This window comes from Pecten maximus, chromosome 14 (assembly GCF_902652985.1).
Source record: "Pecten maximus chromosome 14, xPecMax1.1, whole genome shotgun sequence".
NCBI classification, from domain to species: Eukaryota; Metazoa; Mollusca; class Bivalvia; order Pectinida; family Pectinidae; genus Pecten; species Pecten maximus.
This window is the reverse complement of record NC_047028.1, coordinates 893707-1015602: the sequence shown is the minus strand read 5'-3', so window position 1 is coordinate 1015602 and position 121896 is coordinate 893707. Positions and strand designations below refer to the sequence as shown.

Genomic DNA, 121896 nt, shown 5'->3' with positions numbered 1-121896 from the left:
GTCAGGTTTGATGTTTTATACGACAAAGCATTCTCTATATAAGGTTTGCTTTCGATCATTAAGACATTTAATCTCGCCTGAAATGAACAGTGCAAACAAAACTACCCGTCGAATATACTACTGAGGTGTGTTTACCAACATGACTTTCTAACAATAGTGGAAAGTGATAAACTTTCTGTAGCGAGTACCGTATCAAAACGCACCCGTAATGACGATATAGTATCGCTAATAAACATTACATGCTTGATACCGGCGACCGGGGAACATAGGGCCATTACGAACTAGATTTGTTTATATATAATTTGATGCAGTAAATATCCTTACGAATGATCTTACAAATTTAGCACAATACACAATGCAGTAAAGACCAGAATAAAACTTATAATACGTCAATGTCGTTAGTGACAGTTCTGAATATTATCTTGGTACATTTGTATATATGTGAAAGGTATCTGATAGCTAAGTAACTTTACAGTTTATAGATTAGTAATGCATTCCTAAGTAGTTTTGTCGACCTCTAACCTACCGTCTCCCGACTAGCCGGTATGAATCTGGACATTGGCGTTCCGTCATGGTACAAACCTGCTGTTTACGTTTAAAGCTGATAGCCGGATATGTTATTTAATTTACCTGATGATCTGTTACAAACCGTGCAGACATTTCTGGTGCAGTACAAAGGAATGCGGACACGAAGGAGAATACTTGCTCTGTGATTTTATTTCTGTGACAACGCATACGCAGGATTTAGGTATTACGGAGGTACCATTTTTGGTTAATGGCGTGTTTTTGTGTACAAGTTAGATGAAATATTTCGGTGTAACATTGGGCGTGTCGGTGTATTACTTCCAGTGTACAGAGTGGACTAAGTGTAACATTTCAAGTGTACAAACAGTGTAACACTCCCATTGTATAACACGTCCGTTGAACATTCGTGATCCGTTTCCGGTCTCGACTTCCGCTGATCACGGTCCGTGATGGGAAACGCGTGTGTCGGTGAGAAGCAGGAGCCAAGTGCGGACTCGTACGGCGACAAGCTGTTGAAATACGTCACCATTCCCGTCGTTACTCTGCTGGGAGGTGTATCACTAATAGTGCTCTACTTGGGTAAGGCATCCGACAGAGAAATGATAGAAACTCTACGGAACTTCAATGATGAAAAGATAATCATGCTATTGTTTAGTAGAATTTGACAGGATTTTAGTTTCCAAAGGCATTGCTGCCACTATGTCCACATCAATATACATAGATACACAATGTAGTTTTAAATACAAAGTGGTGAGAAGTAGATTAAAACACCTTTTGTACTCTGCGCCTAACATCACAAGACATTGTTCATACAATTTCCACATACATTGGAATTACCAAATGATATACCGGTACTTTATTTATCAATCTTAATCAGTTCGTATTGTATTTCCTGTATTTAATATTGACGGAAATAGTCATAAGAAAAAAAACAGTGCGTTTTCTTTAGTGCCTTTTTCTAGCGACAATTTTGGCATTCCTGACTACAACAAAACTCCCTATATATTAAATTAATGACAATGTACAATGATATTCTGAAATATGCTCTGGACTATTTCGACTATCCTGAATGTTTGACACCTAACAGATTTTCTTTTACTTTTTTTTTTCAGTTGACAAGGTGTCTTGTTATGGAACTGCAAGAACCGGAAATAATTTTGTCGGATCAACAGCGGAAGTCCGCTGCTTCAACAAGTTTCGGTTGGCGACAATGCATGGCTCACAATGGAGTGAAGAACGACAGCTGATGCACAAGTTCTTCCCTATCTTACTGCTGTGTCAGTCGCTATCGTTTGTGATGCTCCTCATTCTCTGGTTCTGGTGTCTCTCCAGGGATCTGACCAATCAAATCCGTTCTGTGATTCACTACTGTGACAATCTCACCGATTATTATCGTAAATATGACAAAGGCCTGCGTAAAACCGTAACGGAGGCAACGCTACACCGAGAAATCGATAACTGTATGGAATTTCTAGAATGTCTCCTGATGAAAAAGGCCAAGAAAATATACATTTGTACAATGATTAAGTGGTTAAGTTTAATTGTGGCCTGCTGTGCTTGGTTTATCGGATATTTTGTCGTTATCCTTCCAGATCTTGTCGTATTTGAGGATGACTTCTTCTGTCTATATGAAAATACACCAAGTCAAAAGGTCGCCGAGTGCACCATTCCAACCTCAAACTTCCTTCGCGCAGTGTGGTATATCAACCAGGTTCTGTTAGGAATCCTCTCATTGGTCGCTTTGTGTCACGTGATTGAGCTATATCAACGGAAGAACTTCTCTTCCTCGTTTTTTTATAGGAACATACCAGGACTTCAAGATGGCCGACTCGCGGAGTGTGTGGATCTGTATTACAATCCTCGGTACATTTACCTTCTGTCACGGTTGTGTGACTCCAATGTCCATCTGTGTAATGATGCCGGACTGTCCAAATCTTTATCCCGGAAGTACGGAGCCCCAGACGGTTGGACGCCGGGAAAACAGACCACAGTAGACAAACATTATCCGGTCATTCAGCCGGAACAACTTCAGAAATTCAGGAAAACATCAGAAGATTATTTCCGGAAAAAGAATTTCAAGAGTAAAACGAAAGTAGTTAAAACCGTGAAGGTGCATCCAGCCACGAGACAACCAATAAATATATCTGGTAAGAAACGCCAAACATTTAGATCATCAAATGCATCCGGTCATAGAAATGAAACTTCCGGTTTAGCACTCGACCAGTCAGTATATATGACGTCACATCTCCTTGGTAGGAAGTTGGAGAAAGATCTGAGATCACTTCGTTCATCTAAAGGACAGGTGTCAATGGATTCTACTCCGCGAACTCCCCACAGTAATGTCCGACTGGAAGATCTGTCTATCAATATGACAACACCAAGAGCGCCTATTGACTACAGACCACGTGACAAGGGTCAGTACCCAGCATTCGCCACCAGGAATAGGGAATTTAATCCCGATGCATATCACCTTGATTTGGCAATTCGTAGAAACTACGCTGCAAACTTGAATTCATGGAAACCGTGAACAAATGACGGTAAATACCTAGGTTTGATACTTTGGCAAGGTCTCATTTGTACGTTAGAAAGAGAGACTCTGATGCAGAAAACAGTATCTTTATAATCCAGAGTTAATTCACTCTTTTGTTTGACTTTAACAAATATGAAAATCAAATCAGTGCCATAGCACAGATCTTTAACAACTACATTTTACGAGACAGATTTGATAGGTTACTTCAGGGAACACGATGTTTAATACGGTCGTTCTGTAGCCGATAGTCGATTTTGTACATGTACATATAATTGTCCTTTACTATTTAAGATTTGTGATTTTTGAATCAATTCATTACAAAGAGTACATTTTATATATATCTCAATGACATAATTGTATATTCTAATGTTATGAGTGTATATTTCATTGTTACGATGTATATTCTAATGGTATGAGTGTATATTTTAATGTTATGAGTGTATATTTTAATGTTATGAGTGTATATTCTAATGTTACGAGTGTATATTCTTATGTTATGGGTGTATATTTCCTTGTTACGAGTGTATATTTTTAATGTTATGAGTGTATATATTAATGTTATGAGTGTATATATTAATGTTATGAGTGTATATTTTAATGTTATGAGTGTATATTTTAATGTTATGGGTGTATATTTCATTGTTACGAGTGTATATATTAATGTTATGAGTGTAACTTTTAATGTTATGGGTGTATATTTCATTGTTACGAGTGTATATTCTAATGTTATGGGTGTATATTTCATTGTTACGAGTGTATATTCTAATGTTATGGGTGTATATTTCATTGTTACGAGTGTATATTTTAATGTTATGAGTGTATATTTCAATGTTATGAGTGTATATTTCATTGTTACGAGTGTATATATTAATGTTATGAGTGTAACTTTTAATGTTATGGGTGTATATTTCATTGTTACGAGTGTATATTCTAATGTTATGGGTGTATATTTCATTGTTACGAGTGTATATTTTAATGTTATGGGTGTATATTTCATTGTTACGAGTGTATATTTCATTGTTATGAGTGTATATTTCAATGTTATGGGTGTATATTTTAATGTTATGAGTGTAACTTTTAATGTTATGGGTGTATATTTTAATGTTATGAGTGTATATTTTAATGTTATGGGTGTATATTTTAATGTTATGAGTGTATATTTTAATGTTATGAGTGTACATTTTAATGTTATGAGTATATATTTTAATGTTATGAGTGTATCATTAATTTTCCATTGTTATCAAACATAAATAAGACACCTTCACCAATATTTGATCCTTCAGTTTTAAATGTTTTCCTTGAACTAACGCCGAATTTTACAGGAATTGTGTGGATGGAATATATCAGTTATATACGTAGCTCACTGGTGTATAGAAGCTCGAGTCGGTGTTCTATGATATCATAAAATATACACCCGACTACTGAAGTTGACTCATCCGTATACGGAGGATGATGTTGTTATATATTTCGATGTAGATGAGGTAAACTTTTTTTCCTCTTTATAATTAGCGTTGGAGGACAATTTGGACCACGAGTTATCTACCTTTATTCATTCTCCAAATTATGATCCACACTAGGTATACTTCCCTCTATTCGGCTTACAATTGAAATCATGCACATTTCATGCACTGTTAAATGCCGGAATACCGGTTGTTTGGTCATTTTCAAGCATTAACTGTGACCCAAGTCTTTAACAATAGGTGCCTTCCCATACGATATGTATGTTGTCTATATAGATACACTGAACACAAAGTAACGCAGATAGATACAGGAGGCTTGTTACTGTTATACAAACTATCGAAATAAAGATATATTGAAATATAGGCCCAGCCGGTTATTTTCTGCAAAGACATATTTGGTTTTAATACTGGCCTGCTGGTATATCACGACTATCACGAGACAGATTGGGTGCATATATATATTTTTTTATTGCATTTTTGCCAGTGAAATATAGAAATTTATCAAACTAATAAAACTTATATTTTCACTGCAGCGATAAGCAGTGAAAATATAAGATTTTGCAGTGAAAATAAAGGATTTTGTTGTGAAAATATAGGATTTTGTTGTGAAAATATAGGATTTTGCAGTGAAAATATAGGATTTTGCAGTGAAAATATAAGTTTTCCGTTTTTGACCAATTAGAGCGGACCTTTGTATTCACCTCGTTGAAACTTTCCGATTTTTCCAATCGAAGCGGAGATACAAAAATGTAGATAAATTGGTTATTTTGCTGTATTTCTGAAATTTTCAGACTAGTTTTTGACAAAATACTGACTTGACGTTAGCTATTCATGCACAGATTCTCCGATAACAGCAGAAAACGCTTAAATTGCGTTGATCAGTCCTTTCAAAATGGCGCCGTCAAGTTGACGTGGAGTAACGTCACAAAGAGATGACGTCATTACTGATTCCCGCACTTTTTGACACTATTGATTTTTCGATGTTTTTAATTTTGTTTTTAAGTTTATGAAATGCAATAAAAAGAAAATTGAATGGTTTTCCGTTAAATATAATATATATTTCACTCGTATGACAGAATATTTCGATATACAAAAAATGTATTTCACTCGTGCTTCGCACTCGTGAAAATATCGAAATTCTGTCATACTCGTGAAATATATGTTATATTAAACGGGAAACCATTCAATATCCTCTATATAATTGTCAAGCAGTAATAACGACAGTACAGACAAGTAAATTGTCGGATTTTCGAGGCAATCTGCCCCTTTATCAAGACACAAGTAAATTACAAACGATCACATATAGACATAGAACATGGACAGTTACATAAATATAGTGGGTAAAAACAACTATATACACGTGTATATATAGTGGGTATAAACAACAATATATATATAGTGGGTATAAACAACAATATATATATAGTGGGTATAAACAACAATATATATATAGTGGGTATAAACAACAATATATATATAGTGGGTATAAACAACTATATATATATAGTGGGTATAAACAACAATATATATATAGTGGGTATAAACAACTATATATATATAGTGGGTATAAACAACTATATATATATAGTGGGTATAAACAACAATATATATATAGTGGGTATAAACAACAATATCTATATAGTGGGTATAAACAACAATATATATATAGTGGGTATAAACAACTATATATATATAGTGGTATAAATATAAACAACAATATATATATAGTGGGTATAAACAACAACATATATATATATAGTGGATATAAACAACAATATATATATAGTGGATATAAACAACAATATATATACCAAACTATGCACTTCAGTCACACTATCCGACCGCCGTAAATCAGACATTTGACATTTTCTGTTCAGGAAGTAATTACCAAGGACATCCGCATCTAATGGACACTCTACAACATATTATAAACACGGACCTGTCATTGTATACAAATGTACATGTATATCAGGGGACAGACTTGTATCCGAAATGTTTTTGAACAAATCACACTTCAAACTGTATTTAATTCAAATTAAGCTTTTGTGGGTGTTTTTTTTTATAACATCAATGTTCATTCTAATTCATGTTAACCTGATAGATATTAGATTGTATGGACAGGCGTGTTCGGTATGTATAAGTCGCGGTGTTAAAGTGATACTCTGACTGTCTAAGTGACATGTGGACATCTCTCTTGTCTGTGTCATATTACCTGTAAATCACTTGGAGCGATTCCTCAGGTGAGAGAGGGCGGGAACATCCACAGCTCAGAACAATACATACTGTAACCCGGCCGGAGGATATTCGGACTAATTAAATCTAAAGCAGTGATACTGACCAGTGGTCAGCGGGAGATCTTTATCCGGACGATGTGGTCACGCTGGGCCGTTCAGGTACGTATATTATTTACTCTATAAACACTAGATATAATGATAGTTCGTGAACACCTTTATGACAAAATCTGACGAACGTGAGGCTAGTCTGACATTAAATGTCTAAGATTGATACAGGTAACGTGTGTATTTGACAGGTGTGTTTATCGATAAAAAAAACGCATCTTAGTAAAACGTTTACCTGTACAGCGCTGTATCGTTAAAGCTCTATCTGGCTATCAAAGCATCACCCAGGCGTGGTGATCGCTCATGTGTGTCCAGAAGGCTAATCACTGTGACACAAGTGTGATAGAGAGGTGGGGTACTGTTGTAAAAACTGGCTGGGCAGGGAAGTACGCTGCTGTGTTACGATTGGATACACCTAGCTAGTATTGGTGGAATCGCTAAACTGCACTACCAGGTGAGGGGCACACATTTGTTTTACCTGTATACACTGTAACGTATTGCTGATCAACATTATGCTCTATCGGGTAAAATATAATACACCCCACACAATTCTGTATGCGTTCGAAAGGGATTCAGATGAATTTAAACATTACTTTCTTCACCTATAATATCTATAATAATCACGATATTTATATTTATATACGTATACTATTTTACGTGTTGTCAGTCGACATGCTTTAGGTAAATGACAGTGTTGTAGAGCGAGTATCTATTTAAGTTTCCTACCAGGTGACAGCGTAACTTGACGTCTTTTCTTAATTAACATTTTATTTTCTTCGATGTGCAACATTATAGATTTAATAATGATCGATATTTAACATGACGATTGACATCGATAAGAACAGACACACTAATATATGGGTTAATACATACCGTATACCTTACACGATTTTAATTTTAATTATAATTTCGGTTCAGTTCGGTTTACATGTGCCTTTATTTAAATTTAATAACCTGTGTAAAGCTATATATGTAGTTGAATGGATAATATACTTACTGTAGTCTGATTCTGCACGACTACACATACCACGGTAATTCCTAGGAATTCCACGTAGTAAACGTTTGTTTAGGAGTGTCATCGCTCAAAGGAACGCATTCTATTTATTTTCTATTTGGTCATGTGGAAGACTTTTTTTCTCGCAAAGTTTAACGCAATTAAAACAATTTTCGACCAGCATGGAAACAACTGTAGTGTTAGACTTTTAAAACTGTCTGTCTATGTCGGGAAGATTTTGTGAGAATTTGTTTAACTATGGCCAATTTGAGGGAAATATTCCGTGGATGTTTTAAATTTGATCTTTATCAAAACTAACCATACTTTCTGTACCATTGAACGTATCTAGCAGGATTCGATCAAGTGCGTTATATACTGTACCTGTATATATTGACAACTCGTTTCGATACTATTACACCAACAATTTTGGCGAAAACGGTGTTTTATATTAAAGTTATGATGGTCTCGTCATCAGATATTCTGATCATCCTAATTTATCTCTGAAGAAGATTAAACTGATACGTTAATTAATCAATCTTGTCTCCTGGTCAAACATCCCGCCTTTAGCCTGTCAGGACACACTGGTCATTTGTAAACATGTCTTATTCCCGAACGGTCACTGTGGTCCAACTGACAGGTACATATTGTCAGACTAACACGGTATCGTCCGTCACACCTGACCAGGAGGACTAACACGGTATCACCCGTCACACCTGACCAGGAGGACTAACACGATATCATCCGTCACACCTGACCAGGAGGACTAACACGGTATCATCCGTCACACCTAGTCAGGAGGACTAACACGGTATCATCCGTCACACCTGACCAGGAGGACTAGCACGGTACCATCCGTCACACCTAGTCGGGAGGACTAACACGGTATCATCCGTCACACCTGGTCAGGAGGACTAACACGGTATCATCCGTCACACCTGACCAGGAGGACTAACACGGTATCATCCGTCCCACCTGACTAGGAGGACTAACACGGTACCATCCGTCACACCTGGTCAGGAGGACTAACACGGTATCATCCGTCACACCTGACCAGGAGGACTAACACGGTATCGTCCGTCACACCTGACCAGGAGGACTAACACGGTATCATCCGTCACACCTGACTAGGAGGACTAACACGGTATCGTCCGTCACACCTGACCAGGAGGACTAACACGGTATCGTCCGTCACACCTGGTCAGGAGGACTAACACGGTATCATCTGTCACACCTGGTCAGGAGGACTAAAACGGTATCACCCGTCACACCTGACCAGGAGGACTAACACGGTATCGTCCGTCACACCTGACCAGGAGGACTAACACGGTATCATCCGTCACACCTGACCAGGAGGACTAACACGGTATCACCCGTCACACCTGACTAGGAGGACTAACACGGTATCGTCCGTCACACCTGACCAGGAGGACTAACACGGTATCATCCGTCACACCTGACCAGGAGGACTAACACGGTATCACCCGTCACACCTGACTAGGAGGACTAACACGGTATCGTCCGTCACACCTGACTAGGAGGACTAACACGGTATCGTCCGTCACACCTGACCAGGAGGACTAACACGGTATCATCCGTCACACCTGACCAGGAGGACTAACACGGTATCATCCGTCACACCTGGTCAGGAGGACTAACACGGTATCATCCGTCACACCTGACCAGGAGGACTAACACGGTATCATCCGTCACACCTGACCAGGAGGACTAACACGGTATCGTCCGTCACACCTGACCAGGAGGACTAACACGGTATCACCCGTCACACCTGACCAGGAGGACTAACACGGTATCGTCCGTCACACCTGACCAGGAGGACTAACACGGTATCGTCCGTCACACCTGACCAGGAGGACTAACACGGTATCATCCGTCACACCTGGTCAGGAGGACTAACACGGTATCGTCAGTCACACCTGGTCAGGAGGACTAACACGGTATCATCCGCCACACCTGGTCAGGAGGACTAACACGGTATCATCCGTCACACCTGGTCAGGGGGACTAACACGGTATCGTCCGTCACACCTGGTCAGGAGGACTAACACGGTATCATCCGTCACACCTGACCAGGAGGACTAACACGGTATAATCCGTCACACCTGGTCAGGAGGACTAACACGGTATCATCCGTCACACCTGACCAGGAGGACTAACACGGTATCGTCAGTCACACCTGGTCAGGAGGACTAACACGGTATCATCCGTCACACCTGACCAGGAGGACTAACACGGTATCATCCGTCACACCTGACCAGGAGAACTAACACGGTATCGTCCGTCACACCTGGTCAGGAGGACTAACACGGTATCATCCGTCACACCTGACCAGGAGGACTAACACGGTATCATCAGTCACACCTGACCAGGAGGACTAACACGGTATCATCCGTCACACCTGACCAGGAGGACTAACACGGTATCATCCGTCACACCTGACCAGGAGGACTAACACGGTATCATCCGTCACCCCTGGTCAGGAGGACTAACACGGTATCATCCGTCACCCCTGGTCAGGAGGACTAACACGGTATCATCCGTCACCCCTGGTCAGGAGGACTAACACGGTATCATCCGTCCCACCTGACCAGGAGGACTAACACGGTATCATCCGTCACCCCTGGTCAGGAGGACCAACACGGTATCATCCGTCACACCTGACCAGGAGGACTAACACGGTATCATCCGTCACACCTGACCAGGAGGACTAACACGGTATCATCCGTCACCCCTGGTCAGGAGGACCAACACGGTATCATCCGTCACACCTGACCAGGAGGACCAACACGGTATCATCCGTCACACCTGACCAGGAGGACTAACACGGTATCATCCGTCACCCCTGGTCAGGAGGACTAACACGGTATCGTCAGTCACACCTGACCAGAGATGTACACGCCCACTTTTAGTGCAATAATGATGTACTTATATATTGTACAACCTAAATCGCCCCATTAACATTCCTTATTAATATAACACACAACATTCCTATGTAAATTGTATATACCCTAAGCTTATATCATTTCTAGCAACATATAACTTGCATTACCAAGTTATGAAAGTTTTTGTCACTTATCGATAAACATATGATTTATTGTTATTTGATGGATTCATTCCAGTTATTTCTGATCAGCGGTTTTCCTGGGTGACCCCTCTGATCCATCGGTGTGGTATAGATATTGTACCAGTGTTCCAAGTCTATATTTATCTAGAGATCAGTATCTCAATCAAACGAAACTTCGATAATCTATAGAAAATTTTCATATGCAACAATATATATAGGTTATGGCTTACGGATAGCCTTTGGGGTGGGGGTGGGGGTGGGGGGGGGGGGGGGGGGGGGGGGTATTGTGTTGTTAGCTCGATGTGTAAATACTACATATACAAAAAATGTATGCAAATAACTGTAAGATATCGGTATACACGCTCCCTCTCCAGGGATAGTGACATTTTAATCTCTTTTATTGAACCATTTTTACCTTCGCCAAGTTCTTGGTAACATACCTGCACACACACATGAAACACCAAGGGTATACCTATCTTTGGGCGTTTCCAATTTATACTTGTAATCGTATATTTCGACAGCAATGTACACAAATATGTACTCCGAAATATTGCTGGTGTAATTCTTTTCTTCACCATAAATCACAACCTCAACAATTTACACCCCTTAGCGGTGATATATCTACCCGAACTGCCCACCTCTCTCAGGCAACTAATCAATGGTAACCGTGTCCGACAGTAGACCCTGTCACACAGGTGGAAGGGTTCCCCTGACCGTACTACATAATGTACATGTACTTACCGTATCTATCCCACGGTCGTAAAGCGCCCATTAGTGAGAGTTATTACCGTAAATTCTTAGAAAGTCCTCGATAAATCACAGCTAAATAACACTATACAAAATAAATAGCCCATCAACATTTAAACGTTCTTCTACATTAAGTATAGTATATTAATAATTGTATAGTACATGTAGAAGAAAAAATGGGTGGGTGGAGGGGTGGATGGGTAGGGGGAAAAGGGGGGGGGGGGGGGTCGTACCCATTACACATGTGTATGAGGCAACTAATGTGTACAGTTGCATTTAGGGAATTTATCCTAACCACCATTTTCATTCTGCATCTTCCCACTCTCTTCAATATATGTAAAGTGGCATTCTCTACATCCATATGGAACACACGAAAACTCACTTCCTCATGATGTAGGTACAATACTTATATGTGTATATATAAACAGTAGCATTTGTAAGTTGTAATTATAATATATAAGTTATCAAAGTGAATTGAACTTAATTGGTAAACCAAATCATTACATGTATAGACAATGATCTGAGAGTTTAGAGCAAATCCTACATTTTTTTTGTATATGTGGTTACAGTACAGAGAGCGTTGGTATCACACTGTGTCGCTCTGGTCGGAGAAACTCTCACAGATACAGGCCGATAACCTGACACACACATGCTCAGGGCATAATGGTTATTGTTTTCTTTGAAAATAAATTAGGAGTAAAACTTCACGGGACTACAATACATACCACTTATGTAGCGATCACAAGCGATAAACACATTTTTGCTGACATACCAGAAGTGCTGTATTAACAAACTGGGTCATGTATTTTCTCATTGACAGTGTTCAGTTAACTGTGATCAATCAAGCTAGACAACGGTTTCGTTGTTACCTAATATATTCATGTACTTGAATCAGATTACGACCTTTACCTTGCCAGTTTGTTATACGATTTAAATAGAACTGAAAGGATAACATTGAATTGAATGGACCATGATGACCACTCTACATATTATCAGTTTATAAATCACGGGGACCTCTCTCAGCATGTGCTTGTCTAGGATCTGTGTTTGTCTAGCCTCTAGGATCTGTGATCGTCTAGGATCTGTATTTGTCTAGGATCTGTATTTGTCTAGGATCTGTATTTGACTAGGATCTGTATTTGTCTAGGATCTGTACTTGTCTAGGATCTGTGTTTGTCTAGGATCTGTGTTTGTTTAGGATCTGTGTTTTTCTAGGATCTGTATCTGTGTAGGATCTGTATTTGTCTAGGATCTGTGTTTGCCTAGGATCTGTACTTGTCTGGGATCTGTATTTGTCTAGGGTCTGTGTTTGTCTATGATCTGTATTTGTCTAGGATCTGTGTTTGTCTAGGATCTGTATCTGTGTAGGATCTGTGTTTGTCTAGGATCTGTACTTGTCTAGGATCTGTATTTGTCTAGGATCTGTATTTGTCTAGGATCTGTGTTTGTCTAGGATCTGTGTTTGTCTATGATCTGTGTTTGTCTAGGATCTGTATTTGTCTAGGATCTGTACTTGTCTAGGATCTGTATTTGTCTAGGATCTCTACTTGTCTAGGATCTGTGTTTGTCTAGGATCTGTATTTGTCTAGGATCTGTACTTGTCTAGGATCTGTACTTTTCTAGGATCTGTATCTGTCTAGGATCTGTACTTGTCTAGGATCTGTGTTTGTCTAGGATCTGTATTTGTCTAGGATCTGTGTTTGCCTAGGATCTGTATTTGTCTAGGATCTGTATTTGTCTATGATCTGTATTTGTCTAGGATCTGTGTTTGTCTAGGATCTGTACTTGTCTAGGATCTGTATTTGTGTAGGATCTGTGTTTGTCTAGGATCTGTACTTGTCTAGGATCTGTATTTGTCTAGGATCTGTATTTGTCTAGGATCTGTACTTGTCTAGGATCTGTATTTGTCTAGGATCTGTATTTGTCTAGGATCTGTATTTGTCTAGGATCTGTACTTGTCTAGGATCTGTACTTTTCTAGGATCTGTATTTGTCTAGGATCTGTGTTTGTCTAGGATCTGTATTTGTCTAGGATCTGTGTTTGTCTAGGATCTGTATTTGTCTAGGATCTGTATTTGTCTAGGATCTGTACTTGTCTAGGATCTGTTTTTGTCTAGGATCTGTATTTGACTAGGATCTGTATTTGTCTAGGATCTGTATTTGTCTAGGATCTGTACTTGTCTAGGATCTGTGTTTGTCTAGGATCTGTACTTGTCTAGGATCTGTGTTTGTCTAGGATCTGTGTTTGTTTAGGATCTGTGTTTTTCTAGGATCTGTATCTGTGTAGGATCTGTATTTGTCTAGGATCTGTGTTTGCCTAGGATCTGTACTTGTCTGGGATCTGTATTTGTCTAGGGTCTGTGTTTGTCTATGATCTGTATTTGTCTAGGATCTGTGTTTGTCTAGGATCTGTATCTGTGTAGGATCTGTGTTTGTCTAGGATCTGTACTTGTCTAGGATCTGTATTTGTCTAGGATCTGTATTTGTCTAGGATCTGTGTTTGTCTAGGATCTGTGTTTGTCTATGATCTGTGTTTGTCTAGGATCTGTATTTGTCTAGGATCTGTACTTGTCTAGGATCTGTATTTGTCTAGGATCTGTACTTGTCTAGGATCTGTGTTTGTCTAGGATCTGTATTTGTCTAGGATCTGTACTTGTCTAGGATCTGTACTTTTCTAGGATCTGTATCTGTCTAGGATCTGTACTTGTCTAGGATCTGTGTTTGTCTAGGATCTGTATTTGTCTAGGATCTGTGTTTGCCTAGGATCTGTATTTGTCTAGGATCTGTATTTGTCTATGATCTGTATTTGTCTAGGATCTGTGTTTGTCTAGGATCTGTACTTGTCTAGGATCTGTATTTGTGTAGGATCTGTGTTTGTCTAGGATCTGTACTTGTCTAGGATCTGTATTTGTCTAGGATCTGTATTTGTCTAGGATCTGTACTTGTCTAGGATCTGTATTTGTCTAGGATCTGTATTTGTCTAGGATCTGTATTTGTCTAGGATCTGTACTTGTCTAGGATCTGTACTTTTCTAGGATCTGTATTTGTCTAGGATCTGTGTTTGTCTAGGATCTGTATTTGTCTAGGATCTGTGTTTGTCTAGGATCTGTATTTGTCTAGGATCTGTATTTGTCTAGGATCTGTACTTGTCTAGGATCTGTTTTTGTCTAGGATCTGTATTTGACTAGGATCTGTATTTGTCTAGGATCTGTATTTGTCTAGGATCTGTACTTGTCTAGGATCTGTGTTTGTCTAGGATCTGTATTTGTCTAGGATCTGTATTTGTCTAGGATCTGTACTTGTCCTGGATCTGTACTTGTCTAGGATCTGTACTTGTCTAGGATCTGTATTTGTCTAGGATCTGTATTTGTCTAGGATCTGTATTTGTCTAGGATCTGTACTTGTCTAGGATCTGTATTTGTCTAGGATCTGTATTTGTCTAGGATCTGTACTTGTCTAGGATCTGTTCTTGTCTAGGATCTGTGTTTGTCTAGGATCTGTATTTGTCTAGGATCTGTATTTGTCTAGGATCTGTACTTGTCTAGGATCTGTATTTGTCTATGATCTGTATTTGTCTATGATCTGTATTTGTCTAGGATCTGTATTTGTCTAGGATCTGTACTTGTCTAGGATCTGTATTTGTCTAGGATCTGTACTTGTCTAGGATCTATACTTGTCTAGGATCTGTATTTGTCTATGATCTGTATTTGTCTGGGATCTGTATTTGTCTAGGATCTGTGTTTGTCTATGATCTGTGTTTGTCTAGGATCTGTACTTGTCTATGATCTGTATTTGTCTAGGATCTGTACTTGTCTAGGATCTGTACTTGTCTAGGATCTGTATTTGTCTAGGATCTGTATTTGTCTAGGATATGTACTTGTCTATGATCTGTATTTGTCTATGATCTGTATTTGTCTAGGATCTGTATTTGTCTAGGATCGGTGTTTGTCTGGGATCTGTACTTGTCTAGGATCTGTACTTGTCTGGGATCTGTGTTTGTCTAGGATCTGTGTTTGTCTAGGATCTGTATTTGTCTAGGATCTGTATTTGTCTAGGATCTGTATTTGTCTAGCCTCTAGGATCTCTACTTGTCTAGGATCTGTGTTTGTCTAGGATCTGTATTTGTCTAGGATCTGTGTTTGTCTAAGATCTGTATTTGTCTAGGATCTGTACTTGTCTAGGATCTGTGTTTGTCTAGGATCTGTACTTGTCTAGGATCTGTGTTTGTCTAGGATCTGTATCTGTGTAGGATCTGTATTTGTCTAGGATCTGTACTTGTCTAGGATCTGTACTTGTCTAGGATCTGTACTTGTCTATGATCTGTATTTGTCTATGATCTGTATTTGTCTATGATCTGTATTTGTCTATGATCTGTATTTGTCTATGATCTGTATTTGTCTAGGATCTGTGTTTGTCTAGGATCTGTATTTGTCTAGGATCTGTGTTTGTCTGGGATCTGTACTTGTCTAGGATCTGTGTTTGTCTCCCGAAACTGTAAATTGTTCTAGGATCTGTTTTTTTCTTCCCGTTTTTTCAAGGGTCCCGTATTTTTCTAGGATTTTGTATTTTAATGGGGGGCCCCTTTTAATTTTTCAAGATCTTTTTCTTGGGCTAGGATCTTTATTTTTGGCCTTTGAGTCTGTGTTTTTCTCGGATCTGTAACCCTTGGGCCAAGGGTCTGTTTTTGGTCTATTGGTGTCCTTGGGTTTTTTTGGTTGCCTCATAAAAAAAATGATTTTTCCGGACTTGGTTTCCCAATTTTTATCCTGTGGGGGGGTCTACGGCTTTTTCCGGGGGGAAATTTGTCTTTTTAGGATCTGTTTTGGGGGGTAAACTTCCTTCCCAGGACTTAAAATTTTCTAGGGTCTTTTTGTTTTTTTTCCCAGGATTTATTTGGGCTAAAATCGGTTGGTTTGGTCTAAGGGGGCTTTTATTTGTTTTAGGATCTGTATTGGCCCCGGATCTGTTTTTTCTGGGGGGCTGTACTTGTCTAGGATCTGTTTGTCTAAGGATCTGTATTTGTCTAGGATCTGTACTTGTCTAAGGATCTGTATTTGTCTAGGATCTGTAGTTTGTCTAAGGATCTGTATTTGTCTAGGATCTGTATTTGTCTAGGATCTGTACTTGTCTAGGATCTGTACTTTGTCTAGGATCTGTACTTTGTCTAGGATCTGTATTTGTCTAGGATCTGTACTTGTCTAGGATCTGTATTTGTCTAGGATCTGTATTTGTCTAGGATCTGTAGTTTGTCTAGGATCTGTACTTTGTCTAGGATCTGTACTTGTCTAGGATCTGTACTTAGCTCTAGGATCTGTGTTTGTCTAGGATCTGTGTTTGTCTAGGATCTGTATTTGTCTAGGTATCTGTATTTGTCTAGGATCTGTATTTGTCTAGGATCGGTGTTTGTCTGGGATCTGTACTTGTCTAGGATCTGTACTTGTCTAGGATCTGTACTTGTCTAGCCTCTAGGATCTGTATTTGTCTAGGATCTGTACTTGTCTAGGATCGGTGTTTGTCTGGTATCTGTACTTGTCTAGGATCTGTGTTTGTCTAGGATCTGTGTTTGTCAAGGATCTGTACTTGTCTATGATCTGTGTTTGTCTAGGATCTGTACTTGTCTAGGATCTGTATTTGTCTAGGATCTGTACTTGTCTAGGATCTGTACTTGTCTAGGATCTGTACTTGTCTAGGATGTGTATTTGTCTAGGATGTGTATTTGTCTAGGATCTGTACTTGTCTAGGATCTGTATTTGTCTAGGATGTGTATTTGTCTAGGATGTGTATTTGTCTAGGATCTGTACTTGTCTAGGATCTGTATTTGTCTAGGATCTGTATTTGTCTATGATCTGTGTTTGTCTAGGATCTGTGATCGTCTAGGATCTGTACTTGTCTAGGATCTGTACTTGTCTAGGATCTGTATTTGTCTAGGATCTGTACTTGTCTAGGATCTGTACTTGTCTAGGATCTGTACTTGTCTAGGATCTGTACTTGTCTAGGATGTGTATTTGTCTATGATCTGTATTTGTCTGGGATCTGTATTTGTCTAGGATCTGTGTTTGTCTATGATCTGTGTTTGTCTAGGATCTGTACTTGTCTATGATCTGTATTTGTCTAGGATCTGTACTTGTCTAGGATCTGTACTTGTCTAGGATCTGTATTTGTCTAGGATCTGTATTTGTCTAGGATATGTACTTGTCTATGATCTGTATTTGTCTATGATCTGTATTTGTCTAGGATCTGTATTTGTCTAGGATCGGTGTTTGTCTGGGATCTGTACTTGTCTAGGATCTGTACTTGTCTGGGATCTGTGTTTGTCTAGGATCTGTGTTTGTCTAGGATCTGTATTTGTCTAGGATCTGTATTTGTCTAGGATCTGTATTTGTCTAGCCTCTAGGATCTCTACTTGTCTAGGATCTGTGTTTGTCTAGGATCTGTATTTGTCTAGGATCTGTGTTTGTCTAAGATCTGTAGTTGTCTAGGATCTGTACTTGTCTAGGATCTGTGTTTGTCTAGGATCTGTACTTGTCTAGGGATCTGTGTTTGTCTAGGATCTGTATCTGTTAGGTATCTGTATTTGTCTAGTGATCGTACTTGTCTAGGATCTGTACTTGTCTAGGATCTGTACTTGTCTATGATCTGTATTTGTCTATGATCTGTATTTGTCTATGATCTGTATTTGTCTATGATCTGTATTTGTCTATGATCTGTATTTGTCTAGGATCTGTGTTTGTCTAGGATCTGTATTTGTCTAGGATCTGTGTTTGTCTGGGATCTGTACTTGTCTAGGATCTGTGTTTGTCTAGGATCTGTATTTGTCTATGATCTGTACTTGTCTAGGATCTGTACTTGTCTAGGATCTGTATTTGTCTAGGATCTGTGTTTGTCTAGGATCTGTACTTGTCTAGGATCTGTATTTGTCTAGGATCTGTGTTTGTCTAGGATCTGTATTTGTCTAGGATCTGTGTTTGTCTGGGATCTGTACTTGTCTAGGATCTGTGTTTGTCTAGGATCTGTATTTGTCTAGGATCTGTACTTGTCTAAGATCTGTATTTGTCAAGGATCTGTACTTGTCTAGGATCTGTATTTGTCTAGGATCTGTGTTTGTCTAGGATCTGTACTTGTCTAGGATCTGTATTTGTCTAGGATCTGTGTTTGTCTAGGATCTGTACTTGTCTAAGATCTGTGTTTGTCTAGGATCTGTATTTGTCTAGGATCTGTATTTGTCTAGCCTCTAGGATCTCTACTTGTCTAGGATCTGTGTTTGTCTAGGATCTGTATTTGTCTAGGATCTGTGTTGGTCTAAGATCTGTATTTGTCTAGGATCTGTACTTGTCTAGGATCTGTGTTTGTCTGGGATCTGTACTTGTCTAGGATCTGTGTTTGTCTAGGATCTGTATTTGTCTAGGATCTGTACTTGTCTAAGATCTGTATTTGTCTAGGATCTGTGTTTGTCTAAGATCTGTATTTGTCTAGGATCTGTATTTGTCTAGGATCTGTATTTGTCTAGGATCTGTATTTGTCTAGGATCTGTACTTGTCTAAGATCTGTATTTGTCTAGGATCTGTACTTGTCTAGGATCTGTATTTGTCTAGGATCTGTATTTGTCTAGGATCTGTATTTGTCTAGGATCTGTATTTGTCTAGGATCTGTACTTGTCTAGGATCTGTACTTGTCTAGGATCTGTGTTTGTCTAGGATCTGTGTTTGTCTAGGATCTGTATTTGTCTAGGATCTGTATTTGTCTAGGATCTGTATTTGTCTAGGATCGGTGTTTGTCTGGGATCTGTACTTGTCTAGGATCTGTACTTGTCTAGGATCTGTACTTGTCTAGCCTCTAGGATCTGTATTTGTCTAGGATCTGTACTTGTCTAGGATCGGTGTTTGTCTGGTATCTGTACTTGTCTAGGATCTGTGTTTGTCTAGGATCTGTGTTTGTCAAGGATCTGTACTTGTCTAGGATCTGTACTTTGTCTAGGATCTGTACTTTGTCTAGGATCTGTATTTGTCTAGGATCTGTACTTGTCTAGGATCTGTACTTGTCTAGGATCTGTACTTGTCTAGGATCTGTACTTGTCTAGGATCTGTATTTGGTCTAGGATCTGTATTTGTCTAGGATCTGTACTTGTCTAGGATCTGTATTTGTCTAGGATCTGTGTATTGTCTAGGATCTGTATTGTCTAGGATCGTACTTGTCTAGGATCTGTATCTGTCTAGGATCTGTATTTGTCTAGGATCTGTATTTGTCTAGGATCTGTGATTGTCTAGGATCTGTACTTGTCTAGGATCTGTACTTGTCTAGGATCTGTATTTGTCTAGGATCTGTACTTGTCTAGGATCTGTACTTGTCTAGGATCTGTATTTGTCTAGGATCTGTATTTGTCTAGGATCTGTATTTGTCTAGGATCTGTATTTGTCTAGGATCTGTACTTGTCTAGGATCTGTATTTGTCTAAGATCTGTATTTGTCTAGGATCTGTATTTGTCTAGGATCTATACTTTGTCTAGGATCTGTACTTGTCTATGATCTGTATTGTCTAGGATCTGTACTTGTCTAGGATCTGTGTTTGTCTATGATCTGTGTTTGTCTAGGATCTGTATTTGACTAGGATCTGTATTTGTGTAGGATCTGTGTTTGTCTAGGATCTGTATTTGTCTAGGATCTGTACTTGTCTAGGATCTGTATTTGTCTAGGATCTGTATTTGTCTAGGATCTGTATTTGTCTAGGATCTGTACTTGTCTAGGGATCTGTATTTGTCTAGGATCTGTACTTGTCTAGGATCTGTATTTGTCTAAGGATCTGTATTTGTCTAGGATCTGTATTTGTCTATGATCTGTATTTGTCTAGGATCTGTACTTGTCTAGGATCTGTATTTGTCTAGGATCTGTATTTGTCTAGGATCTGTGTTTGTCTAGGATCTGTATTTGTCTAGGATCTGTATTTGTCTAGGATCTGTATTTGTGTAGGATCTGTGTTTGTCTAGGATCTGTATTTGTCTAGGATCTGTACTTGTCTAGGATCTGTATTTGTCTAGGATCTGTATTTGTCTAGGATCTGTACTTGTCTAGGATCTGTACTTGTCTGGGATCTGTATTTGTCTAGGATCTGTACTTGTCTAGGATCTGTATTTGTCTAGGATCTGTATTTGTCTAGGATCTGTATTTGTCTATGATCTGTATTTGTCTAGGATCTGTGTTTGTCTAGGATCTGTATTTGTCTATGATCTGTATTTGTCTAGGATCTGTGTTTGTCTAGGATCTGTATTTGTCTAGGATCTGTATTTGTCTAGGATCTGTACTTGTCTATGATCTGTACTTGTCTAAGATCTGTGTTTGTCTAGGATCTGTATTTGTCTAGGATCTGTATTTGTCTAGGATCTGTACTTGTCTAGGATCTGTATTTGTCTATGATCTGTACTTGTCTAGGATCTGTATTTGTCTAGGATCTGTACTTGTCTAGGATCTGTATTTGTCTAGGATCTGTATTTGTCTGGGATCTGTGTTTGTCTAGGATCTGTGTTTGTCTGGGATCTGTATTTGTCTGGGATCTGTATTTGTCTAGGATCTGTACTTGTCTAGGATCTGTGATTGTCAACACCTTTTTTTTTAATTCTTAAAAAAAAGATTTTGTTTAAAGTATATTTTCTTCGAAACTTTAAAAGTTTCTTTCACTACCTATTTCACCTTCGGGCAAGCTTTTGTGTGTGTTTGTTTGTTTCTTGTTTTTTTTGTTTTTTTTGTTTTTCTTTTTGCTGTTTTTTATTGTTGTTGATGTTGAATGCAAAATTAAAACAATATTTTGCACTTAATGGTAGAATAGGAACAGAGTTGACAATGTGATAAAAGGGTAGTATTGACAATGTTGTAGACTTAGTGGTGTGGTGATAGTGGTGACAATGTTGTAGACTTAGTGGTCTGGTGATAGTGGTGACAATGTTGTAGACTTAGTGGTCTGGTGATAGTGGTGACAATGTTGTAGACTTAGTGGACTGGTGATAGTGGTGACAATGTTGTAGACTTAGTGGTCTGGTGATAGTGGTGACAGTGTTGTAGACTTAGTGGTCTGGTGATAGTGGTGACAATGTTGTAGATTTAGTGGACTGGTGATAGTGGTGACAATGTTGTAGACTTAGTGGTCTGGTGATAGTGGTGACAATGTTGTAGACTTAGTGGTCTGGTGATAGTGGTGACAATGTTGTAGATTTAGTGGTCTGGTGATAGTGGTGACAATGTTGTAGATTTAGTGGTCTGGTGATAGTGGTGACAATGTTGTAGATTTAGTGGTCTGGTGATAGTGGTGACAATGTTGTAGACTTAGTGGTCTGGTGATAGTGGTGACAATGTTGTAGACTTAGTGGTCTGGTGATAGTGGTGACAATGTTGTAGACTTAGTGGTCTGGTGATAGTGGTGACAATGTTGTAGACTTAGTGGTCTGGTGATAGTGGTGACAATGTTGTAGACTTAGTGGTCTGGTGATAGTGGTGACAATGTTGTAGACTTAGTGGTCTGGTGATAGTGGTGACAATGTTGTAGACTTAGTGGACTGGTGATAGTGGTGACAATGTTGTAGACTTAGTGGTCTGGTGATAGTGGTGACAATGTTGTAGACTTAGTGGACTGGTGATAGTGGTGACAATGTTGTAGACTTAGTGGTCTGGTGATAGTGGTGACAATGTTGTAGACTTAGTGGTCTGGTGATAGTGGTGACAATGTTGTAGACTTAGTGGTGATAGTGGTGACAATGTTGTAGACTTAGTGGTGATAGTGGTGACAATGTTGTAGACTTAGTGGTCTGGTGATAATGGTGACAATGTTGTAGACTTAGTGGACTGGTGATAGTGGTGACAATGTTGTAGACTTAGTGGTCTGGTGATAGTGGTGACAATGTTGTAGACTTAGTGGTGATAGTGGTGACAATGTTGTAGACTTAGTGGTGTGGTGATAGTGGTGACAATGTTGTAGACTAAGTGGTGTGGTGATAGTGGTGACAATGTTGTAGACTTAGTGGTCTGGTGATAGTGGTGACAATGTTGTAGACTTAGTGGTCTGGTGATAGTGGTGACAATGTTGTAGACTTAGTGGTCTGGTGATAGTGGTGACAATGTTGTAGACTTAGTGGTGTGGTGATAGTGGTGACAATGTTGTAGACTTAGTGGTCTGGTGATAGTGGTGACAATGTTGTAGACTTAGTGGTCTGGTGATAGTGGTGACAATGTTGTAGACTTAGTGGTCTGGTGATAGTGGTGACAATGTTGTAGACTTAGTGGTCTGGTGATAGTGGTGACAATGTTGTAGACTTAGTGGTCTGGTGATAGTGGTGACAATGTTGTAGACTTAGTGGTTTAGTGATAGTGGTGACAATGTTGTAGACTTAGTGGTCTGGTGATATTGGTGACAATGTTGTAGACTTAGTGGTGTGGTGATAGTGGTGACAATGTTGTAGACTTAGTGGTCTGGTGATAGTGGTGACAATGTTGTAGACTTAGTGGTCTGGTGATAGTGGTGACAATGTTGTAGACTTAGTGGTCTGGTGATAGTGGTGACAATGTTGTAGACTTAGTGGTGTGGTGATAGTGGTGACAATGTTGTAGACTTAGTGGTCTGGTGATAGTGGTGACAATGTTGTAGACTTAGTGGTCTGGTGATAGTGGTGACAATGTTGTAGACTTAGTGGTCTGGTGATAGTGGTGACAATGTTGTAGACTTAGTGGTCTGGTGATAGTGGTGACAATGTTGTAGACTTAGTGGTCTGGTGATAGTGGTGACAATGTTGTAGACTTAGTGGTCTGGTGATAGTGGTGACAATGTTGTAGACTTAGTGGTCTGGTGATAGTGGTGACAATGTTGTAGACTTAGTGGTCTGGTGATAGTGGTGACAATGTTGTAGACTTAGTGGTCTGGTGATAGTGGTGACAATGTTGTAGACTTAGTGGTATAAGGATAGTGGTGACAATGTTGTAGACTTAGTGGTCTGGTGATAGTGGTGACAATGTTGTAGACTTAGTGGTCTGGTGATAGTGGTGACAATGTTGTAGACTTAGTGGTCTGGTGATAGTGGTGACAATGTTGTAGACTTAGTGGTGTGGTGATAGTGGTGACAATGTTGTAGACTTAGTGGTCTGGTGATAGTGGTGACAATGTTGTAGACTTAGTGGTCTGGTGATAGTGGTGACAATGTTGTAGACTTAGTGGTCTGGTGATAGTGGTGACAATGTTGTAGACTTAGTGGTCTGGTGATAGTGGTGACAATGTTGTAGACTTAGTGGTCTGGTGATAGTGGTGACAATGTTGTAGACTTAGTGGTCTGGTGATAGTGGTGACAATGTTGTAGACTTAGTGGTCTGGTGATAGTGGTGACAATGTTGTAGACTTAGTGGTCTGGTGATAGTGGTGACAATGTTGTAGACTTAGTGGTCTGGTGATAGTGGTGACAATGTTGTAGACTTAGTGGTCTGGTGATAGTGGTGACAATGTTGTAGACTTAGTGGTCTGGTGATATTGGTGACAATGTTGTAGACTTAGTGGTCTGGTGATAGTGGTGACAATGTTGTAGACTTAGTGGTCTGGTGATAGTGGTGACAATGTTGTAGACTTAGTGGTCTGGTGATAGTGGTGACAATGTTGTAGACTTAGTGGTCTGGTGATAGTGGTGACAATGTTGTAGACTTAGTGGTCTGGTGATAGTGGTGACAATGTTGTAGACTTAGTGGTCTGGTGATAGTGGTGACATGTTGTAGACTTAGTGGTCTGGTGATAGTGGTGACAATGTTGTAGACTTAGTGGTCTGGTGATAGTGGTGACAATGTTGTAGACTTAGTGGTCTGGTGATAGTGGTGACAATGTTGTAGACTTAGTGGTCTGGTGATAGTGGTGACAATGTTGTAGACTTAGTGGTCTGGTGATAGTGGTGACAATGTTGTAGACTTAGTGGTCTGGTGATAGTGGTGACAATGTTGTAGACTTAGTGGTCTGGTGATAGTGGTGACAATGTTGTAGACTTAGTGGTCTGGTGATAGTGGTGACAATGTTGTAGACTTAGTGGTCTGGTGATAGTGGTGACAATGTTGTAGACTTAGTGGTCTGGTGATAGTGGTGACAATGTTGTAGACTTAGTGGTCTGGTGATAGTGGTGACAATGTTGTAGACTTAGTGGTCTGGTGATAGTGGTGACAATGTTGTAGACTTAGTGGTCTGGTGATAGTGGTGACAATGTTGTAGACTTAGTGGTCTGGTGATAGTGGTGACAATGTTGTAGACTTAGTGGTCTGGTGATAGTGGTGACAATGTTGTAGACTTAGTGGTCTGGTGATAGTGGTGACAATGTTGTAGACTTAGTGGTCTGGTGATAGTGGTGACAATGTTGTAGACTTAGTGGTCTGGTGATAGTGGTGACAATGTTGTAGATTTAGTGGTCTGGTGATAGTGGTGACAATGTTGTAGACTTAGTGGTCTGGTGATAGTGGTGACAATGTTGTAGACTTAGTGGTCTGGTGATAGTGGTGACAATGTTGTAGACTTAGTGGTCTGGTGATAGTGGTGACAATGTTGTAGACTTAGTGGTCTGGTGATAGTGGTGACAATGTTGTAGACTTAGTGGTCTGGTGATAGTGGTGACAATGTTGTAGACTTAGTGGTCTGGTGATAGTGGTGACAATGTTGTAGACTTAGTGGTCTGGTGATAGTGGTGACAATGTTGTAGACTTAGTGGTCTGGTGATAGTGGTGACAATGTTGTAGACTTAGTGGTCTGGTGATAGTGGTGACAATGTTGTAGACTTAGTGGTCTGGTGATAGTGGTGACAATGTTGTAGACTTAGTGGTCTGGTGATAGTGGTGACAATGTTGTAGACTTAGTGGTCTGGTGATAGTGGTGACAATGTTGTAGACTTAGTGGTCTGGTGATAGTGGTGACAATGTTGTAGACTTAGTGGTCTGGGTGATAGTGGTGACAATGTTGTAGACTTAGTGGTCTGGTGATAGTGGTGACAATGTTGTAGACTTAGTGGTCTGGTGATAGTGGTGACAATGTTGTAGACTTAGTGGTCTGGTGATAGTGGTGACAATGTTGTAGACTTAGTGGTCTGGTGATAGTGGTGACAATGTTGTAGACTTAGTGGTCTGGTGATAGTGGTGACAATGTTGTAGACTTAGTGGTCTGGTGATAGTGGTGACAATGTTGTAGACTTAGTGGTCTGGTGATAGTGGTGACAATGTTGTAGACTTAGTGGTCTGGTGATAGTGGTGACAATGTTGTAGACTTAGTGGTCTGGTGATAGTGGTGACAATGTTGTAGACTGGTGATAGTGGTGACAATGTTGTGGTCTGGTGATAGTGGTGACAATGTTGTAGACTTAGTGGTGTGGTGATAGTGGTGACAATGTTGTAGACTTAGTGGTCTGGTGATAGTGGTGACAATGTTGTAGACTTAGTGGTCTGGTGATAGTGGTGACAATGTTGTAGACTTAGTGGTCTGGTGATAGTGGTGACAATGTTGTAGACTTAGTGGTCTGGTGATAGTGGTGACAATGTTGTAGACTTAGTGGTCTGGTGATAGTGGTGACAATGTTGTAGACTTAGTGGTCTGGTGATAGTGGTGACAATGTTGTAGACTTAGTGGTGTGGTGATAGTGGTGACAATGTTGTAGACTTAGTGGTCTGGTGATAGTGGTGACAATGTTGTAGACTTAGTGGTCTGGTGATAGTGGTGACAATGTTGTAGACTTAGTGGTCTGGTGATAGTGGTGACAATGTTGTAGACTTAGTGGTCTGGTGATAGTGGTGACAATGTTGTAGACTTAGTGGTCTGGTGATAGTGGTGACAATGTTGTAGACTTAGTGGTCTGGTGATAGTGGTGACAATGTTGTAGACTTAGTGGTGATAGTGGTGACAATGTTGTAGACTTAGTGGTCTGGTGATAGTGGTGACAATGTTGTAGACTTAGTGGTGTGGTGATAGTGGTGACAATGTTGTAGACTTAGTGGTATGGTGATAGTGGTGACAATGTTGTAGACTTAGTGGTCTGGTGATAGTGGTGACAATGTTGTAGACTTAGTGGTCTGGTGATAGTGGTGACAATGTTGTAGACTTAGTGGTGTGGTGATAGTGGTGACAATGTTGTAGACTTAGTGGTATGGTGATAGTGGTGACAATGTTGTAGACTTAGTGGTCTGGTGATAGTGGTGACAATGTTGTAGACTTAGTGGTCTGGTGATAGTGGTGACAATGTTGTAGACTTAGTGGTCTGGTGATAGTGGTGACAATGTTGTAGACTTAGTGGTCTGGTGATAGTGGTGACAATGTTGTAGACTTAGTGGTCTGGTGATAGTGGTGACAATGTTGTAGACTTAGTGGTGATAGTGGTGACAATGTTGTAGACTTAGTGGTGATAGTGGTGACAATGTTGTAGACTTAGTGGTCTGGTGATAGTGGTGACAATGTTGTAGACTTAGTGGTCTGGTGATAGTGGTGACAATGTTGTAGACTTAGTGGTCTGGTGATAGTGGTGACAATGTTGTAGACTTAGTGGTCTGGTGATAGTGGTGACAATGTTGTAGACTTAGTGGTCTGGTGATAGTGGTGACAATGTTGTAGACTTAGTGGTCTGGTGATAGTGGTGACAATGTTGTAGACTTAGTGGTCTGGTGATAGTGGTGACAATGTTGTAGACTTAGTGGTCTGGTGATAGTGGTGACAATGTTGTAGACTTAGTGGTCTGGTGATAGTGGTGACAATGTTGTAGACTTAGTGGTCTGGTGATAGTGGTGACAATGTTGTAGACTTAGTGGTGATAGTGGTGACAATGTTGTAGACTTAGTGGTCTGGTGATAGTGGTGACAATGTTGTAGACTTAGTGGTCTGGTGATAGTGGTGACAATGTTGTAGACTTAGTGGTCTGGTGATAGTGGTGACAATGTTGTAGACTTATTGGTGTGGGGATAGTAGTGACAATGTTGTAGACTTAGCGATCTGGTGATAATGGTGACAGTGTTGTAGACTTAGTGGTCTGGTGATAGTGGTGACAATGTTGTAGACTTAGTGGTCTGGTGATAGTGGTGACAATGTTGTAGACTTAGTGGTGTGGTGATAGTGGTGACAATGTTGTAGACTTAGTGATCTGGTGATAATGGTGACAGTGTTGTAGACTTAGTGGTCTGGTGATAGTGGTGACAATGTTGTAGACTTAGTGGTGTGGTGATAGTGGTGACAATGTTGTAGACTTAGTGGTGTGGTGATAGTGGTGACAATGTTGTAGACTTAGTGGTGTGGTGATAGTGGTGACAATGTTGTAGATTTGACGTGTCGTGCTTTCCATACACAGGACACTACTGATCAGCTGATCTGAAATATACGGGCATTATTAGCAGGTCTTTATAACTATAAATGAGACCATGCAGAATAAGCTGTTAAATCCGACATTAAAAGGTCAATATTCCACACAAAGTATTGTCATCTTACTGTAACAGATTCGTCTATATACTCCGGTTAATATGGGTTTAATGTACAATCAATTCCTTAAACTAAAATCAAATGTAAAATTAATTAAACGCTTCTCTTATATATCAGATAAACAAAGGAAACGTTGTTGTGCCGTGAGATTGGAGTTGTTAACGGTTTACGTCTAGTCTCTAACACAACATTGACACAGTCGGTACTTAGTTTACTATTAGAGTTGTGTATCCTTAAAAGTCAGCAGTGATTCCTCTGTAGTAGTCGATGCCAAAGGCGAAAACATCTCTCAAATATACGCCTATGGATCAGCATCCACTGTACTTAGTAAGGAATCCAGTACCTATACAGTTCATTACCCACTGCACTAGATTGAGTTAAAGTTAGGACGTTAACCGTACTAGTTAGAGTTATAGTTAAGACGATTACCGCACTAGTTACAGTTATAGTTAGGACGTTTACCGCACTAGTTAGAGTTATAGTTAGGACGTTTACCGCACTAGTTAGAGTTATAGTTAGGACGTTTGTCCCACTAGTTAGAGTTATAGTTAGGACGTTTGTCCCACTAGTTAGAGTTATAGTTAGGACGTGTACCGCACTAGTTAGAGTTATAGTTAGGACGTGTACCGCACTAGTTAGAGTTATAGTTAGGACGTGTACCGCACTAGTTAGAGTTATAGTTAGGACGTTTGTCCCACTAGTTAGAGTTATAGTTAGGACGTTTGTCCCACTAGTTAGAGTTATAGTTAGGACGTTTGTCCCACTAGTTAGAGTTATAGTTAGGACGTTTGTCCCACTAGTTAGAGTTATAGTTAGGGCGTTTACCGCACTAGTTAACGTTATAGTTAGGACGTTTACCGTACTAGTTAGAGTTATAGTTAGGACGTTTGCCGCACTAGTTAGAGTTAAAGTTAGGACGTTTACCGCAATAGTTAGAGTTATAGTTAGGACGCTTACCGCACTAGTTAGAGTTATAGTTAGGACGCTTACCGCACTAGTTAGAGTTAAAGTTAGGACGCTTACCGCATTAGTTAGAGTTATAGTTAGGACGCTTACCGCACTAGTTAGAGTTAAAGTTAGGACGATTACCACACTAGATAGAGTTATAGTTAGGACGTTTACCGCACTAGTTAGAGTTATAGTTAGGACGTTTACCGTACTAGTTAGAGTTATAGTTAGGACGTTTACCGCACTGGTTAGAGTTATAGTTAGGACGTGTACCGCACTAGTTAGAGTTATAACTAGGACGTTTACCGCAATAGTAAGAGTTATAGTTAGGACGTTTACCGCACTAGTTAGAATTATAGTTAGGACGTTTACCGTACTAGTTAGATTATAGTTAGGACGTTTGTTCCACTAGTTAGAGTTACAGTTAGGACGTTTACCGCACTGGTTAGAGTTATAGTTAGGACGTTTACCGCACTAGTTAGAGTTATAGTTAGGACGTTTACCGCACTAGTTAGAGTTATAGTTAGGACGTTTACCGTACTACTTAGAGTTATAGTTAGGACGTTTACCGTACTAGTTAGAGTTATAGTTAGGACGTTTACCGCACTAGTTAGAGTTATAGTTAGGACGTTTACCGTACTAGTTAGAGTTATAGTTAGGACGTTTACCGCAATAGTTAGAGTTATAGTTAGGACGTTTGTTCCACTAGTTAGAGTTACAGTTAGGACGTTTACCGCACTGGTTAGAGTTATAGTTAGGACGTTTACCGCACTAGTTAGAGTTATAGTTAAGACGTTTACCGCACTAGTTAGAGTTATAGTTAGGACGTTTACCGCACTAGTTAGAGTTATAGTTAGGACGATTACCGCAATAGTTAGAGTTATAGTTAGGACGTTTACCGCACTAGTTAGAGTTATAGTTAGGACGATTACCGCAATAGTTAGAGTTATAGTTAGGACGTTTACCGCACTAGTTAGAGTTATAGTTAGGACGTTTGTCCCACTAGTTAGAGTTATAGTTAAGACGTTTACCGCACTGGTTAGAGTTATAGTTAGGACGTTTACCGCACTAGTTAGAGTTATAGTTAGGACGTTTAGCGCAATAGTTAGAGTTATAACTAGGACGTTTACCGCACTAGTTAGAGTTATAGTTAGGACGTTTACCGCACTAGTTAGAGTTATAGTTAGGACGTTTGTCCCACTAGTTAGAGTTATAGTTAGGACGTGTACCGCACTAGTTAGAGTTATAGTTAGGACGTTTACCGTACTAGTTAGAGTTATAGTTAGGACGTTTACCGCACTAGTTAGAGTTATAGTTAGGACGTTTACCGTACTAGTTAGAGTTATGAATGGAAGTTTACCGCACTAGTTAGAGTTATAGTTAGAAAGTTTACCGCACTAGTTAGAGTTATAGTTAGGATGTTTACCGTACTAGTTAGAGTTATAGTTAGGACGTTTACCGTACTAGTTAGAGTGATGAATGGAAGTTTACCGCACTAGTTGGAGTTATAGTTAGGACATGCACCGCACTATTAGATTTATAGTTAGGACGCTTACCGCACTAGTTAGAGTTATAGTTAGGACGTTTACCGCACTAGTTAGAGTTAAAGTTAGGACGATTACCACACTAGATAGAGTTATAGTTAGGACGCTTACCGTACTAGATAGAGTTATAGTCAGGACGTTTGCCGCACTAGTTAGAGTTATAGGTAGGACGTTTACCGTACTAGTTAGAGTTATAGTTAGGACGTGTATCGCACTAGTTAGAGTTATAGTTAGGACGTTTGCCGCACTAGTTAGAGTTATAGTTATGACGTTTACCGCACTAGTTAGAGTTATAGTTAGGACGTTTGCCGCACTAGTTAGAGTTATAGTTAGTACGTTTACCGTACTAGTTAGAGTTATAGTTAGTACGTTTACCGCACTAGTTAGAGTTATAGTTAGTACGTTTACCGTACTAGTTAGAGTTATAGTTAGGACGTTTACCGCACTAGTTAGAGTTATAGTTAGGACGTTTACCGCACTAGTTAGAGTTATAGTTAGGACGTTTGTCCCACTAGTTAGAGTTATAGTTAGGACGTTTACCGCACTAGTTAGAGTTATAGTTAGGACGTTTGTCCCACTAGTTAGAGTTATAGTTAGGACGTTTGTCCCACTAGTTAGAGTTATAGTTAGGACGATTACCGTACTAGTTAGAGTTATAGTTAGGACGTTTACCGTACTAGTTAGAGTTATAGTTAGGATGTTTACCGCACTAGTTAGAGTTATAGTTAGGACGTTTGTCCCACTAGTTAGAGTTATAGTTAGGATGTTTACCGCACTAGTTAGAGTTATAGTTAGGACGTTTGTCCCACTAGTTAGAGTTATAGTTAGGACGTGTACCGCACTAGTTAGAGTTATAGTTAGGACGTTTGTCCCACTAGTTAGAGTTATAGTTAGGACGTTTACCGTACTAGTTAGAGTTATAGTTAGGACGTTTGTCCCACTAGTTAGAGTTATAGTTAGTACGTTTACCGTACTAGTTAGAGTTATAGTTAGTACGTTTACCGCACTAGTTAGAGTTATAGTTAGTACGTTTACCGTACTAGTTAGAGTTATAGTTAGGACGTTTGTCCCACTAGTTAGAGTTATAGTTAGTACGTTTACCGCACTAGTTAGAGTTATAGTTAGGACGTGTACCGCACTAGTTAGAGTTATAGTTAGGACGTGTACCGCACTAGTTAGAGTTATAGTTAGGACGTTTACCGTACTAGTTAGAGTTATAGTTAGGACGTTTGTCCCACTAGTTAGAGTTAGAGTTAGGACGTTTGTCCCACTAGTTAGAGTTATAGTTAGGACGATTACCGTACTAGTTAGAGTTATAGTTAGGACGTGTACCGCACTATTATAGTTATAGTTAGGACGCTTACCGCACTTCAGGTAAGGTTGCAGTGAGCGGTTCATTATTTTCATTACATCTAGTAGCTCGGTTATATTTTGGACATTAGCATAAGAATAGTATTAGAATGACAGTTACATATATAGAGGAAATCGTAATAGATAATCTGTATATATATACACACACTATTATAAGCGCGGGACAAAACGCTCAATAGTTAAAGGCCACAAGGGCATTAATGTACTGTGAATAGATCGGGAGTCTGGATATCGGTGGATGTGGTAAATGTCCTTCTAGTGACGTATGCAAATAAATAATAATTGAATGATCTGATTTGATCGGACGACAATTCATTGACTTGATAGATACTGTGAATGTAAAAATAATTCTAAAACATTTCTAAATATGATAAGTACCACACATATGTCTAAATATGACAAGTACCAAACATATTCCTAAATATGACGAGTACCACAAATATGTCTAAGTATGATGAGTACGACACATATGTCTAAATATGATGAGTACGACACATATATCTAAATATGATGAGTACGACACATATGTCTAAATATGATGAGTACGACATATATGTCTAAATATGATAGTACCACACATATGTCTAAATAAGTTGGTACCACACGTATGTCTTACATGTAATATGATGAGTACACCACATATGTCTAAATATGGTACCACACATGTCTAAATATGATAGTTCCACACATGGATTAATTGATGTGTCTTTATGATAGTAACACACATTGATTAATTGATGTGTCTTTATGATAGTTCCACACACGGATTAATTGATGTGTCTATATGATAGTTCCACACGTGGATTAATTGGTGTGTCTTTATGATAGTTCCACACGTGGATTAATTGGTGTGTTTTTTTAATTTATGATAGTTCCACACACGGATTAATTGGTGTGTCTTTATGATAGTTCCACGCGTGGATTAATTGGTGTGTCTTTATGATAGTTCCACGCGTGGATTAATTGGTGTGTCTTTATGATAGTTCCACACACGGATTAATTGATGTGTCTTTATGATAGTAACACACACGGATTAATTGATGTGTCTTTATGATAGTTCCACACATGGATTAATTGATGTGTCTTTATGATAGTAACACACACGGATTAATTGATGTGTCTTTATGATAGTAACACACATGGATTAATTGATGTGTCTTTATGATAGTAACACAAATGGATTAATTGATGTGTCTTTATGATAGTTCCACACACGGATTAATTGGTGTGTCTTTATGATAGTTCCACACACGGATTAATTGATGTGTCTTTACGATAGTTCCACACACGGATTAATTGATGTGTCTTTATGATAGTTCCACACACGGATTAATTGATGTGTCTTGTTGTTTGACATACTACTGCGGAATGAGAGAGAGGTACAGAGACATGTATCTATTTTCAAAGTACACAACTGGAACTCAAAGTATAAACTCACTATTTGTTTTATTTAATTGCATCGTAATTGAAGAAGATTTACCGCATGTTAGGAAATAAATCACGTCATTAACTTCCAAAAACAGTTGATCCCTAAAGTAGTGTACGTCACACCTGCCTTTAAGCTGGTAAATACACGTGTATACAGGTAGTTGTGTTATTCGGCGAATACCTGTGTTTAACATAGAAAAAGTACATAATCGAGTAAAAGGAAGGCCACCCGGTGATAAGGATTGTGTGTCACGTGTGATCTAACTGTACAGAGGAATATCTAGTATTACAGTCGGTTAGGTTTGGCTTACCTTCTGTAAATCTGGACATCATTGTTTCATTGGTGGACGGGACGTACTCTGTATAAGGTATGGTGTTTATTGTAAATACACGTGTATAAACTTTGTAAGCATTGACTAGTGTACGCTGGGCCTGTCTGATGTTAGCAGTATCGCTAATCAGCAGTATTTACAATAAGTGTACAACGACATGTACGATTTGTCATAGAATTACAGGAGTCAACCACCCAGTAGAGGCGACACACGTGTTGTAGGAAACGCTTATCGGGTCACGTGCAGTGATCACCTGGTTAACATGATGCATATTTTGTTGAGGCTCGTGTTTTTTTCTGTAGATATACAATCGTTACTGTATTCTCGTGCGTTTCCAATTTGATTTTTGTTTAATTTTGTTTTGGGAAATGAAAGACCTGGCTTTTGTCCGAACTATAAATCAGATATTGTTCCGAAATATCGCACCCTCTCGTGAGGAGAATGACCCAATAACTAGGTATATATTACACTACCGGTGTAGATTTGCATTGAACCTTTACACTATATCACACTTTCAGTTTGCATATTAAATATATAGTCGCTTTAGATTCAGTTAATTGTTATTGCGTCCATAGAATGGTGAGAATAGTAAATTTATTGTTGTAATAAGCACATATATACTGTTTTTGGTGAAGCGGTTTTTTAATTACCGTGCTTTCTTTAAATGCAAAGTTTGACATTTTTGATACACTATTGAAGTATTGAAGTGTAGAGTTTTCAGGGTCTATCTTCAGTACAAGTGTTGGCACTGAGAGAACTAACTAAGGTTGATAATGTTTGTGGGGACTATAATTATGTATATCTTCAGTACAAGTGTTGGCACTGAGAGAACTAACTAAGGTTGATAATGTTTGTGGGGACTATAATTATGTATATAATGTACTAACTTTGGCTGTAAGTCCCACAAACCTTTTATTACCCTTTGTAACACAATACCTGTTTTGTGTCCTTACCGTATAGCTGGTATGTTACTGTAATGATACAGGTAAACCCTTTGATGTCCCGACACGTTTTGTGTATCCTCGACGGTTTCTCGATCAAGTTTTACGATGTATTATACAGTCCTTAATTGACAAAATGGCTCCTAGAATTTTCACTTGTTAATTAATATAAATACACTGTATAGAGAGAATATAACTGTTTTATCTTCATAAATGCTAATAAACCAGTAAATGGAGATGGTGTTGTTGTTCCACGTATGCATATGTATTTCAATGAAATGGATATACTAGGAACAAACACCGAGAATCCTGGACATTTTAACGTCTATAACTCAGTATATTGTATGTTGTCGACTCTGACATTTATATGTACAACTATATAAATTGGTGCGATGGCATTTTATTAATACATATATAGAGATACATCATACGATTGGGGTTTGACGGGGCCAGATGGAAACACTGCACGCCTGGCAACTGTTTAGAGCTAATTTAGAACAAATGGACCATGTATTTATAATTACATAAGGTTTATTTACAAGTCTATTGTCAAGTCGTCGGTGTGATTCCGTATATTTGATAGATTCGTCCATTTTAACAACAATATAGATCGATATAGATCCGATATACATGTGAAACAAAGACTCCCCCGAGCTCTGTATACGGACATAACCGTCCCCGAGCTCTGTATACTGACATAACCGTCCACGAGCTCTGTATACTGACGTAACCGTCCCCGAGCTCTGTATACTGACATAACCGTCCCCGAGCTCTGTATACTGACGTAACCGTCCCCGAGCTCTGTATACTGACATAACCGTCCCCGAGCTCTGTATACTGACGTAACTGTCCCCGAGCTCTGTATACTGACATAACCATCCCCGAGCTCTGTATACTGACGTTACCGTCCCCGAGCTCTGTATACTGATGTCACCGTCCCCGAGCTCTGTATACTGACGTAACCGTCCCCGAGATATGTATACTGACATAACCGTCCCCGAGCTCTGTATACTGACGTAACCGTCTCCGAGCTCTGTATACTGACGTAACTGTCCCCGAGCTCTGAATACTGACATAACCGTCCCCGAGCTCTGTATACTGATGTCACCGTCCCCGAGCTCTATATACTGACGTTACCGTCCCCGAGCTCTGTATACTGACGTAACTGTCCCCGAGCTCTGTATACTGACGTTACCGTCCCCGAGCTCTGTATACTGACGTAACTGTCCCCGAGCTCTGTATACTGATGTCACCGTCCCCGAGCTCTGTATACTGACATAACCGTCCCCGAGCTCTGTATACTGATGTCACCGTCCCCGAGCTCTGTATACTGACGTAACTGTCCCCGAGCTCTGTATACTGACATAACCGTCCCCGAGCTCTTTATACTGACGTAACTGTCCCCGAGCTCTGTATACGGACGTAATCGTCCCCGAGCTCTGTATACTGACGTAACAGTCCCCGAGCTCTGTATACGGACGTACAATGTAACCGTCCCCGAGCTCTATACGGACGTAACCGTCCCCGAGCTCTGTATACTGACATAACCGTCCCCGAGCTCTGTATACTGACGTTACCGTCCCCGAGCTCTGTATACGGACGTAACCGTCCCCGAGCTCTGTATACGGACGTAACCGTGGCTGTTTGACCCCGACATGTTACAATTGTACATGTGCAAACGTTTTAGCTCTAACTTACACAATGTAACTATGCCAACACTGCTCGTCACGTGTATTCAGGTTGTTTTACAACATGTCAGAGAAGGAAAGAGATAAGTTATATATATTGCATGTAAACTAAAACTGGCGGTATATCTGATATCAGGGAAAGTTAGGGAGGCAACTATCATTCTACACTCAAATTACCAGCTACATATGTACGTGTTCCTGCAGGTCATCATGTCGATTGGATGGTCATAACTACACTGTGTTTAAAATGTAACCATACTCCAAGATAAAACTAGGTATGATTATACAGATAGAATATAGTAACCGACCGAAAGTGCTCCAGATTACGCGTTATATAGTTTACTCATATATAAACTAAACCAACACGACATATACCGACATATAACCAGAGACTACACGCCAAATACGACGCTGTCAGTAAACATTGACGTGACGGTTCAGAATGCTAGTGACCGTCGTCACACGTGACTCGCAGTATTCTGTAACGTACACGTAGTCGTCACACGTGACTCGCGGTATTCTATAACATAGACGTATTCCAAGTCTGTCACTCTGTAGACGGTACAATAAACACTCTGTACACCAACACTATGTTACATACCATGTCATTTGTTAACACACGAGTTAAGCTTCAAACTATTTACAACAAATTCAAAACATTTACGGTGTATTACACAAACTTAACCTTACTGGTCAAATCGACCGCAAACATCCTGACTCGATTCCAAACAAATATGTCGCTCAGGTTTCATGGGACAAGGCATTTTTGTATGGGATATTGCAACAGAATGATGACTGTATTTGAAACCGTTCGGTGTTGAGAGGCTGTTTTTACAGGTTTTCTGTTGTACCAGACATCTTACTGTTTACAGTGTTTTTTCTGTTATACCGGACAAATATAGATATAGACGTTGTAAACATTGACATAGACATTGTAAATATATATATAGACATTGTAAATATAGATAAAAACATTGTAAATATAGATATAAACATGGTAAATATATATATAAACATTGTATATAGAGATATAAACATTGTAAATATAGATATAGACATTGTAAATATAGATATAGACATTGTAAATATAGATATAGACATTGTAAATATAGATATAGACATTGTAAATATAGATATATATAGACATTGTAAATATAGATATATATAGACATTGTAAATATAGATATAGACATTGTAAATATAGATATAGACATTGTAAATATATATATAGACATTGTAAATATAGATATAGACATTGTAAATATATATATAGACATTGTAAATATATATATAAACATTGTAAATATAGATATAGACATTGTAAATATATATATAGACATTGTAAATATATATATAAACATTGTAAATATAGATATAGACATTGTAAATGTAGATATAAACATCGGCATTTATTATTAATATCAGATATGATGGTATGTAACTCGGTTCTTACATATCTTATAAGACGAGATAACATATGTAGCACAGCGTATGGGATGTGATTGAGAGTACCTCTTGTTGAAGTATAACGTTTAATTAGTAAGAAATTTCAACATTTACATTGTTATGAGCATTAACCTGAGTTAAAACATCAGAAAATTGATATGGAGATTAAAATCTGTCAATTTAGTTAGACATTTAAAGATTAAAAATAGACATGTTAAATATAAATAGACATTTAAAACAATATAACAGAACACTAGATTTTAAACATTGTTAAATAAATCTAGACCATTGTGAAAATAAGACAGTTGTAAATTGATATAAAACATTTGTAAATATAGTATAGCATTGTAATGTAATATAAACATCGGCATTTATTATTAATATCAGATATGATGGTATGTAACTCGGTTCTTACATATCTTATAAGACGAGATAACATATGTAGCACAGCGTATGGGATGTGATTGAGAGTACATGTAGCGGTGCACACACGAACAATCTAATCCTATATAAGTTTAATGGCTTTGATTTCTTGAAGTCATATTAAAGACTTTTCCAATTCAATGATTTATGGACACAAATTTATTTTTTGTGGACACGATCCGACACGAAACTCACAGCACTGTTAGAACACTTATTATCTCATTACAACCACTGCTTACAGACTCCTACACAACGCCTTCTTGTTGAAGTTAAACCGGTTTTATTACGTAAGAAATTCCACTCATTTACATTTTCTATTGGAGCATTTTGATACCGACGTTAGCAAACAAGTCAGAAATATGATCGTCGTTTGACTGAGGTCGTTTGTTCATAAAATCCGTCCAAGGTTTTAGGTTTTACCGACATTTTAAGCAGGTTTTCTCCAAGAAAAGATACGTCACGGGCAGTGGGTTTGAATATTACAAACACATTTAAAAGACAACATTAACAGAACCACTAAGCGGATTTTGACAAAATTGTTTGGAATAAATCTTTTGACTCCTGGAGTGCCGAAGAATGAGATGCAAGTACTTAAATCTGATAAATCTTTGCTTCTTTCTGTTACATTATATAGCTACACTCTGCTATTTACTACCCGCTACATTATATAGCTACACTCTGCTATTTACTACCCGCTACATTATATAGCTACACTCTGCTATTTACTGCCCGCTACATTATATAGCCACACTCTACTATTTACTGCCCGCTACATTATATAGCTACACTCTGCTATTTACTGCCCGCTACATCATATAGCCACACTCTACTATTTACTGCCCGCTACATTATATAGCTACACTCTGCTATTTACTGCCCGCTACATTATATAGCTACACTCTGCTATTTACTGCCCGCTATATTATATAGCTACACTCTGCTATTTACTGCCCGCTACATTATATAGCTACACTCTACTATTTACTACCCGTTACATTATATAGCTACACTCTACTATTTACTGCCCCCTATATTATATAGCTACACTCTGCTATTTACTGTCCGCTACATTATATAGCTACACTCTGCTATTTACTGCCCGCTATATTATATAGCTACACTCTGCTATTTACTGCCCGCTAGACTATATAGCTACACTCTGCTATTTACTGCCCGCTATATTATATAGCTACACTCTACTATTTACTGCCCGTTACATTATATAGCCACACTCTACTATTTACTGCCCGCTACATTATATACATGTACCTGATATATAGGATGCAGATATTTCCTGACCATTGCCACTATATTATATACATGTACAGTATATATTTACCAGTGTGTTTTCAACGTGTTATATGGACATCGATTATACGTAATTTGATATTCGGATACAATATTTTTTTAAGTTTTTATGGGAATTTAATTACACAACGACAAAACCTTTCACAAGTTACCGTCCTATTATACTGAGCCACGCACTGATCTCCTCTCGTCGGCTAGCGCGGAGTCCCAGTCAACATAAAGGCATATGTGCACTACATTTACGTATAAATCTAGCTACCACTGCCGTCCAGCTATTTGTCGTTTAAATATATTGTATACAGGGACATCAAGACGGCTTTACTAGTTTTAGATGCGAGATTGAATTTAATATATTCAAAATAAAATGCACCTTAAAACCGCAAAAAGCAATATTAGTATTTCCCTATTCTATACACATCGACCTTTTTTTAAAGGAATTCTTGCATAAAAAAGTAAAGTTGTAACCCCGATTAGATATTTCCTCTCTAATTATAAAATACACAACTTTACGTCGTTTACACAGGTTTTCAGGACTGCATGTTAATTATGCAAAGGGAAAGTGGTGTAATTGGAAGTGAAATGATTTTATCTTGTAACTCATAAAACTCGACTACCAATACGTCGCTGCTTGTTTGTTTTATTTTTTTGGGTGTTTTTTTTAAGGAAATTGATTGTTGAATGGTCTGAAACTGGTTAAATTTATGGCTGACTAAGCATAAAACCGGTTTACTGAAGCCCAGCACCCTGTGAATTCTGATTACATTCGTTTACATGCCCAATGATAAAACCTCTCTCATTGATACGGATCACCTGAGTATGAAAATATACTTGTTTCGGCATGTGATCGTTTTTATGACAGGTGGCTTGTTTATATCGAACTACCTGTACGATGAGGGGGGATACCTTCGTACAGGAACTAGTGTGGCCAGAATTCCCAACATACGCCCACATACTAATGCGGATTGACTTTCGTCACTAAACGTTAAACAGATTAAAATTGTATTTAAAAAAAATATCAACATGTCTGTCGCTCGGTTTGTTGAATGTATACTACTGACCTAACGTGTGTTTCTGTCGAGTTGGCGGTGTACGATGGCTGGATTACAATAGTTATTGGTATATCGGCGCTGATTGAACTCTAAATATAAACCTTCATGTGTATGACGGGTGTTAATATTCGGCTGGTTTGAAGCCCCTGGGACTAATTTAACAAGTACGTACCTATCAAACAACACGATGATTTACCTGACAAATTTTACCTGTGCAAATACATGTGCAGAGTGTTGAAGGAGGCACCTTGGCATTGGCGTAAACATGTCAATATACATAATGTGTATGATGTAGGACATCCCGGATGTGTGATAAGACGTTACCCAAACCTCGTGTTTACCTGTCAATGCTTGTCTATGGAAATACTACAAATTAGAACTTTTCATGATTTAGTGAAATATTGAGATCTGACAGTTTGGAGGATTAATCTGCTTCGTAACAATGTTTGATTTCTACGAGTTTTCGGTCCTGGGGAAGGTTTGGCTGATGATAAAATCGCAGAGTAACCTTCCCCTAAAGGCGATCGCTGTCTTCATTTTATGGTTTATATTTCATGACACGGCGTATTCTCTCATTCAGTTGGGCTTCCGAAAGCACAACAACAAAGAGGGAGTACGTGTACGTAAGCAGAAGGTGAGTATGACGTAAGATAACAAAACCGGAAGTTAACAAATCAAACACATTACTTTTCGAAATATTGGCCTCTTAAGAGCTTTAGTCTTGTCATGTTTCAAAATTCATCCATCACCAAATATAATTCATTATACGGAATTCGAAAACCAGCCAAATGTATGTGTCTACTGATTGGGTTCGCGTTTGATTAAATTCTGTTTACAATGAGTTAAGAGATATCATAATTGATCCCCGACCAGACCCTTACTGTCCCTAGTTTTCATTGTTGTTTCATTTAGGGAGGTCATGTCACGGAAACTTTTGTCATTGACTCTATATTCCTGTAATTATCGATTGTCATTTTAATGTTTTATTTATTTACGTTTTCATTGTCGTATATCATCACAACCGAGCATGTCTTGACCTCGAGACAGTGATGAGCGCGGACTACTTTTTCGTGTAAATAATTGTACATGTACCACGTGGAGAGAGTGTTGTGACGATGTCTATTCTACACGTTATTGCACATGCACAAAACGTCACTTATACACGATTGACTATACTACAACATTACACATACATGTATACTACCTTAACTAGAGCATATATATCACAGATTTCCGGCAAATCATCGCATACATGTAGCTACGTAATCACACGTAGCGGACAACAAGAGTTGACAGGTGCAGGCGTGAGATGACACCTACACACTCATTACTACTACATCTAAAGGAAACGCCCCCTTATACATATTGTATATTTATTAACTGCATTCCTAGAACGAAGCATATAAGATGTTTACAAAACACCTTATCACAATTCACCAACTATGTATGGAGTTTGTATTACTTATTTCATGTTAGCTGGAGTGAACACATATACAATGTACATGTATATATATTCCTAATTCCCTTTTTGAAAATAGAAAAAGATAATTTTGACGTTATACCAATGTATCCATCTGTTAGGTAGTGTTATATATTTCTGTGTTATTAACCATGTAACCCAGAGTGATGACGACTGGGAGTCGTGTACATGTACTCGAGGAATGCCAAGGAAGTTATGTAAAAAAAAACTTGAGTAGATTCAATTGAGAATTACAAATAAGTATTTAATTATGTATAGTTAAATTGTGTTTTGGAGTTATTTCAGGTACATGTAACAGTCTTTTAGATTATTTAAGGAATACCAGTAAAGCTGTATTCAGTTATAATTTAAACAGTGTCAGTACCCTGTAGAACTGGTAATACAACTGTTGGTAAGCCATGCGACCTCCCGTAGGTTCACAGGGAACCATATACTGTATATCAATTATATCATTATATTGTGTAATGTACTTTTATACATGTCAAGTTACATGTATATATACTTGAACAGTCATCCTGATAGGTGTATATATTACACTATATTGTATATGTACCTAAAGTTTTAAAGTTTCAAACCGAACTGAACCGATATTTCAAAAACGGGTGTCAGTTACCGAGTTTTTGAAGTCTTCCGATCAAGTGGAGACATTAACATTATCAACGATGTCACACACTGACGTTTGTCACACACTGACGTTTGTCACACACTGACGTTTGTCACACACTGACGCTTGTCACACACTGACGTTTGTCACACACTGACGCTTGTCACACACTGACGTTTGTCACACACTGACGTTTGTCACACACTGACGCTTGTCACACACTGACGTTTGTCACACACTGACGTTTGTCACACACTGACGTTTGTCACACACTGACGCTTGTCACACACTGACGTTTGTCACACACTGACGTTTGTCACACACTGACGTTTGTCACACACTGACGCTTGTCACACACTGACGTTTGTCACACACTGACGCTTGTCACACACTGACGTTTGTCACACACTGACGTTTGTCACACACTGACGCTTGTCACACACTGACGCTTGTCACACACTGACGTTTGTCACACACTGACGCTTGTCACACACTGACGCTTGTCACACACTGACGTTTGTCACACACTGACGTTTGTCACACACTGACGCTTGTCACACACTGACGCTTGTCACACACTGACGTTTGTCACACACTGACGTTTGTCACACACTGACGCTTGTCACACACTGACGTTTGTCAAGGACGTATCGTCAACTTCTATTGATATAAATGTGGTAATGTCATTGGGGATGTAAGGGTTGTATACGGCTGTATTGGTGTAGAATCATCTCTTTCTGGCACAATTGTCTTTGTTTTATAAACCTGCTCAAACAGCATTATATAATGTCATTATATTGTGAATTAGAGAGGCTATGATACAATTGTGATAGTTTAAAACCCCAACAATCGTCTTATTGGTTACTTCAAAACCTGTTTTACTATTGCATGTATGGGAACAGTCATGGTTTGGTTTGATGTGGTTTTACGGTCCGTTAACATATTAAGGTCATTTAACATTGTCTAATATTTCAAACGTCAACGATTACAACGATTACAACAAAAGTTTTGATTTATAGAATTTTGCAGATATTTTTGTCAAAGAATGCAAACCTGTTTTATTGAAAAAATATAATAACCATAAGTTAAAAACTACAGATTTGAACTACGTCTTGTACTTATGTATCCTGTGAAGTACGAGATCAAGTGTCAATCCATTCCTATCTAAATGTGGTTTAACTAGTGTTCCTTGTATACCTACCTTACCTGTAAATCGGTTGTGGTTTAACTAGTGTACCTTGTATACCTACCTTACCTGTAAATCGGTTGTGGTTTAACTAGTGTACCTTGTATACCTACCTTACCTGTAAACCGATTGTGGTTTAACTTGTGTACCTTGTATATCTACCTTACCTGTAAATCGGTAGGTCTGTTATATCATCATGTAAAATGTCTTTGCTAGGATTATTTAAATGTTTCCAACAGTTACACACATTGACTAGGTTCTGTGTATTAATTTTTTTTTACTTTTTACTCTGTTTGATCCAGATATTTTCTGGTATTTATAGTTTCACTAACATATCTTTAAAACATAATCAGAAGTTCCACGTAATAAATTCGGTAATCACCAGAACAGTCTCAAACATAATTGCTTCCTAAATTGACTCTAACAATGGCGACATTTTTTCTATGTACCAAGCAGTTCTTACTGTAAAATCTATTGAATTTCAAACATACGCAACGAACTTGTTTATCTACAGCAGAGTATCTTTCCATTGTGTGCCATCTGTCCTTGGAGTTGTATATTTCCATTGTGAGTCATCTGTCCTTGGAGTTGTATATTTCCATTGTGAGCCATCTGTCCTTGGAGTTGTATATTTCCACTGTGTGCCATCTGTCCTTGGAGTTGTATATTTCCACTTTGTGTCATCTGTCCTTGGAGTTGTATATTTCCATTGTGCGCCATCTGTCCTTGGAGTTGTATCTTTCCACTGTGTGTCATCTGTCCTTGGAGTTGTATCTTTCCACTGTGTGTCATTTGTCCTTGGAGTTGTATATTTCCACTGTGTGACGTCTGTCCTTGGAGTTGTATCTTTCCACTGTGTGTCATCTGTCCTTGGAGTTGTATATTTCCACTGTGTGACGTCTGTCCTTGGAGTTGTATATTTCCACTGTGTGTCATTTGTCCTTGGAGTTGTATATTTCCACTGTGTGTCATTTGTCCTTGGAGTTGTATCTTTCCACTGTGTGTCATCTGTCCTTGGAGTTGTATATTTCCACTGTGTGTCATTTGTCCTTGGAGTTGTATATTTCCACTGTGTGTCATTTGTCCTTAGAGTTGTATCTTTCCACTGTGTGTCATCTGTCCTTGGAGTTGTATATTTCCACTGTGCGCCATCTGTCCTTGGAGTTGTATATTTCCACTGTGAGCCATCTGTCCTTGGAGTTGTATATTTCCACTGTGAGCCATCTGTCATTAGAGTTGTATATTTTCATTGTGTGACGTCTGTCCTTGGAGTTGTATCTTTCCACTGTGTGTCATCTGTCCTTGGAGTTGTATATTTCCACTGTGTGACGTCTGTCCTTGGAGTTGTATATTTCCACTGTGTGTCATTTGTCCTTGGAGTTGTATATTTCCACTGTGTGTCATTTGTCCTTGGAGTTGTATCTTTCCACTGTGTGTCATCTGTCCTTGGAGTTGTATATTTCCACTGTGTGTCATTTGTCCTTGGAGTTGTATATTTCCACTGTGTGTCATTTGTCCTTAGAGTTGTATCTTTCCACTGTGTGTCATCTGTCCTTGGAGTTGTATATTTCCACTGTGCGCCATCTGTCCTTGGAGTTGTATATTTCCACTGTGAGCCATCTGTCCTTGGAGTTGTATATTTCCACTGTGAGCCATCTGTCATTAGAGTTGTATATTTTCATTGTGCGCCATCTGTCCTTGGAGTTGTATATTTCCATTTTGTGCCATCTGTCATTGGAGTTGTATATTTCCACTGTGTGCCATCTGTCATTAGAGTTGTATATTTTCATTGTGCGCCATCTGTCCTTGGAGTTGTATATTTCCATTTTGTGCCATCTGTCATTGGAGTTGTATATTTCCACTGTGTGCCATCTGTCCTTGGAGTTGTATATTTCCATTTTGTGCCATCTGTCATTGGAGTTGTATATTTCCACTGTGTGCCATCTGTCCTTGGAGTTGTATATTTCCATTTTGTGTCGTCTGTCCTTGGAGTTGTATATTTCCATTTTGTGCTATCTGTGATGCTGCTATACATATTGGTCATGGCATGTTGAAGATATGATATATTCAATCCTTGTTTCTTGACGATGTGATATATTTTGTCCTCGAATGTTGACTAGGTGATATATTTTGTCCTCGAATGTTGACTATGTGATGTATTATTCCGTTTTTGTGGACCATATGTTGGTGTCTCTTTGACGTTGTGATATTCATATATATATTAGCATGAGATCATGGTGTATACTTTGGATGGGGGTTATTTTAGACGTTTCAGTTCATGTCACACTACCCCTTTACTGACTGTCATGGTAACTTGCCACGACGCACGAGAGGATGTTATCGTCTGATATCTCTGTCTTGGTGAATAAATTTACCTCCTAATCACGTGTAATGGACACGGGTACTGATACCAAATACAATCGTCACGCACGACCAGGTTCAGTCTCACACGAGAGATCCTAGACCTCATGATATGGTACTCCTGGACTAAGTTACAATATCAAGATGATGATCGAGAGGTACCTTTTATTTATCGTTATTGTCTATACTGATACACTATACTGATATATATTGTCTATACTGATACATATTGTCTATACTGATACATATTGTCTATACTGATACATATTGTCTATACTGATATACATTGTCTATACTGATACATATTGTCTATACTGATACCTATTGTCTATACTGATACATATTGTCTATACTGATACATATTGTCTATACTGATACACTATACTGATACATATTGTCTATACTGATACATATTGGCTATACTGATACACTATACTGATACATATTGTCTATACTGATACATATTGTCTATACTGATACATATTGTCTATACTGATACATATTGTCTATACTGATACATATTATAACATTTTCCAATCGAGAAGTCCATCTACTACACTGTGTGTATTCTACCATTAAGTTGTTGGTTTGGAGTGAGAGTAGGCGAGAAACCGCCAGACTTCACCAGCGTTAAGGGTCATCTATATAGCAGAATAGTGTTGAATTTCAAACACGAATAAATACCTTAAGATTTGCACAAAAGACGTCATGTAATATACCAAAATGTTTGTTTGGACATGTAGCTTCTTACAATCACCACTAATATGCTATAGATGCTACCAGTTTCTTCTGTAGAGTAACTTTGTAGTAAGATTTGGCATGGAATAATTTTAAGTCACGCAAATGATCAAACCTGAAAAATAGCCATGCTGTTATGTTCACAAGTGTCTATAGCACAGGATAGGAGCATTTGTTTGACCAGATTTTACTTTATGTACGTATAAACACTTATTTTGTTTTGACCTTGAAATGCAAATGGCAGCTGAGAATAATATTACTCAAATATGGCTTAAAGGAGGCATTTCAGTTAATAACAAAACTCCTATATCGTACTTTTAAGACATCTCATCATAGTAACATGAACATTTGAATGTCAATTTGTTAAAATGGTGAGTTTGCAGCCTTTTTCAGAAATAGGCATATTTTACCCCAAACTCAACGGTTGAAAATTTTTTCATAAAAGCAGTCTTCTTGCCACTTCAAGAATACTTTATATTGTCTAATAAGAGCATTTTTGATGTTTTAAATACCTCCTTATATGCCATATTTGTGTGATATCATTCTCGACCGCCATTTGCAATTCAAGGTCAAAATAAAAAACAGCGTTTATACATATAATAACGTCAAAGCTGGTCAAACCAATGCTCCTATTTTGTGCTTTAGGCACATGTGAGCAAAACGACATGGCAAGTTTGTGTAATATATGGGATACAAATGAGTTAATTATGTCCCCTGAAACATGCATTTTTCTTACGCTTTGTTGAAATTTACAAACAGCTTAACAAATTACATGTCAACAGCAAGACCCAGGGTTTGCCATGAAACATACTAAAAGTTCATCATGTTACTTCTGTGACATTGCACCATAATAGGGATCTATATGCCTGTAAAACATTAATGTTTTGACTGGATTTGCTGTTTAGATGCCCCTTAAAAAGCAGTTAATCAAGACAGATATGGTTACGTAATATACCAATATTCTTTGGAACTGGTTCTCTAACCGATCTTATTTTTCTACATATTTACAACTAACAGAGCCTCCAGCGTTTGTTTTCAAATGCACTAACCCGTTGGTGACCAACTGACGTCTATATAACATGCTGAATCACACCTGCCCCTACATTTTAACATCATTCTGTCACTACAGCTCCTCCCTGTCTCCTGGGCCTTTCACAGACTCCCCTTTAAATATTTAGCCATTTAATCCATATTCACTTATCAACAATAAAACTCCACAGCAATTTTCTATCATTGACCTTAACACCAGTCACCCGTTCATCCACAACGTCTACTATACAAACCAGTTTCATATAAACCCTGTAAAATCTTCCTGGCTGACCTTATTTACCTCACGCGAAACCTTACCCGAATTAGAATGATAAAAAGGGGGATGGGTTTCATAAGAATTTCATAAACAACACTTGAAAGTAAAATATAAAATAGCAAGTCTAGTTGGAATGACACCTGATAAACACGGCGACAGGTAAACCTGTTCTTTATAGCCGGAGTCCCAGTCCGCTGGTAGGGTGTCTGTAGCCTGTAAAACCGGTCGGGCGAATGTCAGTCAGATACAGCTGAAGCGCCTGGGTAATTGACCCGTAACTTGTATTTAAGGAACTTTTAGACTTTAACTCGGTGGTATTTCGGTGTAGTGGACAGTGTTTGTGGCTATACTGAGGAATACAAACATCTGTAAGTATGCACTTTATGTTGTATTTGTATTACATGTATTGAGTACATGTTGATTTTCTCTAGGAATACGAGGACACGCTCTCTCGTATGAATATATGTTGATGATATTTTGCTATATTGTTACTTGAACCGACAATAAAAATAAATTGTGATCGATTTGTAAGATTACTGAATCTTATTTGATTGAAATATTAGTGATTGATATGAAAATAAATTTTAAAACATTAAGATGGATTAGTGACGTGATATCTAATAACCGGTTTGTTTTGGTCTGCGTTAATTAATTACCATAACATGAGTATTGGAATTTTCCTGGAATACGTAAACCTCATTGTAGCTTGTGTAGAATTGGGATCCATTGTTGGGACATTTATTAAGTATGTGATGCATCTGATGTTAATTTTGAGTTGTTCGATTGCCATTATTAGTTTTAATTGAAGATAACAGTTGATTACCTACTCAAATATTATGTTGACTGTTTACGTCAAAGTTGAAAGTCTAGTCGATAGGATGTCAAAAACTGTCAAACCAAACTCCATAAGGAATCAAATAACGCCAACCCAACTCTATAGGGAGTCAAACAATGTCAGACTAAACTCTATAGGGAGTCAAGCAATGTCAGACCAAACTCTATAGGGAGTCAAAAAATGTCAGACCAAACTGTATAGTGAGTCAAACAATGTCAGACCAAACTCTATAGTGAGTCAAACAATGTCAGACCGAACTCTATAGGGAGTCAAACAATGTCAGACCAAACTCTATAGGGAGTCAAACAATGTCAGACCAAACTCTATAGGGAGTCAAACAATGTCAGACCAAACTCTATAGGGAGTCAAACAATGTCAGACCAAACACTATAGGGAGGGTGTCAAACAATGTCAGACCAAACTTTACAGGGAGTCAAACGATGTCAGACCAAACTTTACAGGGAGTCAAACGATGTCAGACCAAACTCTATAGGGAGTCAAACAATGTCAGACCAAACTCTATAGGGAGTCAAACAATGTCAGACCAAACTATATAGGGAGTCAAACAGTCAAACAATGTCAGACCAAACTCTATAGGGAGTCAAACAATGTCAGACCAAACTCTATAGGGAGTCAAACAATGTCAGACCAAACTCTATAGGGAGTCAAACAATGTCAGACCAAACTCTATAGGGAGTCAAACAATGTCAGACCAAACACTATAGGGAGGGTGTCAAACAATGTCAGACCAAACTCTATAGGGAGTAAAACAATGTCAGACCAAACTATATAGGGAGGGAGTCAAACAATGTCAGACCAAACTCTATAGGGAGTCAAACAATGTCAGACCAAACTATATAGGGAGGGAGTCAAACAATGTCAGACCAAACTCTATAGGGAGTCAAACAATGTCAGACCAAACTATATAGGGAGTCAAACAATGTCAGACCAAACTCTATAGGGAGTCAAACAATGTCAGACCAAACTATATAGGGAGTCAAACAATGTCAGACCAAACTATATAGGGAGTCAAACAATGTCAGACCAAACTCTATAGGGAGTCAAACAATGTCAGACCAAACTCTATAGGGAGTCAAACAATGTCAGACCAAACTCTATAGGGAGTCAAACAATGTCAGACCAAACTATATAGGGAGTCAAACAATGTCAGACCAAACTCTATGGGGAGTCAAACAATGTCAGACCAAACTATATAGGGAGTCAAACAATGTCAGACCAAACTCTGTAGGGAGTCAAACAATGTCAGACCAAACTATATAGGGAGTCAAACAATGTCAGACCAAACTCTATAGGGAGTCAAACAATGTCAGACCAAACTCTATAGGGAGTCAAACAGTGTCAGACCAAACTCTATAGGGAGTCAAACAATGTCAAACCAAACTATATAGGGAGTCAAACAATGTCAGACCAAACTCTATAGGGAGTCAAACAATGTCAGACCAAACTATATAGAGAGTCAAACAATGTCAGACCAAACTATATAGAGAGTCAAACAATGTCAGACCAAACTATATAGGGAGTCAAACAATGTCAGACCAAACTCTATAGGGAGTCAAACAATGTCAGACCAAACTAAATAGGGAGTCAAACAATGTCAGACCAAACTCTATAGGGTGTCAAACAATGTCAGACCAAACTCTATAGGGTGTCAAACAATGTCAGACCAAACTCTATAGGGAGTCAAACAATGTCAGACTAAACTCTATAGGGAGTCAAACAATGTCAGACCAAACTATATAGGGAGTCAAACAATGTCAGACCAAACTATATAGGGAGTCAAGCAATGTCAGACCAAACTCTATAGGGAGTCAAACAATGTCAGACCAAACTCTATAGGGAGTCAAACAATGTCAGACCAAACTTTACAAGGAGTCAAACAATGTCAGACCAAACTCTATAGGGAGTCAAACAATGTCAGACCAAACTCTATAGTGAGTCAAACAATGTCAGACTAAACTATATAGGGAGTCAAACAATGTCAGACCAAACTATATAGGGAGTCAAACAATGTCAGACCCAACTCTATAGGGAGTCAAACAATGTCAGACCAAACTCTATAGGGAGTCAAACAATGTCAGACTAAACTATATAGGGAGTCAAACAATGTCAGACCAAACTATATAGGGAGTCAAACAATGTCAGACCAAACTACATAGGGAGTCAAACAATGTCAGACCAAACTATTTAGGGAGACAAACAATGTCAGACCAAACTCTATAGGGAGTCAAACAATGTCAGACTAAATTCTGTAGGGAGTCAAACAATGTCAGACCAAACTCTATAGGGAGTCAAACAATGTCAGACCAAACTCTACAGGGAGTCAAACAATGTCAGACCAAACTCTACAGGGAGTCAAACAATGTCAGACCAAACTCTATAGGGAGTCAAACAATGTCAGACCAAACTCTATAGGGAGTCAAACAATGTCAGACCAAACTATATAGGGAGTCAAACAATGTCAGACCAAACTATATAGGGAGTCAAACAATGTCAGACCAAACTATATAGGGAGTCAAACAATGTCAGACCAAACTCTATAGGGAGTCAAACAATGTCAGACCAAACTATATAGGGAGTCAAACAATGTCAGACCAAACTATATAGGGAGTCAAACAATGTCAGACCGAACTATATAGAGAGTCAAACAATGTCAGACCGAACTATATAGGGAGTCAAACAATGTCAGACCAAACTATATAGGGAGTCAAACAATGTCAGACCAAACTATATAGGGAGTCAAACAATGTCAGACCAAACTCTATAGGGAGTCAAACAATGTCAGACCAAACTCTATAGGGAGTCAAACAATGTCAGACCAAACTCTATAGGGAGTCAAACAATGTCAGACCAAACTCTATAGGGAGTCAAACAATGTCAGACCAAACTCTATAGGGAGTCAAACAATGTCAGACCAAACTCTATAGGGAGTCAAACAATGTCAGACCAAACTCTATAGGGAGTCAAACAATGTCAGACCAAACTCTATAGGGAGTCAAACAATGTCAGACCAAACTCTATAGGGAGTCAAACAATGTCAGACCAAACTCTATAGGGAGTCAAACAATGTCAGACCAAACTCTATAGGGAGTCAAACAATGTCAGACCAAACTCTATAGGGAGTCAAACAATGTCAGACCAAACTCTATAGGGAGTCAAACAATGTCAGACCAAACTCTATAGGGAGTCAAACAATGTCAGACCAAACTCTATAGGGAGTCAAACAATGTCAGACCAAACTCTATAGGGAGTCAAACAATGTCAGACCAAACTCTATAGGGAGTCAAACAATGTCAGACCAAACTCTATAGGGAGTCAAACAATGTCAGACCAAACTCTATAGGGAGTCAAACAATGTCAGACCAAACTCTATAGGGAGTCAAACAATGTCAGACCAAACTCTATAGGGAGTCAAACAATGTCAGACCAAACTCTATAGGGAGTCAAACAATGTCAGACCAAACTCTATAGGTTTGTCAAACAATGTCAGACCAAACTCTATAGGGAGTCAATGTCAGACCAAACTCTATAGGGAGTCAAACAATGTCAGACCAAACTATATAGGGAGGGAGTCAAACAATGTCAGACCAAACTCTATAGGGAGTCAAACAATGTCAGACCAAACTCTATAGGGAGTCAAACAATGTCAGACCAAACTCTATAGGGGAGTCAAACAATGTCAGACCAAACTCTATAGGGAGTCAAACAATGTCAGACCAAACTCTATAGGGAGTCAAACAATGTCAGACCAAACTCTATAGGGGAGTCAAACAATGTCAGACCAAACTCTATAGGGAGTCAAACAATGTCAGACCAAACTCTATAGGGAGTCAAACAATGTCAGACCAAACTCTATAGGGTGTCAAACAATGTCAGACCAAAATCTACAGGGAGTCAAACAATGTCAGACCAAACTCTATAGGGAGTCAAACAATGTCAGACCAAACTCTATAGGGAGTCAAACAATGTCAGACCAAACTATATAGGGAGTCAAACAATGTCAGACCAAACTATATAGGGAGTCAAACAACGTCAGACCAAACTATTTAGGGAGACAAACAATGTCAGATCAAACTCTATAGGGAGTCAAACAATGTCAGACCAAACTCTATAGGGAGTCAAACAATGTCAGACCAAACTCTATAGGGAGTCAAACAATGTCAGACCAAACTCTATAGGGAGTCAAACAATGTCAGACCAAACTCTATAGGGAGTCAAACAATGTCAGACCAAACTCTATAAGGAGTCAAACAATGTCAGACCAAACTCTATAGGGGGTCAAACAATGTCAGACCAAACTCTATAGGGAGTCCAACAATGTCAGACCAAACTCTATAGGGAGTCAAACAATGTCAGACCAAACTATATAGGGAGTCAAACAATGTCAGACCAAACTATATAGTGAGTCAAACAATGTCAGACCAAACTCTATAGGGAGTCAAACAATGTCAGACCAACTATAGGGAGTCAAACATGTCAGACCAAACTATATAGGGAGTCAAACAATGTCAGACCAAACTATATAGGGAGTCAAACAATGTCAGATCAAACTCTATAGGGAGTCAAACAATGTCAGACCAAACTCTATAGTGAGTCAAACAATGTCAGACCAAACTCTATAGGGAGTCAAACAATGTCAGACCAAACTCTTTTATAAATTGTTACAGATTCTGATTATCGGGAATGAAAATGTATACTGATAGGTTTTAATACGTTTGACAGAAAATCCTAACACGAATGCCCTTATTTGTAAAGCTGTAGGTGCAGTGTATTAAAATGTTTTATAGCTACTTAAATGACGCCTACATAACGTGGTTAATTCAGTATATTATATAATGTTCGGTCATAGAAGGAATAGGATGGGTAGGTGTGGGTAAATTAATGTAACTTGATGTATATTTAAACGCAATTCCAGGAAGTTGTTATAATAACCGTCACAGTGGGTCGAATTATCAACATAAATCTCAATCAGTCGAAGCCTACCTCTAATTTGTATCCTATACATATGACCAAATTATTCCTACATTGTACCTGGAAATGTCGTCTGCTTTAAAATGTCTTCTGATATATGAGATATTTGTGGTTGTCATATTTCGTGATTCCTATATGTAATTTCACTAGTTTTTCGTCGGAATGTGATAGGGATCGAGCTATGTACACTGTGTTGTATGTATACAATAGACACCAGCACTCTGTATAGATAAAGGATAATATTACAGCGGACACCGACCCATTCTATGTATGTAGTCATGGTTTCCTGTAAAGATGTCTTAGGTAGGGCTTACGAATTATACCTGCTGTCGGCATTGTATGATCGTAAAAGGAGACTGATTTTGGGATCTCCTCTTTCTAAACAAAGTCTGTCTTCTCCTAAAGTCTTTCTTGACATTGCCTCACTCGTGGCCTTTAGTTGAGTGTTCGTCCCTGTGAGGAAGGCGTTGGGCTCTGTCCACTGGCCGAGACACACCAGAGTCTTTAAAATGGTAGTTACTGCTCCGGCTGAACGCTCAGCATTTTGTTAGTGTTTGGAATGCGATAACAATATTACAGGTATAAGGAAAACGGAAATATGCGTGTAGGTACTAAACTGCCTTCAGAAAATTATTGTATAATTCTCACAGGATTCCAGACAAATTAACGCGCGTTATGACTAATTTGCCTGCCATCATTTGGTTATTATAGGGCACTAAATTCCAAAAGTACTTTAATGCTTCATTAACAAAACTAAACATCATATTAACGTGTACGTCCCTTGTCAACTTCGCGATTTATGATTTGACTAGTATAATCTTTTTGCGTTTTGTACTTCCGGTTATGACTCAAAATATCAAATCAATTATCGGTAAATCATCTCCTTGATATGGAGAAAGTCGTCCGCGTTGAAGTTTTCCTTATCTGTCAGAGAAATGTATCACATCTATATAACGCATTCTTACCTCTTGAAGTCTAACAATCGCAGGCAGTCAACTATTTATTGTTTAACATATCTTGGATTTGTATTGATCTACAAACAACGATTTTCACAGCAGAATGCAGTGTATATCATAATCTTATATTCCAAACTGTAAGCTTATACAAAATATTTACCTATCTGGAAATCGGTCTGTACCAGGAGAAAATGTGCACGAGTTACCATGGCCACATTATTAGGTCACATCAGACGAAGTCTCAGTTGACCTATTGCGATCGCCTTTTGTCCGGCGTCGTCCGTCGTCCGTCGTAAACAATTCCCATTTTCAACTTCTTCTCAATCACCAACAGGCCAAGAGACCGGATATTAGGTCTGTATCATGCTGGGATAAGGGCTACCAACCAAGTTTGCTCACGTTGATGATCTTGACCTTCATTCAAGGTCACAGGGGTCAAGTATGCTTAAATCTTTAAACAACTTCTTCTTGATAAGGCCCAGAGACCCAATAGTAGGCCTGTAGCATGCTGGGATGAAGTGCTACCAAGTTTGTATATATATGGATGACATAGACCTTCATTCAAGGTCACAGGGGCCAAATATGCTTAAAGATATCAAAACTAATGTGACCGTTTAGGCCCATGGGCCTCTTGTAATGCTTACATGTATACGCGAGTGTATCCGCACACTTTTTTATACATTGCCTTTGTTTGATGTTTCGTGTTCTTACCCACCATTTCTTGGCGCTGATTCTCAGTAATGATAATACTACATATGTATCTACTGAAGTAGCAATGATAATCCAGAGGTAGTTAACCGACAGGCCACATCCCGAGGATAGACATCCCTGTTGATATTACAAGCGTGACCGGCACCCAATTCACCAGGTTGCTCTATCTGCAGTTACAGTAAAGGATGTTTATAATTGAACATGTTATCACGACCCAGCTGATTTTGATAGCTATTCAATTAGGTGCAGATTCATGGTAATTTATTCAAATAATGATTGATGGTAATCTATTTTAAAAGCTATTTGTGTTGTATTATAAAGGAAATTGCATTTTAAATCTGCCTTTTCATTATCATAAAGAGGAAAATAAACTCTTACAACGACATGAATATTTAAACGTTCCATAAACTAAATGTATTATATACTTCCTGGCTGGTTTGTCAGCCAAAAAAGACTTGTTGTGTGGTCGGGTGACACAGAGGCAACCCACACTTGCATTTCCCTTGTGTAGCCGGGATTCGATTTCCCGATCGGACTTGAAAAGGTATGGGGTCACCTGCCCGACCATGTGGGGGACCCGAGGTCTCCTCCCACAGTAAGACCACTTGTGTGATTCCATCCGGGCCAACACGTGTGATATAAATTGATGTAAACTATTTTGTAAATATTTACATTTTACTGCAGACAATATCTTCCTGAAGTTTTTGTTCGTTTCGTTTTCTGCCTTAAAACTAAAACATCTATAACGGCTAATCAAATGATAGCTAGATATACAGGCGACATCCCAAACATTTAATAGTGAGATGACATTGGTCAAGTTAGCTTCAACGGAACGTTCAATAAACAGAAAGAATGTCCTGTGTTCGTCACAGTTCCCCAACACCGCAAAATAAAAACAATCCTGTAGTTAGCGCACCTCACCTCGACAGAGAGATCCATAAACCCTGTAGATCATAGGTTTGACTAATGTCAATGGACTTAGTTTGGGGTATTATTTGTTTAGTAACAAACTGTTATTATAATTCTGACTGGACCAGGAAATATTCGGCCACAGAATCAGAAGTGGTACGAGTATAAATAGACTTCCTGTGTAACACTTTGATACGTAAGTCATAGCTGTAACAAGAAATTGACATACTTCACAGTCTAGTCAGCTTTTTTGTTAATTGTTCAAACCTTGTTTTCCTTATTAAATCCTCTCATGACTAGAGACCTGGCTTGTGAAGGACATACGTTTAGTTCGTTTAGAGAAATAGATTGGCTGGGAATCAGATAGAAGATCGAGAAGTCATTCTGCTTGTCCTGCTTGTACGAAAAGTTTTTGTTTTGTTCTTTCAGAAGAAAATGGCCGAAGAAGACGTTCAAAAGTGCATGGAATGGTTGTTCAAGACACAGGTACGTCTGACTAAATTGTTTATCTTATAGTCACATTCGCCTGACCAACTGTCATTCATCAGGTGTGAATCAGGATTCTGGACATATCTACAGTATTAAGTATTTAGTTGGCCAGATTGCCAATTTCTCTTGATTCGCATTCGTTACGAAAAATAGATTCGAAACAAAAATTTATATCGAGAGCAACGAAACTGAGATTAAATCGGTTTTGGTGGAAATGTAAAACTTGCGTCCTTGAGGCTTGGATCCGTCCGAATCCGAGTCCCACGTTCCGTTCGTTTTGAGTATTTCTCATCCTTTATTGGTCTCGTGTCTAACGACGTTTAATCATTATCAAAAAGAAATATCTTCAGTTCTAAAATCACATAATCACTATACTATCCTTTTTTTTAAATTTGCTATTTGCGTAAAATAAAATAAGTCAAACTTTTTCTTTTCGAAATGGGGCATTAATTTAAATGTCATTGATGATACCGGTATAGCTCTGTTACTGTCAGTAACAAGTAGAAATGATTATATATTATTACCGTTAATTCGTTTGACAAGTAGTAAATCACTCATACCGCATCTACTGTAGTCTTAAATTATTTACTATTATATCTATACCGGAAATAGAGAGCTGACTTATGAATGATATGATTGATGACTACCTAATATTGTGTCAGGCTATATATATAAAATGGCATGGAACTGACGATGGAGTACATCTATGTAACCCTGTTAAATACTAGCCGATACCACTCGGCTAAAGAGATCTTCTCTTTAGCTCCATCGGTTGAGCGTAAGACTAGTAAGCAAGAAGTTCCGGGTTCGATCCCTAGCGGAGGCAGTGATTTAAATTTAATTAATTATTCGCGCTGTTACAGCTACATGTTTTACGATCAATTACAGCTACGTCGATTATTGTATAATGATCACACTGTTTATACATCTATTTACTTCCTTAGACACTGTATATGTAGAGAGAAGCTTTATTTAGCCGCGTTAGGTTTTTCTATTAACTCGTTTATATTAAATTACAATTAAAAAGTCAATAAGTCTTGACCTCTGTAACGTGTCAGTATAATGTGACCGGGTGAGGTGTGCTGCTGGGTGTCTTCGGCAGTATGCTTCAGTGAGGTAGCACTATAAATCGGCAAAAGTTCCGGCCTATCACAAGGAGACTTAACACGAACATACCGCAGCCTCCCAAAACACACATACCCACTCACCACACGCATGCATGTCGCACGCACGGGAGGCTGTCCTTAAATGACCTTAGCTGTTAATAGGATGTTAAACAAAATAAACCAAACCAAACCAAATCGTTGATAATACAATATAATTAAAAAGTCAATACGTCTTGACCTCTGTAACTCGTTGATAATACAATATAATTAAAAAGTCAATACGTCTTGACGTCTGTAACTTATTGCTGATAAAATACAATTGAAAATGTCAATAGGTCTCAACTTCTGTACCTCGTTGATAATATACAACATAAACTCAGTAAGCCTTGACGTGTTAGACGTATATCAGATATTGTGATGATCCGAATACATTAAAACGTATTGGATGGTTGTACATAAAACTTATAATATACAAAATCAGATTTAAAGTGCGAACTGAAGAAGACCGTTTTTGTATTTTTGAGTGACTGTGTGAGGAATTTGTGTGTTACATTTTGTAGGAGGATTTGCAGACGAGTCCGTTTGGATCCTGTCAAGCCGAAGTGATGTCCGCCATGGCAGCACAGAAGAACCGGAACAAAGAAGTACAGAGTTACGGGACAGGCCTCAACAGACTGTTTAGTAAACATGTGAGTTCTTACCGGACTTACTCTCCAACGTTATATCACCCAACAATAATGGTGACATGATACCTTTAATTATCAACACCGCAGTAAACATGTGAGTTCTTACCGGACTAAGTCTCCAACGTTATATCACCCAACAATAATGGTGACATGATACCTTTAATTATCAACACCGCAGTAAACATGTGAGTTCTTACCGGACTAAGTCTCCAACGTTATATCACCCAACAATAATGGTGACATGATACCTTTAATTATCAACGCCGCAGTAAACATGTGAGTTCTTACCGGACTTACTCTCCAACGTTATAACGCCCAACAATAATGGTGACATGATACCTTTAATTATCAACGCCGCAGTAAACATGTGAGTTCTTACCGGACTAAGTCTCCAACGTTATATCACCCAACAATAATGGTGACATGATACCTTTAATTATCAACGCCGCAGTAAACATGTGAGTTCTTACCGGACTAAGTCTCCAACGTTATATCACCCAACAATAATGGTGACATGATACCTTTAATTATCAACGCCGCAGTAAACATGTGAGTTCTTACCGGACTTACTGTCCAACGTTATATCACCCAACAATAATGGTGACATGATACCTTTAATTATCAACACCGCAGTAAACATGTGAGTTCTTACCGGACTTACTCTCCAACGTTATCCAATAATGGTGAAATGAAGCTTTTGATATGATAAGAGTTCACGTAATGACAATATGTAGGAGTAAATAGAGGTGCCGAGATTGTTAACGGTAAACAGATAATATAAACAACTTTCTCGACAAATTCACTTTGGACCATTTCGGAATACCTCCTACGAACATGGTTACTATAGATTGGAATGTATTGATCAGAACAAAAACTATTAATGAATTCGAAAAGCATGGCTGATTGATCACGCGTCACATGTTCCAGATGTTTCGCCACTCGAACAGTTCATCATTCACGAGCTGTCTAGTACATATATATCTAAATATGTTAACGTGGGAAGTTGATAGGTTAGATCACAGGTCTAACATTATCCATATTGATGTTTTTGATTTCAGCAACTAGGTCAGAAGGAAACAGTGGATATCTCGGCGGCGTACGAATCTGTCAAGGTAAGTAGTGTGTGTCAGGCGGGTTAGAGTTATGTCCCCTTACTTAGGCCTTGTATTCAATGAACACATTGACATACAAAAATGTCCCTACGCCTACTTTGCAAATTATTATCCCACGAAAAAGTTATTTATAACACAGTCTAGTTCTCTAACGATAAGGTTATTTATAACACAGTCTAGTTCTCTAACGATGAGGTTACTTATAACACAGTCTAGTTCTCTAACGACGAGGTTATTTATAACACAGTCTAGTTCTCTAACGACGAGGTTATTTATAACACAGTCTAGTTCTCTAACGATGAGGTTATCTATAACACAATCTAGTTCTCTAACCATAAGGTTATTTATACCACAGTCTAGTTCTCTAACGATAAAGTTATTTATACCAAAGTCTAGTTCTCTAACGATAAGGTTATTTATAACACAGTCTAGTTCTCTAACGATAAGGTTATTTATACCACAGTCTAGTTCTCTAACGATAAAGTTATTTATAACACAGTCTAGTTCTCTAACGATGAGGTTACTTATAACACAGTCTAGTTCTCTAACGACGAGGTTATTTATAACACAATCTAGCTCTCTAACGACGAGGTTATTTATACCACAGTCTAGTTCTCTAACCATAAGGTTATTTATAACACAGTCTAGTTCTCTAACGACGAGATTATTTATAACACAGTCTAGTTCTTTAACCATAAGGTTATTTATAACACAGTCTAGTTCTCTAACGATAAAGTTATTTATAACACAGTCTAGTTCTCTAACGACGAGGTTATTTATACCACAGTCTAGTTCTCTAACGATAAAGTTATTTATAACACAGTCTAGTTCTCTAACGATGAGGTTATCTATAACACAGTCTAGTTCTCTAACGATGAGGTTATTTATAACACAGTCTAGTTCTCTAACGATAAAGTTATTTATAACACAGTCTAGTTCTCTAACGATAAGGTTATTTATAACACAGTCTAGTTCTCTAACCATAAGGTTATTTATAACACAGTCTAGTTCTCTAACGATGAGGTTATTTATAACACAGTCTAGTTCTCTAACGATAAAGTTATTTATAACACAGTCTAGTTCTCTAACGATAAAGTTATTTATAACACAGTCTAGTTCTCTAACGATAAAGTTATTTATAACACAGTCTAGTTCTCTAACGACGAGGTTATTTATAACACAATCTAGTTCTCTAACGACGAGGTTATTTATACCAAAGTCTAGTTCTCTAACGATAAAGTTATTTATAACACAGTCTAGTTCTCTAACCATAAGGTTATTTATAACACAGTCTAGTTCTCTAACGATAAGGTTATTTATAACACAGTCTAGTTCTCTAACGACGAGGTTATTTATAACACAGTCTAGTTCTCTAACGACGAGGTTATTTATAACACAGTCTAGTTCTCTAACGACGAGGTTATTTATAACACAGTCTAGTTCTCTAACGACGAGGTTATTTATAACACAGTCTAGTTCTCTAACCATAAGGTTATTTATAACACAGTCTAGTTCTCTAACGATGAGGTTATTTATAACACAGTCTAGTTCTCTAACGATAAAGTTATTTATAACACAGTCTAGTTCTCTAACGATAAAGTTATTTATAACACAGTCTAGTTCTCTAACGATAAAGTTATTTATAACACAGTCTAGTTCTCTAACGACGAGGTTATTTATAACACAATCTAGTTCTCTAACGACGAGGTTATTTATACCAAAGTCTAGTTCTCTAACGATAAAGTTATTTATAACACAGTCTAGTTCTCTAACCATAAGGTTATTTATAACACAGTCTAGTTATCTAACGACGAGGTTATTTATAACACAGTCTAGTTCTCTAACGATAAGGTTATTTATAACACAGTCTAGTTCTCTAACGACGAGGTTATTTATAACACAGTCTAGTTCTCTAACGATAAGGTTATTTATAACACAGTCTAGTTCTCTAACGACGAGGTTATTTATAACACAGTCTAGTTCTCTAACGACGAGGTTATTTATAAAACAGTCTAGTTCTCTAACGATAAGGTTATTTATAACACAGTCTAGTTCTCTAACGATAAGGTTATTTATAACACAGTCTAGTTCTCTAACCATAAGGTTATTTATAACACAGTCTAGTTCTCTAACCATAAGGTTATTTATACCACAGTCTAGTTCTCTAACGATAAAGTTATTTATAACACAGTCTAGTTCTCTAACGACGAGGTTATTTATAACACAGTCTAGTTCTCTAACGATGAGGTTATTTATAACACAGTCTAGTTCTCTAACGATAAAGTTATTTATAACACAGTCTAGTTCTCTAACGATAAAGTTATTTATAACACAGTCTAGTTCTGTAACGATAAAGTTATTTATAACACAGTCTAGTTCTCTAACGACGAGGTTATTTATAACACAGTCTAGTTCTCTAACGACGAGGTTATTTATAACACAGTCTAGTTCTCTAACGATAAAGTTATTTATAACACAGTCTAGTTCTCTAACGACGAGGTTATTTATAACACAGTCTAGTTCTCTAACGACGAGGTTATTTATCCCAAATTCTAGTTCTCTAACGATAAAGTTATTTATAACACAGTCTAGTTCTCTAACGATGAGGTTGTCTATAACACAGTCTAGTTCTCTAACGATGAGGTTATTTATAACACAGTCTAGTTCTCTAACGATGAGGTTATTTATAACACAGTCTAGTTCTCTAACCATAAGGTTATTTATAACACAGTCTAGTTATCTAACGATAAGGTTATTTATAACACAGTCTAGTTCTCTAACGATGAGGTTATTTATAACACAGTCTAGTTCTCTAACGATAAGGTTTTAAATTTCAAATGCACGTCACATATGTACGTCGCTTAAAAAGTAGCATGCATGTTTTTTTTACAAAAATAATTTTCCGATGTTTAAAGTTTTTATTTATTCTTTTAACGAGTTTACGTCCAGTATCACGGCCTTGCGACACCTGACTTGGCATTTGTTACCAAGTAATTCGTATTTCAATGGTCACGTGTTTATAATGATGTCATCACTCTTATTTCAGGCGGTGTCAAATAAGAAACTGTCCTGTATGGAGGTGTTGAGCGGTATTGCCTCCCTTGAGGATTCTATCCAGGTATTACGTCACACCGATAGCGGACACACAGCTGTAGATGTTGAAAATAATATCAACGTAATTTAAAAGAAATCGCATCAAAATATTCGAAATGTATTTACGAAACGAGTGATCCACGTCTGGTCCCTATCATCACTGACGAGTCCCGGATGTACAAAACAGTTGTTTGGTATAGTTATTATAATCACTGACGAGTCCCGGATGTATAAAACAGCTGTTTGGTATAGTTATTATAATCACTGACGAGTCCCGGATGTATAAAACAGCTGTTTGATATAGTTATTATAATCACTGACGAGTCCCGGATATATAAAACAGCTGTTTGGTATAGTTATTCCGTATTCAATGTAAAAAACTATATTCATATCAGGTGTCATTGTCTTGTGTTCAACCACATGGTCGTGGTTCTGTATGACCCAGGTCATTACCACAGTAGATCATGGTGTGTCCTTGTCTATCCTGTAGTATCAAACTTCATGTTGTTATTCGTAAACGATAGGGGATATTTATACCTTTTCAAGGTAAAACTCGTAAAAGAAAGGGGATATTTATACATAAAAGTAAAATATATTGTTTTGGTATATTTGTATTCCCGTATCATTTTAATCAGTTTGATGACGGAATGTCCATTGTTCTGATTTAGAGCCTGTCGTCCGAGTTCGATGCTAGGTCTGTCCACCTAGTCAATATGATGGAGAACAACAAACAGATGGACCGTAACAACCAGAGTAACGAGACTCTCGCCCGGACTGCGCAGGTCAGACATATGTTATTGTTTTATAATCTCAGCCAAAACACAAATGTTTAATTCAGTTCCGAAGAATGTATATTTCTTCGTGAATTTATTTTACCCCATTGTTCATGTTTGTTCAATCATCATGTCTAATATCTGTCCCCAAAGTGACGGCTCTACGCAGAACTGTTTAATTGTTAATTTACATTTGTTATAGCACTGATCATCAAATCTTAAAAATAATCATAAGATGTAGAGATTACACTGAGAGTCTATCATTATAAGGAGAGATTATACTGAGAGTCTATCATTTAAAGTAGAGATTATACTGAGAGAGTCTATCATTAGAAATAGAGATTATACTGAGAGTCTATCATTATAAGGAGAGATTATACTGAGAGAGTCTATCATTAGAAGTAGATATTATACTGAGAGTCTATCATTAGAAGTAGAGATTATACTGAGTCTATCATTAGAAATAGAGATTATACTGAGAGTCTATCATTAGAAATAGAGATTATACTGAGAGTCTATCATTAGAAATAGAGATTATACTGAGAGTGTATCATTAGAAGTAGAGATTATACTGAGAGTGTATCATTAGAAGTAGAGATTATACTGAGAGTGTATCATTAGAAGTAGAGATTATACTGAGTCTATCATTAGAAATAGAGATTATACTGAGAGTGTATCATTAGAAATAGAGATTATACTGAGAGTCTATCATTAGAAGTAGAGATTATACTGAGAGTGTATCATTAGAAATAGAGATTATACTGAGAGTCTATCATTAGAAGTAGAGATTATACTGAGTCTATCATTAGAAATAGAGATTATACTGAGAGTGTATCATTAGAAATAGAGATTATACTGAGAGTCTATCATTAGAAGTAGAGATTATACTGAGAGTGTATCATTAGAAATAGAGATTATACTGAGAGTCTATCATTAGAAGTAGAGATTATACTGAGAATCTATCATTAGACGTAGAGATTATACCGATAGTCTATCATTAGAAGTAGAGGTTATACTGAGAGTCTATCATTAGAAGTAGAGATTATACTGAGAGTCTATCATTAGAAGTAGACATTATACTGAGAGTGTATCATTAGAAGTAGAGATTATACTGAGAGTGTATCATTAGAAGTAGAGATTATACTGAGAGTGTATCATTAGAAGTAGAGATTATACTGAGAGTATATCATTAGAAGTAGAGATTATACTGAGAGTATATCATTAGAAGTAGAGATTATACTGAGAGTGTATCATTAGAAGTAGAGATTATACTGAGAGTCTATCACTAGAAGTAAAGATTATACTGAGAGTCTATCATTAGAAGTAGAGATTAAACTGAGAGTATATCATTAGAAGTAGAGATTATACTGAGAGTCTATCATTAGAAGTAGAGATTATACTGAGAGTCTATCATTAGAAGTAGAGATTATACCGATAGTCTATCATTAGAAGTAGAGATTATACTGAGAGTCTATCATTAGAAGTAGAGATTATACTGAGAGTTTATCATTAGAAGTAGATATTATACCGATAGTCTATCATTAGAAGTAGATATTATACCGATAGTCTATCATTAGAAGTAGAGATTATACTGAGAGTCTATCATTAGAAGTAGATATTATACTGAGAGTCTATCATTAGAAGTAGAGATTATACTGAGAGTGTATCATTAGAAGTAGAGATTATACTGAGAGTATATCATTAGAAGTAGAGATTATACTGAGAGTATATCATTAGAAGTAGAGATTATACTGAGAGTGTATCATTAGAAGTAGAGATTATACTGAGAGTCTATCACTAGAAGTAAAGATTATACTGAGAGTCTATCATTAGAAGTAGAGATTAAACTGAGAGTATATCATTAGAAGTAGAGATTATACTGAGAGTATATCATTAGAAGTAGAGATTATACCGATAGTCTATCATTAGAAGTAGAGATTATACTGAGAGTCTATCATTAGAAGTAGAGATTATACCGATAGTCTATCATTAGAAGTAGAGATTATACTGAGAGTCTATCATTAGAAGTAGATATTATACTGAGAGTCTATCATTAGAAGTAGAGATTATACTGAGAGTCTATCATTAGAAGTAGAGATTAAACTGAGAGTCTATCATTAGAAGTAGAGATTAAACTGAGAGTATATCATTAGAAGTAGAGATTATACTGAGAGTATATCATTAGAAGTAAAGATTATACTGAGAGTCTATCATTAGAAGTAGAGATTAAACTGAGAGTATATCATTAGAAGTAGAGATTATACTGAGAGTATATCATTAGAAGTAGAGATTATACCGATAGTCTATCATTAGAAGTAGAGATTATACTGAGAGTCTATCATTAGAAGTAGATATTATACTGAGAGTCTATCATTAGAAGTAGAGATTATACTGAGAGTCTATCATTAGAAGTAGAGATTATACTGAGAGTCTATCATTAGAAGTAGAGATTATACTGAGAGTCTATCATTAGAAGTAGAGATTATACCGAGAGTCTATCATTAGAAGTAGAGATTATACTGAGAGTCTATCATTAGAAGTAGATATTATACTGAGAGTCTATCATTAGAAGTAGAGATTATACTGAGAGTCTATCATTAGAAGTAGATATTATACTGAGAGTCTATCATTAGAAGTAGAGATTATACTGAGAGTCTGTCATTAGAAGTAAAGATTATACTGAGAGTCTATCATTAGAAGTAGAGATTAAACTGAGAGTTTATCATTAGAAGTAGAGATTATACTGAGAGTTTATCATTAGAAGTAGAGATTATACTGAGAGTCTATCATTAGAGGTAGAGATTATACTGAGAGTATATCATTAGAAGTAGAGATTATACTGAGAGTCTATCATTAGAAGTAGATATTATACTGAGAGTCTATCATTAGAAGTAGAGATTATACTGAGAGTTTATCATTAGAAGTAGAGATTATACTGAGAGTCAATCATTAGAAGTAGAGATTATACTGAGAGTCTATCATTAGAAGTAGAGATCATATTGAGAGTCTATCATTAGAAGTAGAGATTATACTGAGTCTATCATTAGAAGTAGAGATTATACTGAGAGCGTATCATTAGAAGTAGATATTATACTGAGAGTCTATCATTAGAAGTAGATATTATAGTGAGTCTTTCATTAGAAGTAGAGATTATACTGAGAGTCTATCATTAGAAGTAGATATTATACTGAGAGTCTATCATTAGAAGTAGATATTATACTGAGAGTTTATCATTAGAAGTAGATATTATACTGAGAGTCTATCATTAGAAGTAGAGATTATACTGAGAGTCTATCATTAGAAGTAGAGATTATACTGAGAGTCGATCATTAAGAGTAGAGATTATACTGAGAGTCAATCATTAGAAGTAGATATTATACTAAGATTATATCTGTCCAGGGTTGTGTTGTCGCCGTCCGGAACAACTGGCGCTGGATTAACACAGTACTCCAGTGTTCACAGGTCCACCTCCATAACGCAGCGTCCTACCAAGAGGTAAATATATTACGTCATACTGTATTACGTCATCATATCACTGTATCATGGTTAATCTGTAACCACTTATATCACATTGCGTTGGTTTATGAACTCGCTTTACTATGAAGAGTATTATCACCTATGTATTTAGACAGATAACCAATGCTACTTCGTTACGTATGATAATGTTTTGAACTGTGCTGCCCTGAAATCGATTATCTACCCATTTTATTGTATTTTATCATTTTATCATTGTATTCTCTTATTTATTCTATTGTGTACATATATTTTATGTAGTTTTTCCACGAAGTGGAGGAAGTTGAATACTGGATGAACACGACGTTGTCAAGGATACATCTGACCTTTGACCGCTCAAAGCTGAATGGTGACAAGGCAGATGCCAAGTATATCGAATCTGAGATGAAGGTAGAGTTAAACACGTATGATAATATTACCTCTAGTACTGGACGTGTTAAACACGTGTATGATAATATTACCTCCATTACTGGACGAGTTAAACACGTATATGATAATATTACCTCCAGTACTGGACGAGTTAAACACGTGTATGATAATATTACCTCCAGTACTGGACGAGTTAAACACGTATATGATAATATTACCTCCAGTACTGGACGAGTTAAACACGTATATGATAATATTACCTCTAGTACTGGACGTGTTAAACACGTGTATGATAATATTACCTCCAGTACTGGACAGTTAAACACGTGTATGATAATATTACCTCCAGTACTGGACGAGTTAAACACGTGTATGATAATATTACCTCTAGTACTGGACGAGTTAAACACGTGTATGATAATATTACCTCTAGTACTGGACGAGTTAAACACGTGTATGATAATATTACCTCCATTACTGGACGAGTTAAACACGTATATGATAATATTACCTCCAGTACTGGACGAGTTAAACACGTGTATGATAATATTACCTCCAGTACTGGACGAGTTAAACACGTATATGATAATATTACCTCTAGTACTGGACGAGTTAAACACGTGTATGATAATATTACCTCCAGTACTGGACGAGTTAAACACGTGTATGATAATATTACCTCCAGTACTGGACGAGTTAAACACGTGTATGATAATATTACCTCTAGTACTGGACGAGTTAAACACGTGTATGATAATATTACCTCTAGTACTGGACGAGTTAAACACGTGTATGATAATATTACCTCCATTACTGGACGAGTTAAACACGTATATGATAATATTACCTCCAGTACTGGACGAGTTAAACACGTGTATGATAATATTACCTCCAGTACTGGACGAGTTAAACACGTATATGATAATATTACCTCTAGTACTGGACGAGTTAAACACGTGTATGATAATATTACCTCCAGTACTGGACGAGTTAAACACGTGTATGATAATATTACCTCCAGTACTGGACGAGTTAAACACGTGTATGATAATATTACCTCTACTACTGGACGAGTTAAACACGTGTATGATAATATTACCTCCAGTACTGGACGAGTTAAACACGTGTATGATAATATTACCTCTAGTACTGGACGAGTTAAACACGTGTATGATAATATTACCTCCAGTACTAGACGAGTTAAACACGTGTATGATAATATTACCTCTAGTACTGGACGAGTTAAACACGTGTATGATAATATTACCTCCAGTACTGGACGAGTTAAACACGTGTATGATAATATTACCTCTAGTACTGGACGAGTTAAACACGTGTATGATAATATTACCTCCATTACTGGACGAGTTAAACACGTGTATGATAATATTACCTCCAGTACTGGACGAGTTAAACACGTGTATGATAATATTACCTCCAGTACTGGACGAGTTAAACACGTGTATGATAATATTACCTCCAGTACTGGACGAGTTAAACACGTGTATGATAATATTACCTCTAGTACTGGACGAGTTAAACACGTGTATGATAATATTACCTCTAGTACTGGACGAGTTAAACACGTGTATGATAATATTACCTCCATTACTGGACGAGTTAAACACGTATATGATAATATTACCTCCAGTACTGGACGAGTTAAACACGTGTAGGATAATAATACCTCCAGTACTGGACGAGTTAAACACGTGTATGATAATATTACCTCCATTACTGGACGAGTTAAACACGTGTATGATAATATTACCTCCAGTACTGGACGAGTTAAACACGTGTATGATAATATTACCTCCAGTACTGGACGAGTTAAACACGTGTATGATAATATTACCTCCAGGACTGGACGAGTTAAACACTGTATGATAATATTACCTCTAGTACTGGACGAGTTAAACACGTGTATGATAATATTAACTCTACTACTGGACGAGTTAAACACGTGTATGATAATATTACCTCCATAACTGGACGAGTTAAACACGTGTATGATAATATTACCTCCATTACTGGACGAGTTAAACACGTGTATGATAATATTACCTCCAGTACTGGACGAGTTAAACACGTGTATGATAATATTACCTCCAGTACTGGACGAGTTAAACACGTGTATGATAATATTACCTCCAGTACTGGACGAGTTAAACACGTGTATGATAATATTACCTCCAGTACTGGACGAGTTAAACACGTGTATGATAATATTACCTTCAGTACTGGACGAGTTAAACACGTATATGATAATATTACCTCCAGTATTGATATATTTATGTTACTTGTGACTCTGCAGACATTACCTTGAATTAGGATGATATTGTTCAGTTTTCATCTCGACACAATGTATTTAAAATAAACAGACACATCAAACAATAGCGGTGGTAAATTGACGAGCGTATCCGATTTGCATGACACCCATATCATTTGAAAAATTCTGGACACGTACACTGCAGCATACACCTCACTACAACTCCATGTATTTCACAAAGGGAGATAACTTGTACATCTAACGATAATAACACAGTGACCTCGGTAACAGTCTATAACTGTATAGTTTGTTTCTAGTATTACACGTGCCAGTAGCACTTGTTAATACTTACATATTTGCCGACAACAACACTACAGCTGAGTATAACATATCACATACGGTCACAGTAGGTTAATTAGCACACTTTAGTCCATTGTGTGTCAGCCTTCTTATCGTACACAATAGAGATCCTGAAATATAGACACAAGGACACACTTATGGTTTGTAACGACAAGTTAAACGTTTTATCTTACATCATTGGTTTTAACCTAACATTAATGACACAAGCCACAACATACTAAAAAACCGATATTCATTTTTACATTATTTAGAAACTTATATTGGTATTTCGAGATGAAAGGATGCATGTAATACGAGTGATGCTGCAACTTTTACATCTATATGGCATCAGCATTTAGATCTATGTGGCATAAACATTAATACCTACAGTATGTGGCATCAGTATTTACACCTACAGTACGTGGCATCAATATTTACACCTATGTGGCATTAATATCTACACCTATGTGGCCACAATATTTAAACATGTGCGGCATCAGCTTTCATACATGTACATATATAGCATCAACTTAAGCTAACATGCGGTGCATTTCTTTACACATGTGTGACATTTATGTTGCATCTGCATGATATGAAGTACGAACGAAAAAGTGTTTCATCACGTGTAGCATAACCGTGCGGCGAGTGGCATCGTCACATCAACATATTCTACATCAGATCCTACACAATATGACGTCAACGCGTACGTATGACGTATGACATTAACGTGTACGTGTGACGTATGCGATCAGCGTGTATGTATGACGTATGGCATCAACGCGTACGTATGACATCAACGCGTACATATGACGTATGTAATCAACGAGTACGTATGACGTATGACATCAACGCGTACGTATGCCACTACCACAGAGACACTCGTTGCTACCATTTTAACATGTGTACAGTACTATAGTACTATAGAATCGTCGATGTTCCCGAGGTATCCCACCTTTACACGTGCCGAATGTTTGTGTTTGTACATGAACTGGGAAACAGTTCATGTACATTTATAAACACAGAGTCAGAAGTTAAAGAGAAAATCTCGACGCTATATAGGGTACAACGTAGATCCACCAGCTCATTTTGATTAAGTAGTAGTAAGAGAACAGTGGCTGGAGGCTTGGATCCGTTCGACCCCGCGACAGCTTTGGCCACTTACGACTTAAGTGTTACTATGTTAGAAAGCGGATGGGACTCCTAATTAGTTCAACAATACGTTATATAGGGGGCGACACCAATATCCAGCGCTAAGCACTATCAACTTGGTGACAAATTTGATAGAAATAAAATTATGTTTTTATTTGGAAATGTTTACCAAGACGTCGGTATCTGTGAACTGTTGTAGATGTTATCTTACCGCGGTTAATACAACAATTTACATGTACATGTTTACGTAATACAGTCGATCATAAAAACATTCAGACACCTACCCTATGAACACAGTAAGTTGAGATATTAAGTATCATTGGGTAACAACTGTTGTACTGATGAACGACGTCGTAATCTTACTATCTAGCTCCAATAAAAGCGATGGTAGCAATAGGAGAAATTCGAGTTTGATACGTCTATTCTCAACAGTCAGGCCACAAAGGTCGTATTACTACAGGAGAATGTTCTACATACGGTGAACAACTGGGACGGGCGTTTCGGAGTTTCATTTTAGACAGTCTTATATCGTTTGTCGTAGAATTACTTGTCTTTAGGCACAGCATAATACTTCATGTATCGAGTTTCTTGTCCATCAATTGAGAGGGGGGGGGGGGGGGGGGGGGGTCCCGTTTATACTATCAATTTGAGGTAATTTGTCCACTTTAGGTAAGATTGACCAGCTATCAATTTTGTCCCCTTAATAAAATATTGACCAGCTATTAATTTTAGGTAATTTATCCACTTTAGGTAATATTGACCAGCTATCAATTCGAAGTAACTTTTTCCCCTTAAATGTTTTTTGATCTGCATTGTTTCCGGTTCCATTTAGTTGGTACTATATTGTGATGATGTAGTTACAGACATTGGAACACATTTTAACAAACAGTTCTACATACATACACGAATAATTGAACAAGGTGACACTGACTATGATTGCCTTTGTATAGAGAGGCAACATTGTTCGCCATTCTCCGTGATTATCAACCCCACAGCTAATGTGTTAGATTGAATATGGTTTACAAATGGATACGTTTGATCCGAGTGCCGTGTCCAGATTTGTACACTTACGACATCTTAATAATCCTAGCAACGGTATAAAAACTGATAACTTCCGCATGTCAGCATTGAAGTATATAGTCTTATATCTTAATAATAATATTTAACAAATGAAGTATTGGAATCTGTTAAGCGATTACCGTTGATGCCTATTCTAATGACTGTTTAGGATGTCCTGTTGGCCTACCTACAATGGCAGGGTAAGGTGGAGAGTCTATTTGACCGCGCCAAACGTATCGTTCCTGTCCCCCGCCGGATCAGGAAGTTAGAGGAGCCACGCCCCGTCATCGCCATTGCGGGGTACAAATCGTCGGAGGTAAATATATATAAATATATTTACTCACCATCATTTAATGCTATATATCTATATAATGTATGAAATAACATTGTAATATCTCTATAGGAGAGCCAACCCGTTATATACTGTTATACACATCAAGATTGTAATTGCAGTAGAAATAACAAGCTTACAAAACCAGTACAATATCTACGATGTACCATCGGAACCACATATTTAGGAATGTGTTTAGATACTTCCGTCTTTGATTTTAGATAGAGTTCCAGGAGGGAGAATCTTTGACGCTACTAGACAACAGCGACAGAACAAAGTGGCTGGTAAGGCTGTACTTGTTTTATAAGTTTTTAATTCAAATACAAAATTACAAATACCATTTTATATTTTAAAATATGTAAATTCCAACAAATGTAAATATCACACTTGCTGACTGTGTGTTGACATCAAACTCCTACCTTCATTCCCGTATAACCGTGTATTTGGTCGGACAGGTAAAGAACGCCCGGGATCAGACGTCCAAGGTACCCGCCGTACTATTGGTCATCCCTGGACCTTCCGGTCCCGCTGTGGACGCAGTAATGAGGTAATCCAGGCTTGTGTTACACTCTGTAACACAGTCTAAGCTGTTCAGTATTAACATGCACTGTTGAAAACATCCGTTTCATCAAGTGTTGTCTACGCAATGAACGTCAATGAGCAGTTTACGCTTCATCAACATAGTTTAAAATATTCAACAATTTACTTCAACTTGAAAAAAATATGTTTCGCAAAATTATCCTGTGACGTCGTGTTGATTGATCATGGACATATTATGTTCAATTCCAAACCTTTGTTCTCATATTCAAAGTTTAAAGTGTACATTTAACAAGAAATTAAAAATAATGTTTGACCTTTGACCTCAGATTGACAATACATTATTACGATTTCAGTCTTTGACTTCAGATTGAGATCACATTAACAATGTTTAACCTTTGACCTCAGATTGAGAACACATTAACGATGTTTAACCTTTGACCTCAGATTGAGAGCACATTAACAATGTTGAAGCTTTGATCTCATACTGAGAACATAATATTGCAATATTTCACCTATGACCTCATAATCAGAACATGATGTAACAATGTTTAACATTTGACCTTATACTCAGAACCTACTGTTACAATATTTAACCTTTGACCTCAGGTTGAGAACACAACTGCTGGCTTTATGGACAATGAGTATCAAGCGCCTCGGCTACCAGATGGTTGCATTCATGCTGATGGTATTCCGGGACTGGACAGAGGAAGAGGTCAGTAGGTCGAGGTCAAAGTTTAAATTGATGTTACTAATGTTACTTATGATTATGCATGCTATATGCGAATTGTAGGGTTATAAACACCCTACCACTAATACTGTTGTAACTGAGAGGTTATCGATACCATCTGGTATAATCTGTGTCTCTAAATTATTCTAATTTTCTTCGGTTTTCTTGGTTATGATCTGTTGCATTTATGGCCCAGATAATTATCTACATGTAAAACAAAAATTATTTTCATTATAATTAAATTCTGTATCAATATAAACAATAACCACAAGCTTTAAACATCCATGAGAACTCCCTGTGTTCAATAGATCGCCAGCCTACAGGCGATGAGTCTAAAGGACCGTAACGACCTGATCCGAGTCATGAACAACATCGAGAACACTTTGTACGATACGTGGAAAGGCTACGGGGACTTTAAGGAGCTTCAGGAACGTATCGCCAGACTGCGCATGATCCTTGAGGAGGGAGACAGGAATGGTAAGAAGGCCTTAGGTATAGATTATTGATGTTGATAGAGTCAGTCTGGGGGACAAGAACGGTAAGGACCAAAGGGCCTTGGGTATAAATTATTGATGTTGACAGAGTCAGTCTGGTAAACAAGAACGGTAAGGACCTAAGGGCCTTGGGTATAAATTATTGATGTTGACAGAGTCAGTCTGGTAAACAAGAACGGTAAGGACCAAAGGGCCTTGGGTATAAATTATTGATGTTGACAGAGTCAGTCTGGGGGACAAGAACGGTATGGACCAAAGGGCCTTGGGTATAAATTATTGATGTTGACAGAGTCAGTCAGGTGTTGAGGTCACGTGATGACATGATGTTTTTCGGTGATAGATGTAGAACAATTGATCCAGGGCAAATTAAGGTCAATTCTTCATTTTAAGACAGTTTTAAAACATCTTAAATACAAGTAGCATACTGTTTTAGACATTTTAACATAGGCGCCAACAAACCTTCAATGGCAACAATAGCTAACGTCAAACATATGCGTTATGCATTATTGTTTAATTATTCAACAAGAAGATAAGCAATCAGTTTTTTTTTGTAAATGTGCAAGAGGTTTTTCGAGATATATCACGATATGGGTGCTGTTGATTGAATCGTATAACGTATATAAGTTGTTATACCTACAGGTACTGGTGTTATACCTACAGGTACTGGTGTTATACCTACAGGTACTGGTGCTATACCTACAGGTAGTGGTGTTATACCTACAGGTACTGGTGTTATACCTACAGGTAGTGGTGTTATACCTACAGGTACTGGTGTTATACCTACAGGTACTGGTGTTATACCTACAGGTACTGGTGTTATACCTACAGGTACTGGTGTTATACCTACAGGTACTGGTGTTATACCTACAGGTACTGGTGTTATACCTACAGGTAGTGGTGTTATACCTACAGGTACTGGTGTTATACCTACAGGTACTGGTGTTATACCTACAGGTACTGGTGTTATACCTACAGGTACTGGTGTTATACCTACAGGTAGTGGTGTTATACCTACAGGTACTGGTGTTATACCTACAGGTACTGGTGTTATACCTACAGGTAGTGGTGTTATACCTACAGGTACTGGTGCCCCATTGACAGCTGTTGTTTGAAGTGTATAACGTATATAAGTTGTTATACCTACAGGTACTAGTGTTATACCTACAGGTACTGGTGTTATACCTACAGGGACTGGTGTTATACCTACAGGGACTGGTGTTATACCTACAGGTACTGGTGTTTTACCTACAGGTAGTGGTGTTATACCTACAGGTACTGGTGTTATACCTACAGGTACTGGTGTTATACCTACAGGTACTGGTGTTATACCTACAGGTAGCGGTGTTATACCTACAGGTACTGGTGTTATACCTACAGGTACTGGTGTTATACCTACAGGTAGTGGTGTTATACCTACAGGTAGTGGTGTTATACCTACAGGTACTGGTGTTATACCTACAGGTACTGGTGTTATACCTACAGGTACTGGTGTTATACCTACAGGTACTGGTGTTATACCTACAGGTAGTGGTGTTATACCTACAGGTACTGGTGTTATACCTACAGGTAGTGGTGTTATACCTACAGGTACTGGTGTTATACCTACAGGTAGTGGTGTTATACCTACAGGTAGTGGTGTTATACCTACAGGTACTGGTGTTATACCTACAGGTAGTGGTGTTATACCTACAGGTACTGGTGTTATACCTACAGGTAGTGGTGTTATACCTACAGGTAGTGGTGTTATACCTACAGGTACTGGTGTTATACCTACATGTACTGGTGTTATACCTACAGGTACTGGTGTTATACCTACAGGTACTGGTGCCCCATTGACAGCTGTTGTTTGAAGTATATAACGTATATAAGTTGTTATACCTACAGGTACTGGTGTTATACCTACAGGTACTGGGTACTGGTGTTATACCTACAGGTACTGGTGTTATACCTACAGGTAGTGGTGTTATACCTACAGGTACTGGTGTTATACCTACAGGTACTGGTGTTATACCTACAGGTACTGGTGCCCCATTGACCGCTGTTGTTTGAAGTGTATAACGTATATAAGTTGTTATACCTACAGGTAGTGGTGTTATACCTACAGGTAGTGGTGTTATACCTACAGGTACTGGTGTTATACCTACAGGTACTGGTGTTATACCTACAGGTAGTGGTGTTATACCTACAGGTAGTGGTGTTATACCTACAGGTACTGGTGTTATACTTACAGGTACTGGTGTTATACCTACAGGTACTGGTGTTATACCTACAGGTACTGGTGCCCCATTGACAGCTGTTGTTTGAAGTGTATAACGTATATAAGTTGTTATACCTACAGGTACTGGTGTTATACCTACAGGTAGTGGTGTTATACCTACAGGTACTGGTGTTATACCTACAGGTACTGGTGTTATACCTACAGGTAGTGGTGTTATACCTACAGGTAGTGGTGTTATACCTACAGGTAGTGGTGTTATACCTACAGGTACTGGTGTTATACCTACAGGTAGTGGTGTTATACCTACAGGTAGTGGTGTTATACCTACAGGTACTGGTGTTATACCTACAGGTAGTGGTGTTATACCTACAGGTAGTGGTGTTATACCTACAGGTAGTGGTGTTATACCTACAGGTACTGGTGTTATACCTACAGGTAGTGGTGTTATACCTACAGGTAGTGGTGTTATACCTACAGGTACTGGTGTTATACCTACAGGTAGTGGTGCCCCATTGACAGCTGTTGTTTGAAGTGTATAACGTATATAAGTTGTTATACCTACAGGTACTGGTGTTATACCTACAGGTACTGGTGTTATACCTACAGGTAGTGGTGTTATACCTACAGGTAGTGGTGTTATACCTACAGGTACTGGTGTTATACCTACAGGTACTGGTGTTATACCTACAGGTACTGGTGCCCCATTGACAGCTGTTGTTTGAAGTGTATAACGTATATAAGTTGTTATACCTACAGGTACTGGTGTTATACCTACAGGTACTGATGTTATACCTACAGGTACTGGTGTTATACCTACAGGTACTGGTGTTATACCTACAGGTAGTGGTGCCCCATTGACAGCTATTGTTTGAAGTGTATAACGTATATAAGTTGTTATACCTACAGGTACTGGTGTTATACCTACAGGTACTGGTGTTATACCTACAGGTACTGGTGTTATACCTACAGGTACTGGTGTTATACCTACAGGTAGTGGTGTTATACCTACAGGTACTGGTGTTATACCTACAGGTACTGGTGTTATACCTACAGGTACTGGTGTTATACCTACAGGTACTGGTGCCCCATTGACAGCTATTGTTTGAAGTGTATAACGTATATAAGTTGTTATACCTACAGGTACTGGTGTTATACCTACAGGTACTGGTGTTATACCTACAGGTACTGGTGTTATACCTACAGGTACTGGTGTTATACCTACAGGTAGTGGTGTTATACCTGCAGGTACTGGTGTTATACCTACAGGTAGTGGTGTTATACCTACAGGTACTGGTGTTATACCTAAAGGTAGTGGTGCCCCATTGACAGCTGTTGTTTGAAGTGTATAACGTATATAAGTTGTAATACCTACAGGTACTGGTGCCCCATTGACAGCTGTTGTTCAGATCAAATCCCTGGAAAATCTTCTGAACAAGTACAAGGTATGTAGAGACATGGACAGTCGGTATAATGGTTTTTTATTATACATGATTAGAAATCAACGTTAGAAATAATGATTCGTGAGCCTCAGGTAATGACGTCACATCAGTTGGAGGTGAGAAAAAGTTTATTCCAAATATTACCATTATCTTGTCAATGAATAAATCTCAGACATAGAAACTTGCTGTGACAGGTCTATAAGTACGCTCTACCGTCTGATGGTGTTTAGATTTATGTACATGACGTTGTGGTGTGTTTTGGATGTATTAATCAATATGACTTATTAACATGACGTTGTGGTGTATTTTGGATGCATTTATCAATATGATGACTTATTTACATGACGTTGTGGTATATTTTGAATGTATTAATCAATATGATGACTTATTTACATGCTGTTCTTTATCAGGACTTCTGGGCCTATTGGGAGACATTCAAAGTTATCGTGGAGCTTGTTCAGGAGCCCAAACATCTGTTGGTCTGTGACAAGTGGGATCAGCTCAGATTCGTGTCCACAGCACACTTTGTTAAGTAAGACTCAGTTTAGTTTATCCATTTGGATTAAAGTTCGAAATATCTTTAACATGTTTATACAGTATTATATATTGAATTCTAATATGAAACATAAAAAAGAACTGCAGAAAATCGCGCAATAATTCAACAGGCCAATGATTTATTAACCATTTAACTGAATTATTTAATGGTGTATTAACAGGTTTTGGGACACCGCCGTAGATCTGAATCTCTCCGACCTCTCCAGAATGGATACGGCTGTTACTTTGCACGAGACTCCCAAAGTGCCCTTCCCTCCCCGTCCCCAGCAACCAAGAAAGGAGGAGGAAATGATTTCGGAGGAAGTACAGGAGCAATTCACACAAAACATCGTCACAATGGACGAGGCCGGGCCGCCAGCCTATCAGGAACAGGAAGATGAGGAGTTTTATGAAGAGTATTGTGAGGAGACCGTCACCGAGAGCGTTATGTCGACGGTGGCGGAGGAGAGGCAGACATTTACGATCGATTCCGTTAAGGATCCGCGCACCAAAGATGACTACATCAGTCCTCAAGAAGCAATTATACTCGGCATCCTCGACCAGGTCAACAATCAGTACGTCAACATAGTCACAAAGGAAACCTTGTCAATGGGGTCCGCCATCAATAGGGGGATTGTGCAAATATCGTTCCAGTCTCGCGAGAAAATTCGCGAGGAGGATCAGTCATACGGACTGATTACTATAAAGACGACCAAGGATACACGACCGTTCACAATAAAGGCAGTAATAGACCCCCGTACTGAGGAGGAGTTAACTGTAGCTCAAGCAAAGGTCAAGGACATCATGGATGATGTAAAAGGAACGTACACAACAGAAGATGGGGATGTGATCTCTATCAGGGATGCTATACATAGCGGACTTGTGATCGCCAGCTTTGAGGAAGGTGAGAATGGGGATGAACAAGAGGAGGCACAAGTAAAGACGTACGCTGTACACGGGGTAGTCGACCAGAAGCTCAAATCTAAAGTGTCGTTCATGACGGCCGTCAATGAAGGGCTACTGGACCGAGATGATGGTCAGTATGTGAACAATGTGACAGGGGACAAAGTTCCCGTACAAGAGGCCATCATGAGGGGCTTCATCAAAGCCAGACTCGTCACCGATCCCTCTAAACTCGACATCGATCCATCAAATAATATCGTCATAGACCGACTCGAAAAAGCTAGATCGAAGATTCTCTCTGCTGTCAGATCTGCGCATGCGTTCAAAGGGTTAACTAATGGCAAAAAGTAATCAAGATTCCATTGACGTATAGACATCATTGCCTGTTTTTGTGACGCGTTAGAGAAAATCGTATAAATCATAGTATGTAGTGTTAGTATGAGATATCTGTGCTTTACAAATCAGCAATCTATTTGATCGGGGCGTATTCTGAAGGAACTTAACTTAACCAGTTTTAATACATGTGCTTAGTCGAGGAAGTTAATAGGAGCACGAAATGAGAATTGTTTCATACAGTCTCTTTTAAAATGATAATGGTTGTCCTAATTATGATTTATATAAAGATTTATTATTTCGTGTTAAGGTTTCAGTTACATAACCACACAGTCATAGAGTAAATCAAAGCAAAGGGTATTCTTCGAGAACTTTGTAACATGCTAGTAAATTACATTGTAGAATTGTATTTACAACAAGGGTACGAGCGATACCGCATCCATATGTCGTTTTACTTACACTTTGTATGAACATGTAATCAGTGTTTACTTTTGTAATGCTTTGTTAAAAACTGAGCCTGTGACAAATAGTATTTCTGTTTATTTTTACTGGACTGCATTTTCCCTCTTTTTGCTTTTATACAACCTTGACGCTTCATGTAGAAATCTTTCATCAGAAAATAAACAGTATATCTTAGTGTGGCTGTTACTGGAAAACAAAATATGAGGTTGTGGACTGATACATATACATATATTTGGGTTTAAGACTGTTAGGTGCGTAACTTTACTCAACTCAATAATATGCTCATAATTATCTCCCCTTCAATATGTGTGACAAACACAAAATTTCGAGTTTTGGCAGTTTTATTATTAAATAATGTAAAATATGGATTATATTTACAAAAATTGCCCTGTCACCCCTGAACAATTTGATATCTCTGAAAGTCAATTAAATTTAATAATTAAGGCACTTAGGAGGGTATGAAAGGGCTACAAACAAAAGTACATAATTTATAAACAAGCACAATAATATCGAAGACAATAATTGAATTAAATTCACTTCCAATGAAAACACACATGTAGATTATTACAAACAAACAATAATGTCTGTCCCATTGACATGAAAATGTTCTAACATGAGTGAAATGAATAATCATTATATTAAATGACGTAAATTAAGCCACCAAGCTCCGGCCACCAAAAAAGAAGACCTGACAAAGAGTGGAGTTACTTTGGTAAATAATCTACAGATGTTCAGATGAAAGTATAGAAGTGTGGTTTAGGGCTAAGGATTAACGATGATCTAACCAATTGTGCCACTTGCAGTTTTTGCTTTTAAAGAGTGGTCTATGTACACCTTATATGCCTCACTGGCCCAGTCTCCATGCATCTGTATCAGTTCCCCCGGGACCCGAGATTGATGAAAAGCCCACGTGGCTCCTCCACGACGAAAACTATGAGATGCAAATAAGGTCGGATCTCGACCTGTGAGTGAAATAAGTTAGCGCAAGAATTTGTGAAAAAGGGGATAGGAAATGGGTTTCAGTCTGGAACCGGGGAGCGAGAAGCCGGGAGGAGATGCAGGAGCCTGGACCAGATCGTACATATTAAGATATGCCAACACCGGGCATACGGTAGAAGAAGGTATTCTTACGAGCGGAATTTTGTGCTTTCTTTTCCCGAATTGGTTTGTCTTGGACCATTTGAAACAAACCAAAAGCATTTCATCTATTACTGTAATATCCTCTCTTAACAAAATTGTATTTGAATTAAAAGGTATGTTGGTACTAATGAGGTTTGACATACGGGCATTTAAATGAAAGGCAAAAAAAAAAAAAAAAAAACACCATCAAGTGTCTTCTGTAGGGTCAGAAAAATCTATAAACTTAGATATTTCCAATAATAAAGAAGGGTAATGGGTGACGATCTGGTGGGACAGTGGGGGTGAAGACGGACTACACCTCTCAAGGCTAAATTGATTTCAAACTGACGGACTGAAAATTTGGTGTCTGTAAGAATGTGCAAAGTTTTAAACCCCACTAACATAATAACGAATAGTATTCTACACTTTTCATACTACGACATAGAAACTGTATAAATAAACATTAAGTCGACGCTGGTAATACAATGTACGTCTAGCTTAAAGGGACATGACGGTAAACCAATTTTTATTTTGTATTTTTTCATATTATTGGGTATATCTTTAAAAAAATATCCTTATGAACAATAACCATTCGAATTTGATGATATATGTATATAAAAAACATCAATTATTAATCATAAAAAGGTTATCACAATTCGTTGATCAATAGTCTGAATATGCAAATTTTGTGACATATACGATAACACGCATGCGCACAACACACTAAAAACACATGAAAACAAAAATGGCTTCCAATGTGAATCGACTGCGGTTGAAAACGATAACAGCTTCCGCAATGAAGAGAATAATTGGAAAATGGGTCAAACACAATCCTAGAATTAAACTGGGGAAGCAGTACAATACAGTTCAAACATGAAAACAGCAGTAGTACGGACGCTGCTCGTATTCTGCTTGATTGCTGGATAGTAGGTCATGACAATCTCGGTAATATTTACACAAACTCGGTAATATTTATACAGTCTGTACCAGTACATCGCTACTATCACTATACTATATGTACGGTGTTTACACTTATTTACACATAAATATATGCGCCGTAATATACACAGAACGTGTTATTTAACATTTAAACCACTGTATAATACCTTTTTTTAGTATCGTTGTCCAACTAATCAAATTCGCCTTGTAAACTATCGTGTGTTTGTGTTGCCTCGATTTCAAAACAGTTACGTGATGATTTAAAAATAATTTCCGCGCTAAATTTAGAGGGGGATTCCCAACTAAATCAAGTGGTCAAGCTGGACATGAGGATCGACTGTGAACATTGGGACAGCACAGAAATACATGTATAACTGGAAAGGAACAAAACACGTACATTCATTGAAAATTACAACGTTTTTACCGTGATGTCCCTTTAATGGCCTCACAGAACAGAAAAAAAATGATTGCCATTGTATTTCAAGATTTCTGGAGGTTCCTTCGACTAAGGCTGCTTTCATGGAAAGCTTTAAGTCATCCCCCAACTTCTGATAAGCAACTGAAAGGATCCTGTCTGTTCAGGGACAAATACCAAACTAAGCTGATCCAGGTGTATATTGAATAACTGCTAAGGAGCGATTACAGGAGAATTTTTTTTTTTTTTTTTTTTTATTAGTTCCAGACAAACATATACATCAATACTCTCTTAATTATGTACATGTAATCAATTTTTATGAATACTCCTACATTTTTGGTGTATTTTAAATCTATTATAATCTACTATTACATTCTTAATTATTGGGCAGTATAGTGTATGTAGAATTGAAAACAATCAACCAATGAATATATTGCCTGGAGCTAATTGAAAAATGGGATTGGGGGATAATTTGGATAAAAAGTAGAAGCTGATTTTGAAAAGGAAATACAAAGATAAGAGAGAAAGGAAACGTAAAAGGAAGAAGAGAAGAGGGAACGAGATTTCCCACGAAAGCAAAGGCAATTTCTGAAAGGGTGACAAAAAAATAACTGACTATTGCTAATAAAAACATTTAATGAAAAAGAAACGAGTCCAACAAAAACACAAGCAAATTGAAAAAATATAAAAATTAATTACGTTGGTAAATTGAAATCTATTTCATAATGAAAGACACTACCTTAATGTAATGGTTATATTTATTTTCTAAAAGCTGAATGGTAAGCACTGAAATCCTCAATAAAAGTAGCTTCCTTGTCACATTTTTTGCTAAGTATCTCTCGATGTTATATGAAGTTTTAAGGTTACTAATTAGAGTGGGTAAGTACAGAGCTTTACCTAAACACTTTTGACAATAAATATAGTGCTTCATATTTAGTATTATAATATTTTCTGCTCTGTTATTTTGGTGTGGGTTTTGTGCTATTTTACCAAAAATGAAATCTTTTTTACATACATTAAATGTCTCATTACAAGTAGCTTGCAACCAAATTTGGAAAGCCATAATTAAATTTTGGACTTTATTACATTCCCAAAGTACATGCTGTATTGTTTCTTTTTCTATGAAGCAGAAATTTCACAAATCAGACTGAACAAAATGAATCTTTTTCAAATAAGTGTTTGTAGCTAAGACATGATGATTAATTCTAAATTGCATCCATTGTAGTTTGATTACAGGAGAAATTGACCAATGAAATTAACATGTAAATTAGATGACTGTTCACCAGAAATCCAACAGGGATAAGGTTTGACAGGTGAACACATTTACCTGGTCAGTTACAACAGAGACGTATATACCAGAGATTCGAAGGATAGGTAATTCTCGCAATATCACGCATGTCCCTTTTGTTATCTGGAGCGGAAGCTTTATGTTGCGAGATTTGGCTGTGCGCCTGCGCCTAACACTGAACCTAGTGTTAGATCAAGGCTCAGATCGTCCACTGACACAGTGACGGACCGTAAATGATATCAATTACTACTGTTTTGTTCAGATAAATTTTACCTTAAATCGCCGGGTGTAACAAAACAAAAAATCAAAGTTTTGACTGTCATAGTTTGAGACATTAAAATAGTTTCCGGACAGATAATATTTTTACTATGACAAAGTTTAGAGGATTTTTTAGTATGTCTTATCACAGACATGTACATAAATTAACCGACCGTAGGATCTTTCTCCTAATATTTTTTTCTATGCATATTATTCCTGGTTTTGATTTTCCTGGAAAGTTTGACATTTTATGTTCCTTAATGATCACTTGAAAAAGGGACATATAAGATATGTATGTCCCTGCTTGATAATACCGCTGATAAAAATAGCGTTTGATACCTCCTGAAATTGGCTACAGACAATTATACAACTATCAAATTATTAGGAACATGTGTGAATTTGCTTGTGTACTCATCACCGTTTGTCAACATGTCACCCGATCACAGCCAGGTAATTAGTTGTGAATTTTATTACAGGTAAGTTGCAAGGGGGTTGGGGTTTGGGATGTTATAATATGGTGACATCTAGCTGGAGGTGGTCAATTAACGTACATACCGGGTGGCACAGGACGCAACAAGCAGACGCATTTTTCACGTTCACAATGAATCAATCTTATGGTAAAATAATAAGTATTGTGTTAAAAGTGTCAATTTTTTAATATATAAAATGGTGTATTTGTAATAATCAGTTTGAATAAGAGCATCCTTGTATGAAATCTCAAGGAAAATATATCATTTAACAGATACAACTTCGAATTTACTTCCCTAGAAAAAACCGTATTTAGGACCGTTTTTGGTCATTTTGATGCATCCCCATATTAACACCCCAAACCCAACCCCCTCCGGGCATGGACGGTTTTACCTACAGCTTGTACATGTATCTTCAATGCCGGTACACGTAGGACTGTGATCTAAAGTTCTCTGGCTGCAGTTCAAAGGAACCTTGCAACTTACCTGTAATAATAGTAGCGTGTTAATTTGTGTCTTCCTCATCACGTGAAAGTGCTCGATTTCTATTATAAAATAAAGTATTTTGTAAAAGTCTGACCGATTTGAAATTAAGTACAACAATGTATTCAACAGATTAAATTTCACTTCACTAGAAAAAAGGAATATCCTGGACCGTTTGGGAAATTTCGACCCAAAGCTTGAATAATTTAATTTAGTATGAAACACGCATTTTCATTGGCTGAAATAATTTTGTTATACCTCCATAACAAAATTTTTGACGTTGCGAAATGTAACGTCATTTTTGATTGGCTGATGACGTTGCGTAATAATTTACCACAGAAAAGAGTTCGCCAAAGAAAATGAAATATCTTGGTGTGTATAAGACGAATTAAATTATAAGAATTAACATTAATTATTTTTTCTGTTATACAGTCATAACAGAAAAAACTGGAGTGTACTCTCTTCATAAACCGCTTCTAATTAGTGTCTTCCTCGTCACGTGAAAGTGCTCGATTTCTGATATAAAATATAGTATTTTGTAAACGTCTGACCAATTTGAAATTAAGAACAACAATGTATGAATTGTCAACTAATATATAGCATTCAACAGATTAAATTTCACTTCACGAGAAAAAAAAGGAGTATCCCAGACCGTTTTGGTAATTTTGACCCCCTGCACGATACGAGGTTTTGTATCTTTGTATATCGACCTTAATTTGAAGACAAATTTACCTCTCATAACATCAATGAAATAACGCAAACTTTACACCAATTTGTTAAATTACATTTTGTATACCAAACCAGAAATCAAACGTGTGACTTGCGTTTAATGACCGTCTATTGCGCCACAAAATATGTTTTAAATTCCAGTGTGTTTCGAAACGCTACGAGGCGATGCAGCCAATATGGCGGCGAATTCGGTGTCACCTGGGTTTCAGAACGAGGCACTCAGATACTTCCGGCATGGGTGATATTTGGTAAGATATATAGACTGTTACCAGTCTCCCTGATATACAAGTCTGGTTACAACTACTGGTCACGACAGGGACATGAATATATGTATATACATTTGTATTGTACAGGGTATAATTAACCACCATGGAATATAATGTAAAACTGATATTTATCACAACACCATTCACGTAAAGTCCGAGTGAAGCCAGACGAAAACCGACAAACAGGGCCTACATAGTTCACATTCAAAATGTGGAAGAGACAGATACCATTCTTTAACAATAGGATGCTTTCAACACAAATAAAGCAATTAGCAAGATCTGTCTAGCAGAACTACCGAATTTGAACCATTTGGCAGTGCCCTGTTGGGATTTTCAGTATATAAACGTTGCTCAGGGGAGACATGGATACATGTATTTGAAGACAATGGTGATTGATGAATTACATCGATATTCAATACTTAATGTTATTAAAATCAACCTTACTGACGACGGGATTACATTTCAGGAAATCGAGTTACGTGTATACTAGAATAAAACCTCATTGATTCGCGGTCGACAACCACTGTAAAATAACCGTATCATTAATATGATGTATTTAAGACGATCCTTAATCAGACTTAAGCCGTATTTATTGTCACACTCGACCAGAACCGGATGTTGTCCTTATCTTTACATATGAGGCGACGTTTCCGGCTCTCCGTGTTCGTTTCGTACTTTAGACTTAGCACTGAGATACTCAAACTTGAAGCAACTCCCCTTCGCGTCAGTGTTTTTACCGGTATAGGTGAACGTGTCCCTCCCACTGAAAGGAATCGGGTACGAGAGCGAAAACGACCATGTGGAGGAATTTAATTATCGTGTTAGTGCTTTTACTAGGAATAATATTGGCTTCACATGCAGGTACGTATGTTGATAACTAACATCATTTGTTACTCACTATTTTCACGCGTATTTTGTCCCTAATTTATAAAAAAAGTCGCTGAAACAGAAACTTAATTGCCATGCCATATGTAAATGATTTTCAAAAGCTACATTGACAATAATAAAAAAAATATATAGAATATATAAATGGCGGGAAATCGTGGTTTTTGCTACCGACCACTAAATGAATGGCAACGCCGTGTTCGATTCGATACGACCATCAACTTTCCTTCACTTAAGAAAATTCCTTAAATTGTTTTTTTTCATAGAAAAGCATTAGGAACCTAGTGGATTTAAGGGAAATCTTAGCTAGGAATCGTCCTTAAAATCTGTTATCTTTCTTATGGAACATTTTAAGGTAAGGAGTTAAGGAGTTTATATTAAACTGACCCCGGAACGAAGCTTTGCGTGGTCTTAAAACATATTATGTATGTACGTTGTACATATAAAGGGCGTGGAACAATGTAAATAAACTGAGTTACTGGACTACGTGAATCTATTCCAATGTTGTTATAGTACTTGGGTATGATACTTAATTACTACATACCATGTCAAGTGTCCCTCTTCTGACAGGTCAGAGGTCAGATATCGTGCTACATTTGGTAATACAATTAGAAATGTATTGAACAGATTGGATATCGTACATCAAATAAACAAAGAAAAACTAGACGATTTATCAGACAACAAATAAATATATCGAGATATATACCGTGATTCTGTTCATAACAATTTATCTAAATACATGATTAACTCATTGATGAAACAAAGGTACAAAGGTACACGTCACTAACTCATGACGACACAAAGGTACACGTCACTAACTCATGACGACACAAAGGTACACGTTACTAACTCATGACGACACAAACGTACTAGTCACTAACTCATGACGACACAAACGTACTAGTCACTAACTCATGACGACACAAACATACACGTCACTAACCCATGACGACACTACGGTACACGTCACTAGCTCATGACGACACAAAGGTACACGTCACTAACTCATGACGACACAAAGGTACACGTCACTAACTCATGACGACACAAAGGTACACGTTACTAACTCATGACGACACAAACGTGCACGTCACTAACTCATGACGACACAAACGTACTAGTCACTAACTCATGACGACACAAACATACACGTCACTAACCCATGACGACACTAAGGTACACGTCACTAACTCATGACGACACAAAGGTACACGTCACTAACTCATGACGACACAAACGTACACGTCACTAACTCATGACGACACAAATGTACACGTCACTAACTCATGACGACGCAAAGGTACACGTTACTAACTCATGACGACACAGAGGTACACGTCACTAAAACTAAAAAATGTCAAAGAATAAATAGATCATTCAAATTGAAATGAGCGTGTCAGGTGAATTCGCATTGTCCTGTATATCAAGAAGAATTGTTAGTAAATGTATTAAAAACTGCATCATTATTTTGATATCAGGATAATGGGAATTTTTCGGGATGTTGCTTTTCATGTTCTCTTAGTGATCATGATTTAGTGGGGACCATGACGTCACGGTTTGTCTGTTTGTAGTATAACTGTCCATAATCAGATAAAGATGCATGCGTTGTTTATAATTTTATAACTATTTCAGTTGAAACCCGTAAGCACAAGGTGCATGAATTTAACATGTAAATTGAATCACTTTTTAAAACTCATATCACGAGTTCTTTAATCTGTTTTTATTTCCCTCTTACGATGACGTAATTGAAGAAAGTAATGTTTTAACAATGTCACGGACAGATTGACATGGGATTAGATCCCTAATCTCCTCTATGTTGTTATAACGTCCGGAGTAATTAAGAGACTGTCCTTATCGATCATCTCTTTTGTTGTCTTTGTTTGATACATCGTTATCTTAATTCCCCACGAGATGTTGGTGTGGTCTCCTTTCTCGCCCTTTTTAAGAATAACATAGAGGCAGGTATGTTGTGACAGTCATTATAGTCCGCTTAATACAGATTTATTTTGATGGAATGCCAAAAGACATTCCAAATCGGCAATAATGAGCAATTGGATTCCGAATCACATGTCCATTTACATGTATTTATAATAGGTTATGGTGGTGAAAATTGTTTCCTGGTGCAGCAAATATCTAGTCGTATTAAAGCGAAATACTGAATTATATCTAAAGGATATGTACAAATGTATGTAACTTTGTACGTGGAGAGCTATAAATAAGTGATGTGTTGTTCCGTGATACATCTATACCAAGTCCTCTTTTAGTGTTTGTACATATGTAGATATTCTAGTCAATGACATCCTGATTCTGTACGTCATTTTACACCTGATTGGAGGTCACATGATAAGATGAAGTATATGTTATATAATTCGTCTCAGATTCAGCTCTGTCATACAAGGATATACCCAAGATGAAGTCAGCACTTGACATCTCCGACACTTTTATAATGTATTCCAATCGCCAATTGATGACAAGGACTTTCCAACATTGCAACCAAGTAACTAACACGTACACAGACGTCCCGTGACCAGTAATTTACACGTACACAGACGTCCCGTGTCTAGTAATTTACACATACACAGACGTCCCGTGTCTAGTAATTTACACATACACAGACATCCCGTGTCTAGTAATTTACACATACACAGACGTCCCGTGTCTAGTAATTTACACGTACACAGACGTCCCGTGTCTAGTAATTTACACGTACACAGACGTCCCGTGTCCAGTAATTTACACATACACAGACGTCCCGTGTCCAGTAATTTACACGTACACAGACGTCCCGTGACCAGTAATTAACACGTACACAGACGTCCCGTTTCCAGTAATTTACACGTACACAGACGTCCCGTGTCCAGTAATTTACACGTACACAGACGTCCCGTGTCCAGTAATTTACACATACACAGACGTCCCTTGTCTAGTAATTTACACGTACATAGACGTCCCGTGACCAGTAATTTACACGTACACAGACGTCCCGTGACTAGTAATTTACACGTACACAGACGTCCCGTGACTAGTAATTTACACGTACACAGACGTCCCGTGACCAGTAATTTACACGTACACAGACGTCCCGTATCTAGTAATTTACACGTACACAGACGTCCCGAGTCTAGTAATTTACACGTACACAGACGTCCCGTGACCAGTAATTTAGACGAACACAGACGTCCTTGATCTAGTAATTTACACGTACACAGACGTCCCATGACCAGTAATTTACACGTACACAGACGTCCTCTGTCTAGTAATTTACACGTACACAGATGTCCCATGACCAGTAATTTACACGTACACAGACGTCCCGTGTCTAGTAATTTACACGTACACAGACGTCCCGTGTCTAGTAATTTACACGTACACAGACGTCCCGTGACTAGTAATTTACACGTACACAGACGTCCCGTGACCAGTAATTTACACGTATACAGACGTCCCGTGTCTAGTAATTTACATGTACACAGACGTCCCCTGGCTAGTAATTTACACGTACACAGACGTCCCGTGACCAGTAATTTACACATACACATACGTCCCGTGACTTGTAATTTACACGTAAACAGACGTCCCGTGACCAGTAATTTACACGTACACAGACGTCCCGTGGCCAGTAATTTACACGTACACAGACGTCCCGTGACTAGTAACTTACACGTACACAGACGTCCCGTGACTAGTAATTTACACGTACACAGACGTCCCGTGACCAGTAATTTACACGTACACAGACGTCCCGTGACTTGTAATTTACACGTACACAGACGTCCCGTGACCAGTAATTTACACGTACACAGACGTCCCGTGACTAGTAATTTACACGTACACAGACGTCCCGTGACCAGTAATTTACACGTACACAGACGTCCCGTGTCTAGTAATTTACACGTACACAGACGTCCCGTGTCTAGTAATTTACACGTACACAGACGTCCCGTGACCAGTAATTTAGACGAACACAGACGTCCCATGACCAGTAATTTACACGTACACAGACGTCCTCTGTCTAGTAATTTACACGTACACAGATGTCCCATGACCAGTAATTTACACGTACACAGACGTCCCGTGTCTAGTAATTTACACGTACACAGACGTCCCGTGTCTAGTAATTTACACGTACACAGACGACCCGTGACTAGTAATTTACACGTACACAGACGTCCCGTGACCAGTAATTTACACGTATACAGACGTCCCGTGTCTAGTAATTTACATGTACACAGACGTCCCCTGGCTAGTAATTTACACGTACACAGACGTCCCGTGACCAGTAATTTACACATACACATACGTCCCGTGACTTGTAATTTACACGTAAACAGACGTCCCGTGACCAGTAAGTTACACGTACACAGACGTCCCGTGGCCAGTAATTTACACGTACACAGACGTCCCGTGACTAGTAACTTACACGTACACAGACGTCCCGTGACTAGTAATTTACACGTACACAGACGTCCCGTGACCAGTAATTTACACGTACACAGACGTCCCGTGACTTGTAATTTACACGTACACAGACGTCCCGTGACCAGTAATTTACTCGTACACAGACGTCCCGTGACCAGTAATTTACACGTACACAGACGTCCCGTGACCAGTAATTTACACGTACACAGACGTCCCGTGTCTAGTAATTTACACGTACACAGACGTCCCGTGTCTAGTAATTTACACGTACACAGACGTCCCGTGACTAGTAATTTACACGTACACAGACGTCCCGTGACCAGTAATTTACACGTACACAGACGTCCCGTGTCTAGTAATTTACATGTACACAGACGTCCCCTGGCTAGTAATTTACACGTACACAGACGTCCCGTGACTAGTAATTTACACGTACACAGACGTCCCGTGACTAGTAATTTACACGTACACAGACGTCCCGTGACCAGTAATTTACACATACACAGACGTCCCGTGACTTGTAATTTACACGTACACAGACGTCCCGTGACCAGTAATTTACACGTACACAGACGTCCCGTGACTAGTAATTTACACGTACACAGACGTCCCGTGACCAGTAATTTACACGTACACAGACGTCCCGTGACTAGTAATTTACACGTACACAGACGTCCCGTGACCAGTAATTTACACGTACACAGACGTCCCGTGTCTAGTAATTTACACGTACACAGACGTCCCGAGTCTAGTAAGTTACACATACACAGACGTCCAGTGACTAGTAATTTACACGTACACAGACGTCCCGTGACTAGTAATTTACACGTACACAGACGTCCCATGACCAGTAATTTACACGTATACAGACGTTCCCTGGCTAGTAATTTACAGGTACACAGACGTCCCGTGACCAGTAATTTACACGAACACAGGCGTCCCGTGGCTAGTAATGTACACAGACGTCCCGTGTCTAGTAATTTACACGTAAACAGACGTCCCGTGACCAGTAATTTACACGTACACAGACGTCCCGTGACCAGTAATTTACACGTACACAGACGTCTCGTGACCAGTAATTTACACGTACACAGACGTCCCGTGACTAGTAATTTACACGTACATAGACGTCCCGTGACCAGTAATTTACACGTACACAGACGTCCCGTGACTAGTAACTTACACGTACACAGACGTCCTGTGACCAGTAATTTACACGTACACGGACATCTCTTGACCAGTAACTTACACGTACACAGACGTCCCGTGACTAGTAATTTACACGTACATAGACGTCACGTGACCAGTAATTTACACGTACACAGACGTCCCGTGACTAGTAATTGACACGTACACAGACGTCCCGTGACAAGTAATTTACACGTACACAGACGTCCCGTGACCAGTAATTTACACGTACACAGACGTCCCGTGACTAGTAATTTACACGTACATAGAAGTCCCGTGACCAGTAATTTACACGTACACAGACGTCCCGTGACTAGTAATTTACACGTACACAGACGTCCCGTGACCAGTAATTTACACGTACACAGACGTCCCGTGACCAGTAATTTACACGTACACAGACGTCCCGTGACTAGTAACTTACACGTACACAGACGTCCCGTGACCAGTTATTTACACGTACACAGACGTCCCATGACCAGTAATTTACACGTACACAGACGTCCCGTGACCAGTAATTTACACGTACACAGACGTCCCGTGTCTAGTAATTTACACGTACACAGACGTCCCGTGTCTAGTAATTTACACGTACACAGACGTCCCGTGACTAGTAATTTACACGTACACAGACGTCCCGTGACCAGTAATTTACACGTACACAGACGTCCCGTGTCTAGTAATTTACATGTACACAGACGTCCCCTGGCTAGTAATTTACACGTACACAGACGTCCCGTGACTAGTAATTTACACGTACACAGACGTCCCGTGACTAGTAATTTACACGTACACAGACGTCCCGTGACCAGTAATTTACACATACACAGACGTCCCGTGACTTGTAATTTACACGTACACAGACGTCCCGTGACCAGTAATTTACACGTACACAGACGTCCCGTGACTAGTAATTTACACGTACACAGACGTCCCGTGACCAGTAATTTACACGTACACAGACGTCCCGTGACTAGTAATTTACACGTACACAGACGTCCCGTGACCAGTAATTTACACGTACACAGACGTCCCGTGTCTAGTAATTTACACGTACACAGACGTCCCGAGTCTAGTAAGTTACACATACACAGACGTCCAGTGACTAGTAATTTACACGTACACAGACGTCCCGTGACTAGTAATTTACACGTACACAGACGTCCCATGACCAGTAATTTACACGTATACAGACGTTCCCTGGCTAGTAATTTACAGGTACACAGACGTCCCGTGACCAGTAATTTACACGAACACAGGCGTCCCGTGGCTAGTAATGTACACAGACGTTCCGTGTCTAGTAATTTACACGTAAACAGACGTCCCGTGACCAGTAATTTACACGTACACAGACGTCCCGTGACCAGTAATTTACACGTACACAGACGTCTCGTGACCAGTAATTTACACGTACACAGACGTCCCGTGACTAGTAATTTACACGTACATAGACGTCCCGTGACCAGTAATTTACACGTACACAGACGTCCCGTGACTAGTAACTTACACGTACACAGACGTCCTGTGACCAGTAATTTACACGTACACGGACATCTCTTGACCAGTAACTTACACGTACACAGACGTCCCGTGACCAGTAATTTACACGTACACAGACGTCCCGTGACTAGTAATTTACACGTACATAGAAGTCCCGTGACCAGTAATTTACACGTACACAGACGTCCCGTGACTAGTAATTTACACGTACACAGACGTCCCGTGACCAGTAATTTACACGTACACAGACGTCCCGTGACCAGTAATTTACACGTACACAGACGTCCCGTGACTAGTAACTTACACGTACACAGACGTCCCGTGACCAGTTATTTACACGTACACAGACGTCCCGTGACCAGTAATTTACACGTACACAGACATCCCGTGACCAGTAATTTACACGTACACAGACGTCCTGTGGCCAGTAATTTACACGTACATAGACGTCACGTGACCAGTAATTTACACGTACACAGACGTCCCGTGACTAGTAATTTACACGTACACAGACGTCCCGTGACTTGTAATTTACACGTACACAGACGTCCCGTGACCAGTAATTTACACGTACACAGACGTCCCGTGACCAGTAATTCACACGTACACAGACGTCCTGTGGCCAGTAATTTACACGTACATAGACGTCACGTGACCAGTAATTTACACGTACACAGACGTCCCGTGACTAGTAATTTACACGTACACAGACGTCCCGTGACCAGTAATTTACACGTACACAGACGTCCCGTGACCAGTAATTTACACGTACACAGACGTCCCGTGACCAGTAATTTACACGTACACAGACGTCCCGTGTCTAGTAATTTACATGTACACAGACGTCCCCTGGCTAGTAATTTACACGTACACAGACGTCCCGTGACTAGTAATTTACACGTACACAGACGTCCCGTGTCTAGTAATTTACACGTACACAGACGTCCCGTGACCAGTAATTTACACATACACAGACGTCCCGTGACTTGTAATTTACACGTACACAGACGTCCCGTGACCAGTAATTTACACGTACACAGACGTCCCGTGACTAGTAATTTACACGTACACAGACGTCCCGTGACCAGTAATTTACACGTACACAGACGTCCCGTGACTAGTAATTTACACGTACACAGACGTCCCGTGACCAGTAATTTACACGTACACAGACGTCCCGTGTCTAGTAATTTACACGTACACAGACGTCCCGAGTCTAGTAAGTTACACATACACAGACGTCCAGTGACTAGTAATTTACACGTACACAGACGTCCCGTGACTAGTAATTTACACGTACACAGACGTCCCATGACCAGTAATTTACACGTATACAGACGTTCCCTGGCTAGTAATTTACAGGTACACAGACGTCCCGTGACCAGTAATTTACACGAACACAGGCGTCCCGTGGCTAGTAATGTACACAGACGTCCCGTGTCTAGTAATTTACACGTAAACAGACGTCCCGTGACCAGTAATTTACACGTACACAGACGTCCCGTGACCAGTAATTTACACGTACACAGACGTCTCGTGACCAGTAATTTACACGTACACAGACGTCCCGTGACTAGTAATTTACACGTACATAGACGTCCCGTGACCAGTAATTTACACGTACACAGACGTCCCGTGACTAGTAACTTACACGTACACAGACGTCCTGTGACCAGTAATTTACACGTACACGGACATCTCTTGACCAGTAACTTACACGTACACAGACGTCCCGTGACTAGTAATTTACACGTACATAGACGTCACGTGACCAGTAATTTACACGTACACAGACGTCCCGTGACTAGTAATTTACACGTACACAGACGTCCCGTGACAAGTAATTTACACGTACACAGACGTCCCGTGACCAGTAATTTACACGTACACAGACGTCCCGTGACTAGTAATTTACACGTACATAGAAGTCCCGTGACCAGTAATTTACACGTACACAGACGTCCCGTGACTAGTAATTTACACGTACACAGACATCCCGTGACCAGTAATTTACACGTACACAGACGTCCCGTGACCAGTAATTTACACGTACACAGACGTCCCGTGACTAGTAACTTACACGTACACAGACGTCCCGTGACCAGTTATTTACACGTACACAGACGTCCCGTGACCAGTAATTTACACGTACACAGACGTCCCGTGACCAGTAATTTACACGTACACAGACGTCCCGTGACTAGTAACTTACACGTACACAGACGTCCCGTGACCAGTAATTTACACGTACACAGACATCCCGTGACCAGTAATTTACACGTACACAGACGTCCTGTGGCCAGTAATTTACACGTACATAGACGTCACGTGACCAGTAATTTACACGTACACAGACGTCCCGTGACTAGTAATTTACACGTACACAGACGTCCCGTGACAAGTAATTTAAACGTACACAGACGTCCCGTGACCAGTAATTTACACGTACACAGACGTCCCGTGACCAGTAATTTACACGTACACAGACGTCCTGTGGCCAGTAATTTACACGTACATAGACGTCACGTGACCAGTAATTTACACGTACACAGACGTCCCGTGACTAGTAATTTACACGTACACAGACGTCCCGTGACAAGTAATTTACACGTACACAGACGTCCCGTGACCAGTAATTTACACGTACACAGACGTCCCGTGACTAGTAATTTACATGTACACAGACGTCCCGTGACCAGTAATTTACACGTACACAGACGTCCCGTGACTAGTAATTTACACGTACACAGACGTCCCGTGACCCGTAATTTACACGTACACAGACGTCCCGTGACCAGTAATTTACACGTACACAGACGTCCCGTGACTAGTAACTTACACGTACACAGACGTCCCGTGACTAGTAATTTACACGTACACAGACGTCCCGTGACCAGTAATTTACACGTACACAGACGTCCCGTGACTAGTAATTTACACGTACACAGACGTCCCGTGACCCGTAATTTACACGTACACAGACGTCCCGTGACCAGTAATTTACACGTACACAGACGTCCCGTGACTAGTAACTTACACGTACACAGACGTCCCGTGACTAGTAATTTACACGTACACAGACGTCCCGTGACCAGTAATTTACACGTACACAGACGTCCTGTGGCCAGTAATTTACACGTACACAGACGTCCTGTGGCCAGTAATTTACATGTACACAGACGGCCCATGGCCAGTAATTTACACGTACACAAAAACATTTCGGGGCTGGTAGCAAGTCTAGCATATCGGAGACTCTTTATAGGTACAATTTATTGTGATTATTGTATGGTGGAGGGGGACGGGGGGGGGGGGGGGGGGGGGGCTTTTTTCTATAGAGAAGGCAGTGCTAAAATAAAATACCTCCCCTCATCCCATCCCCGCACTTAACTTCAAAACTGTAAGAGATTGAACTATTGATAATGATTGTTGTCATGGTAGTACAACTTAGAACACATGTTTTTGTTAATATTACAAATTTGAATGCGACACTGCCTTCAGGACGTTTCGGTACATGAAATGAATGTGTTATTGGATAGGTTTAATAGCATTATATATCAGCGCACGAGTACTTGAAGGATAGTTACCCTGACATCTACATTGGACTCGGGAAACCCGACTTTGGGAATTCCTGCCTTTTACACCTTAAATCCAACGTCTAGTGTATATTTCTGATTTCCTCAATCTCACTACCCTACTCTTGTCTTGCTTATATAGAAAATACCCATTTCATATGTTATTTACCAAGGAAAAGAGCTATAAATCTAAGAAGGCATTTTCTTCAGGAACTTGGTCCACGGGAAACAACAGCTTATTGTTGTGTGAAACCTTGTAAAAGTAAACAGTGCCCTTCTCACGGCACGGAGGGAGGGATTCCCTAATTACACAACAGTAAACATGTCCCTTCCCAGACACGGAGGGAGGGATTCCCTAATTACACAACAGTAAACTTGTCCCTTCCCAGACACGGAGGGAGGGATTCCCTAATTACACAACAGTAAACTTGTCCCTTCCCAGACACGGAGGGAGGGATTCCCTAATTACACAACAGTAAACTTGTCCCTTCCCAGACACGGAGGGAGGGATTCCCTAATTACACAACAGTAAACTTGTCCCTTCCCAGACACGGAGGGAGGGATTCCCTAATTACACAACAGTAAACTTGTCCCTTCCCAGACACGGAGGGAGGGATTCCCTAATTACACAACAGTAAACTTGTCCCTTCCCAGACACGGAGGGAGGGATTCCCTAATTACACAACAGTAAACTTGTCCCTTCCCAGACACGGAGGGAGGGATTCCCTAATTACACAACAGTAAACTTGTCCCTTCCCAGAAACGGAGGGAGGGATTCCCTAATTACACAACAGTAAACTTGTCCCTTCCCAGACACGGAGGGAGGGATTCCCTAATTACACAACAGTAAACTTGTCCCTTCCCAGACACGGAGGGAGGGATTCCCTAATTACACAACAGTAAACTTGTCCCTTCCCAGACACGGAGGGAGGGATTCCCTAATTACACAACAGTAAACTTGTCCCTTCCCAGACACGGAGGGAGGGATTCCCTAATTACACAACAGTAAACTTGTCCCTTCCCAGACACGGAGGGAGGGATTCCCTAATTACACAACAGTAAACTTGTCCCTTCCCAGACACGGAGGGAGGGATTCCCTAATTACACAACAGTAAACTTGTCCCTTCCCAGACACGGAGGGAGGGATTCCCTAATTACACAACAGTAAACTTGTCCCTTCCCAGACACGGAGGGAGGGATTCCCTAATTACACAACAGTAAACTTGTCCCTTCCCAGACACGGAGGGAGAGATTCCCTAATTACACAACAGTAAACTTGTCCCTTCCCAGAAACGGAGGGAGGGATTCCCTAATTACACAACAGTAAACTTGTCCCTTCCCAGAAACGGAGGGAGGGATTCCCTAATTACACAACAGTAAACTTGTCCCTTCCCAGACACGGAGGGAGGGATTCCCTAATTACACAACAGTAAACTTGTCCCTTCCCAGACACGGAGGGAGGGATTCCCTAATTACACAACAGTAAACTTGTCCCTTCCCAGACACGGAGGGAGGGATTCCCTAATTACACAACAGTAAACTTGTCCCTTCCCAGACACGGAGGGAGGGATTCCCTAATTACACAACAGTAAACATGTCCCTTCCCAGACACGGAGGGAGGGATTCCCTAATTACACAACAGTAAACTTGTCCCTTCCCAGACACGGAGGGAGAGATTCCCTAATTACACAACAGTAAACTTGTCCCTTCCCAGACACGGAGGGAGGGATTCCCTAATTACACAACAGTAAACATGTCCCTTCCTAGACACGGAGGGAGGGATTCCCTAATTACACAACAGTAAACTTGTCCCTTCCCAGGCACGGAGGGAGAAATTCCCTAATTACACAACAGTAAACTTGTCCCTTCCCAGACACGGAGGGAGGGATTCCCTAATTACACAACAGTAAACTTGTCCCTTCCCAGACACGGAGGGAGGGATTCCCTAATTACATAACAGTAAACTTGTCCCTTCCCAGACACGGAGGGAGAGATTCCCTAATTACATAACAGTAAACTTGTCCCTTCCAGACACGGAGGGAGGGATTCCCTAATTACACAACAGTAAACTTGTCCCTTCCTAGACACGGAGGGAGAGATTCCCTAATTACATAACAGTAAACTTGTCCCTTCCCAGACACGGAGGGAGGGATTCCCTAATTACACAACAGTAAACTTGTCCCTTCCAAGCCACGGAGGGAGGGATTCCCTAATTACATAACAGTAAACTTGTCCCTTCCCAGACACGGAGGGAGGGATTCCCTAATTACACAACAGTAAACTTGTCCCTTCCCAGACACGGAGGGAGGGATTCCCTAATTACACAACAGTAAACTTGTCCCTTCCCGGACACGGAGGGAGGGATTCCCTAATTACACAACAGTAAACCTGTCCCTTCCCAGCCACGGAGGGAGAGATTCCCTAATTACACAACAGTAAACTTGTCCCTTCCTAGACACGGAGGGAGAGATTCCCTAATTACACAACAGTAAACTTGTCCCTTCCCAGACACGGAGGGAGGGATTCCCTAATTACACAACAGTAAACTTGATTCTTCCCAGACACGGAGGGAGAGATTCCCTAATTACACAACAGTAAACTTGTCCCTTCCCAGACACGGAGGGAGGGATTCCCTAATTACACAATAGTAAACTTGTACCTTCCCAGCCACGGATGGAGAGATTCCCTAATTACACAACAGTAAACTTGTCCCTTCCCAGCCACGGAGGGAGGGATTCCCTAATTACACAACAGTAAACTTGTCCCTTCCCAAACACGGAGGGAGGGATTCCCTATTTACACAACAGTAAACTTGTCCCTTCCAGACACAGAGGGAGGGATTCCCTAATTACACAACAGTAAACTTGTCCCTTCCCAAACACGGAGGGAGGGATTCCCTATTTACACAACAGTAAACTTGTCCCTTCCAGACACGGAGGGAGGGATTCCCTAATTACACAACAGTAAACTTGTCCCTTCCTAGACACGGAGGGAGAGATTCCCTAATTACATAACAGTAAACTTGTCCCTTCCCAGACACGGAGGGAGGGATTCCCTAATTACATAACAGTAAACTTGTCCCTTCCAAGCCACGGAGGGAGGGATTCCCTAATTACACAACAGTAAACTTGTCCCTTCCCAGACACGGAGGGAGGGATTCCCTAATTACACAACAGTAAACCTGTCCCTTCCCAGCCACGGAGGGAGGGATTCCCTAATTACACAACAGTAAACTTGTCCCTTCCTAGACACGGAGGGAGGGATTCCCTAATTACACAACAGTAAACTTGATTCTTCCCAGACACGGAGGGAGAGATTCCCTAATTACACAACAGTAAACTTGTCCCTTCCCAGACACGGAGGGAGGGATTCCCTAATTACACAATAGTAAACTTGTCCCTTCCCAGCCACGGAGGGAGAGATTCCCTAATTACACAACAGTAAACTTGTCCCTTCCCAGCCACGGAGGGAGGGATTCCCTAATTACATAACAGTAAACTTGTCCCTTCCCAGCCACGGAGGGAGGGATTCCCTAATTACACAACAGTAAACTTGTCCCTTCCCAAACACGGAGGGAGGGATTCCCTATTTACACAACAGTAAACTTGTCCCTTCCCAGACACGGAGGGAGAGATTCCCTAATTACACAACAGTAAACTTGTCCCTTCCCAGACACGGAGGGAGGGATTCCCTAATTACACAACAGTAAAATTGTCCCTTCCTAGACACGGAGGGAGGTATTCCCTAATTACACAACAGTAAACTTGTCCCTTCCCTGCCACGGAGGGAGGGATTCCCTAATTACACAACACTAAACTTGTCCCTTCCCAGACACGGAGGGAGAGATTCCCTAATTACATAACAGTAAACTTGTCCCTTCCCAGACACGGAGGGAGGGATTCCCTAATTACATAACAGTAAACTTGTCCCTTCCAAGCCACGGAGGGAGGGATTCCCTAATTACATAACAGTAAACTTGTCCCTTCCTAGACACGGAGGGAGGGATTCCCTAATTACATAACAGTAAACTTGTCCCTCCCCAGCCACGGAGGGAGAGATTCCCTAATTACACAATAGTAAACTTGTCCCTTCCCAGACACGGAGGGAGGGATTCCCTAATTACACAACAGTAAACTTGTCCCTTCCTAGACACGGAGGGAGGGATTCCCTAATTACACAACAGTAAACTTGTCCCTTCCTAGACACGGAGGGAGAGATTCCCTAATTACACAACAGTAAACTTGTCTCTTCCCAGACACGGGGGGAGAGATTCCCTAATTACACTACAGTAAACTTGTCCCTTCCCAGACACGGAGGGAGGGATTCCCTAATTACACAATAGTAAACTTGTCCCTTCCCAGCCACGGAGGGAGAGATTCCCTAATTACACAACAGTAAACTTGTCCCTTCCTAGACACGGAGGGAGGGATTCTATAATTACATACATATGTAACAGTAAACTTGTCCTTTCCAAGAGTTACAATTTCTATAAAGCACCGTATGGTCATTACATTCACAACTAGTGTTTATTTTGATTCTACATATACAACGTATAATAACTTGAATATGAAGAACATTTTAACTTCCTTAAACACTCCAGACCCGTCCCTTATACTCCTCAATTTGTACAATGATAGTTTATCTTATGACCATAGACATTTCCTTTGAAATCATTTCCTTTATTATGTAACAACTCCAAATTAATCCTGTATCAGCCCTCAATACAGTTGAGTGCAGTGTCATTTTAATGTGTTAGTTCAGGAGTGTACAAGCTAAGCACTTGTTTCCTGACAGATGGTTGTAGCAATTATGTAAGATAAAACAAACATTAAACCTAACAACAAGAGGCCCACTGGGCCTGCATTGGTAAACCTTTATTTACCTTGTTAGGTCCCGCCTCTCTTACCCCAAGGGTTCACTTCTATCCAAATTTAGTTAAAGCCCATTCAGTTCTTTATGACAAGTAGCGATTTTACCGACTTGGTTACCCCTACTTCCTATTTTGGTCCGCCCCTCATACGTCAGGGAAAGCTAGCCTACCATTAACGCAACTTTCAGTCAAAGATGCTTGTGACCAAATTTAGTCAAAGTCCACTCGGTCATCAATAACTTTCAGCGATTTACATAAATTATCTCTCCATTTGCTCCTCCACCCTCTGGTCCAAACGGGCTCGGTCACCGTTTATGCAAAGTTTGCTCCCGTCCTCTCATGGATACTTCTGAACAAATTGGGTTTAAATCGTTCATGACGAGTATCAATTTGAAAAGGAAAACAAACAAACTTTCCTCTATTTTCCCTATTGGGCTCCACCCCTCCAGTCCAATTGGGATCACAGACACCAATCATGAAACATTTCTATTCAAGAAAGCATGCATCTGAGTAAATGTGGTCAAAATCCATTCAGGCCTTTATGACTAGTAGGGATTTAAACTTACCTCTGTTTGCCGTACTTGATAACTGAACTCTTTTTATTTTGACAGTTCGACATGGCCCTAACTTGATATGGGCGATGCACCCCTCAAGTGGGAGTGGAGTTTCCCGGATCATGGCTATAGAGGGCGATCCAGAGGAATGGGTATCAACAGCTAATGTTACCGTACGCCATATTAGCGCCCCACATACTGGTTGGCAGTTCCGGGGGATCGCCTTCCACTACGACATGGAGATTCTCTTCTGGACGGAAAGTAGTAACAAGAGAATACAGGGACTGACCCTCAATGGAAGCGTTTCTACCCGGACGGTGTTCACCAGCACCTCCAGCGAAGTGGACGGGGTCGTCGTGGACTGGATATCTAACAATCTATACTTCGCCGACGCCAAGTATAACTGGATTACATTGGTCACGCTCAACAGTACCGACAACTTCTATAAGAAAATCGTGAATACGGGTCTGGACAAGCCACACGGGATAGCTATATATCCACAAAAAGGGTAGGTGTATTTCACGATGACACCACGGTTTTTGTGGTATTCCTATTCTGAAGAGCCTCGTTCTGAACACAGGTGTTATCATATCCCGAGATTTAGGTATTACTGTTGAAATCCTCTTTGTTGACACCAAGGCTCTCTAACGTATACGTTTCCGGATCTACAAAACAGTTTGCGGTTTTTGGATTTCCTTATGACCCAATCTTATTCAGTTAAATATATTGGAGTGAGAGGTACATATGCATGCCTATTACATAATATAAAAAAATATGTAGTAAATGTTTTGTTATCGAATTGTTCTTAAAAGATTATCAATTAGTAAAAGTCAGTGGAAATATTTCACGACCAAATACAAGTGATATCATATCTTATTATAAAGCTTACTACATTGTATGTTAATCTGTTCGATAATTTATGTAAACTAGGCATTCATTGTGATTTCTTACTATATTAAACACTCTCGTCCCTGTTTGTTATATCTATATCAAACACACATTTAGTAGCATTGGCATTCAGTTAATGTAGATGTTGCTTTGAAGGTATTTATTTTGGAGTGATTGGGGCTTTGAACCAAAAATAGAAACATCAGACCTCACCGGAAACAACCGACGAACACTGGTATCTAGGGACACAATCCACCCACGTGGTCTGGCAGTCGACCAGTCGATGAATAAACTTTACTGGGTAGATAGTGGGAAGGACACGATAGAACGGGTGGATTTTAATGGAAACAACCGAAAAACACTAGCCCAGGTCCAGGGTACAAACTTCTTCGGAATCGCTCTTTATAAAGTAAGTTTGTAAATACAGCCATGTCCCATGTCCTGAAGCATTCGGAGCGTAGTTCCCCCTGATAACGCTTTCTAATTACACCTACCCTATTAACTTCAAATGAAATGTGTTCGATGCTATTTATCCTTGTTTGCCACGCTGACTTCGTAATAGTGCCATTGACGTCACGTCACGAATTCTACATGACCCAACAAAATGGCTGCCTCTTTTTTGTTTTTATCCTCCATATTTTGACTTTAAAACATGTCAAATGGAAGTTTTGTGTTAAAAAAGTACATTTGTATCTTAAATTTGTTTTCATTTCTTATGAGATTGGATGAGACTCGTCTTGAGGATTTGATGTTTGCTCGCCAAGGCTGGAAAATTAAAAAAAACAATAACACCCGTTTCATAAAATCTCATATGGAATGAAAGTTCAATTAAGACCACACACACACATATATATATATATATGCAGAGTGTATTGATAAATTGGATACTACAGAGACCCCGTGTACCATTACATGTAATTGTTCCTTCTTCCACAGAAATACCTCTTTGTCACGGAACAAGTGGAAGGTCACCTTCGGATTTACGATAAAAATTCTGGAAATAAATACATAGACTACCAGTTAGGTCATCGTCCTTACGGCATCGTCATGTACCACGAGGACTTACAGCAGGGCGACAGACGTAAGTTTCTTTATCAAAGTCGCAATGGTCACGTGTCAAAAAGAAAGACGTAATATTTTCTTTGATACAAACATTGATTGATTGTTAATTTATTTACATGCCAGTAACAGTCAGCATATACGATGATATGTTTCATGAAATAGGTCCCTGGGTGTCTTTAACTAAGTAACGTTGTATCAAACATATGTAAATGGTTGTTTTCATGCTGTGTTTACTTCATTGAGTAATACAATGTCGGGGTCCTGTAATAATGTATGCATTAGTAAACTTTGGAATCTGTGAAAAATACTTTCTAGGTTTATACTCATTCCTATACATTTCTGATTATCTCCCTTTCGAACAATGTATATCTGCAATTTTTCTCTTGGAAATAACATAGAGATAACGATATACCAACACTTCCGACACTTTATCACTCGTAAAGGTAGAGTGGTTAAGGTGTCCCGACACTTTATCACTATCCCTCCTCCTCTTGGTTACGAGTTCGAAATCCACGTGGGGCAGTTGCCAGGTACTGACCGAAGGCCGGTGGTTTTTTCTCCGGAAACTCCGGCTTTACTCCTCTTCCAAAACCCCAGGACGTCCTTAAATGATACTGGCTGTTCGTAGGACGTTAAACAACAAAATAAACCTAAACCATCAGTATCGTCTGATTGGGAATGGAAGACACGGTATAATAAAATGTCACAAGAATTTTAAATTAAAACCTATTTGCGTCCATCATCGTTAACTTTGTTCCTCTTCATATTCCAGAACAATGCGAGTCACTCGGATGTGAGCAAATCTGTATCAACAATCCCCCATTTGGTGCCTCCTGCTACTGTGGTGACGGATATACACTCCAGGCTGACCAGAAAAAGTGCGTAGGTATGTCACCCAAACTTCAAATGACTTTATGTAATCAAACGTTTAATTGACTTTGACTTACATTTAATTGACTTTGACTTAAAACACTCATTAATGTATCAAATGATAAAGCGTTTAATTAACGTTGACTTCAACACTCATTAATGCATCAAGTAATCAAACGTTTAATTTACTTTGACTTACAATACTCATTGTCAAACGTTTAAATGACTTAGACTTCTTAGACTTACAACGCTCATTAATATATCAATTATCAAACGTTTAATTAAATTTAACTAACAACACTCATTAACAAAGCTCACTAAGTTATTACATTTGATCAAATTTCTACTGACGTTTGAAATCACATTATGCGTGTATATGGAAGCTTATATGGAATACAAAGTACGTTGGTAATAAACGATGTAGTTGTTTGATCGATAGAATTTTATTCCGATGTTTCCAGAAAGCGAGTATTTCCCACAGCCCGCCCATATCTACGCCATTGGGGATGCTATCTGTCAGTACCCCGTTAACCTGGCAGACATGTCGTTAGTTAACGTCACGCTAGACAAACAATGCTTTATGAAGAGTGGGAAAGGCTTCACGGCTCTCACTTACGATGCCAGAGCCAAGGTCCTCTACTACACCGCCAACATCACAAACAGCATCGGTACCGTGCAGTTAAAGAAGGGGGCGTATACCGACACCGTCATCCGGGGACTTGGTGACGTCAGGGGTAAGTAATCAGAAACGCAGACACTGATGACGTCAAGTTTGTTGCAATGCATTTGTAATGTCTCACAGCAGCACAGGGATTCCAGCTATAATGATAAATACGGTTACCATTCATAGAGTGAAATAGTAGGTGACGTCAGGCACGGAACGTCACAAATGTATAGAGGGGTCTGTACCAAAGTGACGAACGCCCAATATTTATAGATATTCCCTTCTGGTCATGAAGAATTTAATCAACAGTTTTGATGCGATATGAGAAACTGGCCATTTCACCTTTTAATACATGTCATATGCTTTTATACATTGTCCCGGGGTTTGTTTTATATTATAAGGTTAATGTCTTCATAACCGAAATTTCATTATTATGTTAACATACAGGCACACTTGATAATAATGATAATGCCCTCTACCCAATATATCTATGAGTCTATTTGACATTGACAGGTATGGCACTCGACTGGACCACATCTACATTGTACTGGACAGACCGACAGTTCAAACACATCATGGTGGCCAAGACGGACGGTCGCTACCAGAAAACGATCATAGACACCCGTCTGGAGGAGCCACTCGGCATAGCCGTGCATCCTGAACGGGGGTCAGTGACTCTATCCTGTATACAACTTAAACTACTAAGTCTTTGTTATACATTACCATTGTATATGAAAATAGGGGATCTTCTTATCAGAACAAAAACTAACTTTCGTACATCTATTTTTTTTATCAAATATTTATCAGTGTAATTAACGTATTCAGTTACTATTGGATATTGAACCTTAAATATGTTGTAATAGATATCTGAGAATATAATTTGAGACAAAGATGCTATTTCTCTACAATACTCGTAAGAATAGCATATGACCAGAACCCCTTGTTCCCTAGGACAATGTACTGGACAGATCCAGGGAGACAGGTCATAGAGACGTCCTATATGAACGGTGATAAGAGAGCAGAGCTGCAAATCTTTAGCGGCGTCAGACACCCAAATCACCTGTGTATCGACTTCCATAAAGACAGGTGAGTTTGTCTGTGGTAATACTACTGACTGAGGTAAAGATATGGACGGCCGTTATCATTCTCAATCAAAAACCTTGAGACTTAATAATGTCTTTCTGTTCAAGTAAAAAAATAGCGAAACGTGTTCCATACTTTGTGATATCGATAGACTATTATCAATCTTATATGGTTCAGGATTTACTAAAATAAATTCCAATCTGACTCTATAAATTGCCATCTGCCTCTATGCATACTGATTCAATGGACATATTTAACCTCTATTATCCTGGTCTATCCTTCAGACTTTACTGGTCCGATTCCGAGCTGTTCCAAATTGGAAGCTATGACCTCAGAGACGGCAATGTTAAAATAGCCTATACTCAACAGTCGGCGAAATTCTTCGGCATCAGCATATACCAGGTTAGTTCGTTCATCACCCTGGTTGTTGTTTTTGTTTTCAAGCTGATAACCCGCATATGACCTGGTTGTACAACGAGACGCCTTCTGCGGGAATTTTTTCATGAGTCCCAATATCTTCCTATTATTTTTACTTAGTTTTGTGAATCTTAATCAAGATTTTACATTTCGGTACTCTAATTGTAAAGTTAGTTGGTATTATTTCAGAAAAGAAAAGCGACCTTAGTTATTAACAATTAATTTTAATTATCACTAAGATTATATCCACAAACAGGACTACATCATTTGGACAGATACGGACAAAATGAACGGCATCCATGTGGCAGACCTCAGCACAGGGATAAAAAAGCGCGGGATTCTACATCCCCAGGTTGGCGTATCAGCTGACGTCATCACGTATGACATTTCCAATCAGCCAAACTTCACAGGTACAGCCTAACCTATTATATCAGGACTGTACACTTATCGGCACAACAAAATGATGCCTTGAAACATTACCTAGTATAATATAAGGCATACATTGCTATGCTAATTAGAATCTAAACATTGATATTTTAAATCAAATGGTCCCAAAATCTTTTGATACAGTTGTCAAATGATAAAGGTATTGTACAAGTAGACACATGACTATTGCAATTAACCAAATATAACAACACATAAATGAAAGGCGCCGTCAATATAATAAACAGACATCCTCCTCCCAACGTGATGTTACATAGTGGCTAGGTTTCCATCTGTTTTTGAATGTCATCCCCTCGTTGAGTTACATAGCTGCTAGGTTTCCATCTGTTTTTGAATATTTCTTCCATTTTAGGTTCCTGTGCTGATGCGCCGTGTGATCAGCTTTGTCTCCCAAACTCGCCATCGACTTCTTTTTGCGCATGTGGAATCGGATTTGAATTGGATGATGTCAATATGAACAGGTGTACATCACGTGAGTACCAGAGATATTGTACCAGAATTATCGGAGGATATACTGTATCCGTGATGTTATTTTTTCTGTGACTTTACTGAAATATTTTACAGACAATATGGTAACTAAACATGAACATATTCATGATTGAATTACAATAAGAAAAAGGATTGATGTGGGAAACACAAATTGTTACAAATTTACAATAATAATTTACTAGTCACTTTACATCATTTGATCTGAAAATTATGATTTTATCATCATTTGTATGTATGAACATTCTTAAATTGTTTTATACTTTTATTTTATAGTGGATATAAAGTGTAGCCGTACAGACAATCTGTTAAATGTAGTACACTATTTTCAGTTAACAAATTCCACATAAGTACACACAATACCGTTGTTTTGTTTGAAGAGATGCTGTCTGATAACTTCCTGGTGGTATCCGACTCACACCAGCGACACATGTACCAGATCGGACTTGACGACCAGAGTGTCCACGCTGTTCCTCTGTCTAATGTATACCGACCGATAGCGCTGGACTACGACCCAATCTTCGAGAAGCTATACTGGACAGAAAATATGGCCAAACTTATAAAGGGTGCTCATCTTGATTCACAGACAGAGTTTACCCTCCAGATTCTCACAAATGGTGAGTAGAGCTCGTGTTACAAAGTTCCTTTGTGTGGCGATTACTATTTTACGTCTTTGTGTCATTCAGCTACAGATATTTTTTTTCATTTTTGCTCACACAAAAAATCGCTCATCACATTTTTCTGTTGTCGTTCTCAACGTGGAAAAGACTCATGTTGTTTCAACTGAACTGTGTTGTTCACATACAGTGTATAACAATGTAAAACGATGCATATCAGTCCTGTTTTTAGTTTGTTAGAAACATGCATGTATTATTTACCCGTATGTCTGTAAAATCCCCAGTTCTGGGTCGTAAGCTCTGTTGGTGGTTGCCGGATTTATACTCCCGTTGCTTCTTTAGAAGTACTCTTAGTTTCCGTAACACACGCTGGATTTGCATATCCATTTTGGGACGGATTGCTTTCTACATTGCCAAAAGATGTGTTATCAAGCAAATATCCTTCATAAGTACGTGCTCTTCTTAAATCATCAATTTACAATGTTATTTTGAATTTCAGCCTCTGTGATAGACGGGATTGCAGTGGACTATATCAACCGTCTCCTGTTCTATACGGACACGGGACTCAACACCATAACAGTTATCTCCCTTGTCCGGACCCGACTCAGTCGGACAGTAGTGTCAGAAGATCTGGACCAACCTAGAGATATAGCTGTTCACCCCCTGGACGGGTACGTCGAATTTAGCTTTCGCTTTTATTCTCGATTCACTCGATTTTGTTTAAATATATTACAGCTACACACAGGTGTTGGATGTATAATTCAAAGTATAAATTGTCGAACATATTACACACAGGCGTGAATGTATGATTCAAAGTGTAAATTGTCGAACATATTACACACAGGCGTGAATGTATGTTTCAAAGTATAAATTGTCGAACATATTACACACAGGCGTGAATGTATGATTCAAATTATAAATTGTCGAACATATTACACACAGGCGTGAATGTATGATTCAAAGTATAAATTGTCGAACATAATACACACAGGCGTGAATGTATGATTCAAAGTGTAATTGTAGAACATATTACACACAGGCGTGAATGTAAAATTCAAAGTGTAAATTGTCGAACATATTGAATTATGAAGTCGTTAAATCGTTCGGTTAATATACTATACAGTAATGTCTGCTCCAACGTGTTGTGTGTTTGACTTTTACTGAAGTTGGAATGTTACAGCCGGATATTTTGGACGGACTGGGGACGTCAACCGAAAATTGAGGCGGCCAATATGGACGGGTCAGACAGAACGAACACTAGTTAATATCACAGAAAACTCCTGGCCGAACGGAATCGCAGTCGACTACACAGGTCAGTTCGAGTTGTATAGCGTTGTCTTAGAAAGTACAGTCTGCATGGAGTCGGCATTTAATTGCAAACGAAGTCACAGATGAAATGTTCCTTCTAATATGTATTCATACAATCGCTTATGTCTAGTTTTATAATGTTTGTGATCTACATGTTCATCAAGGTATGTCACTTTTGGAATTCAACACTTTTGGCCTAACATCTTTTTTGGATTTCAACACTTGTGATCTTAATCAACTATTTTGGCCTAGCATCTCTTTTATATTTCAACACTTTTGGCCTTTTTTTGACAATTATCTGAATGCGATGGTAATTATAATGTTTTATGTACACACGTTTAAGTAAACCTAACTTTTGCATCTGAGTATTCAACACAAAAGAGATGTATCTATATTCCAAAACTGATCACATGATAGGAAGGATGGTTACACATAAACAGCAGACGGAGTCTTCAGTACGACATTGTGTGACGAAAGAGATATAATTATATCTTGCAAGATTGAGGAAAGCATGTTCAAACGTTAATACAATCTGTATTACTTCCTCAGACAGGAAGATTTACTGGGTAGACGCTAAATTCGACAAGATCGAGGTAATTGACATGAATGGAGAGAACCGGAAGACAGTAATAGAAGAACCGAACAGTCACTACTTCGGGATAACCGTCCTCGGGAACTACCTCTTCGTCACGGATTGGAAACGGAAGTGAGTACACGAAAACCGGAAGCACTATAATATCGAGGAAATGTGTTAGGTTCATCGTAAAGTACAGTTTAAGTAAATGTGACGAAAATAATAGTTTGTCAGCAATACCGACGCCATGATCATACTTTAAATAAATAGTAAATGACTTAACGCGTACAAAATGTTTTCCCTTCAGCTATGTCTCTCGATTAATAAAGACTGGAGAAGGAAGTATGGAACAGATTGGACCTTCTAGTTTTTCCAGACTTAATGGTATCGCTGCGTACAATAGTGACTCTGTACTAAAAGGTTAGCAAAAGGGTCATTTATATTGCATGGTCTTAATACCAAGAATAATGGATATGTGAATATTTAAAGAGAGAAGAACAAACAGAAAAAAAAAACTTGATAGAATATGTAATAAATGATAAACAATCATTTGAAATAAACAAAAAAGCACAACCCCTATCTCTTAACATCTTAAATTTTTGTTTTTGTTTATATTTCCAGGACGAAATGCGTGCTTCGACCATACGTGTGATCATCTCTGTCTTCCTAAACAGAATTTTAAATATACCTGCGCATGCGCAGATAACTATATTTTATTAGGCAACCTTTGTGTTTCATCAGGTAAGGATTTTATATACATGTACATGTATCATAACAGAAAATAATGAATCGGTCAATTGTATATGAAATTATATAAAATACAAAGTATTGCCAGAAGAATCCGTTATACTTTTTCACTGAAGTACGTTTTCACTCTATTGTTTCTTTATGGACATGATACTGTATACAGTAGTTTGACATCACAATCTACCCTGAAGGTAGGGCGTGATAATTGTATCTGCTGCTCCCATTGGATGATGTAAGAGGCGACACACTTCTTCCTAAAGTCTTACTTGATACATCCTCACATTTAGCTGTTTGCCCTCGTGAGGAAGTGTTTGGGTTCTGTCCCCTGGATGACACATACCATAGTCTCCGAAATGGTGGTTGCTACTCCTGCCTAACGCCCAGTAATTAGGGAGTAGGAAAACGAAGTTGTCATTATAATATGGCCTAATGAGGTATCCTGCTGGGTGTTTCAGTGAGGTCCACCAATAAAGTCAGCATCACTAGAAAACCCAATACATATAATTAAAATTAGACTTGTTACTTCCACTCCTCTACGATACTCTACGATTCCGTAGGAGGTCATCTCAGCATGACCTTTGAGCTCAGCCAGTCAACGCGCCGCATATGAAATTGTCAGTGCGATTTCATTCTTCGGATGTATAAATACTTACACAACGTTCCCGAGGTATTCCGATGGGTGACAGCAACGGTAAACAACATGGCTTCGCCCACTCCGGCTCACCAAGAAACCTCGACGAATTTATGATTTAACAAACGTCTGCTGTCCGTTTGGTTTTTCCTTCATTCTACGAGAGATAGACAGTGAAGGCAACAGTTTTGTTTTGTTTGTTTTTGTTTAACGTCCTATTAACAGCCAGGGTCATTTAAGGACGTGCCAGGTTTTGGAGGTGGAGGAAAGCCGGAGTACCCTAGGAAAAAACACCGGCCTACGGTCAGTACCTGGCAACTGCCCCACGTAGGTTTCGAACTGGCAACCCAGTGGTGGAGGGCTAGTGATAAAGTGTCGGTACACCTTAACCACTTGGCCAATTTGTTTGAAACGGAATATGATTATAATGTGTACGGTAACGATTTTCGAAATCCAGTTGGCAACCCAGTCCATCCTGTCGACGAGATATTGTTTAATCGTTTTCTGTTCTTCTTTCAATGTAACGTCCAGAGGATTAGCAATATTTTATTACCGTGGCCATTGACTTAATGCAGTTATGTTTGTGAAATTCTGCGTACATGTATTTCAAATCAATCGCAGAATTAAGTCGTAAATACTAAGGAGACGCAACCGAAGGCTCGTATAAGACTCTTTGTCATTGGTTGATTAATGACGTCATTAACTAGTTTTATTGACTTATATTTGAAGCTCAAAGGTCATGCTGAGATGATCTCCTACTGGCATCGTTAGATCTTGTATTGAAGTGTATCATAGAGTATTGCAGAGGAGCGGAAATTACAAGTCTAATTTTAAGTAGATTGTAGAAAACCACGACGAACATTCATCAGCCTCCTAAACACGCAAGGCCGTCCAAAATGGCCATAGCTGCTGAATAGGCCTTAAATACTGTGATAATTCATTCTCCAAACAGCAGTTTAATACTTATATTTCCGTTTTGAATTCAAGTTTTTTTCATAGTTCTTTGCAACCATCTAACATTATACAATCATTGACTTTTGCTGAGGTGTACACGAGACTAAACGAACCTGGCTAATAGTTTGTTTATTGAGGTTGCAGGCTCATTTTCATACAATATCAAACTTTTTTTGTTCAAATCATGCTTTAAATTGCTGTGCTTTCGGCCATCTTTGGGTCCATCTTTGGGTCCATCTTTGAGTCCATCTTTGAGTGCTCATTTTTGATACACGGACATAGTCATTTTGAATCCATGTATACATTGAAACATACGTGTAAAACTAACGCATTTCTTTGTCAATCTTAACACGTACGGCCGTTTGATTATGAACCCTGTTTACGATTTCACTGTAAAAATGAAGGTATTTAGGTTTAAGCTAAAACATCAGCAATTAACGTATTGCTTTGTATCACTTACGGATTTCGCTAAAATGTTTTAATGATTATTTATTTGATAAAAGAACATTTGAATTATAAACGACATATTGGTTTTATTTCGTAGAACTTCCCCGGAACAAAACGACCGATGCAGTGACCGATCCAGTGACCGGTAAGTCTGGAGGCAAAGAGTGGAAGTTGCAAGATAGATTTATATACAAATGTATATCACTATCAATATCCTTAATAACAAAAAGATACATACATATGGTATTGAAATGCTTTCATATAAAATGAGGAAAAATTTGGAAACACGTAGAACTTCTAGTAGCTGTTTAAGTTCGTGTTGTATATTAATGTGCTAACACTTTCAGATGTGACTACGCCTGCTATAGGAGCAGTGAGGGGTCGTAAAGGCGCCAATAAAGGCTTACATTTAGGAGCTATCGCTGCCATTGTCAGTGTTGGTGTGTTAGTCGCTATCATCGCTACAGTAGCCAGTGTTTTCTTGTATCGCAAGTAAGTATGTTCTCTCATCATGTGAAATATGCCAAATATGATATTATCTCGTACAGTCAGCAATGATACCTAGTTACATAATGTATAAATCTATATTCATTTGTCTTATATTTCAACCAAAACCTTATCATATTTTTCTTCTAGCCAACCCTTAATTGATTCAATTTCAATGCAAGTTTATCCGTTACATATTAATACATTAGACGCATACATAATACATATCATCATGTACATATTTGGAGAGTGATATTTTATAACAAGTATGTATGATACGGACAGTAACTTGTAAGATACGCCAGAGACATCTGTATTCCAGCCATACTATCATGCAAAGTCACTTAATCAACCAATGTATAACGTGCTGAACAAATAAATAGTAAAACACATACTGATAATGATTCAGAACGACGATTTAAATGCCAACTGAATGAATTTGTGTGTTTGTTTTAATAATCTGAAGCTAAATTAGTTTGAAAACGCTAAATCTACGAAAATAGCATGTTTTCAAAATACGTGACTCTACATCAAAGGACAGTTTAATGTAGAATTAATTTTTCTTTTTTTCCCGGCGACTGATGTGACGATAATCTTATCATTTATATGCCTTTTTGTGCCGATGGTCAATAGGTTTCCTTAAAGAAAAGTGAAACCCATTATTGTCTACTGTTTTTGTCATAATAACCTTTTGGGGAGTTTCGAATAATTCGTGGAATTTATTCTTAATTAACTTGTTTATTTTTTCTTCTGTCAATGTCCTGCTCCATAGGAACCCTAAACATGATTTATGCTCTCAATATACATTGATAAGTATCTATAATTGTCAAATGCACTTTGTTCATAGCATGCTCTCAATCTACAGCTATCTGTTTATATGATTGTTTAGGACCATGCAATGATAATTTCATAGTGCACTTGATAACAAAACAAAAGAAAAACAGATATTAAGCAAAATAAATAAAAAATGTTCCAGCAATCTTTCATTATTCATTCAAACATACAGAAAGAAGTAATAGAAAAACAAGTTTAGCAATGAACATACAACCTTTATTCATAATTTTAAGGCTAAAACAGTCTATAATTTATATAAGCGGTTAAGTTTATAGTGACGGGATAGAGGGTCATGTAAGATAGACAGGTCATAGGAAATAATGACGTGAACATGACATCTAAACGTCCAGACCATGGATATGGCATGTAAGATAGAAAGTTCTCCCATACTTCACAGGGTTATCCGGCGGTTGCTAGGGAAAAGATAAATCGATCATACACAGAGTGGGTAAAGACAGTCGGCACGCGCTTTATGACGCTGCTCACAATAGCGTAACGTCATCATTTTACGTTGAGTAACCAAGTCGTAAATGTTGACGTCATAAATTTTGACGCACATTCCAAGGAGCATTGAAGATGGCGCGATGAAATACTTTCATGAAAACTTACGTTTGATTGAAAGTATGTGAGAAAAATAATCAATCACAGGTCTGTTCCGCGAACAAGGATATCTCAACCCTCGTGTAAGAGTTTGGCTGACCAGCACTCGGCAAGCCTCGTGCTGACTGGCCAAACTCTTACACTCGGGTTGAGATATCCCTGTCCACGGAACAGACCCGTGATAGATTCTATTAGTCATAGGATATAATGACGTCATAGGAAATAATGACGTGAGCATGAGATCCAGGAAGCGAAGAGTAAAGTTAATTAGGTTTTCAACTTGTATTCTAAACAACGCTTTATTAACAGTAATGTTAGTTGTATATCATACTTTATCTGACACCTATATAAATAGGTAAATGGTTCATAACTTTGTTTTCCTTGACAGGTACAAAGACCAGTTTATCCATCACGATCGCCTAATTGAAGACAACCAAGTGGATTCTTTTTACCGAATCACGTTCCCGGATAATAAGGACGAACCTATTGTAAACTCCGGTATAGTGAATCCTGGGTACAAACAGACCAATACATAAGTATGACATACGGACTGAGAATGAAATCGGGGTCTTTAACATGCGGATATGTTGGAACAGAGTTCAAGGTCTTCTTACATACAGATGTTGGAACAGAGTTCAGAGATCAGATGTCGCATGGTATTTCCAGAGACAGAACTTAGAGCGAGAGTGGTCGTGTGGTTGAATAGATGTTTTTTAAATGTTGCCAAGGATTTATTTTCGTCAACTCGAAGAAAAAATTATGGGTTACTGATGCTGCTTTCTCTAGGATTGAATAAATACCTGATGTCGGTGTGTATTGCGTCTATCACGTGACTTGTGGATAATGTGACGTCATAACCGTGATTCAGCCAGTCTCCTTTTTGACTATAATTCTAAGTTGGAAGCCTTAGATTGGTCTCGTAGTTTACAGATGGTGTAATTGTTAACTTTGTATATAAGAGATGTTATATAGGACATAGAAGATTATAAAACGTACTCTGGATATAATTCTGTTAAAGAAATGTTCCCTCGTATTTACGCTTATTTTTTGCTGGTACACCTAACAATATTTTTTAAATGCTATATTTCCTGGATAACCTGAGTGATAAGCTTTCCGTTAATACCACAATTTTAAATCAAGTCGCAATAAAAGTAACAAAATTCAAAGTATTTTGCTCGAACTCAATAAACGCCAATCTTACATGTAGATACGTCTATGCCTTTGTAATTGGAGTGTACGGGTAAAAGTAAACCTCTAATTACGAGACAAACCATACCAATAATGCATAATGTTTTCCTCGATCAAACCAAGCACAGGGATGTAGTATAGACACGTGCATCGTACCGTACACGTGTTACTAATGTAAGTATGTACTAAACACTAACACGTCAAATTTGGTATTAACGTAAAGCTCGTAACTTAGTAACTTGGTATAACTAAGTGTTTTTATGTAAATATATTTGTTTACGAAGGAAAAAAAGAGCAAAATGCGGGAACCCATCTTAAAGGTTTAAATGACAATATATATATAACCGAAGTTCACGCCATGTAGCTTTTTATAATACAATGCATGTAAATGTTCTAAATGATTCTTACTCTAACTTATGTATATTTTACTACATTCCTAAACAGTTGTGTATAGTGTGAATAGTTGAACGGATTAAAAACATTGGATTAAAAAAGAAAGTGTTCTCCATTTATGGTAGGGAATTATAAATGGTGATTATATTAAAACTGGAAAATGTCTAAGGGGAGGGGTATTTAAAGAGAGATAAACACAGCCATGAGGTAACCGTCTAACGATAATAGTATAAAAAGAGAGGTAAACACGGCCATGAGGTTACTGTCTAACGATCAAGGTATAAAAAGAGAGGTAAACACGGCCATGAGGTTACTGTCTAACGATAAAGGTATAAAAAGAGAGGTAAACACGGCCATGAGGTTACTGTCTAACGATAAAGGTATAAAAAGAGAGGTAAACACGGCCATGAGGTTACTGTCTAACGATAAAGGTATAAAAAGAGAGGTAAACACGGCCATGAGGTTACTGTCTAACGATAAAGGTATAGAAAGATATATAAACACGGCCATGAGGCTACTGTCTAACGATAAAGGTATAGAAAGAGAGATAAACACGGCCATGAGGCTACTGTCTAACGATAAAGGTATAGAAAGAGAGATAAACACGGCCATGAGGCTACTGTCTAACGATAAAGGTATAGAAAGAGAGATAAACACGGCCATGAGGTAACTGTCTAACGATAAAGGTATAGAAAGAGAGATAAACACGGCCATGAGGCTACTGTCTAACGATAAAGGTATAGAAAGAGAGATAAACACGGCCATGAGGCTACTGTCTAACGATAAAGGTATAGAAAGAGAGATAAACACGGCCATGAGGCTACTGTCTAACGATAAGGTATAGAAAGAGAGATAAACACGGCCATGAGGCTACTGTCTAACGATAAAGGTATAGAAAGAGAGATAAACACGGCCATGAGGTTACTGTCTAACGATAAAGGTATAGAAAGAGAGATAAACACGGCCATGAGGTTACTGTCTAACGATAAAGGTATAGAAAGAGAGATAAACACGGCCATGAGGTTACTGTCTAACGATAAAGGTATAAAAAGAGAGGTAAACACGGCCATGAGGTTACTGTCTAACGATAAAGGTATAGAAAGAGAGGTAAACACGGCCATGAGGTTACTGTCTAACGATAAAGGTATAGAAAGAGAGGTAAACACGGCCATGAGGTTACTGTCTAACGATAAAGGTATAGATAGAGAGATAAACATGGCCATGAGGTTACTGTCTACGATAAACGTATAGAAAGAGAGGTAAATACAGTCATCAGGTTACTGTCTAACGATAAAGGTATAGAAAGAGAGATAAACACGGCCATGAGGTTACTGTATAACGATAAAGGTATAGAAAGAGGGATAAACACGGCCATGAGGTTACTGTATAACGATAAAGGTATAGAAAGAGAGATAAACACGGTCATGAGGTTACTGTCTAACGATAAAGGTATAGAAAGAGAGATAAACACGGCCATGAGGTTACCGTCTAATGATAAAAGTATAAAAAGAGAGGTAAACACGGCCATGAGGTTACTGTCTAACGATAAAGGTATAGAAAGAGAGATAAACACGGCCATGAGGTTACTGTCTAACGAAAAAGGTATAGAAAGAGAGATAAACACGGCCATGAGGTTACTGTCTAACGATAAAGGTATAAAAAGAGAGATAAACACGGCCATGAGGTTACTGTCTAACGAGAATGGTATAGATAGAGAGATAAACACGGCCATGAGGTTATGTCTAGCGATAAAGGTATAGAAAGAGAGATAAACACGGCCATGAGGTTACTGTCTAGCGATAAAGGTATAGAAAGAGAGGTAAACACGGCCATGAGGTTACTGTCTAACGATAAAGGTATAGAAAGAGAGGTAAACACGGCCATGAGGTTACTGTCTAACGATAAAGGTATAGATAGAGAGATAAACATGGCCATGAGGTTACTGTCTACGATAAACGTATAGAAAGAGAGGTAAATACAGTCATGAGGTTACTGTCTAACGATAAAGGTATAGAAAGAGAGATAAACACGGCCATGAGGTTACTGTATAACGATAAAGGTATAGAAAGAGGGATAAACACGGCCATGAGGTTACTGTATAACGATAAAGGTATAGAAAGAGAGATAAACACGGTCATGAGGTTACTGTCTAACGATAAAGGTATAGAAAGAGAGATAAACACGGCCATGAGGTTACCGTCTAATGATAAAAGTATAAAAGAGAGATAAACACGGCCATGAGGTTATTGTCTAACGATAAATGTATAGAAAGAGAGATAAACACGGCCATGAGGTTACTGTCTAACGAAAAAGGTATAGAAAGAGAGATAAACACGGCCATGATGTTACTGTCTAACGATAAAGGTATAAAAAGAGAGATAAACACGGCCATGAGGTTACTGTCTAACGAGAATGGTATAGATAGAGAGATAAACACGGCCATGAGGTTACTGTCTAGCGATAAAGGTATAGAAAGAGAGATAAACACGGCCATGAGGTTACTGTTTAAAGATAAAGGTATAGAAAGAGAGATAAACACGGCTATGAGGTTACTGTCTACCGATAATGGTATAGAAAGAGATATAAACACGGCCATGAGGTTACTGTATAACGATAAAGGTATAGAAAGAGAGATAAACACGGCCATGAGGTTACTGTCTAACGATAAACGTATAGAAAGAGATATAAACACGGCCATGAGGTTACTGTCTAACGATAAACGTATAGAAAGATAGGTAAACACAGTCATGAGGTTACTGTCTAATGATAAAGGTATAGATAGAGAGATAAACATGGCCATGAGGTTACTGTCTAACGATAAAGGTGTAGAAAGAGAGATAAACACGGCCATGGGGTTACTGTCTAACGATAAAGGTATAGAAATAGAGATTAACACAGCCATGAGGTTACTGTCTAACGATAAAGGTGTATAAAGAGAGATAAACACGGCCATGAGGTTACTGTCTAACGATAAAGGTCTAAAAGAGAGATAAACACGGCCATGAGGTTACTGTCTAACGATAAAGGTATAGAAATAGAGGTAAACACGGCTATGAGGTTACTGTATAGCGATAAAGGTATAGATAGAGAGATAAACATGGCCATGAGGTTACGGTCTAACGATAAAGGTATAAAAAGAGAGATAAACACAGTCATGAGGTTACTGTCTAACGATAAAGGTATAGATAGAGAGATAAACACGGCCATGAGGTTACTGTCTAACGATAAAAGTATAGAAAGAGAGATAAACACGGCCATGAAGTTACTGTCAAATGATAAAGGTATAGAAATAGAGCTAAACACGGCCATGAGGTTACTGTCTAACGAGGAGGGTATTGAATGAGAGATAAACACGGCCATGAGGTTACTGACTAACGATAAAGGTATGTAAAGAGAAATAAACACGGCCATGAGGTTACTGTCTAACGAGAATGGTATAGATAGACAGTTGAACATGACCATGACGCTACTGTCTAACATGAGTTTTAATAACGTCGGCCAATGACTTTGATGTAAGGAAAGGGATCATCAACCAGTAGAAAGAACGAAGCACAGTCGCCAATTAAAAGTCATAGATAACTATCATTGCTATCTTATACCGCCATCATTCTCTCCACACAAACAAAAGCATTTGTTTAGCGG

At 38.7% G+C, this 121896-nt stretch overlaps 2 protein-coding genes across 6 annotated transcripts; both read left to right on the top strand.

Moving 5' to 3' along the window:
* Nucleotides 1–6743: 6743 nt before the first annotated feature.
* LOC117342079 lies at nucleotides 6744–80695 on the top strand. 5 transcript variants are annotated; one of them, XM_033904059.1, is made up of 16 exons: nucleotides 6744–6908; nucleotides 57101–57157; nucleotides 58827–58955; nucleotides 60011–60064; nucleotides 63111–63182; nucleotides 63826–63939; nucleotides 67330–67425; nucleotides 67705–67833; nucleotides 72798–72944; nucleotides 73181–73243; nucleotides 73415–73506; nucleotides 74106–74211; nucleotides 74535–74703; nucleotides 78313–78380; nucleotides 78788–78909; nucleotides 79094–80695. In XM_033904059.1, the coding sequence occupies exons 1-16, from the start codon at nucleotides 6885–6887 to the stop codon at nucleotides 80163–80165; spliced, it is 2514 nt and encodes an 837-aa protein (XP_033759950.1). In that variant the 5' UTR covers nucleotides 6744–6884; the 3' UTR covers nucleotides 80166–80695. The 5 variants fall into 5 exon arrangements, with proteins under 5 accessions (XP_033759950.1, XP_033759952.1, XP_033759953.1 ...); XM_033904061.1 differs by lacking the exon at nucleotides 6744–6908 and adding an exon at nucleotides 7181–7308; XM_033904062.1 differs by lacking the exon at nucleotides 6744–6908 and adding an exon at nucleotides 33651–33777.
* A 6562-nt stretch (nucleotides 80696–87257) lies between these two features.
* Nucleotides 87258–118143, top strand: LOC117342384 (low-density lipoprotein receptor-related protein 4-like). The gene is given in 21 exon segments (XM_033904535.1): nucleotides 87258–87434; nucleotides 103619–104069; nucleotides 104606–104858; nucleotides 105386–105530; nucleotides 106284–106397; nucleotides 106843–107115; nucleotides 107559–107712; nucleotides 107997–108131; nucleotides 108413–108530; nucleotides 108802–108955; nucleotides 109342–109461; nucleotides 109856–110092; nucleotides 110592–110763; nucleotides 111273–111342; nucleotides 111344–111404; nucleotides 111950–112106; nucleotides 112282–112394; nucleotides 112596–112715; nucleotides 114851–114898; nucleotides 115101–115245; nucleotides 117062–118143. Coding segments are annotated over 21 exon segments (3252 nt in total). The 5' UTR covers nucleotides 87258–87370; the 3' UTR covers nucleotides 117210–118143.
* Nucleotides 118144–121896: the final 3753 nt, after the last annotated feature.

Bases quoted from the DNA above. Each gene is read 5' to 3' on its own strand.
- LOC117342079 (XM_033904058.1), top strand. From the start codon at position 41,039: ATGTTTGATTTCTACGAGTTTTCGGTCCTGGGGAAGGTTTGGCTGATG. The intron at 58,956-60,010 runs GTGAGTTCTTAC...TTTTGATTTCAG, and splicing joins ACAGACTGTTTAGTAAACAT to CAACTAGGTCAGAAGGAAAC. The intron at 78,381-78,787 runs GTATGTAGAGAC...GTTCTTTATCAG, and splicing joins ATCTTCTGAACAAGTACAAG to GACTTCTGGGCCTATTGGGA.